The 126,466-nt window shown below is 39.6% G+C and overlaps 1 protein-coding gene across 1 annotated transcript; it reads left to right on the top strand.

The window, feature by feature from the left end:
• The first annotated feature begins 19,447 nt into the window (after positions 1–19,447).
• Positions 19,448–119,917, top strand: necab1 (N-terminal EF-hand calcium binding protein 1). The gene is made up of 13 exons (XM_052023402.1): positions 19,448–19,833; positions 24,986–25,010; positions 37,579–37,687; positions 49,520–49,545; positions 52,265–52,362; positions 77,098–77,234; positions 92,720–92,841; positions 103,933–104,000; positions 111,402–111,455; positions 114,170–114,282; positions 115,465–115,542; positions 117,063–117,154; positions 118,574–119,917. The coding sequence occupies exons 1-13, from the start codon at positions 19,735–19,737 to the stop codon at positions 118,600–118,602; spliced, it is 1,050 nt and encodes a 349-aa protein (XP_051879362.1). The 5' UTR covers positions 19,448–19,734; the 3' UTR covers positions 118,603–119,917.
• Positions 119,918–126,466: the final 6,549 nt, after the last annotated feature.

Genomic DNA, 126,466 nt, shown 5'->3' with positions numbered 1-126,466 from the left:
AAATCTGAAGCTATGCCATAATGTCATCGATGAGACTCTTGTGCAAATTTGATCTAATCTAACGCAACAGAAGCAATATCTTTCCTGACCCGATTAAGCAAACTTCCCAATATGCAGAACATAACTGTGAGAGTGTAAAACATTAACCAAATCATTTAAGAACGGAGCAAAAATATTGTGAATAAACCATTGCAACACACACAAAATGGTGGAGGAACTCAGCAGGTCAGGCAGCATCAATGGACAGTCGACGTTTTGGGCCAAGACCCTTCATCAGGAATGGACTTGATGAAGTATCAGACTTAAATCCAGTCAAAATGGAATTATGTCAGTGGGATATGGTGGGATTAGATCATTGATAACTGATAATTAGCAACAATGCAGTGATGGATATTCAGGGACAAACCTCTTGTACTTCCCTCAGAGGAGAGACTTGACATTTTTTGGAGTGATTATTACAGAGCCCATGGCAATGTTGAGATTATAAAAGATAACATATGCTCCCATCTAATTCTCTCTTCACATTCGTTCCTCAATGTTTCCAGATGTTAGATCTGGAGATGATGTTGTCCAGAAGGTCCAGAAGGTAACAAAGGAACCCAAGCACATGCTTTGCTTTTATACTGCAAATTGGCCTGGACCAGATTAGATAAGAAACCTGTTTTAACAGGCATTGACTGAATCACACTTCAATTTTGCAGACAAAGAAACTACAAAAGCATAGAGCCAAATGTACTATAAATCACTAAAAGTTTACAGACAAACAGGTGATTATACAAACATATCAGCAATAAAGAAAGCTAAAACTACAAGGAAAAATCCAATAAAAACAACAATCTGGACCCTAATCCAACAGTTCCCACTTTGATTCTAAATACGACATTTTGAATCAGTACATCTGAAAATTCAGACATGGAAAACTTGTGGTAACAGCATCGAGCATAAAAGTTAATCATGTCCAGTGGTAGTGACTTCGCGAGACGTCTTCTGGCTGGTTAGTGATTTATTTACTGTAGCCCAGCGGCGTAGGCACTGAGTCAGATGTTACTAGCACATTAACCTCAGTGCTTGCTGTCTCCATCTTCACTTCTTGGTGCCACCTTAGATCACTTACAGTGGCTAATGTGTATCCACTTAAATTTTCTTTCGACCTTTACTGCTGAATCAACAGCACCTGATAGGGTCCTTCCCACTGAGTGCACAATGGCTTCTTTTGTGGTTTCTTGATCAGGTCCTACTCTCCAGGAATCAAGGTGTGTCCTCCTCCTGCTGGATTGCTCCAGGCGGCAGAAACCTATTGAGAAGCAAACTGAATAGCTTGGGTAGTTTCACACATAGTCAACTAAGCTGTCAGTCATAATGTGTATATCAGCTTTTCTGAGGCCAATATCTGAGTAATGACATAGATTGTATTGTCACCTCCTCAGATGGGTTAGTCTTTTGTTTGGGGTTGCTCAGATGCTGCATAAGACCATGGGGAGGGCCGTAGGCCATGGTACACTCTCCTCGTAATAGTCAGTCTTTGTTTGATAGTTCCATTCATTCATTCCATCTGTCCTGATGACTCTGGATGATGTAGACAGTGAAGGGACCGTTCAATGTTCATCAGTCGGCATAACTCCTGACATCCACTTCCAGTGAAGTGTGTCCCTTGGTCAGAGTCAATGCAACATGGCAATCCCCATTTAGAACTGTAGTCCTCAATAAGAGTTTTTGCTGTATGTGTGGCAGTAGCTTTCCTTGTTGGAACAGCCTCCACCCACCTTGAGAACTCGTCCACTATTACCAGTACGTCAGAATATCCTTGGCATTTTGGTAGCGCTTGTAATGCAAAAATGGTCCACGTAGGACCGAAGTACTTAACTTTGGTAGCTTTTCCGCTGCTCCTAGGTTTGTTTTATGGCACATCATTGCATCTTTCCAAAATTTGTCAAGCTTGGATTCCAGCAACATTGGGAGAATCTTCTTGTCATCTTTCCATTCGAATATGTCCTAGGGCTGTGGTTTTCAACCTTTTTCATACTGCGGCCCCCCAGAACATGTCCTTGCTGGATGGCGGACCCCCAAAGCCCACAAAATCAAACAATCGATAATTCATGCATACAGCACTTAAATTACTGCACATAGGCCCTATTGAAATGGTGACTATTTCAATCACTGATAATTACCAGCGATGTCTTTCAGTGTTCAGTTCAATGTGAATGTTGTGCCTGTTTTGCACTGCAGAGTTTGTCCAAACATGGTGGTATGTGCGACAAACATACGCGTACGTCATCCTTAATATTCAGTCTTGATCTGTATTGGTCTTCATGGCAGTGACGGCAGAAAAATGCTATTTCGCACAAGTAAGTGGTTGCAAATGGTAACAGAACATTGACGGCTTTGCTGGACAGCAGTAGATGCTCCTGGGAACATGCTATCCAGAACAACAACAGTGACATTGGGTTGAAGTGCAAGTGCAAAGTCCTGTCAGATGACAGTTCAGCCAATTCTTCTTGTTCACATCCAGTTAAATCAGTAAGCATTGCATTCAAACGGATTTCGAATCCAATCAAACATGCTCTTGTCATCGTCACCGAAATACTCATGGAAGTAATGTGACAGCTGTTGAATATGGTTCAAAAACGGTCCTTGAAATGGCCTCTGTCTTAGTCTCGTTCACGGTCAGAAAGTCAGCCAGCAATGGAAACATATCATAGATGCCTTGCTCGCATCTTCCCTTCCAGATACAGAGTTTTTTCTGGAAGGCATTGATTTTGTCATGCGTTTTCAGAACATTTGAGCCAGGTCCTTGCAATGATAGATTTAAGCTGTTCAAAATGTTGAAAATATCTGCAAGGTAAGCTAATCTGGCAACGCACGTCTCATCTGACAAGAACTGTGCCAGTGATCCGTTATGCTCATTTAGAAAAATGAGCAGTTTATCTCGCAATTCGTATACACGCTGCACAACGCCGCTCGTGACAGCCATCTGACTTCTGTATGTAGCAACAAACGCTTGTGCTCGGCTTCCATTTCACAGCATATGTTTTCAAACAAACGATGATTGAGCGGCCTGGCTTTGATAAAGTTAATGATTTTAGTGCACGTGGAAAACACATCCGCAAGATTTTCATCCATATCCTCTGCAGCAAAGCCTCACAGTGAATCACGCAGTGGGTTGCTGCTACACATGGAGCTACTTCTTTCACTCGTGCAACTAGACCCAACTTCCATCTCATCATTGCGGCAGCACCATCCGTGCATACTCCAATACACTGTGTCCACGCCAATGCCAATTGTACAAAAAAAGTGTCAAGCACACGGAAAAGTTCGTCACCGGTTGTACGCCCTTGCAAAACAAAAAGTCTTCCAAAAGCATCTCTTCCAGCAATATTGAACATAAACCAACAACTGCGCAGCACTGGGCAACATCAGTACTTTCATCGAGCCGAATCGCAAATCTGACTTGCTGAAGACGTGCTTTCAGCTGGCTCTATACATCTTCTGCCATATCGCCAATTCTTCTGCTTACTGTGTTATCAGACAGTGGAATGGCTTTCAGTTTTTGACTGGATTCTTTTCCCAGTACAACTTCACACATATCTACTGCTGCAAGCAGTATAAGCTCTTCTCCAGTTGTGTGAGGCTTTCTGGAACGTGTTATTCGTAATGCTACCAAATGTGATGCACGAAGCGCCTTCTCATTTACAGTGGCGCAGGCTGTCATTTTGCCTTTCTGCTTGAGGTACAGCTCCTTTTGCTGCTCAAAATATTCCTTCGGCTTACTGGCAATATCTGGATGCACTGTTGTAAAATGGCGCTTCAGTTTTACTAGTTTCATTGCATCGTGGGACAGTGTTTGCAACACACAACACGAGAGAGGTTGGTCCGGCATTTGTCCCCACTGCGATGAAGCCATATGAAATGTGTTCTGGATCGTACTTGCGTTGTTTTCTCTTTCGGTCACCCTTATCCTCTTGGTCATCAGGATCTTCCGGTTTCTGGTCAGCTTTTCTCTTCAGAAATTTATCCATGCTCAGCAATACACGCTGGACAGTTTAATTACTATTACTGATAAACAAAATTGTCAAAACTAATCTAAAAATTTACACGCTTGCGCACTTTTTGTTTAACAGTGACGTCACTGTGGCGTAAATGCACAGTAATAAACAATATTAAGGCACACCAACGTCACAGTCTCGCTAACACTACAGTGCACACAGAATAGTAGTGAGTAGGTGAACACTACTGACTACTCTGACTACACAAATCGAATATTAAGCGGCAGCTTACCAGAAGGGAACACCGTCTAAGTCTCTAAGATTGTCGCCTATAACAGATAGAATAGATATGGCCGATTTTCTGAATAGTGGAAAACTGGAGCAAGCAAGTAAGCTACGTCTTTGTAACAGGTCACTTTTCCATTTTTTTCTTGGCTTGCTCACAGACTCCCTGGCAACCTGCCGCCGACCCCTAGGGGTCTGTGGACCACAGGTTGAAAACCTCTGTCCTAGGGAGTGTATCTGCTGTGCCAGATAAGGAAGTAATGTGGTTGAGGCCATCAGTCTGTAGCTAGTGCCATATCTCCATGCTCTGTCGTTGTTCAGTTTCCCACCATTCTCCATTGTTAGAGCATCGAGCTTGCATTTCTTGAATGTCCTGTATGTTTGTATGTGATAGAGACTTCAAGTTTGTTCTCATGACTTTAGTCGTCAGATTCACTTCATTTATTCCTTTCATTTCTTTCATGTCTTACCATGATTCCCTTCTTGCTGCCTCATCCGCTAATGCATTTCCGCAGCTTTCAACGATGTCCATTTTGGACTGGCCTTTACATTTCAATACAGCCACTTCTGACAGCAACTGTATAATGTCCACTAATGCACAACTGGCCATTTTTGATTGGGGATCGTACAGCTGTAAGAATTCCCCTATGCTTCCATAGATTTCCAAAATCATGAACAACACCAAAAGCATATCAAGAGTCTGTGAAGATGTTAGCAGATTTTTCTTCTGCCATCTTACAGGCCTCAGTCAGGGGTTTTAGTTCCACCTATTGTGCAGAGGTACCAGGAGCCATGCTTACTCGCCTATGTCAGGCGATATCCCTCTATGTTATCTTAAATTACCATTGGAACTCCTGAATGGTTTCAACCACACTGTTCTGAAGCATTCCTCATATTCAGGGACATCCTCAGAGTTCTTCTGCTTGCAGCTGACTACCTTTCTGCAGTCTGTTGGTGTGGGGGTTTGTCCATGCAACCACATCTTAATGGCACTCCAACCACCTTGTAGATTTTGCTTATCCTCGCCTATGTCAGTATTAACTTTACGCATCAACTGTCTACCTGACGAGGAGATAACATCGTGGCCAGAATTTGGATGCCATCATATGGGTGCAGGTCATATATATTCTTAATATGCAGGTGTTCAGTCCAGGCCTTTGAACCTCCTTTTTTTAGGATGTGGGACCTCTTTGGACCATCAATCAATCTTCTCAGGTTCAGTAGATTTGTGAGAAAACACTTGTCTTCTTTCGTAGGAACCATCTGCATTCCTGCGCAGCTTCACTTGTTTGGTCTTTAATGGAGCCAGTTGAGGCATGGCTCCTGGTCCTATTTTCTCATCATTGTCATCACTTGAATCCCTAGAGGTTACTGTAGCAACCATGTCATGTTCATTCTGCAATTCCTCTAAGGTCGGATAGAGGTGTTGCTTTGAATTATTGTCCATGTAGGGGTATATCCCAGGGAGAGGACCAGTGACAGCACTACCCCTCTGAGGACCTTGCTGTGCTTCTCCACACTGTTTCAGTTTGTCTATGAGCTTCATATACTTCACTTCTATTCTATCACACTTCTGTTTTGTTTACTCACTTGTTCAGATAATGTACAAATTTGCTCTTGTCTATGTCATACTGACTTTGTAATTTGTCACAATTCTTTTCCTTTCTCACTTGTTCAGTTAACACACAGATTTGCTCTTCAGATTTTTCAGTCTTTATCATGCTGACTTTGTAACTGAACACGTTTTCTCTTTCCTAGTTGTGATAAGACTGCTAAAGCCCTTACCATTTTCTTCTTTCCCTCAGGCATTCTCTGGATCTTACCGCATGCCCCTTTAATATCATCTAGCAGCCAAATTCCATTAGACTTAACAATGAAGGTATATTTCATTCTAACTTCTTCACCAGTCTTATCCAGTTAGAATACTTTGTTTAGTTAAGAACTCAAACCCTCAGTCATCTGTTCACACGTAAAACTGGAAGTTTAGTTCCCCCTTTTTCTGTAGTAGGTTTCTTCCCTAATTTGACCATGGCTTTGATTCTCCAGCTACTACACATGTAGCTATAGAAGAATTGTTCACCTTACTGGGGGCCTATAGCCCAAATCAATGGGGGCCTATATCCCCAATCAATAGATTGTGCATTTGAAATTCAAATGGACTGTACACAGCCAAATAGATTATGCTGAATCATGAAATTAATAGACTATGCACAGCCAAACAGTACAGTTTAACTTCACTTAAAATAGAGCAGAGTAGTGGAGAGGATCCCCAGGTTTTAACTTCACTCTTAGACTCCCTTTAAATAGTGTATTGAGGCAAGAACTAGGTGCTTCTCTGACGATTAGAAAAGTAAGGAGGAAGGTCTTACCTCCTGTTGAATGTGCACATTGGAACTTTCTATCTCATCTGGGATTCTTCCCATCCTTAATCTTCTCAACTATCCTGTCTGTGATGCCAAGTTGTTAGATCTGGAGATGATGTTGTCCAGAAAGTTCTTCGGATGTCAACAATGAAGTGCAACTCTTATGGTTACAGCCATTTTATTAGATATTCATCATAGTACAGGTCAGACAGGGTCAACCTGTACCAGCCAGCAAAGCAAGTAAAGAAAAGTAACGGTAACAAAGGAACCCAAGCATATGCTTTCATTTTATATGGCAAACTGGTCTGGACCAGATTGGGTAAGAAACCTGTTTAGTCACGCTTCAGCTTTGCAGACAAAGAAACTACGGAAGCATAAAAGTTACTAAAAGTTTACAGACAAGCAGGTGATTATACAAACATATAAGAACGTAAAGAAAGCTAAAGCTACAAGGAAAAACACAATAAAAACAACAATCCGCCCCTAATCCAACGCATAATACCAGGTGCAGAGTATATCAGCATCTCTCATTTTCCCCTTTCTCATTGCCTAACTCTTTACTTCCCTCGTGAATTACAACCAGACAGTCAAGGAGCTCTGTCTGGCAAGAGAGCAGCTGAGTAGCAAGACAGTAAAGGCATCTCAAGGTACCCTCTATCACTGGAACTGACACTCACAGCTTAGAGTTGAGATTATTTTTATATTCACTTTTTAGGGAATTGGGTGCAATTGGCAAAGCCAGCGTTAATTACCTATCCCTAATTGGCCCACCACCTTAAACTACTGCAGACTTCCTGGTGAAGGTTCTTCTACAATACTTGTGGATAGGGAATTCCAGTATTTAGAGCCAGCAATGATGAAGAAATGGCAATATATTCTCATCAAAATGGTGTGTGAACTGGAGGGGAAGTTGGAATGTTGGTGTTCCTATGCACCTGATGCCCTGTTCTCTCCTGATAGTAGAGCTTGTGGGTTCAGGAGGTTCTGTCTGAATAGCTTTAGTGAGTAACTGCAGCGCATTTTATAGATGGCATGCATTGCAGCTACATCACCCAGAGCATATTGACTGAAACCATCCAGTAACTAGGTAGCAGTCAGAATGCTTTTTTTTTAATATTCATTCAAGGAATGTGGGCTTCGCAGGTTGATCCAGCATTTAGTTGCCCTTCAGAAGGTGGTAATGAACTTCCTTCTTGAACTGCTGCAATCCTCAAGGTGTGAGTATGCTCACAATGCTATTAGGGAGAGAGTTCCAGGATTTTGATCTAGCGACGGTGAATGAACAGCGATGTATTTCCAAGTCCGGACAGTGTGTGGCTTGGAGGGCAACTTCCAAGTGATGGTGTTCCCATGTTTTTGCTGCCCTTGTCCTTCTAGCTGGTAAAGGTCATGGGTTTGGAAGGTGCCATCTAAGGAGTCTTGGTGAGTTCCTGTAGATGGTCCAAATTGATGCTATTGTGTGTCGATGGTGGAGTGAGTGGATGGTTGTGGGTGGGGTGCCTATCAAGTGGACTGCAATGTCCAGTATGGTGTCGAGCTTCTTGAGTGTTGTTGCAGCTGCATTCATCCAAGCAAGTGCAAAGTAAGCATTTTTAAATGTACTCAGCAGGACCTTATTCTTCCCCTCCCCTCCTTACTGATGTGTCCCCCATTTGTCCTCATTCTTCCTATTATGATGCACTGATGAACATGTTGTTATCAAAACCATAGAACCATAGAACAATACAACACAACACAGGCCCTTCGGCCCACCATGTTGTGCCGCCCTTCAAACCACACCTAAGACTATCTAACCCCTTCCTCCCACATATCCCTCTATCTTAAGTTCCTCCATATGCTTATCTAAGAATCTCTTGAACTTCACCAACGTATCAGCCTCCACCACCACCCCAGGCAGCGCATTCCATGCACCAACCACTCTCTGGGTGAAAAACCTCCCTCTGACATCTCCCTTGAACTTCCCACCCATTACTTTAAAGCCATGTCCTCATCTTTTGAGCATTGGTGCCCTGGGAAAGAGGCGCTGGCTGTCCACTCTATCTATTCCTCTTAATATCTTGTATGCCTCTATCATGTCTCCCCTCATCCTCCTTCTCTCCAATGAGTAAAGCCCTAGCTCCTTTAGTCTCTCCTCATAATCCATACTCTCTAATCCAGGAAGCATCCTGGTAAATCTCTGCATTCTTTCCAACACCTCCACATCCTTCCTATAATGAGGCAACCAGAACTGGACACAGTACTCTAAGTGTGGTCTAAACAGAGTTTTGTAAAGTTGCATTGTTACTTCGTGGCTCTTAAACTCGATCCCACGACTTATGAAAGCTAACATCCCATAAGCTTTCTTAACTACCCTATCTACCTGTGAGGTGACTTTCAGTGATCTGTGGATATGGAGCAACAGATCCCTCTGCTCCTCTACACTGCCCAGAATCCTCCCATTTACCTTGTACTTCACCTTGGAGTTTGTCCTTCCAAAGTGTACCACCTCACACTTCTCTGGATTGAACTCCATCCACCACTTGTCAGCCCAGTTCTGCATCCTATCAATATCCCTCTGTAAGCTTCGACAGCCCTCCACACTATCTATAACACCACCAATCTTTGTGTCATCTGCAAACTTGCTAACCCACCCTTCCACCCCCTCATCTAAGTCATTAAGAAATATCACAAAAAGTCGAGGTCCCAGAACCGATCCCTGTGGGACACCACTAGTCACAGCCCTCCATTCCGAATGCACTCCCTCCACCACAACCCTCTGCTTTCTACAGGCAAGCCAATTCTGAATCCACACTGCCAAGCCTCCCTGGATCCCTCGGCCTCTGACCTTCTGAAGAAGCCTACCATGTGGAACCTTGTCAAACGCCTTACTAAAATCCATGTAGACCACATCCACTGCACTACCCTCATCAATCTTCCTGGTCACCTCCTCAAAGAGCCCTATCAGGCTTGTGAGGCAAGATCTTCCCTTCACAAAGCCATGCTGGCTGTCCCTAATCAGTCCATGATTCTCTAAATGCTCATAGATCCTATCTCTTAGAATCCTTTCTAACAGCTTACCCACCACAGACGTAAGGCTCACTGGTCTGTAATTCCCTGGACTATCCCTACTACCTTTTTAGAATAAGGGGACAACATTCGCCACCCTCCAATCCTCCGGTACCATCCCAGTGGCTAACGAGGACTCAAAGATGCTAACCAACGGTTCAGCAATCTCCTCCCTCGCCTCATGAAGCAGCCTGGGGAATATTCCGTCAGGCCCCGGGGACTTATCTGTCCTAATATTTTCTAACAACTCCAACACATCCTCTCTCTTGATATCTACATACTCTAGAACATTACCCTTACCAACATTGCCCTCAGCATCATCAAGACCCCTCTCCTTGATGAATACTGAAGAGAAGTATTCATTGAGAACCTCACCCACTTCCACAGCTTCCAGGCACATCCTCCCACCTTTGTCTTTAATCAGACCTACCTTTACTCTAGCCATCCTTCTGCTCTTCACGTACGAGTAAAAAGCCTTGGGATTCTCCTTAACCCTACTCGCCAAAGCCTTTTCATGTCCCCTTCTTGCTCTCCTCAGCCCTTTCTTAAGTTCATTCCTTGCTACTCTATATTCCTCACGAGCACTGTCTGATGCTTGCTGCTTACACCTTATGTATGCTGCCTTCTTCTTTCTAACTAGTTGCTGCTTCCTCTCTCGTCACCCATGGTTCCTTCACCCTGCCATTCTTTCTCTGCCTCACCGGGACAAATTTATCCCTAACATCCGGCAAGAGATCCCTGAACAACGACCACATCCCCATAGTACATTTCCCTTCAAAAACGTCATCCCAATTTACACTCCCAAGTTCTCGCCTTAGAGCCTGATAATTTGCCTTTCCCCAATTAAATATCTTCCCGTCATCTTTGCTCCTATCCCTGTCCATGACAATTCTAAAGGTTATGGAGCAATGGTCACTGTCCCCCAAATGCTCACCCACCGATAGATCTGTCTCCTGTCCCGGTTCATTACCCAAAACTAGATCTAATATGGCATTCCCTCTAGTCGGCCTGTCAACATACTGTGTCAGGAATCTGTCCTGGACACACTTAACAAACTCCGCCCCGTCTAAACCTTTGGCACTAAGTAGGTGCCAATCAATATTTGGAAAGTTGAAGTCTCCCATTATAATAACCCTGTTATTCTTGGCACCTTTCCAAAAACTGCCTCCCAATCTGCTCCTCAGTATCCCTACTGCTACCGGGGGGCCTATAGAATACTCCCAGGAGGGTAACTGCCCCTTTCTATTCCTAACTTCCACCCATATGGACTCTAGAGAGGATCCTTCTACATTATCCACCCTTTCTGCAGCTGTAACTGTGTCCCTGACCAGTATCGCCACCTCTCTTCCTCTTCTCATCCCCTCCCTATCCCTTTTAAAACACTGAAAACCAGGAATATTCAATATCCATTCCTGCCCTGATGTCAGCCATGTCTCTGTAATAGCCTCAATATCATAGTCCCATGTACTTATCCAAGCTCTCAGTTCATCATCCCTTATTCCTGATGCTTCTTGCATTTCAGTAAATGCACTTTAGCCCATCCATCTTACTACTTTTATAGCCTGTACTCTGCTTCTCCTTCCTCAAAGCCTCTCTACCTGTCCAGATCTGACTTTTCACATCCCTTTCTTCCTCTGACTTACTCCTCCGGTTCCTTCCCCCTTGCAATCTAGTTAAACCCTCCTGAACCACGCTAGCAAACCTGGCTGCAAGGATATTGGCCCCCTCCTCTGGTTCGGGTGTAACCCATCCTCCCTATACAGGTCCCACCTTCCCCAGAAGAGAACCCAATGATCCAAAATCTAAAGCTCTCCCTCCTGCACCAACTTCTCAGCCATGCATTTATTTGCCATCTCCTCCTATTGCTACCTTCACTATCGCGTGGCACTGGCAGCAATCCCGAGATTGCTACCCTTGAGGTCCTGTTCTTCAGCCTTCTGCCTAGCTCGCTAAACTCACTTTTCAGGACCTCATCCCTCTTCCTACCTATGTCGTTGGTACCAACATGAACCACGACTTCTGGCTGTTCTCCCTCCCGCTCTAGAATCCTGTGGAACCGATCAGTGACATCCCAGACCCTGGCACCTGGGAGGCAACATACCATCCGGGATTCATGCTCACTGCCACAGAACCTCCTATCTGTTTCCCTGACTATCGAGTCCCCTATCACTACTGCCTTCCTCTTCTCCTCCCTCCCCTTCTGAGCAGCAGGACCGCTGCTGCTAGGCCCCGGCAGGTCATCCCCCTCAACAGCTTCCAAAGCGGAAAACCTGTTATTAAGGGGATCAGCCTCCGGGGTCCTCTGCTCTATCTGCCTGTTATTTTTCCTTTTCCCTCCCCTGACAGTCACCCTTCTATCTACTTCCAGGACTCCAAAAGTACCTGCTCTAAGTGGGGGGTGACCGTCTCCTGATGTACATAACTCTCCCCTCCTGATGCTGCGCAGTGTTTGAAGTTGCAACTCCAGCTCATCAAGTTTGAGCGAACTTCCTCCAGCCTCAAGCACTTACGCAGATGTGGCCATCGCGGACTACAGCAAGGTCCACCGGCTCCCACATCAAGCAGCTGCAGCACACCACTATGTCCTCCATCTGAACTATTTCTTTTTTTTCCCCCTAGTTTTTCCTACTTAAAAATTATAACAGATAACAGGTAAACCTACCTTACTACTTACCAGCTACTCACCCGCCTTTCCCCTTTCATGGCTAGCCCCTTAAGCCAAAGCCCAACCACTTTGCTCCCTCTCACTCCACTGCCGCTCCGACGCTGCCCGCTGGTATGGCGGTTTGCTTTTTAAACTGCCCGCGCCTTACCTGCTGACATCACACGCCTGCGCAGTCCAGCCCCCACTATTCCCGACTAAAACTTATATAACAACTTATAAAAAAGAACCTTATAAAAACCTTATAATAAAATCCCTATTAAAAAAAACTTATCTGTTCAGAAGTCCCGACGTCTGCCGAAGCGAAACCCATGAAACCTCAGAAGTTTTGTTTTACCCACTTTTTAAACTGCTTGAATCTTCGTATTGGCCCTCCCCTGCTTCTTATAACATGTGCCTGGAAGGTTTCTTGACCCATCTGAATAGAGGACTCCTTTCCTCCTCCCTAATTTGGTTTTCCGAAGCTGCATTTGGAAGTATAGCGCTGGTCCCAACCACAAAGCGCTACTCATTTAATAATGCAAGCTAGGTTAATGTCTCATAAACTTGAAGTACATTTCATGTTACTTGTGCGATGAAGTTAATGATAATGAGCAGACAGTGTGAATTTTATGTACAGGCTGCATCAGGTCAAACAAGCATGGGATAATTGAGCTTCAAATTCCCAATCTTATACATTTTATTTGTCTTTAGTTTTGCACCAATCTGATGTACTTCCAATTTCACCCTGAAGAGGGCACTTTTGTACAATTGAAAATTATTGTTCTAAGCTAGTAAGTACTTTCAATGATAATTGTGTGCTGACACTGCATGCATTTTCTTCTCCCACATATAATTTGAACACAGGCATTAAGAGGTTAATGCACAGGTAAAATAATGGACACAGTATGATGACTTGTTGTATGTTGATCTTCCTGAAAGTTATTTCTAATGGGTTAGATCTTGTTGGTATGAACTAACATCTTGCGATTGTTATCTGTGGTTACCACATGCCTGGATGTGAAGTTTCTATCTTGTTGGCCCAAAGCATTGAGGGCTCCATCACTGAGCTTAGAGCAATGACAGGGTTCTCAATGCCACACTGGAGGACTCCCACCTTTGAAATGCCCTTGAAAGTCTTGGACAGTCAGCAAAACCTCACTCCCAGCTTTGTTGACTCTCAAAGTTGTAAGGGCTTTTGAACATATCTGAAGATTTATTCATTCATTCTTCTGAATGTAGACATCACCGACATGGCCAACAATTATTTGCCATCCCTAATTGCCTTTGAGAAGGTGGTGGTGGGCTAGCATCTTGACTTCTGCAGTCCTATCCAGTGAGGTATTAGAGAGGGAGTTCCATGATTTACATCCAGAAACAATGAGGCAAGGATGAAATGTTTCCAAGTCAGAATGTTGTTTGACTTGGACAGGAACCTGTCAGTACTGTTGTCCCTTGGGGCCTGTTGCTTTTACCTTTCTTTGGTAATAGAAAATCCCAAGTTTAGGAGGTCCATCAGGATGCTACTGGTCAGGGACTCAGCAATGATAAAGGTAGGTGATTAGACTCTCTCTTGTTGCTCATTATTGGTATTTTCTTGTCACTTATCAGCCCATCCCCATCTAGGTCTTGCATCATGCAGGTATGTAAAAGATGAGGAATGATAGATTTTGGATATTAATGGAATCAAGGAGTATGGGGTGCGTTCGAAGAGTGCTGCTGAAAGAAAAAAGTCAACCAGGATCTTGTTGAAAGGCAGAGGCAGGCATGAGAGGCTGAGCAGCCTTTTTCTGCTTCCTTTTGTTCACCCATAAAATTTATGAAACTCCATCAGCCAAGAAAGACAAGGTTAAAATGTGATTGAGGACACCATTATCTGCAATTCCCCCTCTGAATTATGCCAGTATCATATCCTCTTCCTTCATTGCCACAGGGATATAAATTCCTGGTTCTCACAACAAAATAGCACTATGGTGGGATGTAATCACAAAGCTCACCACCTCCTTCTGATGCTGGTTGGGGATGAGCAATTAATGTTAGCCTTGATGACAATGCCCAAACACCAGGTCGTTCACCTCTCCCCTAATGGTTCCCATTCTCACCTCCTTTACTTAACTGAATCCAGCACTGGTCGTGCTGTGTGTTCCTGTTTATCTCCCTCCAGCAGCTGTCTCCCACCTTCACACTTCCCTCCTCCCCACCTTGCTCCATCTGTTGTTTTTTACTTTTCCTCTTTCTCTGTGTCTGCCTCCATCTACCATTCACCTGCCATGGTCTTCCAACTCCACCCCTACTCACCTCCCCTACCTGGCATTACCTGCCTGTCATCTTACACCCCTCCTCAGTCCACCAATCGCCTCGGAATCCTTTCTTGCCACTTCCCAGACAATCCTTCCAGGCAGTGCTTCACCTGTGAGTCCGAGAGTGTTATATATTGCATCCGGTGTTCCCGGTGTGGCCTCCTGTACATCAGTGAGACCCAATGCAGATTGGGTGACCGCTTCGTCGAGCACCTTCACTCCATCTGCCGCAACAGCCAGGACCTCCTGGTGGCCATCCACTTCAATTCCACATCCCACTCCCATACTGACATGTCTATCCATGGCCTCCTCTACTGCCACGTTGAGGCCAGGCACAGGTTGGAGGAACACCTCATATTCTGCCTTGGGAGCCTCCAACCTGATGGCTTCAACATCAATTTCTCTAACTTCCGGTAACCCTGCCCCTTCTTTTATTCCCCCCCCCCACTCCTTTGTCTTCCCTTATTCCTGTGGCTCCCTTCCCCTACCTTGATGACCTGCCCATCTCCACTTCCCCCCCTCCCCCATCCTTTACTTCATGGCCTACTGCCCTCTCCTGTCGGATTCCTCCTTCGTCAGCCCTTTGCCTTTTCTACCTATCACCTCTCAGCTTATTATATCTTCTCCTCCTCCCCCACCCACTACCTTCCCCCTTTCACCCGGACTCGCCTATCACCTGAACTCACCTAACCCCTGCCTGCGTGTACTCCTCCCCCTCCCCCTCCCCCTCCCCCCACCTTCTTATTCTGGCTTCTGCCCTCTTCCTTTCCAGTCCTGATGAAGGGTCTTGGCCCGAAACGTCGACTGTTTATTTTCCTCCATAGATGCTGCCTGATCTGCTGAGTTCCTCCAGTAGTTTTTGTGTAGTGCTCCAGATTCCAGCATCTGCAGAATTTCTTGTGTCTCCTCTCTATGCTGGCCATCATTTTAGCTTAGTTTTTCTTTTACTTTTTGTATAGTCTGGCCTGCTAGACATGTCCCATAGCCTTGCAATTAGTAACACATCACACCCACGTAAAAGCGTAATCTTATCCTAACTGCAACTCCTACTGCTAAATTGACTCATTTGGTCTCATCATAGATGTTCCTTATGTTCTACCAAACCCTACCTCACCTTCTCTGCTACAGGAAACAAACTTGTTTTCTCTCTTTGTCAGTTCTAAAGAAGGTTCCAGGATCTGAAATGTTGACCGTTTCTCTTTCCACAAGTGCTTCTGGGTGCTTCCAGCATTTTCTGTTTATATTTCAGATTTCTAGCATCTGCAGTTTTTTGATTGTTATCAATCACACTAACCTGATCGACTTTCATTCATTAAAGAACTCTGTAAAACTGATCATATATTAATTATATTTAACCAATTAGAACAAGATTTAGTTCACTAATACATTTTTTCCCCAAGTCTCAATTAATATTGTGCTGACCTTTTTTTTAGTGAAAGTTTCCACAGCACCAAAATTATGCTGACTGGCCTACCAGTGAAATTTACAATCTCCCAAATGTGACGTTTACAATCTCCCAGACTCTGGTGTCACTTTCATATCTTTTTTTTCAATCCAATGACTGTGCTATCTCTTCTTTTACTATGACATCAACAAGATCCTGTTCATTAATGAGGACAAGTTCATTATTTCCCCACTGCCTTCTCACCACAAGATCTTGGTTCCTGATCACTCATATTTTTCTTTTTAAGTATTTTGTTTTACTTTTCTCTGTTCCTCTCATGTTCTTTTTCAGTTCTTCCCAGCACTTTCTGTATTCATCTTGATTTGTACTCTATAATTAATCTGATACTTAACATAAGCCTTCCAGATACATTTCAAGAGGTATTGTTTCCACTTCAGGCAAAATTGGCAAACCTTTCTTAAGTTTTAATACAAATTCTATTGCATATGACCAAACATAAAATGTGCCATTTCCCAGGGCAATTGGCCAGCGTTTTTAGAACGTTTATTAAAAATAACATTTTGCTTTCAAACATATTTCTTGATGTATGTAAAAGTAGTAATTTGATGTAGTCCAGGAAATTCAGGTAAAATATGTTTATCATAAAAATGAGCAATCAGGGTCCAGCCAACACATGTGAGTTAATACCTGAAAAGGGCTCGAGAAAAATACAAATCGATTTGCTAGTTATATTGGTCCATATTACTCAGTTTCACAGTAAAAATTCAAGAGAATGGGTGTTTCACTTTGTGCATCTCAACAGTGTGTAGAGATCAGAATTAGGTGAGACAGAAGAAAGAAGTGCTGTGTTAATATTTTTTTAATCAGCATTGAATTAATAAGAAGCCCTAGAAGCAGTGGCCCAAAGACAAAGTTTGACAGAGAAGACTGGTAACATAAATCATAAGTTATGAAGGCACGGTAGTGTAGCGGTTAGCATAACACTTTACAGCACCAGAGACCCGGGTTCAATTCCGGCTACTGTCTGTAAGGAGTTTGTACGTTCTCCCTGTGTCTGCGTGGGTTTCCTCCGGGTGCTCCGGTTTCCTCCCACATTTCAAAGACGTACAGGTTAGGAAGTTGTGGGTATGCTATGTTGGCGCCGGAAACATGGCGACACTTGCGGGCTGCCCCCAGAACACTCTACGCAAAAGATGCATTTCACTGTGTGTTTCGATGTACATGTGACTAATAAAGATCTTATCTTATCTTATGATGGTAAATAAACAGTGGCAGAGATTCAAGAAGATTGTTCATAATTCTCAACAAAGGTATATTCCTTTGAGAACTGAATACTCTATAAGAAGGATGATTCATCTGTAGTTAACTAAGGAAGTTGGGGATGATATCAATATTTATAAAGTGTTCATTTTAGCAATATTGTGTAGAGAGCCAGAAAATAAGAAAAAGTAGAAGCCAGCAAAGGATGATTAAAAAAAGGTAGAAAATAAATTATGAGAATAAATTGGCAATAAATATAAATGCTAACAAATTGTACAAATTGAACTTATACAATTATCTACAATTAATTAACTTGTACAACTGTATAGAATTAAAATTGGGAAACTAGGAAACCACAGAAAATGTAACACTGTTTCACTGCAAACTATGGCCAGTTATCCTAGCACCTTTCATTAAGAAAGTAGTAGTAGACACTTTGGAAATGATTATACCATCAAGCAGAGTCAATATTGTTTTATGAAAAGGCAATCATATTTGTCAAGTTTATCAGTGTTCTTTGAGAATGGTAGATAAAGGGAAACCAGTAGATATGGTGTATTTGGATTTCCAAATGGCATTCTATAAAATGGCATGCAAAATATGGTTTCATATTGCAAGATATGGCTCATGGTTTTGGGATTAATATATGATCATAGATTGGCTAACAAACAGAAAACAAAAATTGGAGATAAATGAGTCATTATTGTATTTGCTGTCTGTAACTAGTGTGTTGTCGTGCAAATCAATGCTGGGTCTCAGCATGCGGGTATATCCAGTAAAGGTAACTAGAATTTATTACAAGTGGGTTGGAGTAAAAAAAAGATGGATTGTTACAACTGTACAGGGTGCTGATGAGACCACAGGAACATTTTTTGTCTTATTCAATGGGGGGGGAGGTACACTTGCATTAGAGCCAGTTCTAATACATTTCAGTAGGATTATGGTGTTGTATAATGAGGAAATATTGTGCCTTTACTCATTGGAGTTTGAAAGAATGGGAGATGACCTTATTGAACAAATGAAATACTGAAGATATCTCCCATTCTTTTAAACCATTGAATGGTGGAGGAGGCTGAAGGGAACATATGGCTTAGTTCAGCCCACACTTCCTACATTTTGAAATTTACCTGTACCCTGAAGGACCCTTAAGGGACAAAATGAAGACAAGCAAATGGACCCATTAGTAAAAACCTGCAAAGCAGATAAATTTGATCTGAGGGGTGATACCTATTTATTAGGTCTTTTTAAACTATTGCATTTAGGAAACAAATTCAATTTGCGCTCAATGTATTTTAAGCTTGATGTTCTGTAAATTTTCCACAGCATTTTGGTGATTATTTTGGTAAATTCTGTTGAAAGAAATAGCAGGGCCTCGTGAAAACATCCAGATGCCTCTTGCTTGGACGTACTTATCTCCAGTGTGAGGATTTGTCTGATCTGTAACCCATCTATCTCTTTAACCACTGGAATCTGGTTAGTGCTGTTCCACTGTCTGAGAAATAAGAATCTCCACCAAATGGATTTTAAAGACCTAAATGAAGAACTGGGAATTATGAGTCAGAAATATTCCATGGAAGGAGTTGGAATGGTTCTATTCGCTGGGAATGTTTTTATGGCTTTTCTTGCAGAACGTGCAACTGGGTGTTGGAGTCGTTTCTATTTAACACTCACTTTTCACGAATGTGATTTCATTTATAATCCTGATATGGTGCAGATTCAGTTTCATTTGCCTAGATTTAATGATACTGCTACAACCGAATATTCAAAATTTTTGAACAGTACCAGCAAATGAAATTATTACGTTTTTGAGCTTCGTTTAGATATTGATTTCATGCTTTATATCAAGGGCCCCTTATCTAACATTGGGAGATATTGCCAAACGAATAATACGGATTTAGCTGTAAATTGGGCACTTCAGATTCTCATTTGCATTGACTTCAAAATTGGGAAGATGTACAAGTGGAGGCAACTCGAAAAAGGAAAGAAAAATGCAAGAAAAACCTAAAAGAACAAGGAGCAAATCAGATTATAAAATAAAACGGAAGATCAAATTAAAGCGGGAGAAAGTGAATCTTGAAATGAAGAAAAGCAGGGGTGAAAGGGCAGAAGATGTTTTCGCAGGAAAGTCCCCGGTCAGTTCCACTGTGTGTGTGTTGTGTGTTTTAGCGGAGGCTGTGTGGAGCTGACGGTATCTGTGCTCAGATCTGCCGGGGGTTGAGCGCGTAAGCGTCTCTCTGCGGGGCTTCGACTTGTGAATGAGTGTGTGCGTGTGACCGCACGGCCCCGAATCCAAACAGCAGCAACCTGCTCAGATCAAAACACAGGCAGAGCAGCGACGGACCGCAGAGACAGCCTCCAGAAAGACATCTGCAAGATTTCTTAATAATTAATCCGCCCTCATTTCAGAAGAACAAAGTCATCAAATTTGTGTTTATAGTAAATCTATCAAACCATGGCTTGCCCGGAAACGCATCCCTTTCCAAAACAAGCATCGAATTGTGATACCACATCTCAGCTTCAGCTGAAGAGAGGCATGTCGATTTTCCTGGACGTGAGTATTTAACAAAATTATTCAAGATATCATCAGCCTAACACGACTATTGAGAGGTAGCCTGAGTTAAAGCCAGCAACTGCAACAGAAGCTGTCCGCAGTTTATTTCCTCGCACTTTGGGACCGCGTATGTGAAACGTCCATTGTGCAGTAAGAAATAGTTGTGCGAACGTGTAGGAGCGAGATGAGAAACTGGGGTTTGTACTTTCAGGGAAAAAAATGCTTTAAAAATATGCAAGGGTGTTGGAGCGATTAGTGCTCTGAAATAGAAATGCTGAAGTCTGCGATGAAGAAGTACTTTGAACAAATTGTTCTGAATTGCCGAGAATAGCGGATGGAAATATCCTCAGTAAAATGTTGGTATTGCTGCCACATTTGAATCTGTATTTTTTTCAGTCAAACATTTGGAGATTTAATTGCATCTGCTAAAGCACCAACGTTAATGCTACAGTGTTTTTTTTAGAAAAACGAATCAAGAGGTCGAAAGAAAAATTGGTTTCACATTATTTACAAAATCCTTATAGGATATCAGCCCTTGGGGCTGCCTCCCGGTTAGCAGCCGCTGGATCTATTTCGACTAAATTGGAAAGAACGACCCAGTGCTACTCACGTAAAGGTGCAAATTAAACAGGCTCATTATAAAAAAATTTGAACCGAAGTAAGAATTCCTTCGTATTAAAACTATATTTTTGGAATTATAAATAGTTTTTTTTCAGTTTTAAGATCCCAGCTCCCATATGGTTAGGATAGGCTCTCATTCGTTTTGGGAAGTCTAAGGGAAAACAGCAACGATAGGTGAAAACATTTAAATTGGTTTATTATTGTCACATGCACCGAGTTACAATGAAGAACTTGTCTTGCACACAGTTCATACAGATCAATTCATTGCAACAGTGTATTAAGGTAGTACAAGGTAAAACAGTCGAAGAATGTTAGGAGTTATCAATTCAGAAATACTGGTCTGAGATGGTTCGTTTGTAGCACTTTACATGGCAATTGAGACACAGTAGATAGTGTAGTGAAGAGCCACATGATCGATCCTAAGTATATGGATTCAACGTCTATGTGGGTTTAAATACATTTTCTGGTAGCAATGACGAATTTGCAGGTGCAGTGGGACCACTAGGAAATTACTGCTGAGTACTTGCTTTAGAGAACCTTCAGGAGAAGAGGGTCCTGCTCCTGAATAGAGGCCCTGAAGTGAAATTTGCATGTGCAAGTACCTTAACCTAGGCAGTTTTCTCATAGTTCAAAGACTATTGCAGATGCTGGTAATCTGCAATAGAAACGGAAAATGCTTGAAATATTCTCTAGTCAGGCAGCATCTGTGGAAAGTGAAAACAGAATAAATGCTTCAGGAATATCTCCAATGGGGAGAGGCCAAGGTTGCCATGATGAAAAACTGATGATGAAATCTACACCTGAAGGGATTTTTTGGGTCTCTGGATGTAGGAAGGGAAAAGATAAATGAGCATGTGTTGCATCTCATGCAGTTGCATGGGAAAATACTGTATCGGGGGAGTGGTTGGCAGAGATGCAAAAGGAATGTTCCTTGTTGAAAATGAAAGGGAAAGGAAGATGGGCCTCAGATGACATCACCACCATTCCATCATTCAGTCTCTCTTGTGCTCCACCCTATTGTAGACATACCCCTTTGCAACTTATTTTCTAACTCCTTCCAATTCTGGTAAAAATTTATCAACATGAAATGTTTGTCTCACCACGGATTCCAGCCTTGCTAGAAATCAGATAAAATAAGCAAGCACAGTAGTGGATTCCCTCCTATGTGGCTGAAGAATTCACCTTCCCCCATTGCTGGGATAAAACTGGAGTTTGCTTTGTTAGAATGGAATTTCTGGCCATTAAGATGGGAAAAAGTAGATAAGGTAAACTCAGTTTTCTTTGCTTTTTTAGATTTCATTTTATTGTTTTAATTAATTTAATTTTTGTTTAATTATTTAAAGTGATTTTAAAAGTCCCTAAATGTTCTGAATTTCAAAGACATTTAATAATTATTACAATGCCTGGACGGAGGTGACCTTGCAACCCATTAAAGAGGTGTGGGGCCTCACCACTGAGAACTCATTGCAGATTGTCACCTGAGTGCAGAGATCCAGCTTTTTCAGCACTCTGCCTTGAGCTGAAGTAACTGCAGCAAGTGGGATCCATGGGCTGTACTCTTATATTTGACTCAGAAAGTTATGGGGTTGATGAAATAAAAAAACTGGCTGTTGTGTTTCTGCACCTTGAGGTTCCAGCATATTCTTTTGTTTTTTCTTCCTCCCTGACTGCCCTCATTGATCTATTAATTAAATGGCATTGAAAAAAACTCATGGGCCGAATGGCCTAATTCTGCTTCTTATTGTCTTAGGGTCTTAGTATAGACTTGAAGGTCTGAAATGGACCTTTTCCATGTTCTGTGCATTCTGTTCCTGTCTGGGAGAATGACCTACAGGGGGCATGACAGTTGTACCTGATCTTGCCCTTTAACCTTGGTCATCAGGAAGCTGCCAGAGGAAATGTTAGGCAGGTACAAATATAACATTTGAAGGACATTTAGACAGGTAACGTGGACAGGAAAGGTTTGGAGAGATTTGGGCCAAACATGAGATATTGGACAGGCAAGAATGTTATTCCCTGGAGCATAGGAGAATGAGGGGTGATCTTATAGAGGTGTATAAATCATACGGTGAATGCACTCTTTTCAAAGAGTTGGGGAATCAAGAACAAGGAGGAGGCCTAGGTTGAAGGTGAGAGGGGAAAGATTTGATAGGAATTTGAAAGGCAACTTTTTTTTACACAAGGGGTGATATGTATATGGAACGAGCCACCAGAGGAAGTGGTTGAGGCAGGTACTATAACAACTTCTAAAAGACAGTTGGACAGATACATGGATAGGAAAGGTTTAGAAGGTTATGGGTCAAACGTGGGCAAATGGGCCTAGCTTGGATGGGCACCTTGGTTGGCATGAACGAGTTGGGCCGAAGGGCCTGTTTCCATGCTGTATAACTCTGAAACCTGGGCATATACTTCAGCCCAGTAGCTAGAGTGCTACACTGATTGAGTGCCAAATTTGTATGAAACATTAAACAAAGGCCCTTTCTCATCTTTCGTGGCCCTATTTGAAGAAAAGCTGTGATATTCTTATTATATCTTGGTGGAAACTCAATCACTCGATCATCAGCCACAAAATTATTACGGACAGTTACTTCATTGCTGTTTGTGGATTTTGCAGTTTGGCTGTTCCATCTCTCTGTATTAGAACAGTGATAATACTTCAAGAGCAGTTGAATATCATGAGGTTGTAAAGGGTATTATATAAATACAAAATCATAATCAAAACATAAATTCACAACCATTTTCTAAAACAAAATTACATCGGTGATAGGGAAATTATTGGAGATTGTTCTTAATGACAGGGTTTACTTGCATTTGGAAAAGCATGGTTATTAAGTATAGTCAGCATACGTCCTGTCTCACAAATTTGATTGAGTTTTTTGAGGAAGTGATGAAGATAACTGATGAGGGTAGGGCAGTGGATGATGTTTACATGGACTCTAGTTAAGCATTTGACAAGGTCCCTCAATGTACGTTAGTCCAGAAGATTAAGTCATATGGGATCAATGATGAGGTGATAAATGGATTCAAAATTAGCTTGCTCATAGAAAGAGTTGTGGTAGAGGGGTGCTTTTCTGACTGGAGGTCTGTGACTAGTGGTGTTCCACAAGGATCAGTGCTGGGACCTCTGTTGTTTGTAATATATGTACAAAAAATTTGGATGAAAATGTTGGTGGTCTGATTAGTAAAATATGCAGATGACAAAAAAAATTGGTGGAGTTGTGGATGGCGAGAAAAGTTGTCAAAGGATATAGATCAGTTGGAACTTTGGGTGGAGAAGTGGCAGATAGAGTTTAATCTAAACAAGTGTGAGGTGATACATTTTGGGAAGTCAAATGCAAGAGGAAATATATAGTAAATGGCAGGACTCTTGGGAGTAATGATGTACGGAGAGATCTTGGAGTCCATAGTTGGTCCATAGTTCTTTGAAAGGGGCAATACAGGTGGATACATGGCAAAGAAGGTATATGACATGCTTGCCTTCGTTGGTCAGGGCATTGAGTATAAAAGTTGGGAAGTCATGTTGCAGCCGTATAAAACTTTGGTCAGGCCACATTTTGAGTATTGCGTGCAGTTCTGGTCGCTACACCATAGGAAGGATGCCAAGGCTTTGAAGGGGGTGCAAAAGAAGTTCACGAGGATGTTGCCTGGATTGGAGTATATTAGCTACATGGAGAGGTTGGGTTAACTTGGATTGTTTTCCCTGGAGCATTGGAGGCTGAGAGGTGACCTGATAGAAGTTTATAAAATTATGAGAGGCATAGATAGAGTAGCCTTTGCCAGAGCGGAAATGTCAAACACTAGATTTGCAAAGCACTTTTTCGCAGAGAGAGCAGTAAGTGTCTAGAATGCACCGGTAGAAGTAGATACAATGGCAATGTTTAAGAGGCATTTAAACAGACACATGAATAGGTGCGGTATAGAGGGATATGTGTCATGTGCAGGCAGATGGGATTAGTTTAGACTGGTATTATGGTCAGAGCAGACATGGTGGGCCAAAAGACCTGTTCCTATGCTGTACTGTTCTACGTATTCTATCACTGTTCCAAAGCATGCTTGGAATTTTAGATCAGATTAATTGACATACTGATTTTCATATTTTCATTTCTAATTCAGAATACAATTTGTGTATAGTTGGAAAAACAGTCATTCAATTAAAAATTGAAAAAGGCTTACTTAGAATGTAACTTTTTAGGTGGCTTTTTTTTTGACATAGCGATTAATTTCAACTAGCTAAGCTGATTTTGAAGTGCAGTACCGGAATGAACCTAAGTAATTTAGTGTCAAATTTCTAAATCTAATTGAACCTCTGTCCAGCATATTTCTTTTTAATGTAATCTATAATGTGCTAAGATATTCAAAAATCATCTGCACTAGAAAAAATGACTAACAAAGATGATTCATCTGCAGGAAATATGAATAATTTTCAGTCATTTCATTAATTGACAACTTTTTCACATTGAGTTCCTTCACTAAAAGCTTATTACTCTGGCCATGACACTGATGGTACATTTTTGTGTATGATTCATTTCAGATCTTACGAAGAGCTGACAAGAATGGTAAGAGTTATGAAGTTTTAAGTCTATTTTTAACAGTTCTCCAAACAGAGGAAATATTTTCTTTCTGTCACACTATCAGTTTCCCCTGATATCCTGAAACATTGATCTTGAAACAACCATTTCACTTCAGAATTCCAGGGAATATAACCCTAATTTGTATAATCTTGCAACTTCTCAGCTCAAGAGTTGGACAACATTTGGACCTGGGCTGATACGCGGCAAGTAACATTCAAGTCTGATGAGAACGGTGGAATTAACAATTTCAACGAGAAAAGAGTTTAATTAACCAGCCTTAACATTCAATAGTATCGTTACCTTCAAATTTCCCACCATCAACATTGGGGGAGATTGATTACCGTTAACCAAAATCTTAACTGGATTAGTCATTGTGGCTACAAGAGCAGGTTAGAGTCTGGGTATACTTGAGCATGATTCTCCTTCAGACTCTTCAGAGTTTTGCCACTGTCTAGGAAAATGAAATCAGATATGTAAGGAATATCCTCAATTTGCTTGGAAGAGCATAACTCCAACAACTTTTCATGAGATTGATACTGTCATTCAGGATAAAGTATCACATTTGATTGACAACCCATCTATCACCCTAAACATTCCCTCTCCCTATTACTGATGTATTTGCACTATCAACAAAATGAACTGTGGCAACTCTCCAAAGGATCTTCAACAGCATCTCCCAAACTCATGACCTTTGTCAACCGTCCAAACTCTAATTTTCCACCTATAAGTTTCAATTTATCAAAACTGTCCAAATTAAGCCCCACTGTGGTCTGCTTATTGATCACTGCTGCCTTTGCTGAACTGCCTCGACTCTGAACACCTGAAAATTAAAACCTTTAATCTCATGTTAAATTCCCTTCCATAGCATTGCCCCTACTTATCTCTGCAACTTCCAGAAATATATCCTTCACCACACTCATCCTCTTGCTCTTTAGGAATTCCCTATGTAATCCCTTCCTGTCTACCTTCTTCCATGTCTGTTAAAATCTACTTCTTGAACCATCTTCTTGGATAGCATTCCCAAGCATAGCTTTATTTCATGTTTATTTCTTTTTGTTTACATCTCTGTGAATGAAGTTGTCTTTTATATTAGAACTATACAAATATTATTGTTGCAAGGATGAAATAAAGAATTAATACATTTCTTTTTGGGCAAGAAAAGATTTTGTAATTTTTTACTTTTGGTTAAACAGAAATGACAGCACAATTTTCTACAGTAGCTATTCATTAGGGATTGGAGTGATTACTAATAGATAATTTCTCCTGTCTCTGTTCTAGGAAATTCGAGTTTGCATTCATTAATTTGAAGAAGGTTTTGTAATCTGTTTTGTTTTCCTTTTCTAGTTAGCTTACATTAGTTTTCTCTTCTCTAACTTTAACATCCTTTTCTGGTTTCTGATACTTTCCCAATCCTCAGGCTTACTATTGGTTTGATGACATTAAAAACATCTTGCTTTATTCTAATATCCTCCATACCACATACTCATACCACATACCACATACGTCCTAACATACTCACGACGTGCAAATTTCTGTCCCAAAGACAGACAAAGTGGCACAGAAGCATTTGTGACGGGACCAAAAATCTCTGATAGAAACACATGGAGGCCAAGCACAAGCAGTGGAAGAGCACACGATATTCCAATCAATCACCCACCTGCCTGAACAAGCTTCACTGTGGCAGAGTCTACAAATCCCACATCAGTTACCTCAAGACCCACAGCATTGTAATAGAAGCAAGTCATCCTCAACCTAAAAGGACTGCCTAAGAAGAAGTGATCTAATTTCACAATCTACCTTAATCAACTAGCCCCTCAAAATTAAATTTAGTTTCAAACTTAAATACATCATTCTTGGAGTCAAGAGTAAAATTCTGTCAGATTACGATCACACTTTCCAAGCAACACTTTTACTATGTGACTAATAATTTAAACTGTCTCATACACAGAAAGTCAAAGTCAGTCCTGACATAAATTAGGCAACTTAGATTCTGCAGCATGTCTGCAAATCAGGTAATTATTGTGCAACGACCTGGGAGCTCTCTAATTAAAAACTACTTCATGGTATTCTTGTGTTAACTCCATCCTTGTACTGACCACACCCGAGTCTGCTTAGATTTTGAGATCACACGCTTCCAGACCAGTTTCAATATGTCTCATACACATGATAAAATCTAAAATAGTCTGAGGATAAGTTGGATGAGTCGGGAAAAGCTGTTGCACTTTGGTTTAAGTGGAGATTGGTTTGAGCTCATCCATTTTGAACAAAGATGATCAAACTGAGCATTTTTAAATTAGGGTCTTAATAACTAATTTGTATTGGTTAGTTTCAAAAAGTAATCAGAAAGGCTAATGAACTGTGAGCAAACATTAGTTTAGCTTGAAACAATGGCCTTGGATGGTGGTGGAACCAATGGCTTGGGGAATGGAGTTTGCTTTGGGCGGTGGGAAGGGGGAGGGGATCCATTAACTGGTGATAAATTAATTTATCTTAAACTAACTGCCATTTCATTAAAGTCACAAATTTAGGGAAAATGCTATGTTACAGATTGGTACTGTTAGATCTATTACAGAGGGGAGTTAACATTTTTTTTGGTCTTCAGTCTTGTTGCTCACTATCTTGCCCTGCAGACATAAAAGATGTAAGTTTGAGGGGTGTCTGCCATCATGTTCAAGTGCCAATTCTTTATCCCAGGTGAATGAATGAATATGTACCATGCATTGATTTTTCTTTATTTGGAAATTCCTTTTGGGATTACTTCTTTTAAAATGGTTGAGTGCAATTACATTTTAAATATTATGTGTTAGCTAGAGTATGCAGCCTGCTGCAGTATTGTGCTTGTGAAGCTAGGAAAGAAACTTTTAGGTTGTGAGACTTCTTTGGATCTTGTCAATGTGTAACAGATTGAGAAGAGGCTCCTAATTGTGTGCAGTTTTCTCTGTATTTATCTTTCACAAATCTGAGCCTGGCAAAACTTACACCCAAGTTCTCTTCTCTGCCTTCTCTTTCCACACATTCTGAATAATTTCCCAATAGGAAAGATGCAATTTTATGCTATAAAGGACAACACACATTTGTCCCACTTCATGGAAGAGCTGCTCCGGAGTGAATTCATTCTGCATACCTCCTCCATCTGATGTTCATGCTGCAGAAAAAATCAAAATCACCATTAAAATGGCCTTTATAATGAATATGTTATAATCAGTTATCCAAGAAATGACAGAAGGTTCAGTCCAAGTTAGACGCTCTGTCAGAAGACATTTTAAGTGGAATTAATCAGAATGATGTTGCTGGATTCGCTGTTGTAGGATTGGCTATTAATATTTCTGATAAGTACATATCTCAATTTTGCAATCTTAGCACAAGGATTAGAAAAGATTGCACACTGACTGCTTGGTAAACAAGTTAGAGGCAGAATGCTATAATTAAAAGATATTACCTATTCCACCCAGTCCAGACCCTTAACACTCTGAGTAGTCCAGTCAATACCAGGGAAATTAAAATCTCCCACTAATACAACCCTATTATTCTTACAACTATGAGCAATTTCTCTACACTACTGCTCCTCCAGTTCCCTCTGATTATTGGGAGGTCTATAATACAGCCCCACTGGAGTGACCCTTCCCTTCTTGTTTCTAATTCTACCCATATGGCCTCACTGGACAATCCCCCAAGAATGTCATCTCTACATACTGCTGTTATGTCCTCCCTTATGAAAAAGGCAACACCCGCTCCTCGCTTACCTGTACCTCTGTCACATCTGAAGCATCTGTATTCTGGATACTTGTGTAGCTCAAATGTTAATTCATGCTTATGAACACAAGCTTGAAGATCGTACTGCATGTAGACTTGGATTGATTCATTATTTGAGAAGCTGCACATAGAATTGAACAATGCACACTCATAAGTGAACATTTCCACTTCTGACATAATGGATGGAAGGTCACTGATGAAGTAGCTGAAGGTGATTGGCTTAAGGTACTAACCTGAGGCACTCCTACAGTGATATCTGTGGGCTGGGATACCTGTGGGCTCCTCACAAATATAGCCATCTTTCTTTGTGCTTCTCAAGTCTCTGCTACTCAAGAGTTTACCTCCTGATTCTCATTGTCTTTACTTTTACCAGGGGCTCATTCATGTCCCACTCAGTCACATGACCTCTGGAAACCATCTCTTTGTTCCATGTTTTGTAAGACTGGAGCAGTTCTTGGACAAGGCAAAATGAGCAGCAACCATTTGTGTGTATAAAAGTTTGAGAGTTTAAGTACAACATTCTATACTTAGCATCAAGCATAGCTCACAGCCCTTTATCTTTGGAACCCCCTGACTCAAACATGATATGGTCTTCTGTCTTTTCACCCCTCTCTTCCCATTCCAGTGTGCATCTTTTTTCAAGTGCTTAGCTCTATCTCTCAATCCTCAGTTAAGGGCCACCCAATTAATACCCATATATGGTCTTAAAAAGATTTATTCAATTTCATTGGGTCTAGTGGTTAAAATAGCCTCAATTGCTAGAGACTCCAAGTGACTCTTTAGCTCCACCCAGGTCAGCATCTGGATTTGTTCTTTTTTAATGGGTGAGATACAACAGGGAATTCCCCATATTGTCTGTTAGACGCCAGAGTTGCAGCTGTACTGGAATAGCTTAGTTAGAGCTACAATTAGTTCTGAAGCACATGTCCAGTAATGTGATGAGATGTTTCTGGAGGCAAAAGCCATAATTGTTTCCAATTTGCATTGGATAATGAGGAATAAAAAGGAAAGTGATGAATGATAAATTGATATGGAAAAATTGAATAAATTAGGTGTAAGACAGAGTGGGTCATTTCCATTAACCCCAGGAATAATCCAGAGGCATGATTGGGGAAATGGAACGGCCATGGAGAATGAATAAGGAATTTGCAGCGTGGAATTAGCCCACACTCACTTGATCAGGTGGAAATTGCAAAGGGACTTTGTTCTCAGATCCCACCTACATTGTTGCAGCCTTAACATTATTTTAGTTCTTCTGCATTTCAGGAGTGCCAGACAAGCAATAATTGAACCAGGCCTACACCATAAGGGAAGGTGCCTCATGGTGACAAATGGCGCAATGAAATGATTGGTATATTTATTGGCTTGCCAGAAAGCCTGAGTGCAATGCCTAAGCTTTGACTTCATCAAATCTAACTGTGTTCTGTCATCTCAGCCCATTAATAATTCAGTAGAATCTGCCCTGTTGTTGTATTTGGTATTTTCTGATAGTGAAATAAGAACTGTGCAATTTTGTCTCAAGTTCAGTTTTTGGCATATTTTTCAGTCCAGCTTCCACAGTTTGAACTGATCTTTCTGCCAACACATTTGAGGCCAGGTGTACAGAGCTGTGCTTAACTCCATTCCTCCTCATTAATGAAATTGATTCCGTGTCTGTTACAAGTAACTGGAAGATCATGTGCAATGAAGATCATTCTCAACTTTAAATCTCGACAAAGATGTAAGAGTCACAGGAACTGCTTCCATCCACTTAGAATATGCATCTATTATGATGAAGATCATTTCATCCATAAATGGACCTGCAAAATCAAATATATATCCTCGACCATGATCTGTTTGGCCAGAGCCATGTGTTGAAAGGAACAAGAGGGGGATTCTTCCATTGCTGTTGGCATTGCTTACATTCCTTCACAATGTCCTCCAAATGCTTGTCTGTTGTAGTCAACCAGACAAACTTGTGGTAATTTGATGTGAGAGTGGTGCTGAAGTAAAAGATCAGCCATGATCTTATTACTGGTGGAGAAGGTACAAGGGACCAAATAAACTGCTCTTGCTTGATTTCTGGGTGTTCTTACATTCATAAAACTGCTTCAGAATAGCTGCTTTCTCTTGGTGGAACAACAATTCTGGATATTTAGCTGACAACATTTTCTGAACATGGCAATAATGAATCATTTTTGCATTCTTCTTGCTGTTCATGCTGAATGTATTCTATACCCACAAAAGGGTAGAGTTGAGTTATGACCAGTATACTGTCATGTGTCCCAGAAGTGTGAAATATTTCCAATAGTGCAACTGCTTTCAAGGAAAATCTTTACTGGCAAATGTTGTCAAGTCAATAGATCTCTCCCTACCTGGTCAGAAAAAGGCTATTGTTTTCCCTCTGGCCTTCCTCTTCCTCTTCCTTCCCCTACTCGTTCTTTATCATCTCCACCTCTTCCTCTTGTTGCCAAATGAGTCCACATTTATGCCAGGTTATACAGGAAGAAGGAAGCCACTACAAATCTTTGCACCTTATTGATTGTATTGGAAGGTGGCACCAGTTCAGTCCAAGCAGCAATTGCTTCAGAACACTGATGATCTGCTCTGTTTCCTTTGACTGTATGACAGCCCAGCTCTGCTTTGCGACTGCCACAGTAGTGTTAGTAGTAAGGTTCTTAGAGGGCAGCCCTTGTTGCCGAGCAGCCACAAGTTATTAAGACCAGAAGACCACAAGACATAGGAGCAGAATTAGGCCATTTGGCTTGGTAGATCAAATTCAAGGTAAATCAAGCTATTCTGGTTTGGTATATCAAATATTGAAGTCAGAATAAATTGCCTCAAGATAAAATAACACGATTATTATTATTATAGATACTCCTTGCATTTCTCAAATTTATTAGCATGATTTTCTGGCTTTTTACACAGACTAGCTGCATATTAATTAAGCAAGCCATCTGCTAATTGGTTATGATCTCCGAGTTCTAATGTATACTCTCAAGTCAATGTGAATAAAATTGATTCCTCCCTGCACCATTGGAAAGCCATCAGTCTTGGCAAAGCCCCTCAAGCATGCTGCCTTGTGCTCTGCCCAGAGGTGAAGAATGGAGAACTTTGCAACAGAGAATCATGGTGACTTCAAGTCATCAATACGCAGTAAATTGTGAAATGTTGTATATGCCCCTGCTTGTAGCTGGAAAGAAGCAAAGAAATTCAGTGCCGCCATGACCTTTTCTGCAACCAGCAAAGCAGCTCTCAGCTAGGTCCAGGGTTGCATTTGTGTAGTGAGGTTACATGAGAAGTGATCACTAAACATGCATTGTGCATAAGGTCTCAAACGCGGCCAACAGTTCATAAGTTAAAAGAATATCTTCAATGAACAAACTACTTTGATTTAAGAATGTATTCTTCTCAGGCCAATTAAGGATGGGCTTTAAATGCAACCCTTGCTGGTGCAGCTTACATCCAACAAAATAATTTAAAAAATAAAACTCGTGTGATTGAACATTACTGGTAAGAGCAACTTTCACTGCTCATCTCTATTGCCCTTGAGAATGAGAAGTTGAACCTTCTTGAAGGATGATGTCCACGTGATGAATGTAATCTCACAGCACAGTTAGGAAGGGAGTTCCAGATACTTGGTCCAGTGGTGTTAAATAAATGTTGGGATAATATAAGACCTGCCAAGGAACTTCGAGTTAATTGCGTGGGTATCATTGATCAAGAGGAGGTGTTATGCTCCCTCTTCTTGAAGATGGTGATTTCCTGGCACTGGCATAAAAACTTACTTCAAAAGTATCAGCCAAAGCCTGGATGATGTCCAGGTCATGCTCATTGATATTTAAGCATGGATTTCTTCTTTATCTGAGGAATTATGAAAGGAGTTGAACAATCTGCGATCATCAGCAAACACTGGCTGTATGGTGAATGGAGAGTTATGATGAAACAGCTGAAAATGTTGATTTTAGGAGATCATGTAAAGATGCTATGAGATTGGGCAGCTTGGCCTCCAAAATTATCATCCTTTCTGTGAAATTTGACTGGATTAAATGTGTTTCTCATTGAATCACCTTGATATCAAAGGTGGTCACTCTCATCTGTGGAATTCAGATTTCTGCCCATGTTTGGAACAAGGTTGCAGCTGTACAAAACTTTGGTTAAGCCACATTTGGAGTATTGTATGCGGTTCTGGTCACCAAATTACAGGAAGGGTGTGGAGGTTTTGCAGAGGGTGCAGAAGAGAAACACTAGGAAGTTGCCTTGATTAGAAGGTGTTAGCTATAAGGAGATGTTGGACAAACTTGGATTGTTTTCTCTGGAGTGTCAGGGGCTGAGGGGCAACCTGATATTAGTTTATAAAACTATGAAAGGCATAGACATGGTAGATAGTCAAAGTCTTTTTCCCAGGTTGGAAATGTCAAATACTAGAGGACATAGCTTTAAGGTGAGAGGGGGAAAGTTTAAAGAAGATTTATGTGGCAAGGTTTTTTACACAGAGGTTGGTAGGTGCCTGGAACACACTGCCAGGGGAAGTGGCGGAAACAGATTCGGTAACAATGTTTAAGAAGTATTTAGACAGAAGTATGAATAGGCAGGAAATTGTGGGATATAGACCAAGTGCAGGCAGCTGTGCAGTTTAAGTTGACATCATGGACGGCACAGACATGCTCCTGCGTGCTATTGTCCCGTACTGTTCTATGTTCCATGTGCTATGTAAGGATGAAATGTTGTCAGAAGCTGAGTGAACCCAAAGTGAGTATCTGCAAGTAGGCTTCTTCTGAATAAGTTTCTTTTGAAACCATTGTTGATGACACTGTAGCGGCTGCTACCGCGATGTGAAAGCAAGACACTAGTCGGTGGGCTGCAGAACAAAAACTGATTTATTTTCCCGCTTTGCGCGGGCCTTTTAAGAGGAACGGTTCCCGCCCACCAGAAACGGAAATGACGTATGCGCTACCTCATCAAACTTTTCCCGCACGTGGGTTCTCCCCGTCGCTCGGGGAAGACAAAGGACCAACGCCATCTTGGGCCTCGCCGCTCCAACAACGTGCGACCCGACCACCGAGCCGGTTCGCTTGCTCGGACGGTGAGTCGCTACAACACCTTCTTTTGCTTTGATTGGCAATACATGACCAGGTTAGATATTTTCTGCTTTTTGTTGATAGTTCTATTATTTATTTGTGAAATTCCTTCAAGTCCCAGCCCCTGCACACACATAGTGCTCATTCTTTTCACTGTGCAAGAGCTAAATAGTTAATTATTTTTGTCCATTTTTTAAAATCTAAAATTTACCTTTTTACTCTTTACCTTTCCTTCATTGCTAAAGTTGCCCCCAGAAACTGACTTTGCATTTTTGTTGCAACTATTTATTTCTTCTGCAATAACATTGAACTTTTCTCTAAGGCAAAACCTACTTAAAAGAGATCCATGTAAGGTATCTTAACCTGTATGTGTTAAATGCTTTCTCAGTATTTTTATCAAATGGCTCAGATTCAAAGCTATCTGTTTAGTGAATTACAAGAACAAAATTAGCAGTGTAGCCATGCATTTATTCTCAAATATTTAAGGACTCATATTAAATAGTCTGCATTGAATGCTCTTCATATTAACCAGATCAAACACTTCCCATGTTAATCAACGTCTGTCTCTAGCAACAGATGTTGTAGAGTTTACATCAGTGGCATTGAAATCAAGCATTGTATATGTTCTTTTGAAAGCTTGCTGTACACATTTGCTTTAAACTTTTATCTGTTTGATCCTTAATACTGTTTTTAGCAGCTGTTAAACATCCTTGCACATGAATAACTAAAAGTTAATATGCAGTCTCAGCAAGCAATTAAGAAGGCAACAGTGTTTTGGCCTTTATTGCAAGCGTAGAGAGATGCCTTTCACCAATTATATAACATGCTATTGAGACCACATTTGGCTTGGTCTCTACTTAAGGAAGTACATACTTGTGATAGAATGAGCGCAGCAAACGTTCACCATTTTGTCATACGAAGAGGGATTGAACACACTGAATCTATAGCCTTTTGAATTAGAAGAATGAAAGGTGATCTCATTGAAATATATAATATATTTATGGTCTTAATAAGGTTGATACAGAGTTGATGTTTTTCCTGGCCGTGGTGTCTGGAACCAGGGTTCACAGTCTCAAAAAAAGAGTCAGCCATTCAAGACAGAAATGAGAAGAAATTTCTTTGACCAGAGGGTAATGAATCTTTGAAATTCTCTAACTAAGAGGGCTATAGAGCTTCAGTCACTGAGTATATTCAAGACGGAGTTTGATGGATTTTTCGATAAGGGAATGAAGGGGTGTGGGCTTAGCGTAGGAAATTGCTACTGAGGTAAAAGACCAGTTGTGATCTCACTTGTGGAGCAGGTATAAGGGATAATTTTCAACTACAGCTTCTACTTCTTATGCTTGTATGACCAATGAGCCTTGCAATATATTTCAGTTTGCTACTTTCAAGGTCTTGACTAGAACTAGCAATGTTTGTAAAGTTATTATTTTCTATCCCCCTTCATGTTTTCTGATTTCATGTTAAAAGAAAGAATATAGCATACAGCATGTTGAAATGATCCTTATTATAATCTTAAACATATGGTAGTTAAAGATTAGGTGCCTAACCTCTGAGATATAAAAGTGTTCCATTCTCTACTACTACTAAGATCTTTTTCACATTGAAAAAAACTGAGCAAGAACTTAAAGAGAGAGAATAAATAACAGACCAGATTGTGATTTGTGTTCCAGTAAGGGGAGGGTGGAGGAGATGACTTTGTGGGCATTAATCATTATCCTATAGCATTCTGTGGGGTTCAAGTTCAGTATTATTAAGTCCCAACGCCTCTTGAGGAAAATATTAAAAGCTCTGGTCAGGAAGAAATTTGGACTAATGCCCCTAGTCCTATGAGATAAAATAAATTGAAAGAACTTCTTTATTTGAGCCTCCCCAGTGGTGGAAAGTTGACATGTGAAAACTTCTTTGCTGAAGTAGCCAAAAATGTTCTGAAAGGTAGTATGATTGATGTATACATGGATCTTCAAAAAGCATTTGACAAAGCAACATTAAATAGACTTCTTAGCAAAAATTAAAACACATAGCAATAACAGGACAATGACAGTTGATGTAGGATTGAGTATAGAATAGGAGAGTTGTAGTAAACATCTATTTTTGAAACAAGATCTATTTTCTTTTATAAAAAATACTAGTATTTCATAGGTTTTTTTCAGTGTCTATATATCCATACCCATATCATTATCAAATAGGACCACTGCTCTATTTGATAATTATATGGGTATGGATATATAGACATGATTTCAAAGTTTGCATTGGAATCAACATTCAGAGATGCGGCAAACAATGATGTATTTTCTTAGCAAGGATGATTGAAAGTATAAACTAGAAGATGGAAATACTTAGCAAGCCTTGTGCCATGTGTGAAGAGTAACAGAGTTAATATTTCAAGTTAATGACATTTCATCAGAACTGAATTTATTTCAAATATTGCAACATCCACTGTTCCTTTGTTTAAATTCATTCATGCAATTTTAAAAGGTTTTTAGGAATGGGGGACTTAGAGTGGTAAGTACATTAATCCATAAATGTGATCGAGTAAGTTGTGAAGGCCATTAACACATTGGATCCTTGGCTTCATTAATGGACAACTTGAACTTAAAAATAAGGAAGCTATGCTAAATCTTAATTGAATGCTGGCCAGGCCTCAACGAGAGTATTGTGGCTAATTCCGGGTGAAACACTTTAGAAAGTAGGGTAATACTTTAGAAAGGGCTTATAACAGGGTTACTAGAATGGTACCCACGATTAAAGACTATATGATATATAGTAATATGAAGAAACTGAAGAAGCTAGGATTCTTCTGAGAGTAGAAAACATTTTGTTGGAGATCGTCATGCATGTTTCTATCAGGAGGCACAGAGAGACATTTTTCTTCTGCACAATCAATACCTAAGATCTGGAATTCACATTTGAAAGGGTAGTGGGAGCATATTGAGTAATAAGTTTTAAAAGGTAGTTGTATAAATACCTGAAAGATGGGAATTATAGGAATAGGGTCTTAATTATTTCAAGGGATCTGGACATCACTTGCAACCCAAAGATTTACATATACGCCATTCCTATTTGCCCCTGAATTGAGGAGGCAGTTAATGTGTGTCTGGAATTGTACACGGGTCCAACAAAGCAAAGAAGGTAGGCACAAATTTAAGTCACAGACTTCCTTCTCTGAAAATCATTAGTGAACCAGATGGGTTTTTACAAAACAGTAGTTTCACATTTTCGATTATTGAGACAGGCTTTTTTAAGAATTCCAGATTTATGTGGTTACATTTATTTAAGTACCCAGCAGTTATAGTGGAATTTGTACTTTTCCTCAGGATCAGTAGCATAACTAGTATGCTATTGATATTCCGGGGTAAATAGGATTTCTTAGTCAAGCAGCCTGAGCACACATGACAGGCCGAATGTCCTTCTAAGCTCTATCGTTCTATAAGTAGGATGACTGCAGTCATCTTTCCTGGATCATTCCACAACAAAATTTAAATTATCATTAGGCTGCAATCTCTGCTATTACTTTAAAGCAGGTCAACTTATCGTACTTTAATCATCTGTCTTAAATTACTGTACACAATCATTTTGAAGGATTATTATCACCAGGTACATGTTATTGATTCATTATTTGCCAGATTCATTCCAGCCAATTTTTGCACACATTTACTTTGGAAATATTTTAATATCACTGTTGGTGTAGATGGCGACTAAAGTTAATTCTGACTACTAAATCTCTTCTTTGTTTATAGATGATGGCAAGCTGTCCTTTGATGAATTCAAGGCTTATTTTACAGATGGAGTCCTGAACACAGAGGAGATGCATGAATTGTTTCGTACCATTGATAGCAATCACACTGAGTAAGAAAATTTCTGTTTCCTCTCTCCTTATTGTAATAATACAAAACTCTTATCATTTATTTACAAGTTGATAAGATAAATTGACAGTGTTACAAAATGTAGAAAATGCAACTTTTCACAATTTTAAACAAATAATCATTTATCATTACGAAGGGATCAGTTGGCATTTCACACATCAATTTATTTTTCAGGTGTCTCAAATGAAATTCAGTTCAGTTCAATTGCCCAGAGAGCAAGACATCTTTATAATGACTTGTACTTGATGTAATACATCTTCCTCCTCCACAGCTATCAGGGTACATGTGTGTAATTCATGAGCTGTGATCTTAATCAGTGGAAGAGTATTTTGCTTTCATTATTGATGTATTAATGTGGGAAAATGTACTGCATTAGGGAAATATTTTTTTTGAATTTGAGGCAGGGTAGAAAGAATTTTGTTTTTTATTTTACCTTGGCTGCAAGTGTGTGATGCTAAGAGTATTCTGAATAGAAGGTGATTAATTTGTATAGCCTTTAAAAAGAGTTTATTTGTACCCAACTAATGGATGACTAAAGTGTTCAAGAGAGATGGAACAAATTAATAATATTACCAAAATGTATTTATAGCAATGCAGAGCTGCATTTAATACCTTTTCATAAGCAGCACCCCAGAGAACACAAGAACACAGGACTAGGATCAACCAATCAAGCCTGCTTGCCATTCAATATTATCATAGCTGATGTGCCCCAGCCCGCAATTCCTTTTCAGTGCTGGTTCCCCACCCATAGCCCTGAATTCCACCATCTTCCAAAAATGTATGAACCTCCTGTTTAAATACCTCCAATGATCTCATCTCCACAGTCCTGTGGGGTAGAGAATTCCAGAGGTTCACCACTCTCTGTGAAAAGAAATTCCTATCCATCTCATTTGAAATGACTGCCCCCTTATCTTGTAACCATGTTTCCTTGTTTGACACCCTCCCACTTATGGGAACTTCATCAGCCACTCGCAATAGGACAAATTTAACCAAAGGAGAAAATAAAGTTGACTCTCACATGTGACTTTAAGATATACCTGAGCAGTATTTTGATTTTGTAGTTGTTTGCTTCTGAGTCAGAAGCTTGCAGATTCAAGACCAATGAGGGATTAGAACAAAAGCTAATTTGATAATGCAGTGCTGCACTGAGGGAGTGCAGCATTGGCTGAAGTACTATCTTCTGGATAGGATGCTAAATTGAGATCTTCCCTACCCTCTCAGGAAGATGTAAAAGATCCCTTTGCACTTTTCCAGAAAAAAGCATGCAATATTCTGACAATATTTCTTCCTGAAAGTGGTCACACAAGTAGATAGGATGGTAAAGAAGGCATATGGCATGCTTGCCTTCACTGGTCGGGGCATTGAGTATAAGAATAAGGAAGTCATGTTGCAGATATATAAAATTTGGTGAAGCCACACTTGGAGTGTTGAATGTAGTTTTGGTCACCCCATTACAAGAAGGATGTGGAAGCTATGGAAAGAGCGCAGGAGAAGTTTACCAGGATGCTGCCTGGATTAGAGGGTATGAGCTATAAAGAGAGGTTGGACAAACGTGGGTTGTTTTCTTTGGAGTGTTGGAGGCTGAGGGGAGACCTGATAGAAGTTTATAAAATTATGAGAGGCATAGATAGGGGAGACAGTCAGAATCATTTTCGTGGGGTAGAAACATCAAGTAGTAGAGGACATGCATTTAAGGTGAGGGGGAAAAGTTTAAAGATTTGCGGAGCAGGTTTTTTTTACACAGAGAGTGGTAGATGCCTGGAGTGGGCTGCCAGAGATAGTGGTGAAAGCAGATCCAATAGTGGTGTTTAAGAGGCTGTTAGATAGACACATGAATGTCCAGGGAATAGAGAAATATGGATCATGTACAGGCAGAAGAGTTTTAGTTTAATTCGGCATCATTTTTGGCACAGACATCATGGGCCAGAAGGCCTGTTCCTGTGCTGTACTGTACTGTTCTATTTTCTATATATCCCTCCAGCTACCTCAATAAAATAGATTAGCTCATTAAATTTATATTGCCCTTTGAGATTCCTTGCAAATTGGGTTGCCAAATTTTATTCCATTAAGCAATACCTACTTTCCAAAAGTACTGGTATATACTGTACTGAGGTTGAGAATGTTGCTCCATAAGACAAGCCTTTCTTTGTTTCAAAGGACTTTAGAGTTTCCTCATCATGGTCTGAGGGTTGCCATTTCTCCTTCCATGGCACTGCTTTTCTTTTGATGAGGAACAATATTTTCTTGAGAAGACATTTCATCGGGAATTCTTTTGAATGCCATTTTTCATTGTGGATTCATTGTGACTATAGTGTATTGGTTAAGTATTGTCTTTAGACCATTTATCCAGAAATCCGGAGACACAAACTTGAATCCCAGCAAGACAGAATTGAACTAATTATAAATAAATCTGTAATTAAAATAAAAGTTAGTGTCAATAACTGTAGCAATGAAACTATTAGATTGTCATAAAAACCACCTGGTTTACTAATGACCCTAAGATAAGAAAATCTGTCATCCTTATCCACTGTGGCTTATACAGTATGTGACTACAGACCCAAGATGTGGTTGAGTCTTAATCGCCTCCACATTTCAAGGATAATTAAGGATGGACAACAATTACTGGCATTGTCACAGATGCCCATGAACAAAAACAAACATTGATATTGGGCACTGGAATATATAGAATAGTGAGAAAGTAATGTATGTGGCAGGCTAAACTTTCAGCTTCAAGAGAAGCAGAAAATGGGCTTCGGTGAATTGACCACCTTATTTTCTTTTCTATTGTAATCAATTGCACGGTATTTCTCCAAACCTGTAGATGAAGGGAAATGCAACTAATTCTATTACTAACAGAGCTTTTCTTAACATTTGAAATAAACATAGAATCACCAATGTCAATTGGATTGATTTAATATCTGTCAGTAGTTGAAACAACATTCAGTTCAGTCAGTATGTTACACCCCCATGGTGAGCATTAGAAGCACCAATTTTCAGGAAGGCACAGCATGGTTTTAGGTTAAGATAAGTTAAATTTAATTATGTTATTGAAGTTTGTAGCAATATTATATTATTTACTGTGGTCCCAAGCATTCAATATTACTCACCACATAATGTCAGTATGAATGCTTTCTCCTGGATAATTTGTTTTGTTTAATCTCCACCCCTATAGAAACAAAGGGAGAAATTCATTGTCAATCACTTGCAAGACTAACAGCTGCTAGCAGAACTCATCTCTTGATATTCAGTTCCATTGTGGTCTGGAGTGAATCACTCGTGCTCACTGCTGGCCTTAAAAAAAAATTGGACTTCCTTTTTGTGAATTCTCCAGACTGAGAGGAGAAGTCATCTCCATCCTGTATGGCACAGTCTCTTTGCTGCATTGTTTCCTCATTGTTTCATATGCAGGAACTGGAATGGGGTGCAAGGCAAAATGAGCCTCACCTGCAAGACAGCAGTAAACCCTCTGGTAGTCAGTTAAGTCATGTTGTAGAAAGGAGACAGACAGGTTGCTGTGGGGAGGGGAGTTGAAGTGACATGCAACTTGAATCTGTAGGTGGCCATTACGGGCAGCACATGCCCTGCAAAATGGTTGCCTAGTCTTGCCAGTGTAGAGGAAGGCACGTCAAGAGCACCAAATGCAATAAACGAGGTTGTAGGAAATGCATGTGAATCTCTGCCTCACCTGGAAGGGCTGCTTAGGTCCCGGGGTGGTGGTATGGGGGCAAGTATTGCACCTCCTACGGTTGTAGGGGAAAGTGCCAGGGGATGGGGAGAGGTGGATGGGAGGGATGAACGGACCAAGGAGTCACGCAGAGAGTGGTCCATGTTACCTGGCTTTGTTAGATGTCAAAGTTATCAAAACACAATTATTGTCCATGACAATCAAATATAATGAACATCTATTAAAGCTATTAAATCCTTTAAAAAAAAATTGAAAATACTTGAGCGCTTACATTGTTTAATTTGTTTTAAATGTCTTTAAAAATATACCAAATTAACTACAACTTATCTTAAGACCTTCACAGCTCCAATCGTGTGCAGGTTTTCATAGCAAGTTCACTATATAACTTTAAAGCAAAATTCCCATGTTGAACTCCATAAATCCCTCATGAGTCTGACATCAGTGTGAAAAATATTAGCAAATGGCTAATCACAATTTCATAGTTTCTGTGGGAATCCCAAATTGCAAATATTTATGTAGAGAGTTGTAAACATTTCCCCACAAAATATGACCCATTGTAATAATTGTCAGGAGATGCTTACAACCAGCCTTCCATACTCTCACACATGTTTAGCATTTGAGACCAAAAGCAACTTCCTCATCCATAGACTATAAAAGTGCAGGAACTGATTATTCAGCCCACTAAATCTTGGGAAGAGTCCTTAAAATGCTCTCATTTGCGTTTGGAAGAAGAGTTAATTGATGTCATAATTTTAAATTTCAGCATTACATCTGCAGGTATAGGCTTTGGTGAAAGCCCAAAATATCGATATTGTTTTTGTACATTGCACACTCTGACACCAATATGTATTAACGTGTGCTCAAGTGAAAGATGACAGATTTAATTAGATTGTCCCTGATTAATATGCATGGCATTTAGACTTTGTAGAATAGGGCATTAGTCAGTTAGCTTAAAATAAAATGCACAGAGTTATGTCAGAAGAGGTAGCAAGCTCTTACTCGAATATAACATTAGCAATGTTTTGCTGTCAGTGGGAGTCATGAAAATAATTCATCAAATGGTAGATGTAACATGTGAAGTCAAATTGTGGAACTGAAATCTAAATGTGTTAGGAATAGATTAGTGTCCTGAGCATATAATGGTCTTTTAAAAACAAAAGAAAAATCTTGATATTTGAATCATTCAATTGTTCCTCTCTTTCTGGAGCTCCCATTAATTTCCAATCTATCTTGTGGGAACTGCATTATCGACCATTTCGTAAGCAATTTTTTAAGAGGTCATGATTTTCAGAAAACATTGCAAGTCTTGATTTGTTTCTTTCAGCTTTCCATAATCTGTGTGTCACTTGTAATGCCTTTGATGCCACCCATTACTTTTTCACTGTCTTTGTCACAGAAGGTTTCAGAAAGAAATTTAACTCAGAACATACATTTGAGAACAAAAGCATCGTGAGTTCTAAAAGCATTTTATCTGTCAACACAGTTGCAATTATAATCCAATCCCTGCTGGTAAGAAAATGAAAGCTCCCTTCAGAAAAGTGAGTTCTATAAGATCACACCAGGTCATTGGATGCAATCGGTAAACTGCTTGGCACTTAAATTTTTCAAAAGTTGTCCCAGCAACTCAGTGATGAATGTGAATGTGTTATTGGCAGTTAGCAGTCTTCACTGCTGGGATTTTAATCAGTTTAAGAGATCAGTATTGATGAGTTAGAGTTACCAATTCAGTTTGACATTAGGCCACACTGATAAAGAAATGATTTGACATATGTAATTGGAATGAATGTAGTTGTTAGATCAGACAGAATAATCAACATTCATTATATCCTCGTGGTTCCCTGTTCTTTTTATTATGTTTAATTATTTTGGTATTCAGTCTGCATAAATTACCATTGATGAAACAAATCCTGTTTTGATCTTGTGGTGTTACAAAGTTTGCTTTAGTTATTTGTCAAAGTGCAAATCGAAAGAGCCTTGGAGAATCATCTTTATTTTGTGACAGTTCTGTGTACTGCCAAACATGGCACATTATTGCAATACTGGAGAGATCCAGCATCACACTGTCAAGCTGGTCTAAAATTGCAACTGTGGATTGGTGTCTAATGCTGCACTAAATGGCAGTTTCACTGTCTGTGGAACTAACCTGGGCTTTACAGAATAGATATAGATAGCTAAATGAGACATGGTTTTGTACCATGTGAATTAATGGCATAGGCTGTCATCAATTTATTTCATGTGACTCTCGGCAGATAAGCATAGTGAATTTAATATTTTCCTCCTTTTCTGAAGGAAAAGGACCAGCTGTGTTGCATATAATTGTACTGAGCAGGCTGAATCATTCATTAAGCAACAAATCACATTTCTTCAAGATTACCTGTAAAAAATCATATATAGATAAGCAGGAAGGACTAAAGTAATCACATTAGTAAGTTTTGCAGTATTAAGAAAAGTAGTTTAGAAATTAGTTTTCAATTTGTAAGAAAGTGTTTTGGAAGTACGTGTATCTAGCCTGGTGGATTAGAGAGACAGCAATAGAGAGAGAGCCCATTTGCAATACAGGGAAGGGAATCTGTATGTGGCTAACAAAAGAAAAATCAAAGGTGGTATTAGAATGAAAGAAAAGGCTTATGACATTGCAGAAATAGTAAACCTGAGGATTCTGAAATTTCTGAAATTCTCTTTATCCTTAAGTTTACTATTTCTGCAATTCAATGGGAGAAGGGGGAGAGAGGAATTTAAATAATCATAATTCTAAGATAAAACGTAACCAAGTAAATTAATGAGGCTAAAGACTGATAACTCCCCTGGACCCAGTAGCCTGCATCCTTGGGCTCCAATATAAGAGGCTATCACAATAATGGATGCATTGGTTAAGATCTTTTAAAATTTCCTTTATTCTGGAAAATGATGCTCTGAGTGGCTTATCTGATGCTGTACTTTGTAACTTTGGCATTTCACCTAATGGTGACCTTTGCAGATGCTTCAGTAATGGACACCTGCCCATGGATCTCATTGCCTTTGGAATGCAACACTTTCCATACTTTCTCCCCCGCAGCAAAACAAACACATCTGCAGCTTTTTCTGGCAGACACCTTAACAGTCAACACTGCAAACCCCTGTTTTTTAAAAAAAACATACTCAATATTCTCTTCCCAAAAGTTGCAAAAATGATGTTGCTGTTTTTTTAAGTATCCAGGATTGAGCTACTGAACAAGCATACTTTATTGAAGACAACTAACACTCATCTAAAGGCAGTAGTTGGTACAACAGTCTATCAACAATATGTATCATATGTACACCTATTTCTTAATGGCACACATGCATTCATGTACAGGAAGTCCCTGGATTACGAATGAGTTCCGTTTTTGAGTCTGTTCATAAGGTAAGTTGGAACAGTAACGTACAGTTCACATCTAGCATCAATTAGTCCTAAATCACTACAAGCTTCAGTTATTTATTGCTGTATATTAAGATCCAAATGGAATTTTGATTCCAGTTTCATTATAATTCCACACATAATGTAAAGCAATCTAAAATACAGCATAACTTGTTATCGCCGGGACATGTGAAGACTGTCATCAGTCTTATGTGCATTTGGTGTCATTCATTACAGTACAGTTACCACATTGAGTGAATTTTGTGTATTTTCCAACTGACGGACAAAATCAACTTAAGGACATCTGTAGAAACGGACCTCAGTCATTACCCGGGGACGACCTGTCGGGGAGAGCGAGTGCTAGATAGTTAGAGAGGGAGAGAGAGAGAGAGGGATAGATAGATAGAGAGAGATGGTGTGTGGGGGCAGTGGGAGAGGGGGCTGCTGACCACTCATGGCGTCCCTCATCATTTGGAACTCCTCGAACATCCCTGCCCTGAAATAGCGGTACAGACTGTAACACATGAAATCCACGATCCAGCCGTTCGCCACCTGAAAAAGTCAACACTGACAGGCAAACCGTTCTGCGCCCAATTCCGCGCCTTCTTCCTGCCGTTTGTAAGTACGGGCGTTCGTAACCTGGGGACTTCCTGTATACTGAAAGGACATAGTTGGCAGGGTTTCAAAAAGGGAATCAATGGATGTAGTATATTTGGATGTTTGAATAGCATTCAAAAAGTCACATAAAAGTGACTCATGATATTAAAAGTAATATTTCAGCACAGATTAAGGATCTGACAGAAAACAAATGGGAATATTCCTGGCTTTCAGTGTTTTAAAAGGGAAGGGAGGGGGAAGAAGAGGAGGAGGGGTGGCGTTACTGGTCAGGGATACTATTACAGCTGCAGAAAGGGTGGATAATGTAGAAGGATCCTCTCTAGAGTCAGTATGGTTGGAAGTCAGGAACAAGAAAGGAGCAGTTACTCTACTGGGAGTATTCTACAGGCCCCCCTGTAGAAGCAGAGATACTGAGGAGCAGATTGGGAGGCAGATTTTGGAAAGATGCAGAAATAACAGGGTTGTTATCATGGGAGACTTCAACTTCCCAAATATTGATTGGCACCTGCTCAGTGCCAAAGGTTTAGATGGGGCAGAGTTTGTTAAATGTGTCCAGGACAGATTCCTGTCACAGAATGTTGACAGACCGACTAGGGGGAATGCCATATTAGATCTAGTATTAGGTAATGAGCCGGGTCAGGTGACAGATCTCTCGGTAGGTGAGCATTTGGGGGACAGCGACCACTGCTCCATAACCTTTAGCATTGTCATGGACAGGGATAGGAGCAAAGAGGATGGGAAGATATTTAAATGGGGAAAGGCAAATTATGATGCTATAAGGCTAGAACTTGAGAGTGTAAATTGGGATGACATTTTTGAAGGGAAATGTACTATGGAGATGTGGTCGTTGTTCAGGGATCTCTTGCAGGATGTTAGGGATAAATTTGTCCCGGTGAGGCAGAGAAAGAATGGCAGGGTGAAGGAACCATGGGTGACAAGAGAGGTGGAACATCTAGTTAGGAGGAAGAAGGCAGCATACATAAGGTGTAAGCAGCAAGGATCAGATAGGGCTCGTGAGGAATATAGAGTAGCAAGGAAGGAATTTAAGAAGGGGCTGAGGAGAGCAAGAAGGGCACATGAAAAGGCTTTGGCAAGTAGGGTTAAGGAGAATCCCAAGGCTTTTTTCTCATACGTGAAGAGCAGAAGGATGACGAGGGTAAAGGTAGGTCCGATTAGAGACAAAGGTGGGAAGATGCGCCTGGAAGCTGTGGAAGTGGGTGAGGTTCTCAATGAATACTTCTCCTCAGTATTCACCAAGGAGAGGGGTCTTGATGATGCTGAGGACAGTGTTGGTAAGGTTAATGTTCTAGAGCATGTAGATATCAAGAGAGAATGTGTTGAAGCTGTTAGAAAATATTAGGACAGATAAGTCCCTGGGCCCTGATGGACTATTCCCCAGGCTGCTTCGTGAGGCAAGGGAGGAGATTGCTGAACCGTTGGCTAGGATCTTTGAGTCCTCATTGTCCACGGGAATGGTACCGGAGGATTGGAGGGTGGCGAATGTTATCCCCTTATTCAAAAAAGGTAGTAGAGATAGTCCAGGGAATTACAGACCAGTGAGCCTTACGTCTGTGGTGGGCAAGCTTTTGGATTCAAAGAGATAGGATCTATGAGCATTTAAGAGAATCATGGACTGATTAGGGACAGCCAGCATGGTTTTGTGAAGGGAAGATCTTGCCTCACGAGCCTGAGAGGGTTCTTTGAGGAGATGACCAGGAAGATTGATGAGGGTAGTGCAGTAGATGTGGTCTACATGGAGTTTAGTAAAGCGTTTGACAAGGTTCCACATGGTAAGCTTCTTCAGAAGGTCAGAGGGCAAGGCATCCAGGGAGGCTTAGCTGTGTGGATTCAGAATTGCCTTGCCTGCAGAAAGCAGAGGGTTGTGGTGGAGGGAGTGCATTCAGATTGGAGGGTTGTGACTAGTGGTGTCCTACAGGGATCGGTTCTGGGACCTTACTTTTTGTATTTATTAATGACTTGGATGAGGGGGTAGAAGGGTGGGTTAGCAAGTTTGCACACGACACAAAGGTTGGTGGTGTTGTGGATAGTGTGGAGGGCTGTCGAAGCTTACAGAGGGATATTGATAGGTTGCAGAGTTGGGCTGAGAAGTGGCAGATGGAGTTCAATCTGGAGAAGTATGAGGTCGTACACTTTGGAAGGACAAACTCCAAGGCAGAGTACAAGGTTAATGGCAGGATTCTGGGCAGTGTGGAGGAGCAGAGGGATCTGGGGGTTCATATCCACAGGTCACTGAAAGTTGTGGATAGGTTAGTTAAGAAAGCTTATGGGATGTTAGCTTTCATAAGTCGTGGGATCGAATTTAAGAGCCACGAGGTAATGATGCAGCTCTACAAAACTCTGGTTGGACCACACTTGGAGTACTGTGTCCAGTTCTGGTCACCTCATTATAGGAAGGACGTGGAGGCGTTAGAAAGGATGCAAAGGAGATTTACCAGGATGCTGCCTGGTTTAGAGAGTATGGATTATGAGGAGAGACTAAAGGAGCTAGGGCTTTACTCATTGGAGAGAAGGAGGATGAGGGGAGACATGATAGAGGTATACAAAATATTAAGCAGAATAGATAGAGTGGACAGCCAGTGCCTCCTTCCCAGGACACCAATGCTCAATACAAGAGGGCATGGCTTTAAAGTAATGGGTGGGAAGTTCAAGGGAGATATCAGAGGAAGGTTTTTTACCCAGAGAGTGGTTGGGGCATGGAATGCACTGCCTGGGGTGGTGGTGGAGGCTGATACGTTGGTCAAGTTCAAGAGATTGTTAGATAAGCATATGGAGGAATTTAAAATAGAAGGATATGTGGGAGGAAGGGGTTAGATAGTCTTAAGCGAAGTTTAAAGGTCGGCACAACATGGTGGGCCGAAGGGCCTGTATTGTGCTGTATTGTTCTATGGTTCTATAAGTGGGTCATTTCTAGTTTGGCAAGCTGTAATTAGCAGGGTGCCATGACGATCAGTGCTGGTGCCTCAGTTATTTACAATTTATACTTGTGTGTTAGATGAGAAGAATGAGCTTATTGCATCCAAGCTTGTTAGCAATGAGTAGATAGGTGAGAAAAAAAGTTATGAGGAGAATCCATGAATTCTGCACAGATATACAGATAGTCTTTGTGACTGTGCAAAAAGATGGCCATTTGAGTATGATGTGGGGCAATATTAGATTGTCCACTTTAGGAAGAATAGAAATGAAGAATCTCACTTAAATAATAGAGACACTAATGAATGTTGATGTTTAAGTAGATTTTGGGTGTCCTTGTCAAAGATATCCAAAAGATGAGCATACTTGTACAGTAAGTAATTCGGAAGGCAAATACAGTGTTGACCTTTAATGCTAGGGGGATAGATTAAGAAAGTAGGGAAGTTTTGCTGTAACTTTACAGGTTGAGACCACACTCAAAGTGTATGCAGTTTGGAAGGATATTTTCTTGTTACTTAAGGAAAGATATGCTTGCCTTGGAAGCTGTGCAGGGAAAGTTCACTAGATTGATTCCTGGTATGAAACACAATGATAATGATAGCTCCCATAGGAGATTTTTTTTTCTTGAATGAATATAAAAATAATTTGGTTTAGAGAATCAGGATAATGTGGTTCAGAAAACATTAATGCTGTTGTCATGAATATACAACAATTTGACAAACCAAAAAATTCACCCTTAACTGAATGAAATGACATATGTAGTAATGAATCATCAACAGCTTTGACAAGCAATTTCTTCAAACTTTTACTTTTTGATGCTGTCTTCCTAAACTTCATTTTGATTTCTTAATTCCCATTACATTATATTTAACAATGATTATTCGCTGTACTCTTTGAAAGAATTATATAATCCAAATTTATGTCTCAGTTGTATAAGAAAAGTAATGTCAATAAGACTCTCACTGAAAATATTTTATATTAAAAGGACTGCAATCTAATTTGTTAATAATTCAGAAATATATTTTTAGGGAGCTTTTTAGTGGAAATCTAGCAATACTGTGTGAGGCACAGGGCCATAGAATAAATATTGAATAGTTCTTTTCATCATCAAAGATGATTTGTATGTAAAAATAGCAATGTAAAATGTAGCAATTGTTGGATATAATGCTAATACAATCTTTGTTTCTATTTTCTTTCTATTTAAGCAACCTCAATATTGAAGAAATATGTGGTAAGTGGTGATTTTTTTTCACCATGTGCTGTATTCAGTGGAGCAACAAGTAAAACACAATTAAAGATAACACAGTGTTTCAAGGCAATGTATGGTTTATTTTTGCCAGTAATGCACAATCTTGAATATTTTAAATATTTTGTTCCCCCCATGGAGAGGTATGGGATCTTAAAATACATTTTTCCTAACTAAAAGCCACAATTAAATTTAAAACCAATCCATTCAACCTCTGGGGAGGTATCCTTGCATAAGTAGTACAGAACTGGACTACTGATTTATAAGAGAGTTGTGACAGAACTGAAGGTATGAAATATTTACATGCCTCTTCACTGTGGGCAATATTTTGTTGGTGTATAATTGATGTTTATTTTCTATATTGGGATTCTGAGCATACTTTTCCAGCACAATTGGGTCCATTTTTTTCAATTTATATATTTTTTAAAAACAACATGTCAATTATGAAGTTTTTTTTCTTCATCTGCTTAAAAGGCTTTCAGCTAGATCTCTTCAGTTTTTGTGGGCAACTTAATTTCTAAGTTGTCTGCTCTTGTTGGGTCTCCCAAGAAATACCATTGCAAGTTTTCCCAATTTAAGAACAATAAGCGTATGTCTTTAGATCAATGTTCGGATTCTCATCTCAAGATCCATTACACATTCAAGGGCATATGAGCTAGTTAATTCTTCAATGTAGTACTAAGGGATGACTACACTGCTGAAGGTGCAGTCTTTTGTGCAATATTAAACTGAAGACAGCCCACCTGTTCTGACATCTGTAACAGCACTCAAGATTCTATTTGAACTTTTATTCTTCAAACAATACCAGTGATACTCTGTAATATTTATCCCATTCCTGTTTGTGCTGTCTTTGAATGTGCACATTGCCTGTTTCTGCCACACAAGCAATTGATTGGCTGTGAAATATTTTGGGGTGTTCTGAGCATAGAAAGGGTAGAAGTAAAGAAAAAGGGAAAGTTGCATGAAATACTTTTGAAATATTGTCATTATGAGGGAAAAGTACACAGCAAATGAAATACTTTTGAAATATTGTCGTTATGAGGGAAAAATACCAGGCAGTTTCAAGATCCCACAAAAAAGCAACTCCCTTAGTGTTAATGAACTGGCAGTGGGTGAAAGAAGTGAAATGTGGAGATATTGGATCACATTAAAATATGTAGAGAGGAAGTGATAAATGGGATGGCTTCATTTGAAGTTTGAACAATCACTTGGTCCATATATAAAGCAATCAAGGTTGCTGAAGAAACATTGGATGGAGATGGAGAAAGGTCTTTCAATCTTCCTTGTAGACAGGAGTGGTGCCAGGAAAATGAAGAACTTTGTCTTACTTCTGTTCAAGAACATGGAGGATGATAACCCCAGTATCTATAGGCTAATTAGTCCAATACCCGTGGTGCCAAAACTATTAGAAAATATAATTAAGGCCACTTGAAGAAGAATGGATTAATAAAGGATAGCCATGCTGTTTCACTAAGAGCAAATACTGTATGACCACCGAATTACTTCTTTGATAATGTTATTATTGGAGACCATCTTACGATTATTATTGAAAGATATGGACCCAGTTGTTCTGCGACAGGTAGTTTAACAGATATATTCAGAGTCTTTCGAATTTAATCAGTTAAGTACCAAATAACGGTCTCATTCAGACAATAGAGGTAAATGATATTAATGGGACACTGGTAACTTGGATCCAAAATTGGAACAAGGATAAGGAAGAGTGTAGTGGTAAGCAGATGATTTTCTTATCAGAGATATCTCCAGTGAGTGACCCAGGAGTAAGTATTAGGATGATTGTTTATTGTTATATACAAAAGGCCTGAGCTTCAACATAGAGAGTACAAATAATTTCTTTCACCACCTCAACACATTTCAAAACATTTTGCTCTATTTTAAAAGCACAACACAGTTGTAAAGTATGAATATAACAGTTAATCAACGACAAAATCCAGGACTATGTTTAAATCTGTTGTCATTATAAAGTAGAACCTGCACATTCTAAGATGGTTGAGAGAGCAATGGAAAAATGAATTGTGGATAAAAAAAATGACTTACTAATCAGGATGAAAAATCTTCGAGGTATCCAGTGTCTACCCTAATTTACCATTAGGTAGGAAGAAACATGCAGAGATTTTCTTCAGAAGTTAAATGAGTTTGGATTGTCTCAAGGTAGAGTGGATTTCCTCCACTCTGTGGAAGCAGGAGGATTGGTTGGTGAAATGACTTTTAATGTTTGTAATAGCAGCATCTTGGAAACTACACCAATGGTATTGTCACATGAATTTCTGGTCCTCAATTTCTTTTCTGTAGTAGAATGCAACATTTACAATAATTTGGCATTAACCGACAATATGGAACAGAACACTTATTTCACCAAATTTAGAAAAGTAAAAGATGACACTTATTGCTGCTGAATCCTAATAATGATAAGAAATTTGTTTGAGACAATACTGTCTTCTCATTTCGCTTACAAACATATATAAATAACTAAAGAAATAGCAGAGCAAATTGAATCATGGGTACTTCAAATGCAGGTGGCTTTATGAAATTATTGGGCAACCATGTTTTCTTTTGAGGTATAAATGCTTTGATGCTTATGAAATTATTTAAATGGGAACAGATAAGTGGATTTTTACACAGAGGAAGGCTGGAAATACAAGTATGCTGGCTTATTATCTAAAGGAAAATTATGTTTCTTTTTCAGAGTTCTTTTCTCAACATTTAGGAGAATATGAAAATGTCTTGGCAGCTCTAGAAAATTTGAATATTTCTATATTAAAAGCAATGGACAAAACAAAGAAAGTGAGTATTTAGTTTATTATTTAAAGCATTGATTACACAGTGTTACGTACCAGCAACAAAAGAAACACACTGAGTCATGTATAAGTGTTAGAAACTATTTTATTAATAACTACTTATGATAATAAGAAAAATAAAAGTAAAAATGTTAGAAGTAAAAATGTTAGATCTTAAACATTAACCCCAAAACTAAACCCGAAGTGTATGTGTGTGTGGCAAATTCCCAAACTCCAAGTCCAGGAATGGTTCTCAAAGTTCAGTTCAGCAAGCCATAAGGTGAAACGTGAGTAAAAGCTTCTGCAAAACCACCGCTAACTGAAGAGAAAATGTAGAGAGAGAATGGAGACATTACGAAATCCAAATGTTCCACGATGGAACCCATACGACACCTCAGTCACTGATGATCTTCACTGCTTTGTTCTGAAGTATCTGCCACCCTGAGAGGCATTCGAGACGTGGCCATCCACAGAAATACCTGTTTCCCTTTACAGGTTAACGACAAAGTGGACTCCACTGGATTATTCCAAAAATGCATACGTGGATTGTAGTGACAGACACAGTTATTGTCTTTCATCCATCAATACAAAGACCAGCAGGCAGGGTGTCTCTCTCCCTCTCTCTCTTTTCTGACTGAACCAAAACGTCAGCACGTCCTTATCTCCTGTTGTTGTCGTAATCACGCCACACACACACTACTGTGCTATGTCTTAAAGGGACACTCACAAAATAGTAACCTCATCTGTAACAACAGGTTAAGCAGTCTTTTAAATCCAAAAATCTAAAATTACAAGAAAATTTGAGCAGGATATTTACGCTGCTTGTGGAGCCACTGCCTCATAGCTGAAGTAATCTGGGTCTGATCCTAACCTTGAGTGCTGTCTGTGTGGGGTTTGCATGTTCTCCTGTGATTACAAGGCTTCTTCCAGAGGTTAGGATTTCTTCCCACATCCCATGTGCAGGTTAGTAGGTTAATTAGCCAAATGTGTTGATAAGTGGTAGAATCTGTAGAGTGTTGGTGGGAATGTGGGGAGAATAAAATGGGATTGGTATAAATGGCTGTTTGATGGTTGGCACGGACTCTGTGTGTGAAATGGTCTTTCTCTGTCCTGTATGACTTTAATTTTGAATAATGATCTTTATCAAAAGACAAAATCTCAGGATAAATGGAGAATAGTTCTGCTCATTTCTAACAATACTAATTTCAAGGAATTGCTGATTGAATAATAAAGCACAGTTGATTTGCAACTGCTTATTACCCACATATCAAATTATGATGACCTTAAAATCAAGAGCACTATAATTTTAGTGTGCTAATTGCCAGAGCCAGCTCATTAGTTTGCCCCACTATGCAGTAATTTTTTGTTGAATCATAACACAATTAAATTGCTACCCTTCTTTACTTTGGAATATGATTATACAATCACCTTCAGACAGTGATTCGCACTCATAAACCTACAGAGGAGCAATTTTCAGAGCACCTACTTAGTATAAATAAGATTGATAGGTGCCACAAAACAGTATTGGATTACTTACTGAGCTCTTTATGCTGACACTCTAGTTCCTCCCATCATGGCAACATTCTAAGAATGGCAGCCAGAATACCCACCTGTCCAGAATGGACAAGAAAGACCAATGATTGCCTCTGTGCCGCTAACTTCTAGGATTCTATGATCTGGATCTGAAGAGTCCTGGTGAAACACAAACTACACTTCAGTGAGCAAGCTACAGATAAATATCTAACAATAGCAATGTCGATGGGACCTCCCACCATGTTGAGGATGATTAACAATAGACTTATTGGATTGTAATTAGCTGGATTGAATTTGTCTGGTTTTTGTGGACAGGACATAGCCAGGCAATTTTCTACATTGACTCATGACTGCCAGTGTAATAACTGTTCAGGAATATCTTAGAATGCATCAGACTCATTAAACAATGGCTATGATGGTGGGGGAGTTGAGCTGGAGCATCCATTTTTATAGAATATGCTTTACCCTCGTCTTTGACACTCATATATAGGCTCCTGTTATTGTTGAAGATGTTCTTTGAGCTTCCTCTCTCTATTAGCTGTTGAATTTTCCACCACCATTCATGACTAAATTTAACAGGACTGCCGGCTTTGATCTGATCTGTGAATTGTGGGATGTCTTAGCTCTATTACACGTTGCCCATGCTGTTAAGCACGCATTTCGTCATGTGTTGCAGCCTCACCAGGCTGGTGCCTCATTTTTAGCAGCTGCTCCTGGAATGCCCTTTATAATCTTTATTGAACCAAGGGTTGGTCTGCCGGCTTGATGGTAAAAATAGAATGAGGGACCCGCAGTCCCTTTGACTGTTTCAGGTAATTGCTGCAGACCATTCAGAAAACAGCAGGTTTCTTTTTAACTATCATATTTGTGGGGCCAAGAAAGCTTTGGCTGGTCCCAGCCCATTTAAAATCCTTTAGGATTGACAGCTCACACAGCATTGAGGCTGACCAGTTTCTTGAACTCCCAGCTAAGCTCTGTAGACAATAATGATGAGAAGTATTCAAATAATCTAAACAGCCTTTTCAATATGTGTCTAAATTATGTTGCTTTTCTTTGTTTCTGGTCAAAGCTGTTTTAAGTAAACCATTTATATAATTCACCCTGAATTAGATAAACCTTAGTACCCGAGAGATCTCTATGAATGATTCTGAGAAGGTGATCATGGCTTTCCTCTCTCCATTAAGCAAAGTTTAGAGGTTTTTGTTACTGGCATCATTGCACAGGTTTAATTTAATCGGGAGTCTTGTTCCTAATTGATTTTCTTGACTGCTAAAGAACTCGGTATTGTATATCAATATATTTTTCAATATTTCCTAAGTAAAGGATTGTCTTGAGTAAAATAACCTGAGAGAAATGTACTTATTAGTTGGCATTTTGTGTTGTTAGAGCTGCTCACAACCAGCAAAGAATGTATTCCATCATGGTCTTGACTTACAGATTTAGGAAGTCAGGAGCCAAGACAGTTATCATAGAGTACTTACTGCAGTAGCAGCCACATTTGTCTGATTGAGCCAGTACAGTTTCTGACTGTTTTTGGCTGGAGACTTAGCAACCACAGCCATGATAAATTTCAATCCCATAGCAAAATGTCACAAGGCACCTCAGAGAAGAATTATCAAACAATATTTGACACCAAACCACAGAAAAAGGTCTTCAGACACTTGATCACAGGTGCGGTCAGATATGAAAGTTTTAAGGAGAGAGGAGTGGGGAGAAAAGTTTTAGGAAGTGAACTGCAGAGCTTAAGGTCGAGGCAGTTGAAGGCAGAGTCATAGAGTTGTACAGCACAGAAATGGGCTCTTCAGCCCATTGCTGACCTTCTTGCCCATCTGCACTAAGCCATCAGTGGTGAACTAATTAAATCTTGAAATCAAGCCCCAAGCACTATATCACATGGGTCCTCAAATAACAAAACAAATGAGCACAGCATATGAGCCTCTAGATAGCACAACATATGGGCCACCAATTGCATAAACATGTGGGCTACCTTATCTGCACAAAGAGCTGGGAGGAAAAATGGGTATTCAGCCTACTGTGGAGGAAATAATTCTGCCCTTTATTGAGAAAATAATAAAATCTCATTGATAAAATGGAGTCATCCTCAAGCAAAACCTCCAATTTCATGCTATTCCAGATCCTATGGCATTTTGTTTTTTCAGACCTTTCGCCCATTTCTCCTTTTATTTATCCCTCCTCTTCTATGGTGACAATGTCTTTCCCATTCCCTTTCTTCCCTCCACACATTTCCCTCCCTCTTTTCCATGCCATTCCTATACTCAAATAATCTATTGGCCTAGCATTTTCTCTTCTCTGCATCTGATAATTAAGTGAATTAACACAATGTAAATTTGATTTGAGAAGCACTGATATGCCCTTAGATGCTGACTACAATACCCTCGTATCTTGGGGAATCCATCAATAGTCAAGGTTCAATATCCTATTAATGCATTCATTTCAAAGGAAAATTATGTAGATATTATCTCTTGTGGAACTTGCATTTGTTCCTGGATATATATATGATCAACCTGGCAGACATCACCTATGGTGACTGGTAATTATGTGGTAGGAAAAGAGCCCTATACTTTGTTAATATGCACTGTTGTAGGAAAAAGCCAACACTTCTGATCTTGTCTGCCAAGCAGTCTCTCTTGTTGACAATAATGCACTCAGGAAAATCCCCAATTTTCTTTGCTAAAACTTATAGTGCACCACCCCTCTGATGCAGAAAAATCGTTATATGACTATTGCAACAAGTTGCATATGTAAACAGTCTTTAAATAGCAAAATGATTTAAGATATTTCATGGGAGAGATATATAAAATTTTACATTGGGATACAAGATATAAATAGGGCAGATGACCAAAAGATGCTCAGGTTGATGAAATAGTTTCTAATTAATTACTTTAGAAAAAGAATGAGGTAGAAAGGTGAAGAGTTTTAGGGAGAGAAATACAGATCTTAGAATTTTGACAGTGCGGCCATAGTTGCCAATGATGAGTGATTAAATTTGGAGTTAATCAACAAATCTTTGCTTAGGGAACGGAGGTTGTGAGAGTAACTGCGAACAACCTCTTTGATCTTCACAATAATTAGCTGGAAAAGCTTTCTGGTTATCTGGTGCGAAAAGTCAAATTGCAGTCTGACAACCTAGAAGTAGTGTCAGGGAGGTACTGATGAAATTGAGCTGAGTGTCATCAGATTACATGAGAAAACTGGCACTGTTTTCGTGGAAGGTGTTAGCAAAAGGCACCATGTAGGTGGGAAATAGGAGGAAACTAGGGATATAACGTGCTTGCATTGCTACTTCGAATCTGCTCAAGAGCTGTTTACAATATAACCCTGTGGTTTGAATTTCCTTATTTCTATCACAAATTCATTGGCATTTTAAGCAATGATATTACTTTTTAAACTTAGTAAGGAGTAATGCACACACATCTAGTGAAATAAAGATTTGCTTTGATAATAGAGAGCTCTAAATTCAACAATGTCAAGTATGAAATAGGCATAACAGTAAGCAATTTAGCAAGGAAGAGAACCACACCCAATCTACATAGGCATTTGTCTTGGCCAGCGTCAACTTTTCAGGTTTGTTTGGTGACCACAAGAAATGAGCACATTTGCAATAGTTAAATGAAGCTCATATTACTGACTCAGCCATGTAAGTAATGTTTCTTTACTCCAAAAACTTACCAGTGTGTATCCTTATGAATTAGATAAAAACGCGCTGACAGACCTTGGTGAATGATTTTATACTAAATGACAGTATAAAGGTTACTTGACTACAAGCTTGACTTTTGAATACAAAGTCAATAACGAAATACAAGACTGGTAGGCAAAATGAAGTAAAACTAGTAAACATCTCTGCATAAACTTTATCAGCTATAATTCAGTGCACTGACAAACTTATGCTTGTGCTACAGTGAGAATTGGCATTCCCTGGCCTTCCCTTTTAAACGTTGAACATTGCCAGTAATTACAAATTGGGCACATTCACAGAGGAAGTCAGTGTCATCAACCAAGTTCACACAGTTTGTTATTGCAGTGCTGTTTGGATCTTGTGACAATTGGTCTCATCTTCTGAAGATGCTGATCCATATAATTTAAAGTGCATGAATGTGGAATAAAGGGAGTGGGCATTTTGATTTGGCACAGTTTCTTTTTGATAGAAGATGAACACTGGTCAGATGACTCATGCTGTGAAAAGCCCAGCTCTGAGCTGAAATTGAATTTTCTCAGAGCAAGCCAATGGGACTTAAAATACTGCATTACCTTATCTATAAAATTATATGGTTGTAAAACATGGCAATTTAGTCTATTACTGATTCTAATTGCATAGTTGGTGGAGTATAAAGATATAAGGAACATCCAAGAAACCTGTATTTGTCATAATTATGTTGTCTGTATAATGCATCAGATATAGTGCTTTTTAACAATCATTAGCATCAAGTTTTCGTGGCTGCCAACTTAAAATTAAAACTTAGTTTTTACCATACTAAGAATAACCTGGACACAATGAACAAGTTTTTGGGTTTCTAAAGGCATTTTCCGTACTGGAGATGAGAATGCTCTGTAAATGAAGTGAAATTAGTCCAAATAGTGTTTTGGGCATACAATTTATTTCCAAAAACAATTGTCTATTCCCAATTTTATCCACCCATCACCCCTCCAGAACAGCACTGGCTGCCAAAATGCCAGCTGTAACTTTCAAGTGCCTGGTTGTCTGCTTAAAATAGCTTTGAATATGGTGATCAATGGCCAAACCTGTTTTGAAACCCCAGAGCCAAATCAACAGAAAAAAGGCAGCATATTAACGTGAAGTCATTAATGAAACAAAACATTTTGAATTTTATGAATGAGGCCAGACATCACATGAGTAAAGAAGAATTGATAATTTTATTCAATGCTTTTGATAGACTACATTGAAGTATTGTGTGTATTTTTGGGCACTTCATTTCAGAAAGGAGATTAAAGTCATAGAGAGTGCACAGTTTAGATTAAGCAAGGTAATATCATGAATAAGAAACTATAATTATAGGGAAGACTTTGGATATTCAGACTACTTCCATCAGAGTAGAGAAAACTAAGTGATGTTTTAACAAAATTATTAAAGTCATTTAATAAACCGAACAAGGAATTCTATTTCCTTTGGTTGACAGGCTATCATTTTAAATTGGGTGGCCTGGTGGTGAAGCTGTTCATGCTGCTGCCTCACAGCTCCAGGAACCCTGGTTTGCTTCTGAGCCTGAATATTGTTTGTGTGGAGTTTGTATGTTTTCCTGGTGACTGCATGGGATTCCCCTGGGATTCACCAGGTTCCACCCTACTACTGTAAATTACCCTTTATTGTAGGTAATTAGCAAAAAGAACTAAAGGGGAGTTGATGGGATGTGAGGGAGAATAAGTTGTAGGATTTTTGGAAAATAAGGAGGGGGGTTGGTACTAATGGGAATGGTCTGTTAAGATGCAGCATGAGGCCAATGGGAAAAGTGGCTTTCTTTTGTGTTGTAATAAGTAAGTTAAACCAAGGTATTCCTTTGTCCCACTCGTAGACTGCCAGAGAACAGTGAAATGCCATTTACAGCTTTTCTATTTACTTTGGCCATTGTAACTTTGGGACCTCATTTCAGAAAGGAGATTAAAGTCAGAGAGTGCACAGCATAGATTAAGCAGGGTAATATTATGAATCGTGGAGAAATAAAATGAAGTTCAGTGATAATAACTGCAATTCAGTAACATGGTTTTTTTCTTAATGCTACCTAACTCTAGATCGCTTACTTAGATACTGAAATGCAGGTGTGGTTATTTCCAAGTTGAATTGTGCCATTCCGGAAATTTGACCGCACCCTTCTAGTTATCTACTATCCTTACACGATGATGGGTGCACATACAATGAAATCATTCATTGTGCAACAGTCCTTTGCCCAGGAAGACAGGTCACATCTAACCAAGGAGCAACCATTGTTGGTCACTTCAGGAACAATCATGCTTTCTTTGCACTGCCTTCTTTACAACTACATGGATTAAAGGAGACATATTAGAACAGGCCATAGCCCAGTGCTGGCAAATGAACCAGAGCATGTCCCCTTTAATATTTTAAATGTGCCTTTATTCCTGTGCTATCAATGCTTCAATGCTCTCCTTCCTCTGTTTCCCCCCCCCCCCCACCACCCCCAACAATATAATGGTGACCTCCCTTTCCTCTCTATCTTTCCCAACAAGATTTTGATGGTGGGGGATTTGATAATGTTAACAGTATTGAATGTCAAGTAGAGGTCTTTAGATTCTCCTTTGATGGAGATGGTTATTACCTTTCACTCTAGTTTCACAAAACTTGCAGCTTATTGGCCCAAATCTGGATGTTACCCTTGTCTTTTTACTAGTGGCTTGCTACGTCCTTTCAGAAGTGTGGATTTAGAGTCACATTTTGACCAGACCAGTTAGGAACAACAGGTTTCCTTTCCTAAATGAATCAAATGGATTTTTAAGACTATCGTCAATGCTACTGATGCAAGTATCTTTATTCCAGATTTATTTAAAGAACTGAATCCAAATTCATAAATAGCTATGTTGGGACTTCAATTCTGCCAAGAAATTCATCCTCAGATTCAATGAAATGAATTTCAAAGGCAAAATACAACATTCTTGTGCCACCACACAGTGCACTTAGTACTTCCCACTGTGGATGAATTTCTATTGTGTATTTATTTATATTCCAGATTACTGGCCCAGTAACATAAATTTTATTTTAATGTGCCTTACAATTAAATTGATTCCTTTGTTGTATGTATGATAAGGTCAAAAATAGTACAGGAGTTTATTTGACTTTCCTTATCTTTGTTATGCACAAAGTCAAGCTAATCTCTATTATAGCAATCATTATTAAAGCTGCAGGTATCTTGCTTTGATAATAATTTACTTAATTTCATAAAACGCCACCATTAAATATACTTCAACTTTAAATCAATTAGAAAATTTTACCTATAATTTGGGTTTCAACAATGTGCCTTCAGTATCAGTCATGGTGATTGTAGGGAAAGGTTGTTTAATTTAGAAGGTACATAGGCATTGTGCATAAACCTGTCTACTGTTTAATCTTTTGGGTTGGGTAATCACTGGTTTTACAATATGTCAGCTGATTTGTTCCCATTCCACGATGATTTTCTCACTGCTGATCTTGACTATAGTTTGCACCTGTTGCCACAATGCTTCTCTGTAAGTTTGCTTTTGATAGGAATTCTGAGGCCATGGCAGGTCAGAGATCACTACCCATAGCTTTGAATCCACATCCAAAGCAGAGACTGAACTAACAGATGCAAATTACAATTATAACCGTGTGTAAAAAGATCTAAAAGGAATATCCCCATAAGTATTATGTGCAGGGGATGCTGTCCCTGAACTTTCATCCAGTCAGGGTGGAATACCTCTATGAAATGGAGAGATTGAAAAACTGGGGAACAGGTTAGAGACGGGGAAAAAAATCTGTGAATCATACATATAATAATACTGATGAAATCATTGGAGCAGATTTTTGACTATTTTCAGGCATAGCGATTAATGAGAAGTTGGTGTTTCCTCCCACAGAGGGACAAGTTATTAATTATTGTGTCAGTGTGAATTTTACCATGCTGCTCTATAAGGGCCAGTGAAATGAAGTTGTGGCACAAGTGCAGGATATATTTCCATGTATGTGTCTCTGAGTTGGCTTCCCTTCCACCAGCGTTATGAGAGTCCTTAACCGCATCATTTATTTGCTGCACCTCTGCTCTCAACTCCTCTCCTTGATGGAGCAAGGATAGTCCCCTGTTCCTCACCTTCCACCCCACTAGCCTCCACACTCAGTGAAACATTTGTTACAATTTCCATCGTTAATGAGGTTCCACCACCACACACATTTTTCCCTTCCCTGCCATTTCATCATTTTGAAGGGACCATTCCCTTTCGATCTCCCTGCTCCAATATCCATCAACCACCCTCCTTCTTACAGCAATTTCCTATGCAATCACAGGAGAAGCAAGGCTTGTCCTTTCACTGCTTCCCGTCATCCAGGGATCCAAGTAGTGTTTCCAGGTGAAGCAATGATTCACTTGTACTTCTTCCAATCACATGGATTGTATTTGTCTCATGCACCATGGAGAAACCAAACCCAGATTGGGTGACCACTTTACAGAGTACCTGTATTCAGTGAACAGGAGAAACCCTGAGCTTCCTTTTGCTTGCCACTTTAATTCTCCATGCCTCTCCACCGTGATCTATCTGTCTGTGGCCTCCTACAAGATAGGCTATTTTGTCTGGGCATGCTGCAGCCTTCCAGACTCAATATTGAATTTTGCAACTTCAGGTAACTCATTTTCTCTATCTGATTCAAAATGGGCAAGGTCAAGCATCTGTGATATTGGCTCAACCTGATCTGTATCCTTGAATTTTGCAACTATTACATTCCTTTGTCTGTTCTCTCTCTCTCTAATTGCCTTTAATTTGTAGCTTTTACGAACAAAGTACCATGTTCTCCCTCCCTAACCCATCGACTATTATTTAAATTTCTTAGCCTTGAAAATTAAATTCAGAATTCAAATTCAAAAGCCTTCATTATTTTCACAGTAGCAGTTTTTCTGAAATGTTGCTGGAACCGCCATGTTTCTGGCTCACTGCTAAAGGGTTTATGATAGTTGTGTTGTAGCGGCTAGCTACACACTATGAAATGAAGACACAGAGTCGCTGGTTTCGAAATCAGAGGTGAATGCCGACAGGGGCGCGGTACGCCTTTAATATCTGAAAACTTCCCGCGCTGACGTCACGCGCGGGTCACCTGACCTTCCTGCGCGAGGGCTTTCCCAGCCCAACGCTGGGGAAGAAGGAGGGCCCTGCGCCATCTTGGATCGGGGCCTCCGACGACGTCGTGATGTCAGGAGCCAGTTCGATGCCGGTGCGGTGAGTCGCTACAGTGTTCTCTTATAGTCGCAGGGATTTATCAGCCTCATATCTAGAGCTAAGCTAATTCTGTGCTTTTCTTCAATACAGACACTTAGTTTAGGCTTACTGTAAGAGTGGAATTTCTCATGAGTGTTCTTCAAATATTTCACATACTTCCTCTTCTATTAAGTTAGCTTGGGTCTCAGTGTTCAATTTTCATATTTATTGGAAATGAAACCCTTGGCAGCAAAGCTCTATGATGTGAAACTCTAATGTTCCAGCTATGTTGATAATGTTCAGTGACAGGATATTATCCAATCCAGGCTCAGGGTTCTTTATGTACGACAAGAGAGATCAAAAGGCATTGTTCAGAAAGACATGCATGTTAAATGAAAATTTAATTAATTAAAAAAATGTTAAGTGCATGTTAAAAGAAAAACATGCATCACTGAAAGTTAAGATGCAGTTGTAGCTTACAGTCAGGAAGGCAAACTCTATGTTGGACTTAGTTGCAGGAGAATTTGAGTTCAAGAGCAGAAACCTGCTCCAATAATATTGGGTCCTCCTGAGATGTCATCTGGAATTTTGTGTCCAGCTTTTGTCTCAAGGGTCTACTTGTAAAAAGAGGAGTGCAATAAAGATTCATCAGATTGATTCTTGGGATAGCCCTCCCGTCATATGAGGAAAAATTGAGGAGACTATGCCTTTTCTCTCTTGAGTTTAGTAGAACTGGAGAGGATTTCATTGAAGCAAACAAAATTCTTACAGTGCTTGACAGAGTAGATGTTTCCCAGGCTGGTGTCTAAAGTCAATGGTCAAAGTCTCAAAATTAGGGATTGGCCATTCAGAACTGAGTTGAGAAGAAATGTCTTCACCCAGTGAATATTTGGAATTATCCACCCAAGTGAGCTGTGGAGGCTCAGTTGCTGAATGCATTCATGATGGAGACTGATGTATTTTTAGCTATTAATGAAATCAAGGGACACGGATTGGTGCAGGAAAGTGGCATGAAGCCAAAGGATCAACAGAGATCTTATTGAATGGCAGAAGAGGCACAATAGGTATAGCCTACCGCTGCTTTTATTTCTTATGTTCTTATGTAGTTTTTCTTGGTTTTTACTCAAGTACACAGAAGTACCTCATTACTGTTATAATCAATGAGCTATTCTAGTACAGCTTTGGCTATGATTGATATTATTTGTAAATCATTAAGCTCACTTTTTTGTACATTTAGTTGCTTACTTTGCAATGGTACTGGAATGTTACAGGGTGGCTAGACATTGCCAGATGTTTATTTCTTTGTGCAATCTAATTCAGATTTATAGTTTTTTATTTGTTGACAGAGACTTGTAGGTATTATCAACCCTAAACAATGTGCCAAAAATTCTTAACAATGTATGCAGCATACATATGGTGAAATATCAACACAAGCAATATCATATTTTACTTGTAATATTACAGTGATAAAGCAATACTGTAGGCACAGCAAGATCAATATCTAATGCAATTTTCTACCATTGACATAACACTGTTAATGCAGGGTAACTTATCTTGTCCCCAGTACCCAGCCACCCAACCCTATCCACAGAGTTTGCCAGAAGTTCCTTTTTGATATCTCCCCTATTTTAGGATTCTATTGTGATGCACTGAGGAAAATAAGGCAAGGTGACTCACTGTAGAATCCATAACCCTATATCTGAACTTTGCCTTACCTCAACAAACTTTTCCATCTTTTATACATGGAATTATACATGAATGTCATTTCTCAGGGAAAGGTGTCTTGTTTAACTCCAATATGAAAGTAACACGTAAAAATTAACAAAATACAGTCATACTTACCTGTGAACTAGAAAAGTGACAATCTACATTGGCTGTAAATGGTATTGACTTCCTGTAACTGAGTGCTGAATGTGTTAAGTATTCAGTACTGGGTTCTAATTACATATCAGGGAGGTATCTGAGATGATAAAATATCTGTCATTCAACTCCATATTATAAAGGAAGTTCAGATTTCTATGCCAACCCTTGCATTTACATTCGTATATCAAACATGGTAAAGAAATTGGTAGGTGACCTTTTTTACCTTTGACAGATTTCTAGATAGTCTTCCAAGCACTTAATTTGTTCCCTGTTGCACCAAAGGATGAGGCAAGTGATTGCCGCATAGGGGGAAATCTGTGCACTTAAAAGAAAACTGCTTTGAAGCACCATTTGACTGATGCATTAGTACCACAGAAAAAGTACCTTCAGCTGTCTTTGAAGACCATGCTGTCAAATGAGTATTTGGGAAAAAAAAACTATGAAAAAGTAAATGGAAGATGTTTATAAACTTTTGAGACATTGCTATGAATTCCAAATGCTCAATCATTACCTGAGCACTAATATACTGTATGTTATTCAAGATTTGTCTTAATCAAGATTGTAGGATAAAAACTTAATAATAAGTAATAGTTCCCAAGCTCAAAAAATGTATCATTAAACATTGCCAGCTTTATGAATGCTTATTGAATTTTTGTTGATGGTTGAATATCCATTTGATTTATACTAATATATGCAAAATAAATTAATATATTTCTTACTTGGACTTCAAAGACAAAATTTTTAGCTAATACAAAGCCTGACTGTAAACATGGACTGGCCTGGCAGCACTGCAAAGAAAGTGATGTCATTCATACTTGCATACATGAAAGTTGAAAATATCCATCACAAGGGAATTAGAGAGCAAGCCAAAGGATACAGAGCATGGGTGAGCATCAGGAGCAGGTGATAAGAGAAGCACATTGCTTTATTCTGGTTGAGTATATTGTTCCATAGCTGGTGAATATCTAGGTTTTATAAGTCATGCTTAAAAGAGTTATCTGTGATCTTGGAGCACCCATGCAGGCACTGGGACTTCACCAGGTGCAGGCATGGGGAGTGTCAGGTGCTGCAGTTCAAGTGACAGGCTAGGCGGTGGAGTTCACTAATCACATGAACACAAAAGTTTTGCTACTCTGCAACATGCAATAGTTCCATGGAATTACGCAAGGCTACCACACCGTATATCCCAAGCTAGTCAGAACTAACATGCCAGATTGGAGAGTGTTGTCTTAAATGGATTGGACCAGATTGCAGGACCAGTGCATCTCTTGGAAATTTCCCAATCTCAGTAATGCTTTACTTCAAATCAGCTGTAAACAAAGCTAATGCCCAATACCTGTACGGTACTAGTTAAATAGCAAAAATGGAATTATATGAGAATAAGAAAGACTTGCACTTATAGCTTTCATAACCTCAGATGCGTTAAATCTGTTTACACTCAATTAAGTACTTTCAAAGTGTAGTCACTGTTCTAATACATGAAATGCAGAAGCCAATTTGTGCACCACAAACTGTTGTATAACCGTAATAACAAGATAATTTGATTTTGCAATAGCAATTAAATATTGATAACACAAAAGACTGTGGATGCTGGAATCTAGAGCAAAAACAAAATACTCAGTGAGGAGCAGCATCTGTGGATGGAGACAAATTGTTAATATTTCGGGTTGAGACCCTACATCAATTCCTCTCCACCCACAGATGTTGCTCAACCCACTAAGTTTCTCCAGCATTTTGTTTTCTGCCTTAACTGGTAAATATTGCCTGGGATAGTTCTTTAAATATCCCATACTTCCATACTTCTTTAAAAATCAATAACAACTGTCTGTATACCACAAAAGTAGCACATGAGTATCAAGCTATCTGATTTTTCTGTACATGTTGCGAAGTCAGATGACCCATGCTTTTCAAAATGTTTTGTCTATGGCTTTCCATCATGCATTAGTTATCTTGGGCCCTAATTTTAGTCCTTATTGCATTTCCTCTTCCTTCCCTGCTGTGAAACAAAAGGAGTTAATTCCTCTAATTTCATAAAAGTGAACCGCTTAATTCACTCATAAAGCTCAAGCAGATATCACACATTCGTATCAAAGTCAGAGAGCAAGATGTTTTGGAAAGAACTATAAAATAGTTTCTTAAACAAGTTAACTTTTCAATAACCTCAATTTTAATTTTTTATTTGCATAGGTAGTGATGTTAAATATTCCCATGGGGTCTCAAGATATAATATTGATGAGAAGGCCAATATAAAATGAATAAACACAGCTAATACTGATCTCTAGGGCTTCTCTATTTTAGTCTCAGATTTTGGGAGAAATGCAACCACATTTATTCTTTGTAAGGCTTGGAATTTGTTTTCTTCTGGTTAAATGACCAGGAGCAATGTAACTTAGAATGGAGTGCACAGTGGGTGTTCTGCAGATGATGAGAAAGTACCAAGAACAATGCAGATGGAACTGTTCATAAAGTACATCCATCCCTCAATTTACAGAAAGGATGTAACCTAGAAAAATTATTTTTAAATAAAATTTTTACAAGGCTGGGTGAAGTGAAGTATGGGTATTTGGTACTGTGTATTCTATGGGTGTAGAGTGGCACACTGATTGTTACAACAAGAAATACATTCATAAAGACACATATCCCAAAGAATTAATGGCATTGGAATGAAAATTCATCAATTGGTCAGTGAGTAATCAAGGTATTTGTTCCCTGTCTAACCCTTTACTGACTGTCATGAGGAGTGGGAAGGAAGAGGAGAAAATGCAATGAATGAGGACTGAAATTAGGGCCAAAGATAACTATTGCAAGAAAATCTGCCCAGCAGCCAAAGTGCACAGGAGTTGGTGTTACAATACTGAATCTTTAGTCTTTAGTTGTCAGAAAAATTAAGAATGTTGCTGCAATAGGCTTTGGAAGATGTTTCAAAGCAGTGATTTGTGTCAAAAAGGAACGTGTCTAAATTTACTTGTGCAGACTCAAGGTATAATGTGTAATAAGTCAGCTAACTTGACATAACCTTCAAGCATCTCCAACAATGTATCTGCAGGAAATGGAAGTGATATTATTCATTTGGATAGAAATAATCATTGACTATAATGATAAGTGACTTTTCAGCCCTTGGGAACAAGTCTGCTAGCAGGGCTTCTACTAATTCTGATAAAAGTAATATTATATATCCAAATAATTTTATAAATCAATATAAATGAAACTGGTAAATTCAAGACCAAGATATTTAATTGTACCATTAAGTATAACTGTGATCATACTTAATGGATTGATCTGAAATTGCTTGCTGCTATTGTAACAGAGGTATTTATCCACTTAAACCAAAATAAGTGGTTTACCATGGTAAGGAAGGCAAGTATTCATCTGATTACAATGGCAGAGAGAGTAAATCTAAATACATTAAGTACTCTACTCATTTGCTAATATCCCACTTTTATCCATTACTGAATATAACATAACAATAGTGACCATTGGCATCTTTTGATCAAGGGTAATGGTAAGTATAAGCTAGCTCCATGGATATTTTAACTATAAATATGAATTAAATTATGGCAATAACTATGTAGTAATTTGTAAATGCTTAACAAAATATGATATTATTGTGAATAATTTTGCAGAACTATAATACCTAAATAGTAAATTGATTTATATTCAGTAAGAGTAGAAATCTAAGTAACATCTTGCACAATCTTGTTTCACACCAAAGTTGCACTATTACTTACTTCTGTATCTCTAAACCATCTGCCCTACTAATTCTTTTATCATCAATAAAGCTACCCTACTTATTCTAAAATACCAGCTCTGCTTATTATCCTATAACACCAAAACATTAATGCTATTTAATCCCCATTTACTTATTCCTCTATCATCAAAAACTTGCCCTACGTATTTCCTGATTACCACATCACCTGTCTGCATACTTCCTAATATCTCTGATCATCAGAGGCATTTGAAAAGACCTTCTGGCAGCATGAGCTGTCACCAGGCCATCTGGTCAATCCATGGGCAGAGCTTCATTTTCTGCTGCAGGTGGCCTCTTGGAACAACTGAGGCAGTGATGCTGGCAATTCCTTAGGAGCTGTGTGGTCACAGGGCGAGTGTGGGGGGCGGTGGGGAGAAAAGGATGTGGCGACAAAACACAGACTGCAGTGAGCAATATGCAGCCCATTAAATAGTTTGAAGTAAATGATCTTAGATAGTTGTCATGTGGAGTTAGTAGTGGCAGGATTAAAATAGCCAGTTGTAGTCTTTTTGATCTAGGCTATATTTGTCTCCACAAATTTAGATAACCACATCAAATCAATATTTTTGAAGTAATCAGATGGAAGAGGGATTGATGGGATTTACTATTCATCTAATGGATAACTTGGTCTCCTAATTTAAAGAAAATTCAAGAAATGTTTGTTAGTCTCAAAATTAACTGGGGGGGATTGCGATTGGTATTGGCTTATTATTGTCACTTGTACCAAGGTACAGTGAAAAACTTGTCTTGCATACCATTCGTACAGATTAATTCATTACACAGTGCAGTTACATTGAGTTAGTACAGAGTGCATTGAGGTAGTACAGGTAAAAACAATAACAGTACAGAGTTAAGTGTCACAGCTACAGAGGAAGTGCAGTACAGGTAGACAATAAGGTGCAAGGTCACAACAAGGTAGATTGTGAGGTTGAGAGTCCATTTCATCATATAATAGTCTTATCACAGTGGGATAGAAGCTGTCCTTGAACCCAGTGGTACGTGCCCTGAGGCTCCTGTATCTTCTGCCTGATGGGAGAGGAGAGAAGAGAGAATGACCCGGATGGGTGGGGTCTTTGATTACGCTGGCTGCTTTACCAAGGCAGCGAGAGGTAAAGGCAGAGTTTATGGAGGGGAGGCTGGTGTCTGTGACATGCTGGGCTGTCCACAACTCTCTGCAGTTTCTTGCGGTCCTGGGCAGAGCAGTTGCCATACCAAGCCGTGATGCATCCAGATAGGATGCTTTCTATGGTGCATCGATAAAAGTTGGTAAGTGTCAAAGGGGACATACCAAACTTCTTTAGCCTCCTGAAGAAGTAGAGGCACTGGTGAGCTTTCTTGGCTGTGGCATCTATGTGGTTGCACCAAGACAGGCTATTGGTGATGTTCACTCCTAGGAACTTGAACCTCTCAACCCTTTCGACCTCAGCACGTTGATGTAGACAGGTGCATGTACACCGCCCCCTTTCCTGAAGTCAATGACCAGCTCTTTAGTTTTGTTGACATTGAGGGAAAGGTTGTTGTCATGACACCATGTCACTAAGCTCTCTATCTCCTTCCTGTACACCATCTCATTTTTATTCGAGATACAGTCAACTATGGTGGTATCATCTGCAAACTTGTAGATGGAGTTAGAGCAGAATCTGGCCATGAAGTCATGAGTGTATAGGGAGTAGAGTAGAGGGCTGAGGACGCAGCCTTGTGGGGCACCAGTGTTGAGAATAATCGTGCTGAAGGTATTGCTGCCTATCCTCACTGATTGCAGTCTGTTGGTCAGAAAGTCAAGGATCCAGTTACAGAGGGAGATGTTGAGTCCCAGGTCTCAGAGTTTGGTGACGAGTTTGCTTGGAATTATAGTATTGAAGGTGGAGCTGTAGTCAATAAACAATAGTCTAACGTAGGTGTCTTTATTGTCCAGATGCTCCAGGGTTGAGTGTAGGGCCAGGGAGATGGCATCCACTGTAGACCTGTTTCGGCGATAGGCTAATTGCAGTGGGTCAAGGTTGTCTGGGAGGCTGGAGTTAATGCATGCCATGACCAGCCTCTCAAAGCACTTCATGATGGTGGATGTCAGAGCCATCGGTCTCTAAGCAAGGCATGTTCACAAGATCACAAGACAAAGGAGCAGAAGTAGGCCATTCGGCCCATCGAGTCTGCTCCATGAGCTAAGCTAATACTATTCCTATCCAACCCCAATTTCCGGCCTTATCCCCATATTCCTTGATACCTTGACTAATTAGATACCTGTCAATCTCCTCCTGAAACGCCCCCAATGATTGGGCCTTCACGGCTGTACGTGGCAAAGAATTCCATAATTTCACTACCCTCTGGCCAAAGAAATTTCTCCTCATTTCTGTTTTAAACCAGTACCTTCTAATTCTAAGATTGTGCCCTCTAGTCCTGGACTCACCCACCAGGGGAAACAGCTTAACCGCATCTACTCTGTCCAGTCCTTTCAACATTCTATATGTTTCTATGAGGTCCCCTCTCATTTTTCTGTACTACAATGAATACAGTCCAAGAGCCAACAAACGCTCATCATAAGTAAGCCCTTTCATTCTGGGAATCATCCTCGTAAATCTTTTCTGAACCCTCTCCAACATCAGTACATCCTTCCTAAGATAAGGGGCCCAAAACTGCACACAGTCCTCCAAATGAGGCCTCATCAGTGCCCCGTAGAGCCTCATCAACACTTCCTTACTTTTATACTTTATACCTCTCGAATGAATGCTAACATAGCATTTGCTTTCTTTACCGCCAATCCGACCTGGTGGTTAACCTTTAGGGTATCCTGCACAAGTACACCCAAGTCCCTTTGTACTTCTGTACTTTGAATTTTCTCCCCATCTAGATAATAATCTGCCCGTTTATTTCTTTTTCCAAAGTGTACAACTGCACATTTCTCAACATTGAATCTCATCTGCCATTTCTTTGCCCATTCTCCTAAACTATCTAAGTCTTTCTGCAACCTTCCTATTTCTTCAGTACTCCCTACTCCTCCACCTATCTTGGTGTCATCTGCAAACTTAGCCACAAAACCATTTACTCCATAACCCAAATCATTAATGTACAAAGTAAAAAGAAGTGGCCCCAACGCCGACCCCTGCGGAACACTAGTGACCAGTAGCCAACCAGAAAAGGATCCCTTTACTCCTACACTTTGCTTTCTGCCTACCAACCAATGCTCCACCCATTCCAATATCATACTTGTAATTCCATGGGCTCTCATCTTATTAATCAGCCTCTTGTGCAGCACCTTGTCGAAGGCCTTTTGGAAGTCTAAATACACAACATCCACAACCTCTCCCTTATCCACCCTACCTGAGATTTCCTCAAAAAACTCCAATAGGTTGGTCAGGCAGGATCTTCTCTTCACGAAACCATGCTGGCTTGGGCCTATCTTGCCTCGCATCTCTAGGTATTCCATAACCTCATCCTTGAGGATCGATTCCAATAACTTTACCTTGCTTTTCTTCAGTACCGGGATGATAGTGGTCTTAAAACAGGTGGGGATCTGAGATTGAAGCAGGGAGAGGTTTAATATGTCTGAAAATACTCCCATCAGCTGATCAGCACAAGATCTGAGCAGTCGGCCAGGGATACCATCTGGGCCAGTTGCTTTCCTCGTGTTCACTCTCCGGAAGACTGATCTTGCATCCTTGACGGTGACCACAGGTTCAGTTGCATTGGTGGCTATCAGGGTGGGTGGTGACAATCCATTTCCCTTCTGTTCAAAACGTGCATAGAATGCGTTAAGCTCATTAGGAAGGATACACTGTTGTTAACTATGCAGCCCGTCTTCGTTTTGTAGTCCGTTATAGCATGTAAGTCCTGCCATGACTGACGGCTGGTCTGGGACTCTATTTTGGACTGGTATTGTCTCTTGGCATTCTTGATAACGCTTTCTTGTACAGGTCAGGATCACCAGATTTGTGTGCAGCAGTCCTCAACTTCAGCAGCAAGTGGATCTCCCAGTTTATCCATGGTTTCCGGTTTGGGAACACCCATATTGTCCTCTTTGGTACACAGTCCTCAACACACTTGCTGATAAAGGCTGTGATGGTGATGATATACTGTGATGGTGTGATGGTGGCAGCTGAATCTTTGAACATGGACCAGTCCACTAACTCAAAGCAGTCACGTAGAAGCTCATCTGTTTCCTCAAACCACCACTGCACGACTCTCTGTACTGGATCCTCCCATTTCAGTTTCTGTTTGTATGCAGGGAGGAGAAGCACAGCCTGGTGGTCTGACTTACCAAAGTGAGGGAGAGAGGTGGCTCGGAAGGCATCTTTGATGGTGGTATAGCAATGGTCAAGGGTGTTGGCGCCCCTGGTAGAGCAGGAGGTGTGCTGGTAGTACTTTGGTAACACACTCTTGAGGTTGGCCTGGTTGAAGTCACCTGCAATAATGAAGAGGGCCTCAGGGTATCCTGTCTCAAGGTTGTTGACCACGGAGTATAGTTCATTGAGTGCAGGCTTCATGTCTGTCTGTGGTGGGATGTGGTATCTCCTCAAAAAAACTCAATCAAGTTTGTAAGGCATGACGTCCAGTTACATCTAACAGTTTGTTGGTCACTGCAACAATAGGGGGGGTCACTGATACTTTCCACTGTATCTTGATTTGTATATATTCATGTGAGAGTTGGTGAGAATGGGTGAGGGAATTAGGAGTGTGCAGGACTGGCTGGAGTTATGTGTGCCAGTATGGATAGCTGTGTAGATGTCTTTGGTGTTTCTTTAGTGTTGCAGCTGAAGTCAGAATGACTGATGTGCATTTCTAAGTATCAGTTCTCATTGTTCATCCAGTGAGTTACTGGAATTTTTTCCAGTTCTGCTTCTGTGTTCTGGAAGAGTCACTTTTAGAGAATGGCTTATTTGGCCACATCATCTTCATTATGGCCTCACTGCATTTCTCCACCTCCTCCACAAGAAGCTGGAGGTCATAGTTTGAGAAATGAAGGACACACGTTCACCTTTCCCCTCTCTCTTTGTCTGCCTCTATAACACCAGAATCCCAAGTAATAACCTTCCTCTGGTTTACTGCAGAGTGCACTCTGAGGGCTGGAGCGTGATGTCATTTAGGGTTGCAGAGTGCCAGAAGCTGCATTGTATTCATTAATTATTGTCAGAACCTGCTTTGTCCAACAAATCCAGTAGAACTGGTCAGCAAAAATGCAACTGCACTTTTACAAAAGGACCATGTAATGGCTTAAGTGAACCAGACAGCAACGAATCAGTGCTCTACACCAGAAATGAAAGAATTTGTAGACATACATTTTGAAAAATGACTTTGCCCCTTACAATTCCTGACTGCATATTGTGTGGTGAATGAGTGTTCCAATGTTAGGATTTTTTAATAAGTTCATCTTTGTATGCTGCAGCAGGAACTAAAGTATGAGCTGTTGTAATAATTGAAAAAAGTGATATATGATATTCAAAGAGGATTCTTAACTACATGGGGAGTCTTTAGTGTACAGCACACAGTTTTTTGCAAGCCATTTACAATCTGTAGGTCTGTTGAATTATAATTGCAAATCACATTATTAATATACTTACAAGATTTCTTGTGAATGCTGCTTATATGATGCTATATGTCTGTGATGCTGCTGCAAGTAAGTTTTTCATTGCACCTGTGCACACCTCTACTTGTGCGTGTGACAATAAACTCGACTTTGACATAAACAGTCAATTTTGCTGCTGAGAGATATAATAACTTCATAGAATACAGCTATAGGCATTAATGTAAATTCCTTAATACAAGAATTATAGTTATCAATAAGCTAATAAAAAGCTTCATAGTAGCTCGCGAGATTCATAACTAGTGAGTTTCTTGATAAATGTAATTTTCTTTAATATTCGCTTAATAAAACACTTGAATTTTAGGAGTCCCCTTTGAGGTCAGGTCAAGCAACATCTGTGGAGAGGGAAACAGAATTAATGTTTCAGATTGTTGATCTTTCATTAGAACTAGGCAAAGTTAGAAAACAAGCATGTTTTAAGGTGCAGAGAAGATGGAGGCATGGGGGAATAAAGGGATTGGTTATCTTGGGGAAAATCAAGAGGGACTCTGTTGCAAATGACAGTGCTACCAGCTGAGAATGGCTGGAGAAGGTTTGTTTATAGCAGTTGATCTGTCTGGACAAGATGTACGTAAAAGGAGATGAATGAGGACAGAAAATAGAGAAAAACTAAGTGATGGAACTGTGACTTACAGAACACAGAACTTGCTGGAAATCTGAAACAAAAGAGAATGCTGGAAATACCCGGCAGGCAAGATTGCATATGTGGAGAGAGGAAAAACTTTGCAAATTGAGGACATTTCATCAGAAATGGCAATTCTGACACAAACTGGAAGGCTGGCTGCCTAGGAGGTACACTTTGGCCTCTCTCTCTTCAGTGACTTACACTTTTCCAACAAAGCCCAACATAAGCACTTAACAGCCCTTAGTACTCAACATTGAATTCAACAATTTCTCATAACCAGTTAATCCAGATCTGCCAAATTGGTACAAAATGAGAAATTTTAAAAGTAAATTATCTCCATTGCAAATTGAGTTCTATAGTTGCTTTCATGTGTCTGCCCAACATTTCCTCCCATTCTTTTTGCACTTCATGTTGCCCTCCATAAACTCCCTGTGATAATTATATTGAAGGTGCAAGTTACTTTTTTTGTTTTTGATATGATTTATGCTTATTTGTGAAATGCTAACACACACACATTTAATTAATAAATCAATGCTGATTTATTTGAAGAATCTATTCAATACATTATCAATTTCCAAGTTTAAAAAAATACTTAATTCTAAATAGGAAACAGAAGTGCATTCTGATTGATAATGTCGAACAAATGGTAAATTTTGTCTGCCTGACTATCAGAATTTTGGCAGATGATTTGTTGTAGGCAGAGGAAGATGACAAAGTCACAACAAATTGCAGAGATGAGAATGTAGGTGGCATGATTAGTAAGTTTGTAGACGACATCAAAATTGGTGGTGTAGTGGGGTGGACAGCGAACTAGGATGTCTAAGGTTACAACAGGATCTAGATCAACTGGGAAAGTGGGCAAAGGAATGGCAGATGGAATTTAACTCAGACAAATCCGAAGAGATGCATTTTTGGAAGTTAAACCAGGGCAAGACATACACAGTAAATGACAGTCCCTGGGAAGTGTGGTAGAACAGAGAGACCTGGGGTATATAGTTTCCTGAAAGTATTGGTATTGGTTAATTATTGTCACTTGTACCGAGGTACAGTGAAAAACTTGTCTTGCATACCGATCGTACAGGTCAATTCATTACACAGTGCAATTACATTGAGTTACAGAGCACAGAATAAAGTGTCACAGCTACAGAGAAAGTGCAGTGCAATAAGGTGCAAGGTCATAACAAGGTAGATCGTGAGGTCATAGTCCATCTCATTGTATAAGGGAACCGTTCAATAGTTTTATCACAGTGGGGTAGAAGCTGTCCTTAAGTCTGGTGGTACGTGCCCTCAGGCTCCTGTACTTCTACCTGATGGAAGAGAAGAGAAGAGAGAATGATCCGGGTGAGTGGGGTCTTTGATTTTTCTGGCTGCTTCACCAAGACAACGAGAGGTAAAGACAGAGTCCAAGGAGGGGAGGCTGGTATCCATGATGCGCTGGGCTGTGTCCACAACTCTCTGCAGTTTCTTGCGGTCCTGGGCAGAGCAGTTGCCATACCAAGCTGTGATACATCCGGATAGGATGCTTTCTATGGTGCATCGGTAAAAGTTGGTGAGAGACAAAGGGGACAAACCAAATTTCTTTAGAGGCACTGTAGAGGTGCTGGTGAGCTTTCTTGGCCGTGGCATCTACGTGATTTGACCAGGACAGGCTGTTGGTGATGGCAATGCAGTTAGACAAAGTAGTGAAGAAGGCATATGGCATGCTCGCCTTCATTGGATGGAGCACTGACAACAAGAGTTAGGAAGTCATGTAGCAGCTAGAATATTGTGTTCAGTTCTGGTCACCATTCTATAGGAAGGATGTGATTAAGCTAGAAAGGATGCAGAAAAGATTTGCAAGGATGTTGGTGAACTGGAAGGCTTGAATTATAAGGAGAGATTGGATAGGCAAGGGACTGTTTTCCCTAGAGCGAAGGAGGCTGAGAGGTGACCTTATGGAGGTTTATAAACTCATGAAGGGCATAGGTAAGTTGGATGGTTATAGTCTTTTTCTCAGGGTAGGGGAGTCCAAAACTAGATGTCTTGGGTTCAAGGTGGAGAAGGAAAAGGTTTAAAGGGGACCTGAGAAGCAAGTTTTTCCACACAGAGCTGCCAGAGGAGGTGGTAGAAGCAGTCACAATTACAATGTTTAAACGGCGTTTGGACAGGGACATGGATAGGAAAGGCTTAGCAGGATATGGGCCAAATGCAGGCAAATGGGATTACCTCAGGAAGACACCTTGGTCAGCATAAATGAGTTGGACCGAAGGGCCTGTTGCCATGCTGCATGACAATATGACTCTATGACTATGAGAGGCTAAGCATCCAAGCCACTGAAGTCCAAGCCATTTCCTCCAATATTTCAAACAGCGGTGGCTTGGACTTAAAATGCATTAACAGTTCAATAGCATTCGTTTCACTCCGCAACCAACATCTTAAATTGATACTAATTGAATTATTATTTCTCAGTGGTTAGTTTAGCCTTTGCGTTATTTTTATTTGTTTGCAGGATTACCAGAATTCAAGTAATTTGGAACAGTTTGTGACTCGCCTTCTGCTGAAAGAAACTGTCAACCAGTTTCAGTCTTTGCAAAATTCCTTGGAATGTGCCATGGAAACCACAGAGGAGCAAACTCGCCAGGAAAGGTGAGCCTAGAATTGGCATTGCCACTTTATTTTATTGCTGCCATTTATCTATATATTCTATATCTATACATTTCCACAAACCTGCAGGGTATTCACACACTCTTCTTTGTTGCATATCATATTCTTCTATTTTCTCAGTGGTTCTACTTAACAGTCTTACATCATACATTTCCATCAGAGAATAAGTCATGAGATATCCATAAAGGCCAATATATTTCAAAACGAAGCATCAAGAGTGCAAGGACATCGGGAGGATGCTTCCTCTGGTCTCACTTCAACTGCCAGCATGACTAAGGTTAATAACCTTGTGACACGGGGAACATTATCCTCTGCTATGTCAGCTTCATATTGATTCACCCCATTACTCTACTCAATAGCTTTTCTTGGTCAAATCAATATTGAATAAACAAATAATAATTTGTAGGCAGTTTGGATAGTTTGTAGCTGAACCGAAGAGAAAAGACCATTGAAAAAAATCACTATCTAAACGTGTACTGATGTAGCTTACGGATGGCAGTGTATTATTTTCACCAGCATTACTCATCAATTCTGTTTAGCAAGTGCTTCTGTTAATGTTAATTACCAAATGTAACCAAACTAAAATTTGCAGAAAAGCTGTGAAAAAGTGATTAGATTAAAACAGGAATAATCCTGAAATATATACAAAAACATTCAAAATAGAGAGCATGTCAGACAGGATCCACAAAGGGAAAAGATAGGTGGTATCTGAAATAACTTATGCTTTCTATTTATAGATGTGGTTTTGTTTTCTCTGCATTTCCGGCACTTTAGTTACGAATTTTCTCAGGGTCTTATTGCAACTGGATTTTAAAGGGTTTGAAAGAAGAGAACCATCTGGCAGAATTGAGAAATGCAGTCTCCACCAGGGAAGTGGTGCTGCCTGTGGCAAAACTCCATCTACCAATGAACTGGAAAGGTTCAAGCTGGTGGAAGGAGGGGATGTATGAGACTATGATCTACATATTTAAATCTTGTTTACCTGAGGTGAATAGTGAGAGGAAACAGGAATCCAGATCCATTAAAAGCGAAATGGAGCACACTGGCATATCCGGCAGGGTCCATATCTTGAAACAGCAAGAAAATGACAGCAGTAACATGATTTTAATTATTGTTTGTATAGGATGGAGCTGCAATAACTACTGGGCAGGCACGGTAGTGTAGTGGTTAGTGTAATGCTATTACAGTGCCAGTGACCCGGGTTCAATTCCGGCCGCTGTCTGTAAAGATTTTGTACGTTCTCCCTGTGTCTGCCTGGGTTTCCTCCAGGTGCTCTGGTTTCCTCCCACATTCCAAAGACATACGGGTTAGGAAGTTGTGGGCATGCTATGTTGGTGCCTGAAACATGGCGACACTTGCGGCTGCCCCCAGAACACTTGGTGCAAAAAGATGCATTTCACTGTGTGTTTCGATGTACATGTGACTAATAAAGATATCTTATCTCTGATCTTATCTCTTAATAACTTGTAATATCTTTGGCGGAGTCTGCAGTGGCTCATCAGTACAGTCTTAGCTTCACTTCTTCTCTGATACACAACCAAGATTGTCTCAAACTGTTGTAGACCATAGCTGAACATATTTACAGGAAGGAAGTGGAGGCTTTGGAGAGGGTAGAAAAGAGGTTCATCAGGATATTAGCTGTAAGGAAAGGTTAGACAAACTTGGGTTGTTTTCTGTGGAGCATCAGAAGGTGAGGGGCAACCTGATAGGGTAGATAGTCAGAGTATTTTTTTCCCCACAGTCTAAATGTCAGATAACGGAGAGCATAGATTTAAGATGAGGGGGGGGAAAGGAGATTTGCAAGGCAGGTTTTTTCTTACACCGAGAGTGGTAGGTGTCTGGAACGCACTGCCAGGGGAAGTGGTGGAAGCAGATACAGTAACAACATTTCAGAGGCATTTAGACGGGCATATGAACAGGCAAGGGATGGAGCAATACAGACCATGTGCAGGCAAATGAGATTAGTTTAAATTGGTGGGCACAGACATTGTGGGCTGAAGGGCCTGTCCCTGTGCAGTATTGTTCTATGTAAATCAGAAAGTCAATCCCTGACTCCAGTCTCTTTGGTGGGATCAAGCAGATGTCATACTTGAGGAATTTTTGGTCCTCTTTTTATTTCAGGTATTCTGTATTTTATTGTCTTGCCTATTCATATGGGATAGTTCTGAAATATTGGCATAAAATCACTCAACCCTAGCTTTCTGTAATGTTGTGTTAGGTTTCACCAATTTAGTTTTGACTATCATGTTTCAGGCTAATTTTGTTGAACTTCCACATCAGTTCCATTTATAATTAACATAAATCATTGTTAGTCAAGGAAATTATTAATTACAGTATTGGTTCCTGGCCCAATGATCAATTCAGAACCAGGGTAGCATATTTTGCCATTCCCGAAAGCCTCAATCTCTTAGATTTTGCTGCAGTCTTCCCATTTGACATTCTCATGCTGCATAATCATTAAAATGTCTGGCTGCAATATGAGATCTGTGAACATGCCAGAATAGGAAATGAACCTGTACAAAGTTATGTGCAGTACCACTGGCATCCATCCATGATTCAGTTAAAATGATGTACTTAAAAACACAGGAAGTATTAGGTTGATAGGAATGATACAGAAGAGCTTGTCTGCAAGGAAATTTCAGAGTATGCAAGAACTATAGCAAGAGTATGCAAGGGGTAATAGTGAACTATCCTTTCTTGTAATAGTATTCAAGGCCCTTGCCATTTGCGTATTGTGTTCTTGCCTGTCTCTCAACAGCAGCGTCACACACCAATGGTATCACTGCTTCACACCTGGGCCTGCATGCATCCACTAAGGGGACTATATTACAATTTTCTTAAGCGCACCATGCGCTAACAAATCAGATTTAATGATCAGTTTTCGGTTTGGAAAAAAAACATGTAGCACTTGCAAAAGTTCTGCTATATATTAGAATTACACACTCAGAATACATGGCAGATGTTTGGTCAATAATAGAACTGGGAACCAGGCTGAATGTAACAAGTTCAGAGAAGAAGTGAAGTAGGAAGTAAACAAGGCAAAGACCAACAATGAGAGTAGAATGACTGCTAACATACAAGGGAATCCAAAGTTTTCTATAAGTATATAAATAGTAAAAGGGTATGAGAAGGATGTTGACCTTATTTGGACCAAGAAGGAGCTACTCATGAATTGAAAATTGGTTATTAGGTAGAAAGCAGAGAGTAGGAGTAAACAGATCTTTTTTCTGGTTGCCTGGCTGTGACTGGTGGGGAACTGCAGGGATCAGTTCTTGGGCCCAGATAGTCACAATTTATGTCAATGATTTGGCTGAGTAGACTAAATGTCATATTTCCAAATTTGCTGATGAGACAAAACCAGGTAGGATTGTGAAAAGCAAGGAGGCTGTAAAAGCGGTTCAAAAATATATTGACAAGCTGAGTGAGTAGCAAGCATATGGAAGACACAGTATAATATGGGAAAAATGTGAAATTGGCCACTCGGTGCACAAAGTAAAAGAAATTTAAGTTGGATAACGTTGATATTCAAAGGGACCAAAGGATATACATGCCATAGAAAGATTGATGTGAGGATTGACTATATCCGGGGATGGTAGATTTGCCTCATTAAGAGAGACTGAGTAGACCAGACCTGTGTTCTATAAGGTTTAGAGGAATAAGAGCAGATCTCATTGAAACTTACAAAAATTCTTCCAGGGCTTTAATGTGTTGGATGCAGGGAGGATGCTTCCTCTGACTGAGCAGGCTTGAAACCGAGATCACAGTCCTGTAATAAGGGATAAGGCGTTTAAGACTAGAAGAGAAGAAATATCTCATGCAGAGGGTGGTGTACCTTTGGAATTCTTTACCTTGGAGAATTGTGACAGCTCAGTCATCAAGTTCATTCAAAACAGAGTTTGATAGGTTTCTAGATAGTAAGGAAATTAAGCGATATGTCTTTGAGGTAGAAAATCATTCATGATATTGATGAATGGTGGGGCAGGCTCAAAGAGCCAAATTGCCTACTCCTGCTCCTATTTCTTATGAGTTCATATTTAGTAATTGGCAAAAGAACTAAATGAGACATGATTATGATCTGGAAAGCTTGGCCTGAAAGATTAGTAGAAGCAAATTCATTCATGGCTTTCAAAAAGGATTTGGATAACTTCATAAAGAAACATAGTTTCCAGAGGCACAGAGAAAGAACCAGGAAATGGAATTAACTTGCAGAAAATTCAGCAGAGGTTTGTTGCCCAAAGCCAGAGGCTGAAGCAAGTTAGTACCGGCTGGTAAGGTGTACTGCTAAGAAAGTGGCTGAAGCATTCAATACAAATGGCTAAAATAAACTATGTTTACTGGTACCATTATACCAGTAAGAAGTTTAAGTTACCATGCCTTAAATTACCTCAACCTTATTCTGTGCTGTAACAATTTTATAACTCTTATACAATCTGTTCACATTCTGATCTTTGAAGAAATTTTGAATGAATTCAGATTGGCAATTATCATTGAGATTGAACTTCAAAGAGAGCAAGTGAAAGATATTTTGATTTCAAGACCATAATAGAAAATTTTTGGGTTTGTGTTGAGTTGCTTCTGTATCTTTGGTGTAAAGCCTCCAAAGACCCACACAATCATCAGAAATTGTTCATTTACATAATTCGTCTGGGATATTAATAATTCCTTACCAAAGGTATGATATGTCTAAGAAGCCAGAACTTCATAAACAGAAGAGTGAAATGTACATATGAAACTGGCCATGAATTCCCAAACTGGCATTTAAAACTAAGGACATGAATATTGTTTGATTTCAGCTTCTTAGAATGAGATAACTAGTTTCAGTTTGTTAGAGCAACAAAATTAGTAGGCTTAATACTAAGATTGAAATAAAGAGACAAGACCAAGGAATTGATTGCGGACTTCAGGAAGGGGAAGTCTGGAGAACACGCACCTGTCCTCATTGAGGGGTCAGCGGTGGAAAGGGTGAGCAGCTTTAAGTTCCTGGGTGTCAACATCTCCAAGGATCTGTCCTGGCCCCAACACATTGACACAATCATTAAGAATGCAAGCCGGCGGCTCTACTTTGTTCAGAGTTTGAGGAAATTTGGTACCTCACCAAGGACTCTTGCAGATTTCTATATTTGAATAGTGGAGGGCATTCTGACTGGTTGTATCACGCCTGGTATGGAGGCTACAATGCACAGGATCGCAAGAGGTTGCAGAGGGTTGCAGACTCAGCCAGCTCCATCACAGGCACAACCCTCTCCACCATCAATGACATCTTCAAGAGGCGATGCCTCAGGAAGGCAGCATCCATTATTAAGGACCCTCACCATCCAGGACATGCCCTCTTCTCATTATTTCCATCAGGGAGGAGGTGCAGGAGCCTAAAGACCTACACTTAATGACTCAGGAACAGCTTCTTCCCCTCCGCCATCAGATTCCTGAATGGTCCATGAACACTACCTCATTGTTCCTTTTTTGCACTATCTATTTATTTTGTAATTTACAGTTTTTTATGTCTTTACACTGTACTGCTGCCATAAAACAACAAATTTCACATCATATAAGACAGGGATAATAAACCTGATTCTGATTCTGAACCTGTTGTGGTAATCGAATAGTGTTAATCCCAGAATACCCACTGTAAAGGGTGGGTCTGAATAAAATTGGAAATTATTTGTTTACACCGTAAAAGTAGTTTTAAAATTTCTTTGATACAACAGAATAAAATTACATTTCTCCCCTTTTCCAAGTCATAGCTCTAATAATGGAAACAGAAAATGCTGGAAGCATTCCACAAGTCAGGCAGCATCTTTGAAGAGAGAAGCAGAGTTAACATTTTGGGATGGAGTTTTTTTATCATTGGATTATCTGCTTTTATAATACCAACACTCTAGATTATATTGTGTGACCTAGTTAGCCGAAGAAACTGAATGTATTTGTAAGTTCGAAGAAAGCATATAATTAACTGATCTATTCAAGTCAAATGACTGTGTTTAGAGCTTGGAAGTGGGAGTATGAACAAGTATATCCACTGAGCACTTTTTTATTGTGATTTTATGTGAAAAATATTGAATTCATTTTTAGATTTGTTTAATACTCCTTCCATTCCCTAAATGCTGTTTGCACAGAAATATGAAAATTCTTTCAAGAATTTCAGTTACATAACAGCCAATTGTCTCTTCAATCTACTTGGTATAGAGAATTAAGTAATTAAGTTTCACTTTCATGAAATCCTTAATGCTTAATCAGTTCCACCAAATACCTCTTGTGCCTTTGTAACTGACCTCTGTTACATGCACCCCTCTACTTTTAGGTTGCAAGTTTCAGCTATCAGAACCCATTTCCGTCTTCCTATTCATGCTATTATGACACAGTTATTATGTTGCCTGGCACAAAGCAAGGCCTGGGCATCCAGTGTCTCACACTTCATCCTGGTAACACAGCTGGCCACAGTTCTCAATTTCTTTGATGCAAGGACATTACCAGTTGCTTCTGGGGGTCATTTCTAAAATTATTTTTTTTTAAATGTTACTTACAGCGTGGTAACAGGCCCTTCCTGCCCAACGAGTCCGCGCCGCCCATTTTAAACCCAAATTAACCTACCCGTACGTCTTTGGAACGTGGGAGGAAACCGGAGCACCCAGAGGAAACCCATGCAGACATGGGAGAACGTACAAACTCCTTACAGACAGCGACAGGAATTAAAACCCGATCGCTGGCGCTGTAATAGCATCGCGCTAACCACCACGCTACTGTGCTGCCCAATTAACCAATCAGCTGTGAGTAGGTACATCAAGCAAGCAACATTTAAAATATCTGATAGAATGATTTATTACATGCATTCCACAGTGGGCATTGTGTCATGATTTCCATAGGTAAATGCACATATTAAATTATCCTATCAACACTTTTGACAAAATTCCCCAAAATTTAATGCCATCAATATCTTACTGTTCTAAATGCTCTTTTCCTGGAAATTTTTTTGAAGTATTTCATCATGTTTATGCTCTTCAGACCACAAGAGATAATGTTCCTGCAATAGGTCCAATCTGGCAGAGTTAGCTTTACCAGATTTCCCACCTCAAGTGAAGGAGAATTGCTACAGCTCCTCAGTCCCTGACAAAATTCCATGAACACTATATTTGGGAGGTCCACAGTGAAAGGCAAACTCAGAACTTCTGCACGTACATAAACACCCATGATCAATAATGCAATGAAACATTGGCAGTTACTCAGGGAATTATCAACTTCCCCCACAAAACCCTGGCTAATATAATATCTAGGATCACAAATTAATTGAGGAACAAATTGTACAGTCATGGTCATAGAGACATTCAGAACGGGAACAGGCCCCTTGGCCCAGCACATCCATGCCGACCATTTTGCCCATCTACACTAATCCCATTTGCCAACATTAAGACCGTATCCTTCAATGTCTTGTCTATCTAAGTGTCTGTCTAATTGCCTTTTAAATGCAGTAATTGTGTCTGATATGGGATACTTTGATCAAAAATGGGATCATTTTGCAGAATATTGCTCTAGAGTTTTGTTGTGTGTGTAAAACAAAAATAAGGACGTAGACATAACCATGCCTGACAGGATATTGTTAACTTGAGGCTGTATTACTGTAGATTTCAGTTACAGTTTATTGCTTCTGTTGTGCAGAGGAGAAGTTTTGGTACTGTCAGATCTGGTTATTTTCGAATCTGCAGGTTCTTTCAGGAGTCCAAGAATGAGTTGAAAGCAACTTGGTGCTTCACACAGTTTTTATTGGAAAAGTTTAAAACAAAGAAACAGTCACAGAGCACATGGCACTATCTTTACTACTAGGAGATGAGCCGAGACGAAAGAACTAAGATGACCTAGTAGCCGAGGGGGGTATAGAGCAAGAGAGAGATTAACAAAAAAACGACACTTTTCGTACCTGAGATAAGAGGTACTTCTTAGCTAACAATTGTCCAATCAGAAAACTTACTAGATACCTGTGGCAAAACCAACCAATGAGAAAACACATATTCACCTGATGGATGAACCAATAAGCTAAAAAGCAGTTATACCTTGTGCAGCCACTATACATGTTAAAAAGCTACGTAAACCAGTCGAATCCAACAATACTGTATACAGATATGAGGAAAACCAGGGTAATTGCTGCATCAAAAATATCACAACACCAAATAGGCTACTGAATGTTTCCAGCATTTTCTGTTTTTATTTCAGATTTCTAGCAAAATGCAGTTTGTTCATTTTCAATCAGGTGAGTAAAGACAGTGGGGGTAACAGGACGTGAGTAAGTTAGTAATTATGCCTCTGGGAGGCCAGAGATTTCCAATGGGACCAATGTGCTGTTGCAAACACAAACCAGTAAAGGTTCCTTCGAGTTTCAGTATAGCTTACTGATAGTCCGCCATTTGCAGATCCATTCTACTTTCTGGGATTTCCATCTTATCCACCCTTCAGAATTTGTAGCACTTTTTTAAGTTGCACAGTTTGTGAAGGTAGAATTATTTATTTGAGCCAAGTGTGTCGAGTGAAAATTATTTTGGAGATTTTTAGCATTTGTCTGTCAATAGCAATGCCTGCATTTATGAACTAGCAGGCAGGAAGACATGACCTGCTAGTTCAGTTGAATTTGTGGTCAATCATAATCTCTAGGATATTGATGGTGGGTGACTGCAGCAATGGCTATGCCATTGAATGTGAAAGGTAGGTGGTTAGATTCTTTCTTGTTGGAGATGGTCATTGCATGGCATTTTTGTGGTGCAAATGTTACTTGTCACTTATCAGCCCATGCCTAAATGTTGTGTAGGTCTTAAATTTGTGTAGGTCAAATGAAACATCAGCTGCTTCATTTGCTAAAGAGTTGTGAATTGAATTGAACACTGTGTAATCATCAGCAAAAACCCGCACTTCTGACCTTATGATGGAAGGAATGTTATTGATGAAGCAAGTTAAGATGTTTGGGCCTCAGACATTGCCCTGAGGAACTCCTGCTGTAATGTTCTGGAGCTGGGATGATTGACCTATCTTCCTTGGTGCAAGTTATAACAACAACCATTGCAGTGATTTCCCTTTGATGACATTCATCTTTCACTCATTTAAACTCTGGAGAGCATAGGTTCGGTCCACTTAATCTCTTTCTTTCTTTCTTTCAATCTTTTTATTAGTCGTCAAATTATAACATCAATGTTTGTACATGTAATACAAAGAGGTCAGGAGAACAATCATGGCATAGATAATCATAAAGAACAATAAAACATAAAAAAATCTGTAGATCCAACAATCTCTTAGTAAATGAATATAATATAAAAGAACGGAAAGAAAAAGATTTATTATATAAATAAAGAAAAGAAAGAGAAAAAAAACCCAAATCAATAAGAAAAATTATAAACAATATGTCAAACCAAACTAAGCTGAACAGAATAATTTCAGAAAAAAACAAACAAAAAAAAAACTGGACTAAAATTTCTCAGTAGAAACAGAGCAATATTATGTCGTCAACTCCGTTCCTCTAAGTTGAAAGGTTATTACAAGGGGATCTATATCATGTGAAAATATTGAATAAATGGACTCCAAATATCTTCAAATTTAAGCGAAGGATCAACGGTACCACTCCTAATTTTTTCCAAGTTTAAACATGATATAGTTTGAGAGAACCATTGAAAAGTAGTAGGGGGTGTCGGATCCTTCCATTTAAGCAAAATGGATCGTTTGGCCATTAATGTAACAAAGGCAATCATACAGTTAGCGGAAGCAGATAAATGGCCAGACTCTATCCTTGGTAATCCAACAATTGCAGTGATAGGGTGAGGTTGTAAATCAATCTTCAATACATTTGAAATAATGTTAAAAATGTCTTTCCAATGTTTTTTCCAAAAGAGGACAGGACCAAAACATATGTGTCAAAGAAGCCACATTCGATTTACATCTGTCACATATAGGATTTATATGGTGATAAAAACGAGCTAACTTATCTTGTGACATATGGGTCCTGTAAACTATCTTAAACTGTATCAAAGAGTGTTTGGCACACATTGAAGGTGTATTAACTAAATGAAGAATTTTCTTCCAAGTCTCTGTAGGTAAAGATGTCTGGAGTTCGCTTTCCCATTCATTCTTAATTTTGTCCAGTGATTCTGGATGTATTTTCATAATTAAATCATAGATTATTGCTATCAAGCCCTTCTGATAAGGATTAAGACCTAAAAATTTTTCCATAATTTCAGTTTTGTGAGGTGTCGGAGAAGAGGGTATAGTAGTTTTTAAAAAGTTTCTAACCTGCAAATATCAAAAAACGTGTGATCAAGGCAAATTGTATTTGTTAGACAATTGTTCAAAAGATGAAAAACAGTTATCAATGAATAAATCGCGAAAACATACTGTTCCCTTCCTTTTCCATATGGAAAAAACTGAGTCAACTCTGGATGGATGAAAGAAAAAATTAGATTGCATGGGACTTGACAGGTTAAATTTATCCATTCCAAAAAATTTACGAAATTGAAACCATATTTGTATTGTATGTTTAACAATTGGGTTAATCATATGTTTAGTTAATTTGGTAAGTGCAAAAGGGAGTGAAGCTCCTAAAATAGAAACTAATGAAAATTCAAGTACTGATTGGTGCTCAAGGTGTACCCATTTGGGGCATTGAATTACATCTGAATCTTGTATCCAAAATATTAAATATCTGATATTAATTGCCCAATAATATAATCTAAAGTTAGGCAGGGCCATACCACCATTCTTTTTTAGTTTTTGTAAATATTTCTTACTTAATCTTGGGTTTTTATTCTGTCAAATATATGAAAGAATTTTAAAATCAATATTGTCAAAAAAAGATTTCTGGACGAAAGTTGGAATCACTTGAAATAAATATAAAAATTTTGGTAAAGTATTCATCTTAACCGCATTAATTCGGCCTACCAATGATAAAGACAGAGGGGACCATTTAGTAAATAATTGTTTAACATGGTCAATTAAAAACAATAGATTAGCTTTAAATAAGTCCTTATGTTTCTTGGTAATTTTAACACCTAAATACATAAAATAGTTACCAATCTAAAAGGTAATTGCCTATAAATTGGGGTTTGCATATTTAATGGAAAAAGTTTGTTCTTATTAAGATTTAATCTATAGCCAGAAAAAAACACTAAACTGATCTAATAGTGATAGTACTGCGGGGAAGATTCCTCCGGATTAGAAATATAAAGTAACAGGTTATCTGCGTAAAGAGATATCTTATTTTTCTTCTGTCCGTGAGTAACGCCACATATATTTGAAGAGTCCCAGAATGCAATAGCCAAGGGTTCTAAAGCAATATCAAATAATAAAGGGCTTAACGGGCAACCTTGTCTAGTACCTCGAAAAAGCCTAAACAAAGGAGATCTTTGATTATTAGTAAGTATTAATCTCTTTTCAGAAGATAACAACTCCCCTCCCCGCTTGGATTTTAGGAATAATCAGATGAGTCTTCACTGCAGTCCTTCTGTACATCCACCCTTCCTTAGATAGGAAGACCTGACTTGTGTGTAATATTCCAGATGCTGTCTTCATGTTACTTTCAATGAGTTTGCGGGGTTGACTGGATTAGGTCTGTCTTTGTCATGCCCTGGTTTCATGTCTAGACTGCAGCTCAATGATTCAGTTTGCTTTTTTCTTATTTTCTAATGAAGTGATTTAATGCAACTGATAAGTCATTTCAGTAAGAGGCGATGTCTTGTTCAAACTTTGAGGGCCAGCTGAAATAGTACTGAGGTCTTTGCCTTACTTCCATGGAGAATGATGAATTCTAGAAACATGTGAACTAGTAGAGCTGCACGATTAATCAAATTCAGTGAACAGGCTTGATCCTGCTATTTGACAGTTATCCTGTGAAAAATTATTGTGGTTCCTGATTCTACTCAGCTTCAAATTCCATTAAATTTTCCAGCCTGCATCCATATGGTTGACATCCTGCCAAAGGAAATGCAGAGACAGAGCGAGAGGCATGTGCATTCCACAAGACTAAATGGTGACTTCTCAAAATGGTGGAAATGATGTGTGAAGTTAAAGAGAAAACATTTTTGTACCTTAGAAATTTATCTGGTTTCCTTATTCAATAGGTCACATTTGTGTCGATCAGTTATATAATGAGCATTAATTCTCACCCTGTAGTCCTGCAAATTCTTTTCCTTTATCCAGTTTCCTTTATTACGCCATGATGGAATCTGCCTGTACTAATTGATCCCACCATTAGTGCATTCCAGACATTAACCGCACACTGTTTAAAAATGTTTTTTCTCGACTCATATTTGGTTCTTTAGTTAACCATCACCATTATTTGACCACAAGTTCCAGACCCCTCTGGCAATAGGAACACTATTTCTCTATCTATTCTACCTATACCATTCATGATTTTAAATATCATTATGAGCTCTTTGAAGGGATTGTCAATTATCTGGGGGTATATTGGAGAGTTATTTGCAGCTGAGCTTGGAATGAAGAGTATGGTACTTTGGACTGTTCTAAACTCTTCAGAGAAGCTCTGATACTACTTTGTCATCTACTGCACAATAAGTACCCAGCCACCATGAGGCCACAATACCTGATCACTGTTCCATAGCAGCAGGAGGAAGAGGAGAAAGAAAAGGTAGAAAACGAAGAAGGAGGAGAACAGGAAGGCCGAGTCAGTGACAAAGAAAGGCCTTCACTATGAGGTGTGCTGTCAGGGCACATCTTATTGTCCTGAGATTCACTTAGGAGCCTCATTCCACTTACTCAGAGCACAAATAGAGAGGCAGGACATATCAAAACACTGTAAATCCTGCAAGAGTGGAATGCTAAATGGCAAGAATCACATTGCAATAGTCTCACCAATTTCCCTTCACAAATGATATTAGCATTGTCTTTTCCTCCAATAGCAAAATCCTTGGGATTATTATTGACCAGAAAATTAACTGTTGCAGGCACTGAATTACTGTAACTGCAAGAGCATGTGAAGCTATAGTGGAGTATCAACTTCCTTATTTCTCAAAGCTGTTTCACCATTGTCATGGCTTAATTAAGGACTTCAGGAGTTTTCTGCAACTTCAAAGATATGGAACAATGTCCTCTATTTGCCTCAAAAGGCAGTTTCAAAGAGAATGAAGAATGCTGCACCTTATTTGTTAGAAACAGACCTGTTGTATTGCCATCCCTGTGAACCACATTGAATCCTCAGTGTGGTTCAACGTTGACATGATGTATGCTGTATCCAAGTGGACGACATATGAAAAATCCATCCCTACCTCAAACAGTAGCTTAACATAGAAATACAAGGGCAGTTGTCATTTAAATTGATTAAGATCTGCAAAGTGAATTCCAAGTCACAATCTCCAAGCCTGAGAAAAAAAATCTGTCACTTTCCTGTATGTTTGCTGTTCATTAGATTGATGCTTTCCCTAACGCAGCAATATGCAAGTTCCCTTACCACAAGTAATGCTGTGAGAAAGGAATACAGCTCCTTGCCACCTTCAGTGCCATGTAGGAACATGCAACAAATACTGACCTCTCAGTAATGCTTTTCATCCGTGAGTGACAAAGAATGAAGGAAATCTCCAATCCACTTTGTAACTCGGTTCCCATGATACCTTCCCTCTGTCAGCTATTATCACAATATATCAGTTGAGATGAATAACGAAAGCCAGAACTAAACAAATTAACATGACATTCAGTCAAGGCCAAAACCATGCATTTGTTAACGAAGCATCCTTGTGTGTTTTCTTTGTATCTGTCTTCCACGTGATACTGAGTAGCTCTCTCAAGTCTGTAACAAGCTGCTTGATGTTTACTGTCTTGAAGTGAAGATTCCTGAAGTCACGTGTGCTAATGGGAAATAAAGATTGCAATTGACAACTCCTAAGCCAACATACACGAGGTACATGCCCAAAATGATTTCCTGAAAACAGTGGAACAACTTGTGTGGGTCCACTCCACATTTTATTTTATTGCCATTTTATTAGATATTCTCAAATGTAAATATTCCTTCATTGTAATTATGGGGTGGCCAACACAATTGTGCAAGGTGAAAGCATAAGATTTATTTTCAGTGGAGAGATCTGGTTGTTTTTTATCCCCATCACACTCTCACCACACTTCAGATTTTTAATTGTTGGCTGTAATTTATGATTAGTATTGGGAAATTTTCACCTAAAAATAATATTACTTTTGCTCATTTTTATTGAAAACTTGTTAGTAATTGCTATTTTTGGAAGTTTTATTTTGTTTTAAAGATTGTCCATGAGATAGTTATTGTGGAAAATATCATCTAATACCAAGTGAAGCATTTAAACCCATCTTACTGCTTAAGAGCCATGGCTGTAAGTAGCAAAAATAGATTTGTAACTGTATCCCAATCAGGCCAAACAAGTAATGCAATTTCAGAGGGAGAGTAAAACTTACCCTAGAAATGTTTCTAATTTATTTGTTAAATGGAATGGAGTCAGATTACTTTTCAATATCAGAGTGATTCATAGTTATCCCTTAATTTTAATATAAAATCAAACCCAACTAGAATGAAACAAAACTACACATATGCAATGTTTATCTATATTATTAACATAAAAGCCAGATTTAAATTGTAAAATTAAACCACAAGCTGATTCAGCTGTTGTGGTTGATTGATTGCTATAAGGAAATCAGATTATTTACTTGAAGAAACCTCATCTCCTTGGCAAAGTACAAGTACAGATTCAGAAGGGGAAATGAATTGACATAGTATAACAGCATCCAGATGATTCCTTAATTATTCAAATGCTTTCATATTTTTTGGTTCACTACTTAGGAAACTTGCTGTGGACTTTCCAGAAGGGAAACTGAAAGAAGTGGAACAGATAAGGATAATTTTCTGTCTTAAAATCTGGTTGCAATGAAACCAGTTGCAATCAATTTGACAATGAAAACAATATGAAATGGAGCTTTTCCGTCCATTAGTTGAGGCAGGCTATCATAAGGTCCCTGCACATTCTGCAAACTTGTCAACTGCCTCAGCCAAAAACCAACCTCTTAAAATCAGCTCCAATGCAAGTAGACAAATTGTCACCGATCCACAGCTCAAAAGCGCTGGTTAAGATTCATCATTGATCAAACTTGCTAATGTGTAACAAAAGTAATAAAAAGTACAAAAATAAGTATAATGCTTAATGAACAAATAAATTAAGGTATCAGCTTTTACGGAAGCAGTTTCTTTCTAACAATATATTTCACTGACAAAGAATGACCGAACTGACATTTATGTGACTGCCATAAAGTGAAGATAGTCTATGCTCCAGCAGCTTTGAGAAAAGGTTTTATTTCCATTAGGAACAAATCCACAGAAATATAAATCTTTCCCAGCTATTTCTCATGGGATAACAGGAAGCTAGATAGCTTCACTGTCCTTGAGGAATACTTCTAACCTTTAACATCATTTTTTGAAAAAAAGGCGAGAGATAACAGGAAGGCTAACTGCTATTTGTTGTCATTTGTAGACAAGGTCCAGTAAAACCAGAGGTACTTTCAATTAACTGGTCAGGGAAACGATCCATTCGAAGACTTCAGAGAAATAATAGCCTGTCTCCAAACAATACCAATTTCAGCATCTTAAACTCAGGTATTGTACTAGTATTTATAGATATACCTTTTTTTGTTTTTGTCTTTTTAATCACAATGGTGTCTCGCACTATAAGCATTGATGTTTTATTTTTGGATTCTTGATTAAAAGAAATTATGTATTATTTTTACTAATTTGAAGAGAAGTCATTGATCTTCTCCGAGAGATTGGCCATTCCAACATTTGACAATACAGAAGGAGAAAACTGAACCAATGCCAGCAATGCACTTTAACAAATGATGTATGTCTAGTAGCAATGCTGTCAAAAATTTTAGATGATACTAAAGCAGTTCTTTGCTAATTTCTCAATAGATCAAGGGAAGCTACAAAGAAATGAAATAAGGTGGGGGAATGAGATAAAAGTTGGCAAGTACAAAATATTAATTAGAACGTGCAAAAAACCTGAATTCTGTGTGAGTATTCTGCATGAATTCAGAATTTTGAGTGCTGTATGCAGAACTAAATTTCACACAATTGAAAGCATAATAAGTCTTTGCAAAGGTATATTGTTCAGATTTGCCAAGATGGTATCTCTTATGAAGAAATATAAACTCTGAGGTTATTTTGGAAGATTAAGACTTTTGTCATTGAAAACATGCAGCTTAGGAGCAATATCCACAATTCTGAACAGCCAGGACAGGATAAATAGAACCAGGTTGTTTCCAGCACTTGAAGGTTCAAAAGTCAGGAATGTTTATAGAAAATAGAATGAAAGAGATTTAGAACAGAAAGTAGGATAAACTTGGTTACATGGAGAGTTGTGAAGATGCGGTTCAGGCAGAAACCATCTCAACATTAAAAGTTAAATGAGATATGTGTTGAAGAAAAGAAAGACGAAAATGATATCTGTTTAAAGTTGCTTCCTCTCATTGACGGTAAACTCCAATCTGGAATATTTGGACCAAATAATCTCCTTCTGTCTACTCTGCAATTTCCAAGAAAACAATCAAATTTTCTATGATAATTGATTACAGATTTTTTTTCTATAATTGTAGTAAAGAGCAACTTATCTTACACATTTCAGAAACAAATTGCAGAGAATATGGAAAATCACTTTGGAAAAATAAGCTAATTGATTTCAGCAATTTTCCAAGAATTTTGTGAAGTAATTGAGACAACACAAGATAATGCACTTTTCAGAGCACAATGCATTTCCCTTAACAGCTTTTCTGAAAGCTATATTTAACAAGCTTAAACCACCTTGTTTCGTGAACTAGTTTACTCCTCTCTTCGACGGGTGTTCTGTGAGACCTTCTCTCATTGTTGCCCTTCCGTGATCTCTGCTGCTCTCCAGCTCTTCCACCACATGCTCACCCAGACTCGCTTCCACAGCCACGTGGCCTTCCTGGGCACTTGCCTCCACCGCCATCTTGTGCCTCATGGCTTCCAGCTCCGCTTCCAGGCCTCCCAGTCTGGCCCCAACAAGGATCTCAGATCCTCTCCCCCCACCTTCTTATTCTGGCTTCTGCCCTCTTCCTTTCCAGTCCTGATGAAGGGTCTCAGCCCAAAACATCGATTTTATTTCCCTCCATGGATGCTGCCTGACCTGCTGAGTTCCTCTGGCACTTTTTGTGTATTGTACCATATCTTCTGCTGTGAATTGGAATGGGAATGGGTTATACAATGAAAGAGGACTTTAACCTGATGAGTCATCACAAATTTCTAGGAACTTAAATGCCATGGCAACATCATATTACTTGATTGTGTTGAACATTAATCTGACTCTGTGAACATTATAATTATAAACAAACATTAAAAAATGCTGAATGTGATAAAATTGTTCCTAATCTTACAGTAAACTCATGATATAAGTATGTATTTTTTTTAATCCATTTAGAGTTGCATGAGTTAGAAAGCCAGTAAGTAACAAATTATTATAACCTTTAAGCTATAACTGTGCACTAGTTTGGAAACATACATTTAATTGAACTGGGCATTAAGATTTGGGAGGGGATGCAAATATTAGCACCATAGATACTAAAAAGAAAAATATTAAAGGGAGATAAATTGGATAAAGCCCAAAACAGTGACCACAGTGCATGATTAACTACTGCTTCCAAAGCAAGTAGCACCACAAATTCATGCTGCCTACTCTCATAAATTTTATGCACACAGCCAATAGTAAGCAAGCGTCTCTAAAGGGGAGATAATCATTGTCTCCAGGGACATCCCCATCCACAATGATAGCAGAGCCCAGCATGTAATTGCTGAAGGCAAGAACCGTAGAACACTACAGCACAGAAAAACAGGCCGTTCGGCCCTTCTAGTCTGTGCCAAAACGTTATTCGGCTAGTCCCATTTACCTGCACCCAGTCCATAACCCTCCAGACCTCTCCCGTCCATGTATCTATCCAATTTATTCTTAAAACTCAAGAGTGAGCCCGCATTTACTACATCAGATGGCAGCCCATTCCACACTCCCACCACTCTTTGAGTGAAGAAGTTCCCCCTAATGTTCTCCCTAAACCTTTCCCCCTTCACCCTAAAGCCTCTCGTACTTATCTCTCCTGATCTAAGTGGAGGAAAGCCTACTCACCCTCATAATTTTGTAAACCTCTATCAAATCTCCCCTCATTCTTCTGCGTTCCAAGGAATAAAGTCCTAACCTGTTCAATCTTTCCTTGTAACTCAACTCCTAAAGACCCGGCAACATTCTAGTAAATCTCCTCTGCACTCTTTCAATCTTACAAATATCCTTCCTACAGTTAGGTGACCAGAACTGCACACAATACTCCAAATTTGGCCTCACCAATGTCTTATACAACCTCACCATAACATCCCAACTCCTATACTCAGTACTTTGGTTTATAAATGCCAGGATGCCAAAAGCCTTCTTTACAACCCTGTCTACCTGCGACGCCACTTTCAGGGAATTATGTATCTGAACTCCCAGATCCCTTTGTTCCTCCGCACTCCTCAGTGCCCTACCATTTACTGTGTATGTCCTACCTTGATTTGTCCTTCCAAAATGCAACACCTCACATTTGTCTGCATTAAATTCCATCTGCCATTTTCTGGCCCATTCTTCCAGTTGGTTCAGATCCCTCTGCAAGCTTTGAAAGCCTTCCTCGCTGTCCACTACGCCTCCAATCTTAGTATCATCAGCAAACTTGCTGATCCAATTTACCACATTATCATCGAGATCATTGATATAGACAACAAACAACAATGGTCCCAACACAGATCTTTGAGGCACACCACTAGTCATAGGCCTCCAGTCTGAGAAACAATCATCCACTACCACTCTCTGTCTTCTCCCACACAGCCAATTTTGAATCCAGTTTACAACCTTTCCATGGATACCTAGTGTCTAACCTTTCCATGGATACCTAGTGTCTGAACCTTCTGAACTAACCTCCCATGTGGGAACTTGTCAAAGGCCTTACTAAAGTCCATGTAGACAACATCCACAGCCTTTCCTTCATCTACTTTCTTGGTAACCTCCTCGAAAAACGCCACAAGATTTGTTAAACATGATCTACCATGCACAAAGCCATGCTGACTATCCTTAATCAGCCCTTGGTTGTCCAAATACTCGTACATCCGATCTCTCAGAACACCTTCCAATAATTTACCCACTACTGATGTCAGGCTCACTGGCCTGTAATTACCTGGTTTACTTTTTAGAGCCTTTTTTAAACAACAGAACAACATGAGCTACCCTCCATTCCTCCGGCACCACACCCGTGGCTAAGGACATTTTAAATACATCTGCCAGGGCCCTGCAATTTCTACACTAGTCTCTCTCAATGTCCGAGGAAATATCTTATCAGGCCCAGGGGATTTATCTACCTTTATTCGCTGTAAGGCAGCAAGCACCTCCTCCTCTTTAATCTCTATATGTTCCATGACACTAGTGCTTGTTTCCCTTCCTTCCATATACACTATGCCAGTTTCCTGAGTAAATACAGATGCAAAAAAACTGTTTAAGATCTCCCCCATCTCCTGAGGCTCCACACATAGCCCACCACTCTGATCTTCTAGGGGATCAATTTTGTCCCTTACTATCCTTTTACTCTTAATATACTTGCAGAAACACTTTGGGTTTACCTTCACATTATCTGCCAAAGCAACCTCATGTCTTCTTTTTGCCTTCCTGATTTCCTTTTTTAGTATCTTTTTACTTTTTCTATACTCTTCAAATACCTCATTTGTTCCTAGTTGCCTATACCTGCTATACACCTCTCTCTTCAATATCCCTTGAAAACCAAGGTTCCCTATGCTTGTTAACTTTGCCTTTAATCCTGGCAGGAACATGCAAACTCTGCACTCTCAAAATTTTGACTTTGAAGGCCTTCCACTTACTGAGCACATCCTTGCCAGAAGACAACTTATCCCAATCCACTCTTCCTAGATCCTTTCTCATTTCCACAAAATTGGCCCTTCTCCAAGTTAGAACCTCAACTCGAGGACCAGACCTGTCCTTATCCATAATTAACTTGAAACTAATGACATTATGGTCACTGGACCCAAAATGCTCACCTACACATACTTCTGTCACCTGACCTGTCTGGTTCCCTAATAGGAGATCAAGTATTGCATTCTCTCTCGTTGGTACCTCTATATGTGTGTGTGTGTGTCTATATATATATATATATATATATATATATATATATATATATATATATATATATATATATATATACACACACACATGTATGTATATATTGATTTAGAAAACTTTCCTGAACACATTTGACAAATTCCAAGCCATCCAGCCCTTTTACAGTGTGAGAGTCCCAGTCAATATGTGGAAAGTTAAAATCCCCTACTATTACAACTTTCTGTTTCTTACATCGGTCTGCTATCTCACTTCAGATATGTTCCTCCAATTCTCTCTGACTATTGGGCGGTCTATAATACAACTCTATTAGTGTGGCCACACCTTTCCTGTTCCTCAGTTCCACCCATGTAGCCTCTGTAGACGAGCCCTCCGGGCTGTCCTGTCTACGCACAGTTGTGATATTTTCCCTGACTAGTAATGCCACTCCTCCCCCTTTCATCCCTCCCCCTCTATCACGTCTGAAACAACGGAATCCCAGAACATTAAGCTGCCAGTTCTGCCCCTCCTGCATCCAAGTCTCACTAATAGCAATAATGTCGTAATCCCACGTGCCAATCCATGCCCTACAATACATCTGCCTTACCTACAATACTTCTTGCATTGAAATAGATGCACCTTAGAACATTTCTATCACGTACAAACCTTTGATTTCTGTCTATACCTGCAGTCCTCACATGACCTTTTTCCTCCTCCACCTCACTATCTGCTCTAACACTCTGGTTCCCCTCCCTCTGCAAATCTAGTTTAAACCCTCCAGAGCAGCACTAGCAAACCTACCCGCAAGAACGTTAGTCCCCCTCCAGTTCAGGTGTAAACCGTCCCGTCGGAACGGGTCCCACCTTCCCTGGAACAAAGCCCAATTGTCTAGAAACATGAAGCCCTCCCTCCTGCACCATTTCCTTAGCCACGTATTTAGCTGCATGATCCTCCTATTTCTAGCCTCACTAGCTCATGGCACGGGCAGCAATCCTGAGATTGCAACCTTGGAGGTCCTGTCCTTCAACTTTGCACCTAATCTCTAAACTCTCTTTGCAGGACCTCCTCCTTCCTATCCACGTCATTGGTCCCTATGTGGACCACGACATCTGGCTGTTCACCCTCCCTCCTAAGAATATCGAGAACTCGATCTGAGATATCACGGACCCTGGCACCAGGGAGGCAACAGACCATCCAGGATTCTCGATCTCTCCCACAGAACCTCCTATCTGTCCCCCTAACTACTGAATCCCCTATCACTACTGCTCTCTTCTTTTCCCTCCTTCCTTTCTGAGCCAAGGGTCCTGTCTCGGTGCCAGAGACCCGACCACTGCAACTTGTCCCTGGTAGGTTGTCCCCACCAGCAATATCCAAAACAGTATACTTACTGTTGATGGGAACGGCCACAGGGGTGCTCTGCTCTTTCTGTTTATACCCCTTCCCTTTCCTGACACTCACCCAGCTACCTGCCTCCTGACTTTTAGGGGTGACTATCTCCCTGAAACTCCTGTCTATGTCTGCCTCTGCCTCATGAATGATCCGGAGTTCATCCAGCTCCAGCTCCAGTTCCCTAACTTGGTTTGTCAGGAGCTGCAGCTGGATGTACCTTTTGCAGGTGTAGTCTGAAGACTGAAGCAATTCCAGTAATCTTCAGCCAGAAGGGCTGAATTCTCCAGTGGATGATTCATTTTAGTCCCCATCTGTGGTCATTAAAACAAGAGCCACCTTGAATCAATCCACATGAACTAAAGGAACAGTTGAGAACACTGGATACAGCAAGGGCTATGGACCCCAACAACTTCCTACCAGTATTGCTAAAATCATATTCCAGAACTAGATAAAAACATTGATCAATGTAAAATCACAAAAAAAAACATTTCTATCCAGCCAACTATTGCCCCATTAGCCTAATCTCAGTCTTCAGCTAAGTGATTGACTTAGTGATTGATCAGCAGTGATATGAAGCAAAACTTACTCGCCAAAAGCCCACTCACTGAGGTTACTCTGATCTCATTATAAACTTGTTTCAGAAATAGAAAAAGAAATCCAGAGAAGAAATGAAAATGACTACCTCTGCTGAGTACTGAAGCACTCTTCTAGGCAGTAGAATCATTTAGACATGACTGTGGTTTGGTGTATCATGTTTTACATAGCATTATGCAATGTGTCATAAGTGCATTGCCCACATGAGCATCATCTAGACACAAGAGTTTCAAGCAGAAGCAAAGTGCGATGCTGCAGAGTTAAGGCATCGTGACTTCTGCAAGGATTCAGAATAATGACCTGCTGTGTATTGTTAGAAACATACCAGCTCAACATGCAGAATTTCTTCCATTTGGGGTATGTCTCTGATTTAACATGCAGAATCTGCAAAGTGACATTTATTCCATCATTAGCACAATCTTGCAGAGCATTATCCTCCTCCCACCTGATGCTTAGTTCAGAATAATATGTATTTATTTTTCTTGGAATAGAAGATGTTAGTGACCTCTTGCATGCAGCAGTGAGATGGTGTAGGAAGTAATATTGTGCAAGCCCTTCCAAGGCTGTCAAGCATCCATCCGTGATTCCAGTTTAGTCCAAAATTGCCTCTGTGCTTGCAATGGCCTTCCAGATGTCATACCTGGACTTCTCTGGGTCACCACCCCTAAGCACCACAGATGTAGCCCTCAGCAGATTACAAATCTCCTGGTTCATCCAGGGCTTCCAGTTGGGGAAGACTCAGAATATTTTTGTGTGTACACACTCATCCACACATGTCCTTATGAAGTTGGTGACGACTGTGGCATATTCATTTAGGTCCACTGACGAATCCTTGAACCAACTCAAAACTTAAAAAAACAAAAAAAAAAGAATCCAGTCCACTGACTCAAAGCAATTCCAAACTCGCTCCTTCACCTCTCCCATCCAGCTCTTTGTAGTCCCCTTCACTGGTGACTCTCTTCACCCCTGACTTTGAATTTGATATCTCCTGTTCCAGTCATAAGGATCCTAATACACAGATGTTCACGGCTAATGTGACCTTAAGCTTGACGGCAACTAGCAATGCAGTCCTTGTCCTGCAATAAAGTTGCAGTTGTGGTGGAAGCATAGAGCCTCCTCCTAAAAGTACAAGTGCCTTATTCACTGTTATTCACTGATTTCAGGTGGAAGAATTGCTTCTCCACAAACTTGGGACTGATGTGGCCTCCTGCCATTTTGACGGGCTGTTCAGAGTTAACCACATTGCCTTGTGTCTGAGTCACAAGCAATCTGTAAAAGGACTTCTGATTACTTTCTCTTACAGACATTAATGATATGATTAGGCAAAATCAATGTGGTTTTGTAAAACAAATTTGTGTTTGATAAATCCAGAAGGGTTTTTAAAGTTGTAGTTAGCAAGGCAGATAATGGGGAATGGATGCATCCAGTGTTTATAGATTTTAAAAGGCATTTGATAATATACCAGACTGTCACATAAAATAAGGGATCATGCTATTCTAGGTAACATATTAGTGTGCATAGATGATTGGTTAAATGACGAATGAGAGTAGGAATAATAAGTGACATTTAAATTGGCAGATTGCTAGTAGTGGAGTAGCTCAGCAATCAGTACTGGGCCCTCATAAATTTGTTAATTTCAATAACTTAAGGACTGATTTTAACATATGTAACCTTGCAAATGATATAAAGCTATGTGGGAAGTGAGCTGTGAAGAGTCTACAAAGTAATATAGACAAGTTAGTGAGTTGGGGGAAAGGTAACTTATGCAGTATATGTGGAAAATATGAAGGTATTCACCCTAGTTAGAGAAACAAAATACTCCTTAAAAATGAGCTACTGGCAGAAAATAAACATGTAGGTAGAGCAAGCAATTAGAAAGGCAAATGATATCTTGGACTTTATTGAGCGAGGTTTGCATATCAAAAGTTAGGAAGTCCTGCTGCAAATGTACAGGTTTTTGGAGTATTGTGTATGGCTTTGGTCTCCTTATCTAAAGAAGTATATGTTTGGTTTAGAGTAGGTGCAGCATAGATAGATACTTGGGTTAAGAGGCCTCTGTCTAATAAAGAAGGATTGAATAAGTTCGACCTATTGTTAGCAGAGTTTAGAAGAAGAGATTATCTCATTTGAGACAACGAAGTCTGAGAGGAATTAGCAGAGCAGATGCCAAGGGGCATCCACATTAGTGAGGAGTATAAACTTAGGATAAGGGATTGGCCATCTATGATTGAGATGAGGAGTAATTTCTTTACTCAGATCATTGTAAATACTTGAAATTCTCTACCTCAGAGCCTAGGGATTTTCAGTCTTTGAATGTATTCAGTAGTGAGATGGATTGTTGTCAGTGGGAATAGGTGGAATGGTGATAAGGTAGTTGACTGGATGAGGAATAGTATCAGTTATGATCCTACTGAATGCTGGAGCAGACTCAAGGGGCCAGATGAGCTACTCCTGCTCTTATTTATTGTTATATTCTTCATGATACAGATTGTTTTTTTATGGATAATCTGCTGGTTTCTAATCCTGTTACTGACACCAGTAAATGGTGAGCCTTGAGAGAGAGCAGATGACCTACTCCTGTTCCTACTTCTTATGTCCTTAAATTCTAAAGAATGAAGCCACAGAACAATGGGATGCAAATTCAGAGAGTTACTGATTATATCTTTGCTGCCTGGGGATGTTCTTAGTCGTGGCACAATTAGAGGCAAATCTTACCTGGCATCATCTTCTCTGACAAATCTTATGTTAATCGACAGGGTGCGTAACAAGTGGGTGATCCCATATCTCCTATTGCATACCACTGCCATGGCAGAATGCCTAGTTAGATGGCTCAAAGTGGTTTACCAAATAATAAAGAGATTTCAGTAAATATTTTATTGGTTTATTGGGGGCGGCACGGTAGCATAGCGGTTAGTGTGACGCTATTACAGCGCCAGCGATCGGGGTTCGATTCCCGTCACCGCCTGTAAGGAGTTTGTACGTTCTCCCGTGTCTGCGTGGGTTTCCTCCGGGTGCTCCGGTTTCATCCCACATTCCAAAGATGTACGGGTAGGTTAATATGGGTTTAAAATGGGCGGCGTGGACTCGTTGGGCCGGAAGGGCCTGTTACCACGCTGTAAATAAAATAAAATTTTAAATGAAGACCAACTTCAAAATAGTTTGAAAAATGATGCCAAAGAAAAACTTAAATTGCTTCAAAATTAAGACTGACCTCTTTTCATTAAATCTGAAAAATTGAAAAGTAAAGGACACATTAAGAGGTTTGCTAATCTAAATTTAAATTTCTGTTGCATCTATTCACTACCAGCATGAATACTAGTGAAGGAATATTTAGACCAGTGGCTATTATCTTTCAGATAAACGTTCATCATGAACTCTGTCAGTGACTGCCAAAAGAAAAATCCGAAGCAGAATCAGATTTATTATCACTGTCTTATATGATGTGAAATGTGTTGTTTTGTGGCAGCAGCACAGTGCAAGACATAAAATTATATAAATTACAAAATAAATACTGCAAAAAGTAAAGGAATAATGAGGTAGTGTTCATGGACCGTTCAGAAATCTGATGGCGGAGGGGAAGAATCTGTTCCTAAATCGTTGAGTACGGGTCTTCAGGCTCCTGTACCTCCTCCCCACTGGTAGTAACAAGAAGAGGGCATGTCCCAGATGGTGAGGGTCCTTAGTAACGGATACCGCCTTCCTGAGTCACCGCCTCTTAAAGATGTCCTCAATGGTGGGGAGGGTTGTGCCCGTGATATTGCTGGCTGAGTCTACAACCCACTGCAGCCTCTTGTGATCCTATGCATTGGAGCCTCCATACCAGGCTGTGATGCAGCCAGTCAGAATGCTCTCCACCATACATCTTTAGAAATTTGCAAGAATCTTTGGTAACATACCAAATTTTCTCAAACTCCTAATGAAGTAGCACTGGCATGCCTTCTTTGTGATTATCAATGTGTTGGGCTCAGTGTAGATCCTCCGAGATGTTGACACCCAGGAACTTGAAACTGCTCAGCCTTTCTACTGCTGACCACTCAATGTGTGTCCTCCAGACTTCCCTTTCCTGAAGTCCACAATCAATACATTGGTCTTGCTGACAGAGTTTGAGGTTGTTGTTGTGACATGACTCAACCAGCTGATCTATCTCACTCCTGTATGCCTTCTCATCACCATCTGAGATTTTACCAATAGTGGTGTCATCTGCAAATTTATAGACAGTGTTTGAGCTTTGGTTGGCCACACAGTCATGAGTGTAGAGAGAGCAGAGCAGTGGGCTAAGCAGGTGTTAATCGTCAGCGAGGAGGAGATATTATTACCAATCTCTACTGTCTGTGGTCTCCCAATAAGGAAGTCGAGGATTCAGTTGCAGAGGGAGATACAGAGGCCCTGGTTTAGAAGCTTGGTGAGTAGTACTGAGGAGATGATGGTATTGAACACCGATCTGTAATCGCTAAACAGCAGCCTGACATATGTTTTGCTGGACCATTATATTTCATGTCACCAAATATATCATATCATTTTTTTTTCGTGAATAATACTTTTTTTTCCATCTGTTTGTGTCTATGCAGATGAGGATATCCAGTGGGTGACCCAAATAAATAGGCTTCAGAAGCTAATTGACCGCCTGGAAAAGAAGGTATGTGTTTGTGAATTGCTTAGAAAAATGTGACTTGACAATAGTAAACATAATATAGAACTGATAGGAATCAATCAACTCTGATCAAATATACTACAGAGTTGTATGTAACACTGGTCTTGTGAATTGACATATAATTAGTAATTATCTGTATAAAAATCCTGTGCACAGATTGTTTTTATCTATAAGTAGAACCATAGAACACCACAGCACAGAAAACAGGCCATTCGGCCCTTCTAGTCTGTGCCGAAACTTTATTCCGCTAGTCCCATTGACCTGCACCCAGTCCATAACCCTCCAGACCTCTCCCATCCATTTATCCAAGTTATTCTTAAAACTTAAGAGTGAGCCCGCATTTACCACGTCAGATGGCAGCTTGTTCCACACTCCCACCACTCTCTAAGTGAAGAAGTTCCCCCTAATGTTCCCCCTAAACCTTTCCCCTTTCACCCTAAAGCCATGTCCTCTCGTACTTATCTCTCCTAATCTAAGCAGAAAGAGCCTACTTGCATTTACTCTGTCTATACCCCTCATAATTTTGTAAACCTCTATCAAATCTCCCCTCATTCTTCTATGCTTCAATGAATAAAGTCCCAATCTGTTCAATCTTTCCCTGTAACTCAACTCCTGAAGATCTGGCAACATTCTAGTAAATCTTCTCTGCACTCTTTCAATCTTACTGATAGCCTTCCTATAGTCAGGTGACCAGAACTGCACACAATACTCCAAATTTGGCCTCACCAATGTCTCATACAACCTCACCATAACATCCCAACTCCTATACTCAATACTTTGATTTATGAATGCCAGGATGCCAAAAGCCTTCTTTACAACCCTGTCCACCTGCGACGCCACTTTCAGGGAATTATGTATCTGAACTCCCAGATCCCTTTGTTCCTCCGCACTCCTCAGTGCCCTACCATTTACTGTGTATGTCCTACCTTGATTTGTCCTTCCAAAATGCAACACCTGCCATTTTCTGGCTCATTTTCCCAGTTGGTCCAGATCCCTCTGCAAGCTTTGAAAGCCTTCCTCGCTGTCCGCTACGCCTCCAATCTTAGTGTCATCAGCAAACTTGCTGATCCAATTTACCACATTATCATTGAGATCATTGATATAGACAACAAACAGCAATGGTCCCAGCACAGATCCCTGAGGCACACCACTAGTCACAGGCCTCCAGTCTGAGAAACAATCATCCACTACCACTCTCTGTCTTCTCCCACACAGCCAATTTTGAATCCACTTTACAACCTCTCCATGGATACCTAGTGTCTGAACCTTCTGAACTAACCTCCCATGTGGGACCTTGTCAAAGGCCTTACTAAAGTCCATGCAGACAACATCCACAGCCTTTCCTTCATCTACTTTCTTGGTAACCTCCTCGAAAAACTCTACAAGACTCGTTAAACGTGATCTACCACACACAAAGCCATGCTGACTATCTTTAATCAGCCTTTGGCTGTCCAAATACTCATATATCCGATCTCTCAGAACACCTTCCAATAATTTACCCACTACTGATGTCAGGCTCACTGGCCTGTAATTACCTGGTTTACTTTTAGAGCCTTTTTTAAGCAACAGAACAACATGAGCTACCCTCCAGTCCTCCGGCACCACACCCGTGGCTAAGGACATTTTAAATATATCTGCCAGAGCCCCTGTAATTCCTACATTAGTCTCTCTCAAGGTCTGAAGAAATATCTTATCAGGCCCGGGGGATTTATCTACCTTTATTCGCTGTAAGGCAGCAAGCACCTCCTCCTCTTTAATCTCTATATGTTCCATGACACTACTGCTTGAGACATAAGTGAAACATTGGTCTCCTTTATTTTTTGTCACTTATTTTTTTAACCTATTGTCTATTTTTGAATAGCTCATCTTTGCCATCCAGTTTCCTGATTTTTAAGCTTGCACTAGTTATTACCTTTATTCTAATACAGTTGACTACATATAAATTTATTTTGTGAAATATAACGTTTCATCTTATGATGTGACACGTAAATTTATAAAACAATATTGATTAATGTATTGTTAGAAGTGCAAAAAGTTTGAGGAGATCAATTAATTCAAATAATCACTTTATATACCATTTTTATTAGTAACAAAAATTTGTAGTAGTAAAATATCAGCTGGCTGAATTGCAAATGTGAAAATATCAAATTTGCTCATTGGAGTCCTTTCCAATACATCTTAACGATCTCTTTGGGTGTGAAGACTATAACTGGATATTTTATTCCTAGAATTGTTACAGGGAATTACCAAACCTGTTAGGTTTACAAAGTTCTGTGGGTTACTCTGAGTTGAGTGAATTAGTCACCCCCAAAGTCACAAAGTCATAGAGTAATACAGCACAGATACAGACCCTTCAGCCCAACAAGTCCATGAAGACCATGGTGCCCACCCACCTAGTTCCACTTTCCTGTGTTGGGCCCATATCCCTCTAAGCCCCGCCCTCGCATGTACCTATCCAAGTGCTTCTTAAATGATACTATTGTACCTGCTTCAACCACTTCCTCTGCCAGCTCGTTCCATGTACTCACCACCCTCTGTGTGAAAAAGTTGCCCCTCAGGTCCCTTTTAAATCTTTCCCCTCTCACCCTAAACCTGTGCCCCCTAGTTTTGGACTCCCCTACCCTCAGGGAAAAGACTGGTACCATCCACTTTATCTATGCCCCTCATGATTTTACAAACCTCCATGAGGTCACCCCTCATTCTCCTACATTCTGAGGAATAAAGACCTAGCCTGGCCAATGTCTCCCTATAACTCAGGCCCTCTAGTCCTTGCAGCATCCTTGTAAATCTTTTCTCCACTCCTTCCAGTTTAACCACGTCTTTCCTATAAGAGTGACCAAAACTGTGCACAGTACTCAAATGTGGCCTCACCAACGACTTATACAACTGCAACATAATGTCCCAACTCCTATACTTATTGCCCTGAGTGATGAAGGGCAGTGTGCTAAACACCTTTTTCACCAACCTGTCTACCTGTGATACTGCTTTCAATGAACTGTGCACTTGTACTCCGAGGTCCCTCTGTTCTATTACACCCCCTGGTGCCCTACCATTCATAGTATAAGCCTACTCTGGTTTGACTTTCCAAAATGCATCACCTCACACTTACCTGTACTGGAATCCATTTGCCACTCCTCAGCCCACATCCCTAACTGATCAAGATCCCCTGTAATCTACGATAACCTTCTTCACTATCAACAACACCTCCTAATTTTGTGTCATCTGCAAACTTACTGCTCAAGCCTTGTGCATTCACATCCAAGTCATTTATACAAATAACAAGGGTCCCAACACTGACCCCTGTGGTGCACCACTAGTCACCAGCCTCCATTCCAAAAAATAACCCTCAACCACCATCCTCTGCTTCCTACCTCCAAGCCAATTTTGAATCCACCTAACTAGCTCTCTTGGGACCTCACCTTCCAGACCAGTCAACCATGTGGGAGCTTGTCGATGGTCTTGCTGAAGTCCAAATAGACAACATCCACTGCCCTACCCTCATCTACCCTTTTGGTTACCTCTTCTAAAAAAAAATAGTTAAGCATGACTTTTCATGCACAAAACCATGCTGACTCCTCCTAATCAGACTCTATCCAAATGCTGGTAGATCTTGTCCCTCAGGATTCCCTCCAGTAATCCCCACCACTGACGTCAGGCTGCAGCCTGTGGTTCCCTGGCTTGTCCTTGCTGCCCTTCTTAGACAACATTAGCCACCTTCCAGTCTTCGGGAACTTCTTCAATGGCTAACAATGAAGCAAATATCTCCGCGAGGGCCTCTGCAATTTCTTCTCTAGCTTTCCAAAAATCTGAGGTTGTACTTGGTCAGGCCCTAGGGATTTGTCCACCTTAATGCGATGCAAGGCTGCAAATACTTCCTCACTGGTAATATGAATGTTCTCCAAAACATCTCCTCGTTTCCCTTATCTCTTGAGCAACTACAATTTTCTCTTCAGTAAACACCGAGGAGAAATATTTGTCAATATTCGTGTGACCTGAGAGATAGGTGGCCCTGCTGATCTTAAGGGGACCTACTCTCTCGTGAGCCACCCTTTTACTCTTAATGTAGCTACAGAAACCTTATAGTCATAAGGGTTTTGAGTTTATTTGCTTTCCTCAAATACTTCAAAGCAAACTGTAGGTCATATGCGGAGAATCATTCATGGTCTGATATTTTGTTATTTTTAATTATTTTAATTAACTTTTTTTTTAATAATGAATTTTTAAATATCTCTGATCATCAGGGACATTTGGGAGCAGTTGAAAAGGCCTTTGACAGCATACGCTGTCAGAAGTCCATCAAGACAGTCTGCGAGTGGGGTGCAGGTGTCATATGTTTGCTGCTCATTATCCAGCCTGCTCTGTGGGACACTGGCTGTGCAAGGCAGCTTCTCAGTGGCAATATCTAATTCTGACCATAGTACTCAAGTGATGGGTGTATTCCAGGTACAGGCCATTCTGAGTGCAATTGAGGCCAATAATAACAATAGTGTAAAAGGGAGAATCTGATTTTTAATGAGGTTTTATTTAAAAAAAAGTATTTAAGACTCTGTTTCTGAGTTTAAATATTTTTTGAATCATTCTTTGATGCTGAGACTTCCTTGACCTTTTAATACTGTGTGTTCAATATTAACCCCTCCGTGGCAGGTGAGAGAGGAGGTCATCAATGAGGGTCAGGGCAACAAGTAAACTCTAAGTTATGAAACACCAGCCTTTTGAGATTGTGCCACATTCTTATGACGCAGGAATTGTGCCACACAAATACCTCACCTTGGAAATGCAATATGTTATTAAAACATTTGAATAATTCCCCTACAGTTTACAACTGTATAAGTTTCTTAAAAGGATCAGGAAATAAAGAAGAGGGAATCTTCTAGCTACAGAAAGTAATTCCCTTTTATATAGTACTCTTTGCAGACCGGAATAAGCAGGACTTATTCCTCCAGAACTGCAAGGAAGCCCCAGGTCTCTCTTCTGCTAGGACCAGCCTATCTTTTAGACCTACCATAATAGGTGACCACCCGTTCAATGACACCACACATCCTGCCACTTCCCAAAACCCATTCTGAAGCCTGTACAGCTCCAGATTAACAAAGACTATTCCTCAGAGACCCCAACTACAGCCTCTTGCTGCTTGTTTTCATTGATGACTGTCACCCAGCAGACAATTTGGCTGGCTGTTTGAACAGGAAACAGAAAAAAAAATTAGGTCCTGCCATTCAATTTGGCAGCAGACTACTCATGTTTTTTTCCACTATGCCTCCTTCCATTCCAATATGGTTTGCTGTGCAATCATCACATTTTTATGTATCAACTCAATTTTACACAGCCCACATTGCATCCTGCTTTTGGAGGAAGAAGCGAGAAATGAAGCATTTGGCATTCATCCTTCTGCATAGTTATACATCCTGTAAAGTAGCTCTTCATTTTAAATTACTCCAGGAAATAGACACAAGATATATTAATCCAGAGAAGTGTTTGTGGAGACCATACACTGCAAAGGATACCATAATGAGAAATGCTGTTCACTGGAATCTGACTTTCAACCACTTCTAGCATTGCCAATGACTGTGAAAGTTATAACTGTTTTATAGATAGAGAAATTGCAAGCTACCACTAGTCTGGAAACAACATCAGCCAATCAGTTGTACACATATGTTTAAACCAAGTGACAAAACCTTTGGTAGAGCAAATCGTCTAGTTTCCATAAACAGCTAAGAGCAGCATGACATAACATTGCAGTTTTACAGAATGGCAAGATTCCCCAAGCTGCAGGAAATCATGGCCACTTATGTTCTTTTAATCAACTCCATCAACTAATGATTATTCTTCTTATCAATACCAGCAGCACCAAAGCATGTTTCGAATCATTCTGGCTAATGTTTTCCAAACACAGTGCATTTTTAGTGAAAAATCATGCCTCACCATATGCGCAAGGGAAAGCTGTGCATACCACAACAGTTAAAATTCTATCTGTCCTCCTATCTCCTTGCATGCTTTGGTATCAAATTTTGTTAGGAAATGTTTCTATGAAACACCGTGGAATGTTTTGTTATGCTTAAGATGCTATATTATTGCAGGTTGGTAAGAAGGGATAAAAGTGATAAAGCTAGAATTGTACTTAAATGTTTAAAAGCAATGACAGACTTCATAAATCTGCATTTCTTTGGTCTAAAGATTTTCCAATGACTTGAACAGTCTTGCTTTCACTCAGTCATATCTTGAGTCACAAGTTGGAGAGTACCTTACTAGATGAATGTCTTTCACCCTTCTCATTCAATTCCTCAAAAGAAAGAAACACTGGTCAAGCAGATTGTTCCAACAACAAGTGTTACCTAATTTATTCACTTGTTAGCCCAGATGCAAATCTAATTGTGACCATGAGATAAGGGTGAGGGGTGTCTTCCAAGTACAAGCCATATTGAGCGCAGTAGGAGCCAGTAATCATATCACTGAGTTCATGCTGATCCATTTGCACTAATTCTACACTAATCTTATTTTGTTCTCCCCACATTCTCATTAACTTCCCCTCCTTCCCTCTAGATTCTTAAGTCATCCACACACTAAGGGCAATATACAGTGACTAATTAATCTACCACTCATGCGTTTTTGGGATGTGGGTGGAAACCAGAGGACTTGGAAGAAACACATGTGGTCACAGGGAGAATGTGCAAAGTCCACACAGCACTCAAGTTCAGGATTGAAACCAGGTTGCTGGAGCTTGAGACAGCAGCTCTGCTACCTACAGCACTGTGCTGCCCAATTTGGGACAGGAGCAATATTTTTAGAGAGAGGATAAAAAGCACATGTCACAGGAGGAGTTTGGATGGACTAATAAGAAAACAACCAACTCACCTCAGATGTTGCTGCTTTTGAGGAGACCAATTACCAAGATTTCAGAACCCAGATGTTCAAAAATATATACACTGTGAGGAGGAAGCCATGTGCTGTGCGATATTCTGTGTGTGTAATCTCTGATTTTTATAAGATATCTTTTTATTAGTCACATGTACATTGAGACACACAGTGAAATGCATCTTATGCATAGAGTGTTCTGGGGGCAGCCCGCAAGTGTCGCCACAACTTCCTAACCCGCACGTCTTTTGGAATGTGGGAGGAAACCGGAGCACCCGGAGGAAACCCACACAGTCAGGGGGAGAACGTACAAGTTCCTTACAGACAGTGGCCAGAATTCAACCCGGGTCACTGGTGCTGTAATAGCGTTACGCTAACCACTATACTACCGTGCCTGTTCATTCATTTAATAAGCAGCGAATCACAGATTGTTTCCCCACAGTGTTCATTGTGTGGATGGAAGTGCAGAATGTTGATTTTGTATTTAACCACCTTATTGGTCCACATGTCTGTTTTGGTATTATTGATTTACAGGACTTAAAGCTGGAACCATTGGAGGAAGAAGTATTGGAGGGAAATGCTAAGTCTGTAAGTGAGTCTTAAATTAATTTAAAGTAGTTTCCATTCTTAAGAGCATGAAAACTATATTTTGACCGTGTTTGGGAGAACAGAATGAATCTGAGATATTGCCCAGGCCAGAAATTATTTTGTCACGGTAGAATTTCACCAACAGCAATCTGGAACATAAGGGAGCTCAATCGTTTAAGTAGTCTGATGCCAGAGAAGGCCATTGCCTCTCTAAGAAAATAGCTGAAACCAGTTAAACACATCCAAACATCAATGTCACCAGAATTTGTAATTCTGAGCATGAGACTTCAGCCAGCCTGATCTAAGTTAGTTGAAGAAGAAATTTCTTTGAGATTTGCCATGCTTTTAAGCAAGAAATTAGTGTTAGACTAATAAATTTTATAGTGAAATTGGACACATGTATGAAGCAAAAAATCCTTTGGCTGCTGCCCAAAGTGATCCGACCTACTCTAAGCTAGCTCAGTTCCAAATTTTGTTTGGTGCCTTGTCTACGAACAGGACAGGTTTAATTAATAGCTTCACACTTAGAGATCCTCTGAGGAAACGTGATCACAATTTTATTGCTGTGAGGGAAGGACGTATGTTAAAAATCCTGTTAATTTAATTTTATCTAAGCCTGTAACATATTCAACTGAAGGAAAGTTGGATCTTTATGATTTCCCGAACTTCTGAGGAGAATCCTCTCCTTCAGCTTATTGTGCCTTTGGAACTGTATCGAATGTGCTGGGTAGATGCCTGTTACTGGCTGTACCATTGGGATAATCTGCATCTAACTGTGCTGGGAGCAGTGTTCCAATAAGCCACAGAACTAGGTTAGTAGACAGAATTTTAAACTAAGTAGAGAGGGCAAGGGATCACAGTTGCAAAGATTTGGTAAGTGGAGAGAAAAGGCCAGAGAGGAAGGTATTAATATTGGAAATGTTAAACAGACTGGAAAAGATGAAGAGTGCAAAGCTAAGAGTAAATCTGCAGAAAAAGCTAGGGCTTACAAAAACAATAAAAGAATAAAACTAGAGATTCTGTATTTGAAAGCACATAGCCATTGCAGAGACATAGATTGGGGTCTGAACATTGAAGGGTATGTGACATCTAGGAAGGACAGGGAACAGAGAAAAGGTGGAAGAATGGCTCTGTTAATTAAAAATGTTCTTAACATGATAGACAAATGACGCAGGGACTGCAGGCATGGTTGCTAGATTTGCTGATAAAGATGGGTATGAATGTAATTTGTGAAGAAAAAATAAGGAGAAAAATAAACTAGGTTAAATGAAAGGGCAAGTATCTGGTGAATGAAGTAGAAAATGTGAAATTGTCCATATTGGCAGGAAAAAAAAGCATTGTGTCTAAAATTGAGAGATTGCAGAGCTCAGGGATACAAAGGGATCTGCAGTGCATGATTCCTTGTACGATTCACAAAAAGCTTTCAGGCAAGTACTGTGAGCAAAGCTAACAGACTTTTATCATTTATTGCTTGGAAAAATGAATACAAAATTGGGAGATCATGCTTCAGTGAGACCACATTTTAAGGTACTGCATATACGTCAATGCACTAGAAGCAATTCAGAGAAGGTTACCAGACTAATACTGCAGTGAGTGGGTTATCTTAAGAAGTTAGTTGGGCAGGTTGGCATTGTATCTGTTGTTCAAAAGAGAGAGGGGAATCTTGAGGGGGAGTGACAGAGTGGATTTGAAGAGGCTTGTTCCTTTGAGGGAGAACCTAGAACTAGGGGCCACTGTTTACAAAATAAAGGGTTGCCCATTTATGACAGCAATGTGGTGAAACATTTTGTCTCAAAGGGTCATGAGTCACTGGAACCCTTCACAAGGACCGTGCAGAGTCTTTGAATATTTTTAAGGTAGATGTAGATAGATAAGGGGGAAATGGTTACCATGGATAAATGGAAATGCAATATTAAGGTTACAGTCAGTTCAACCATGATCTTACTAAATGGCAAAACTGGCTGGAGGGGCTTCTGTTCCTAATTTATATGATCATATGTAACTCTGTCCTGCAAGACAAAGGGAAAATACCAAAAGTGTGAGGACTTGTACATGATCTGTGTTTTGAGCTGTTTTAGTTAGTGAGAAGAGTGAGTAGTTTAAGAGGGCAGCTGGGGAAATAGATACCAAAGTGTTTGTGTATGTTAAGGGTGTAGTAGTATCAGTTTCCAAGATGCATTTGTGAGGCACCAGAACACTAACCTTGCTATATTTAGTGCGGTCAGGACAAACTACATCTGGCAGTCATCTTCACAGACAATTCCTGCCACCTCCACTTCACTTCTGTTCTGACAGACCTTTTAGCACTTCAGTGCACAAGGTAATCCTCCTTTTCCCAACATCATTCACACAAAAAAATGTGGACCCATGTCCATGAAGTATAGAGTATGCTTCCTTTTCTGCTGTTCTTGCTACTGGCTTTCAGTGCCTGATTGTTTACTAGAACTAACATTTCTCATCTAACCAAAGCTGGATTTAAACATAAAATCTCAAAATAAATTGTGATGAGAACGGTGTTAATATATGGATATAAACCATTTATAACTAATGTGTTTCTGAAGAAACCACAGTAAATTGTATTTCTACAATGAAGGCTATCAAATAATATCAGTTTCAATAGCCAAGTATTCATTATATTTCCAATTGACAACAATAATTTTAATTTTTTTATCATTATTTAATCACTTATTGTATAAATTATTTATTTTGCATAGCACATTCTTATTGTTCAGCGACAGATGTCTATACTGGAAGAGGAGCTTGAGGAATTCCGTTTAGCTTTGAGACAGTATGTGGTATCTGCAACCACACAAACAGGATGTTTGCAGTAAGTATGAAGATATTTATGAAATCTATTTTTGTTGCACTGTGTAATATTAAAGTCCACAACATGGTTTTTCTTGAACTGTATCTTTGCTCTTTAAAAGTACCCCACTTACAGTGTAGTCACTTCTTTCAGCAGCGGTTAGAATAAAGAGGTAGTAACAAACATGGGTTGTAAACGCATAGATTATGAAATAGTTTTGCATAACTTACCTGTGTTCCTATTTGGAATTAGTTTCAGGGATGCTTCCTACCAATAGGAAGTTTTAATAAAGAGAAACTATACTGCTTTGGCTTGGTTTTTCATAGTTACATAATAATGAAATGCTATACACAATAATTTTCTGCATGATTTTTAATGCATACTCTTCCAATTTTGGATTTTGTAAATCATGGCTGCACCTCATATTTAAATCAGGATTTCAACAGGGAGTTGAAAGAAAGTTGTTTAATATTTATTCTGGCAATATATTGATGCACCTTTTGTATCTACTTTTTGTATAAGATTTCTTCATTTTTTAAAATATGGACCATGAGCTGTAATTATATCAGCTGCATTGCCACCGGCAATATGTCCATTATTAATGCAATTAAATTCTTTCATTGTACAATTCTTTTAGATGTTTGGTTCTTATTTTAATTCATATGTTATCTTCTAACGATAGCTATCTGACAAAGTAATCTTTCATTATATTTTGTGATATAATCTCATGTTTTGAAAAAAAGTTTACATTTATATTGTGCCTTCATGGTCTCAGAATATCTGTGTGTCATGAAAAAACAAAAAGATTAACAGCCCCATCATTTTTTGAAATAGCACCATGAGAGAGCAAATAGTTTGAGTGGGGTTGGGGAGGGGGAGGAGTCTGGTTTGAAGTTTCACACAAAAGACAGTACTTCCAGCAGTATAGACTCTCCAGCAGAGCACTAGTGTACCAGCCTAAATATTTGTACTTAAGTTTCAGGATTGGAACTTGAACCTATAGGATAATATTCAAGAAACAAGAGGGTTAACTATTTGTGATGATACTATTAAAAACCTATATAAATAGATAATAATTTCCTTCAAATAATGTGTATACTTGAAAAATCTTAAAAATTGGATGTAGTATGTTGATAGTCAATAGTAGATTTATATTGTTCTTATTATGTTAAATAACATTTATTTATTATCATTGTTTCACAGTATTTCTGTGCAGAAACTATCAAACGAATCCCGTTTTATACTTTATGAATTCTGGGAAAACACCAATCTGTGGAAAATGTAAGTAATTTGAAACCATAGGTGCATTGGATGGACAATAAATTTGGTGGAATTGTAAATAATAAATGATCCAACAAACTTGTTGTATTTTTTTTGCACAGCATTAGATGTAAAGATGATGGATTTTGAAACAGGTAATAATAGGGGTGCCGATGATTTCCTTGGAACTGTTCCCACTCAGGCAGCAATACTTTGATCTCGCTGTAGTGCTTTCATTGGTAAACTTTATCCGAGCACTCAAAAACTAGACTGTCTGTATCTTAGTTTTATATTTGATCCTTGGATGAGGCACAAATCTGGCTCCACCATCAAGACCACCTACACTACTTCTATCTCCATTATATCACCCAAGTCTGGACCTGCCTCAGTTTCTCCTGTTCGTCCATGTATTTAATAATACAAGAGCAACAGTAAGCCATAAGACCCATCGTTTATTCTGCCTTTCAATAAGTTCATGACTGCAGCCCTACATCAACTTCAATTTCCTGCCTCATCACCATACTTCTTTATTAACCCCAGTGCCAAGAATTCCATTGAAGTCAGCCATGAACTTATTAACTCACCCACAAGCCTCTGGGGTAGAGCAGTCCAAAGATTCAAAACTCTCTGAATGAAGAAATTTCACCTCACCTAAATCCTGAATGGCTGACTCCTTATCCCAAGAATATGACCCTTTGTTATAAATTCTCAGCATTGCCAGTCTCTCAGTATCTACTCTGTCAAGCATTTTAAGAATTTTGTTCAGTTCAAGGAGATTATCAAATTATTCTGGTTAACTGGAAGGAATAATGATCCATCTTACTCAATTGCCTCTCATCCCAGAAAACAACCAAGTGAATTTTTGATCAACTATATTTAAAATGTTTTATCCCCCAATACAAGACCAAAACTGGCTTCTATGGCTTTCTAGATATTGCACCAATCTTATATATTTGCAGCAAAGCTACCATATCATTTGCCTGAGTACATGCTGTACCTTCACAGTAACTTTGTGAATGTGTACAGACACTCTCAAATCCCTTCAAATGCCAATATTAGTATTTTATTGGTCCTAAATTAGGACATCCTTTCTTGATATATACAGATGGGAACCATAATGTTATTTTTATAGCAGCCAGTACCAGAAAGCAGCAGCTTAAAGGCTGCAGTGAGGTGAACAAGGATCAGAAATTGAAGAGGTGCCTTCAGCATTTTAATTTATTTTCAATGCGAGCTAGACTGTTACAACATCCTTGTCCTTGCATATTCCTCGGGTGAAATTAAAATATTTATTAATAGATGGGAGATATTCAGTTCTCTCAAAATATTGGAACATGTCTTTTTCTATTGGAGACAGATTAAAATAGGTTTTGTACTTCAGTGAATCTCTATCAATATATTTCTGTAAAAATAGAAAAAAATGACTTGTTGCATATCTATCAGTTTCTGGTGTCTGATTATTTGCTTATTCTAACTGGTAAAATGTAATTTACATGCACTAATTGGGTGAAGATGATTCAATAATATGCCAATTACTTTAGGCACATCCAGACCAATTATAGCAAGACCTTCCAGAGGAGTAATGTGGATCTCTTGGATACTCCAGAGCTAATAACAACAATGCTTGTACCTGGTATGATGCAATTATGCTTGAAAAATAGCATTACTAATACAGTTATTACCTTTTAAATGTGTGAAGAGCTACTTGCTATAGTTTCTTCACATTTGCGGAAAACTGATGTATTACCTTGGTATACATATTGCTTCTGGAACAAAGCATAATAGCGGAATGAAGCAAAAATGTATACATTGATTACAAGGAAGATAACTAATTGTGCATAACTCTGAGCACTCTTATAAGGATGCTACTATAGCAATGAAAAGGGTAAAATGAACAGTTACTGAACAAGTTGTCTACCTGAGCTTGTCCCATTTGCTTGAGTTTAGTGCATATCCCTATAAACCTTTTCTATCCATGTACCTGTCTAAATGTCTTTTAAATGTTGGAATTGTATCCATTTCTACAGCTTCCACTGGCAGCTCGTTCCATACACCCACCACCCTCTGTGAAAAATTCACACCTTAAGTCCCTTTTAAATCATTGCCCTCTCACTGTAAACCTATGCCTTCTAGTTTTAGATTCCCCTACCCTGGGAAAAAGACTGTTACCATACACCTTATTATGCCCCTCATGATTTTATACATCTCTAAGGTCACCTTTCATTCTCCTCCTTCCAGGGAAAACAGGCCCAGCCTCTCCTCACAACTCAAGCCCTCCAGTCCTGGTAACATTCTTGTGAATCTTTTCTGCACCCTTTCCAGCTTAATGACATCCTTCCTATAGCTGGGCGACCAGAACTGCACACAAATTGTACAAGTGTGGTATCGCCAACGAATTGTACAGTGTAACGTGACATCCCGACCCCTGTTCTCAATGCCCTGACCAATGAAGGCAAATGTGTCAAATGCCATCTTCACCACCCTATCAACTGGTGTCTCCACTTTCAGGGAACTATGTATCGGTACCCTTAGGTTTCTCTATTCTACAACATTCTCCAAACATGCAGTCATGGGGGGAACATGCAAACTCCACATAAACCACACCCTTGGCCAGGATCAAACCTGGTCCCTGGAACTGACTGCAGAACTAACTGCTGCATGACCGTGCCACCCATCTGGGAATTGGGTTGGGTTACAGAAAGACAATTACTATTCTGCCAAGTAAAGGAACTGATTGGTCTCGTTGAAGATCTGAGGCAATCCTTTGGCAGTTTCTCATGCAGTAGCAACAAATTTGATTGGCAATTAATTCAGAATTGATGTTAGCTTAGAAGAGAGGAGAGATAAGATTGCCCTTCCTGCTCCAATGTAAAGATGTTGATGATGTAGCAAAAATCCAGAAGAAATGGTTTCTTTTTAATTCCTGCTTCAAATCTTATATCCATTATAGCTGCTCTATTTACCATATTCAAATAGCTCATGAATCATATGTTTTACTCATGAGAATTCATGTAATGTCACTCAGTGAATGCTCTCTTTATTTCTTTCACAGCTTCATGGTGGATTCTGAATAATAACTGAAGTTGGTCTCCACTGTAGGAGAAAATTTGTGTTGTATGAATTTTTATGTAAAATATCTATAATAGCTTAATGTATTACAGTATTAAGATTAAAATCCAAACACGTGAAAAATGTTACCTATAGCTTACGTGATAAATAATGAATACATGACCAAGTAATGTGCCCTAGTTGATGACTGATCAACTTACAGGCAAGTGTACAATTCATAATCACCTTGTATGTATTAGTGTCATATATTCTGAAAAAGTGATTTATTTTCTGTAGTGTAGTAATTCAGTTATGTATTTTCTTACCATGAATTTTAAGATGAGTATACGTTTAAGGAAATTAGAAAATGGGAAATGTGTTCCTTGTTATTCAGTCTCGAGGAAGTAGGTCCAATAATTCTCTTTTATGTTACACAAGTTCTCTGAGTTAGATGAAACCTGCCAACAAGAATTTAGTAATTTTTATGTAATTTCACCTTTCTTAACTTTGGTTGTTGTTAGACATCAGTTCCAGTTTATCATCAGTATCCATCATTGGTATCATCAAGCAAGCTGAACAGCCAATGACATTGAAGATTTCCTACAGGGAGCAATTTGTACATTTTATAGAGTATGAAATAATGACTGGAGTATAAACAAGATTAAGGTAGAAGTGAAATGTCATGAAAAATGAAGGTACTGAATTATGAAACATTCCTCTGATGGAATAACTATCCAAACATTTACTAGGGCTGGAGAGATTGTTAAGCAACAATTATAGCATAGTATAGTATACTATTAAATACTCAATCAAAAAAATGTAATCTCTTCAGGGTTATTTTAATTGAGAATAACTCAAATACCTTTATTTTTTAAATTTTAAATTTTTAAAAAAATTTTACTTATAGCGTGGTAACAGGCCCTTCCGACCCAACGAGTCCGCGCTGCCCATTTTAAACCCCAAATTAACCTACCCGTACTTCTTGCAAACTCCTGGCTAAGATCCTTCTAAGTACAAAAGTTCAGCAGTGTATTATTGTGAAAAATTAATAGACGTGACTTAGGCTGAGGTAATGCATCTGTTAATCCAAGCCAAATAAGATAAAATTGTCAGTGTGTTTCTTCTGATCTACACATAACTTCTGTAGAATTTTTCTTGAGGCACTGAAGAAATGGAGTAAAAAGGAAAAAAAATCTGGCAGCTAACTCGGTAATCGGTGAGAATATGAATGGAGGTTGCTTGCAATCATTTACTTTTGCTGACCCTGATGGTCATTTTACTATTATCCCAATTTAAAATGGCTTCTGCTATGGATTGTATGGTATAAGTGATGAATTATATTGTTGCCATTTTAATGATGTCTAGCAAAAATTAATGTAATTGCTAATTCATTGTAAAAACATTAAAACTTGCATTCTAAATTATTCCAACTTTTTTATTCTACCCAACAACTTTGTTAATTAACTTATTACAAGTGTTTGATAATGGTAAAACAAAGCTGGCAAGCATTGCTACCACAAGCAAATTAGTCACATCTGTTACAAGAAAAAATGTAGGCCATAATGAACTTGACAAATGTGAATCATTGAGACGCCATAAAAATGTGCTGCGGTACTTATAAAGTTTCTAGCATAAAATATAGTACTGTAATGCCCAGTTATACTGATTTAGTAATAATATTACACAATAGATACTGTTGAAAAAATACTATTATACCTTTCTTAATAAGTAATTCCATTGCAACATCCAGCTACTGTCTAAAACAAACGGAAGTTTCTACCACAATCACTTTATGCATAAGTTGTCCACTTTGAATGAAGAATTTCCTGCCATTCCTTCTAAGCTTAGTCCTTCAATCCCATTTTCTCCATTTGATGTCCTCTTAATGTCTGGGGTTGAATAACACACCTCTTTCTTCATAATTTAATTATCAAACACTAGGGATCAATGTCCTCAGGTCTTCTCTGCATCACCTGCTGTAGTATGAAAGGCCAGGGGTCAGATGACAGTGACAACACTACTGACCCCCATGGTCGGATGATAGCATTGCCTATCAGGTCGGAAGCTACACCACTGTCAATCAAGGGTCCGACTCCGCCCCACCCATTAAAGAGCACACTTGAGGATTGGCTCATAACCCACCTTTGTTCTTGACCCTGAATCATTGGCTTGTTTCACCTGAGCGGGCTCCACCCCACTACAGCCCTATAAAAGCTGGTAGACATGGGCTCTCTTCCTCTTTTCTGCTTGCTGATGGGGTCGAGACCACAGGTGAGAGGGTTTACTTCCACAGGGGTCTAGGAGCATCCTGAATAGATTCCCAGTACCATAGAGCTGTTGTTTGTCCCAATTCAGAGGGTCCAGACAACGTATTTGTTCGTTCCCTGATCGTTTGTACTAGTTCATTTTGTGTGTGTGTGTGAGCATGTGTGCACTTCACCCCTGTTGTGACTCCCCCCACATTTCGTGATCACCCTAGTGCGAGGGTGCATTTGTTCCTTCACATTCTGTTCCCACATCGGTCTTTGTGAATAAAATCCTCCTTTTAAAGCACAAAGACTGTGTGTCCAGATACCTTTTATCTTTAAGATACCAAAAGAACCTTTCTCATAACATCTGCAGGCCCTGAATGCTTTTTAGTGACTAAAACTGGAAAATAGCAGTCTTAACATGTTCAGCTTTTAGTAAAACATTTTGCTAATTTGCTTCAGTTTTTTTTGATAATTGCTTCATATCTCTAAACATTGCAAGGATTACCCCTACTTCTGTGCTCTGAAATTCCATGGGGTCTTCCCAATTTCCTGCCATACTTTTGATGGAAAATCAATGGAAAGTCTGGCATAAACTATCATTTTTAGTTATGGACATTATATTAAGAGAACCATACAAGGAGATAAAGATGCATTTTGCTTTTGATTTCATCCTTAACTATCTCAATACTTCATTTACTTCTGGTTCAGTACAATGCTTTGTACATATCTGGGCTCGACTATATATATTTTATTACATTCAGGACATAGGTCCTTGGCTGTTTCTTCAGATTTAGCTGCTCTTTACTTCCCTCTCAGGTAGTTTGTTTAAATTAAGCCAGCTTGCATTACACGTCAAAATATAACATGTTTGGGGAACTCAGTTCCACACCTCCATTCATCTTAATAAATATTTGTTCTTTCCTATTAAATAGTCTACTGTTTAACCACCCATAAATTTTGTGTTCTTAGACATAATTTATAATGAGTACGCACGTTGCTGAGAACAACACTTAGTTTACCAGAGAAACAAAATGAAGGGTTAACCTACATGCCAGCATCAAGGCACCCTTCAGTTAGTGAGGAAGAGAAAATACATAGTGAGGAAGAGTACATTTGGGTGATAAAAGGCAAGGCAGGTATGAATGTTCATCAAATCGTAGCAATGAAAGAGCAGCAGTACAGGTAAAAGAATAAAAATCGCTATAAGACAGCAGTTCTCTTTCTTCGAATGCTCAAGTTTTCTTTGAAAATTCCTGTTCCTCAAAGCTAGACTTTAAGATAAACAAGTTAATAAAATAACAATCTTTTTTGGTTGGAATCTGATTTTGGGCTTGTTTCCCAAGTGTAGTCAGCAGTTCAGTGTAAATTGGGGTGGTGCTGGCCTCAGCCATGGTGAGACCCATCAATTTTTAGGTCCTTCACCCAAATGACAAGCAGCACACTTCCAGTTCATTCTGAAATGAGCACTTCCTGCTGATATGTTTGTAGATTTGATGCTGTTCAGCATTAAAAAAATGATACTGCCTAACCTCATTGACTCTATCATTCAAGAGAGACAGTGGAAACTCTTCTCAAATGTGGCTGCCCCAGAAATTCATCCCAGTTTTACACTTGCTCTTCAATGGCATGTAAACCATGATATTAATCCAGGAATCTACAACAGTCATTCTTAGTGAAGTCTGGTGTCAAAACAAAGCTGCATAATTGCCCCCAAACTTTTGTCAATTTTTCTCAGTGTATTGGTGTATCTAACCTCCCTGGGGAGGGGACCTAATGGAGTCACCCACCACATCCATGCTTGAACGTACCCAGCACAAGTCTCAGACCTGCTCAGGCAGACCCTCTAAGTAACATAACAGCAGACCTCAAGATCACTGTTAACCCACATTTGTCAAAGCAGCTTGCAGATGGCATGGACCACACATGCATGACTGAAAATCATGCAAGTGGCCTTCAGGCCAAATTCCATGCTATTGAATGTAACTATACAGTGGCATGCAAAAGTTTGGGCACGCCTGTTCAAAATTTCTGTTACTGTGAATAGCTAAGTGAGTGAAAGATGACCTGATTTCCAAAAGGCATAAAGTTAAAAATGACACATTTCTTTAATATTTTAATCAAGATCACTTTTTTTTATTTCCATCTTTTACAGTTTCAAAATAACAAAAAAAGAAAAGGGCCGGAAGCAAATGTTTGGGCACTCTGCATGGTCAATACTTAGTAACACCCCCTTTGCCAGGTATCACAGCTTGTAAACGCTTTCTGTAACCAGTTAAGAGTCTTTCAATCCTTGTTTGGGGGATTTTCACCCATTCTTCCTTGCAAAAGGCTTCTAGTTCTGTGAGATTCTTGGGCCGTCTTGCATGCACTGCTCTTTAGAGGTCTATCCACAGATTTTTGATGATGTTTAGGTCGGGACTGTAAGAGCCATGGCAAAACCTTCAGCTTGTGCCTCTTGAGGTAGTCCATTGTGGATTTTGAGGTGTGTTTAAGATCGTTATTCTGTTGTAGAAGCCATCCTCTTTTTATCTTCAGCTTTGTTTTTACATACGGTGTGATGTTTGCTTCCAGAATTTGCTGGTATTTAATTGAATTCATTCTTCCCTCTACCAGTGAAATGTTCCCCGTGCCACTGGCTGCAACACAGGCCCAAAGCATGATCAATCCACCCCCATGCTTAACAGTTGGCAAGGTGTTCTTTTTATGAAATTCTGCACCCTTTTTTCTCCAAACTTTCCAGCATCCTCACCACAAAATTCAGCATCAGAAGTTTGCAAAGGAACATCTAAACAAGCCTGATGCTTTTTGGAAACAAGTCCTGTGGACTGATGAAGATAAAATAGAACTTTTTGGCTGCAATGAGCAAAGGTATGGTCACAGAGGCATCTGAAAATTATAGCATTGATGGGTATGACAAAATCGACAATTCTTGTAGTGAGCAACTCCTATTTTTTAATTAAGGCCATCTTCCATCATGTTATGTGACCCAGCCACCATGCTAAATGGGATAGATTCAGAAGAGATAAAGAAACTGAAAATAGGTATCTTTGAAGCATTGTGGGCCATCAGCAGCAGTATTATTGTTTTCCACCACAATATGTAAACACGTGGCCCAGCATTTCTCAGCCAGGCAACTGTAGTTCAAAGAAGTTGTAACAATGTGCAAAGATCACTACCAGGCTACCTGAATAAAAGCTATAAACCTGTTTAACCTTACTCTGTGCTAAACAATTGAAGCAGCTTGAAATAAGCCAAGGCACTCATTCGATTAAAGTTTTGCAATCCACTCACATCCTGTTATGAATGAGAATGAACAATTAAATGAGAAATGGAAAGATAATGCACAATGACCATTACCACACTTGGTAGAGTTCAGCTCACAGGTCCAAAGAAAAAGACTGAAACATTTCCACCCATCTTAAGCAGAAATACTGAGTGAATGATCCATATCTGCCTCTTTCTGTGGTCTCAGACATCAATGTCCAACTCATTCAATTTATTACATCATTTCAAGAAACAAATGACAACAATGGATACAGTAAATACAATGGTCTCCAATATCCCAACTTCAGCAGTGGAGATTGTGGTCCAGAAGAGGTTGCACTGCTAGCCAAAAAATTCCAGCACAGGCTCAATACTAGGAGGACACAAAAAGGGTTAAAATTGCCCAAGCATATCCTATCTATAAAATGACAAATCTGTTTGTTACTCCTTTCTTTCATCAATCGTCAGCAAAATGATGAAGAGAGTTGCCAATTCCACACCAACAACCTGCTCACTGACATCAGTTTGATTTCTGCTAGACCAAGTGGCTCCATACAGAATTACAGCTTTGGTCCAAATTTAAATGTGAGTGTCTTTGTATGTCTCAGAACTAACAAGAAGCATGCGTCTTAGGTTTAGTGATGAGTAAGGACTCAAATTTAGTTAGCAACCCAATGGAGAGTGAAAATTTATCTCATTATGATTAATATGATCAGGTTCAAAGGGGAAATTACAAAACAACTGCAACAATTCTAGGGATCCAATACATTGAGCCAAGCCATACAGGAGTGAAATTACAAATCACTTCTAACTGTAAAGGATGGTAGAAGTTTGGAATTCTCATAAGTGGCTAGGTCAATCATTAATTTTAAAAAGGTATTGACAGATATGGAGCAAAAACCAATAGTCACATATCAGCCACAATCTTAGTAGATGGTGGATGAGTCTTGAAGGGCGAATTGGCCTGATCTTGTTCCATTCTTTTCTTGTGTTCCTAAAGAATATGAACAGAATATTACTAAATGCTATGGCTAACTGTGGCTTCAAGGCTGTCTTGTAAAAATGGAAATCAAAGGAAATTGTGGGGAAAGGTCTTCAGTGGGTGGAATCACATCTTGTACAAAGGGGTATGACTGTCTTAGTTGAGGCTAATTATCTGAACTTTAAGACGTGATTACATTTGCCAATGGAAAGTGTTCAATTTCATTCAAAATTCCTCAGATAAATAATCCAGTCAATGCCTGCATGGAGCAAGACAAGGACGGCATAAAAGTTTGGGCTCATAGGCCATGATTATCTCCAACAGAAGAAAATCTCTACACTTCCCCCTGGTTTTCATAAAGCTGATTAGGTGAATGGTCAAAATGTTGGCAAATAGACTATAATCTGAAAAATAAATGTAATGTTATTCATTTTGGAAGGAAGGAAAACTATTATTTAAATGAAAAATTGGAGAAAACTGCAACACAAAAGTAGTTTGGGGTCCTTGTGCATAAAACACAGAAAATCAGCACACAAAAGCTAATGGAATGTTGGTCCTTATTTCAAGGGGTTGAGGGGAAGAGTATAAAAGTGGGGAAGTGTTACTGCAACTGTACAAGGTGCTGGTGAGATCACATCAAGAGTACTTGTGAACAATTTTGGTTCCCCTTTTTAAGGAATGATATTATGTTATTAAAGGCAATCCAGAGAAGGGTCCACTGAGATGATTGTGAGTATGGAGTGGTTGTTTTACGAAGAAAGATTAAACAGGTTGGGTCATTAAAGCTAGGAATGAGAGGTGATCTTATTGAAACATTTAAAGAGTTTTAGTGGACTAAACAGAGTACATGCTGAGAGGATGTTTCTTATCATGGGAGAGTCTAGAATTAAAACTGTGGTCCCAGAAAAGGAGGGCACCAATTTATGACAGAGAGGAGGAAAAGTTTCCTCTCTGTGTTGGGAGTCTGTGGAACTCCTTACTACAAAGGGCTGTTGGAGGGAGAGTCCTGGGATTTCTTTAAGGCTGAGACAGACAGAATTCTAATCAGTAAGGGAATTCAGAGGTATAAAGCACAGACAGAAAGTGGACTTGAGGAATGTCAGTTCAGCCATAATCATGTTGAATAGTGGAGTAGACTCAAGGGGCTGAAGGACATAATACTGGTCCTACTTCTTCTAATCTTAATTGCTTTGGAGTGATTACCATTGACCAGAAATTTAACTTGGATAACTAGGCAACTACCATGGGCTACAAGAGCAAGTCAATGGGTTGCATATTCTGAGGTGGGTGATTCACCTGATTCTCCGAAGTATTTTTACCCAGTTAGGCACAGCAGAAATATTTCAGAATGCTTTCCACATGTGAACATGAGTGCAACTGCAACAGGACTCAAGAAACT

The sequence above is a fragment of the Pristis pectinata genome, chromosome 9, assembly GCF_009764475.1.
Source record: "Pristis pectinata isolate sPriPec2 chromosome 9, sPriPec2.1.pri, whole genome shotgun sequence".
Taxonomy (NCBI): Eukaryota; Metazoa; Chordata; class Chondrichthyes; order Rhinopristiformes; family Pristidae; genus Pristis; species Pristis pectinata.
The sequence above is the reverse complement of the archived record's forward strand: the minus strand, read 5'-3'. Positions and strand labels throughout refer to the sequence as shown.

Bases quoted from the DNA above. Each gene is read 5' to 3' on its own strand.
- necab1 (XM_052023402.1), top strand. From the start codon at position 19,735: ATGGCTTGCCCGGAAACGCATCCCTTTCCAAAACAAGCATCGAATTGT. The intron at 25,011-37,578 runs GTAAGAGTTATG...CTTTGTTTATAG, and splicing joins ACGAAGAGCTGACAAGAATG to ATGATGGCAAGCTGTCCTTT. The intron at 114,283-115,464 runs GTAAGTATGAAG...ATTGTTTCACAG, and splicing joins ACACAAACAGGATGTTTGCA to TATTTCTGTGCAGAAACTAT.